Source organism: Macaca fascicularis, chromosome X (genome assembly GCF_037993035.2).
Source record: "Macaca fascicularis isolate 582-1 chromosome X, T2T-MFA8v1.1".
In the NCBI taxonomy this organism is placed as follows: Eukaryota; Metazoa; Chordata; class Mammalia; order Primates; family Cercopithecidae; genus Macaca; species Macaca fascicularis.
The window spans coordinates 119,237,687-119,381,865 of NC_088395.1; the positions used below are offsets into that span (position 1 = coordinate 119,237,687).

At 41.5% G+C, this 144,179-nt stretch overlaps 1 protein-coding gene and 1 long non-coding RNA gene across 7 annotated transcripts; both read right to left on the reverse strand.

The window, feature by feature from the left end:
- Positions 1 to 28,521: 28,521 nt before the first annotated feature.
- Positions 28,522 to 30,340, reverse strand: LOC141409449 (uncharacterized). Its single transcript, XR_012430280.1, has 2 exons — positions 30,218 to 30,340; positions 28,522 to 29,506 (listed from the first exon to the last, which is right to left on the reverse strand). It is a non-coding gene; the product is annotated as an uncharacterized lncRNA (long non-coding RNA).
- A 16,360-nt stretch (positions 30,341 to 46,700) lies between these two features.
- Positions 46,701 to 115,356, reverse strand: AMOT (angiomotin). 6 transcript variants are annotated; one of them, XM_065538399.1, is made up of 14 exons: positions 115,172 to 115,356; positions 105,864 to 105,941; positions 98,243 to 98,391; positions 95,405 to 96,338; positions 88,453 to 88,969; positions 83,993 to 84,137; positions 82,620 to 82,712; positions 77,117 to 77,262; positions 63,932 to 64,081; positions 62,673 to 62,863; positions 54,636 to 54,758; positions 52,739 to 52,971; positions 50,855 to 51,607; positions 46,701 to 50,526 (listed from the first exon to the last, which is right to left on the reverse strand). In XM_065538399.1, the coding sequence occupies exons 4-14, from the start codon at positions 96,274 to 96,276 to the stop codon at positions 50,429 to 50,431; spliced, it is 3,321 nt and encodes a 1,106-aa protein (XP_065394471.1). In that variant the 5' UTR covers positions 96,277 to 96,338; positions 98,243 to 98,391; positions 105,864 to 105,941; positions 115,172 to 115,356; the 3' UTR covers positions 46,701 to 50,428. The 6 variants fall into 6 exon arrangements, with proteins under 6 accessions (XP_065394471.1, XP_015299639.3, XP_073885252.1 ...); XM_015444153.3 differs by lacking the exon at positions 115,172 to 115,356 and adding an exon at positions 114,332 to 114,711; XM_074029151.1 differs by lacking the exons at positions 95,405 to 96,338; positions 98,243 to 98,391.
- Positions 115,357 to 144,179: the final 28,823 nt, after the last annotated feature.

Consider the following 144,179-nt stretch of genomic DNA (forward strand, 5'->3'; position numbering starts at 1 on the left):
TCTGGTGAGGGCTGCTTTTTCCTTCCAAGATGGTACCTTATTACTATGTCTTTCAAAGGAGAAGAATATTGTGTCCTTATATGGCAAAAGGTGAAAGGGAAAAAGATCTAAACACTGCATGAAGCCTTTTTTAAGGGCTTAATCTCATTCATGAGGGAAGGAGACCTCATCACCCAATCATCCCTTAAAAGTCCTACCTCTTAATACCATCACATTGGCCATTAAGGTTTAACACCTGAATTTTGGAGGGAATATACTCAAACCATGGCACTCCCCATCCAGAAAGAGCCTCCGATAGGCTCCGCATTTTTTCAATAGCTGTTTTCCAGAAAGTTCTGACCTCATCCCTCTACTCTCACAGAAACACTCAAGGACAGGGGCTTAGTTTGGTTATCCTTCAACCAAACACATCTAACCTTGTCTACCATCATTTGATTCTTCCAGGATGCTCTCTTTTCATGCCCTTGACACTGCAGAAATTCCCAGAGAAGGGGAGTTATACTCAATTCTTCAATCACTTTCTGATCCTACTCCTGAAATTTTCCTTAGACCATCCCTTGCAGTCAATCCTACTTAGGATTTTCCTTGTCCCATAGGCCAAGTGGTCTGGCCTCCCCTTCAGAATCCTGAGCCAAAACAATGCCCTGATGGGATCCCACTCAGGAGTTGTAGCAATGGCAGCAGAGGGCTGCGTCTGGGGTGAGGAACCATATGGTCACTGTCCAGTAGTTGGCTCTCCTCTTAGGACACGCATGTGGCTGGACATATAGGTTCTGGGGAGTATGCCATGGTCACAGTTCTCCAGAGGAGCTACTGAGAAGAGGTATGGCTGAGGCCTGAGCTCTAGTGACTCTTTCTTCTGGTTTCCTTCAAGTCTCTGTCAGTTCAGCTAAAAAACTCTCTCCACTCATCCAGATTATACAATAGCTCCCCAAAGTAGTACCCTAATGAAATATGTAAGTAATGCTGACTTATTTTATTCTCCTTCCACAAAATAATCTCATTCTCAGCATAAATAATATTTTCATTAACCAAAATGTGGGGCATATGTTCTATAATTAAGAACTTACAACCAGAGAATTTGGAATTGTGGCTGCTTTTGGGAAATCCAGAGCTTTTTGTTTCCAGGAAGTAAATCCAGACTAGATTTTTGGAGGAAACTAAAATCTAGTTCACCAAAATAAACATAACTCAGTCAGCTGAACTTTATTAGATGTCCAAGTGATCAATGATATACACTATCAGATCAGACCTTCCATTTTCCCTTTCCTCAAGAGGATGACCGAGGTCGTTCCATCTCCAAAATGTTATATAAGAGTCCCAGAATTTTCCTTAAATGTGAGCACATATACTAGCTAGAAGCAGGGATTCTGATGACTAAACAATATGAACACCAAGTAAAAATGTTCAAGATGATTATTTATTAGATATACAAGTTTATTCATACACAGCAAGTGACCATAAATACATACTGCAAATATTTCCAAATAATGTCTTGTACAGGCACCATGATGGGTGACAAGAGCTACGAACTGGTAATCAAGAAATCCAGGACAGGGTGCAGTGGCTCATGTCTGTAATCCCAATGCTTTGAAGGCTGAGGTGGGAGGGTCACTTGAGGCCAGGAGATTGAGACCAGCCTGAGTAACATGGCATGACCCCACCTCTACAAATTTTTTTTTTAATTAAATGAGCATGGTGACAAGTGTCTGTAGTCCCAGTTACTTGGGAGGCCGAGGCAGGAGGATCACTTGAACCCAGGAGTTCAAGGCTACAGTGAGCTATGATTGCACCACTGCACTCCAGCCTGCGTGAGAGAGCAAGATCTCATATGAAAGAAAGGAAGGAAGGAAGAAAGGAAGGAAGGAAGGGAGGGAGGAAGGAAGGGAGGGAGGAAGGAAGGAAGGAAGGAAGGAAAGAAAGAAAGAAAGAAAGAAAGAAAGAAAGAAAGAAAGAAAGAAAGAAAGAAAGAAAGAAAGAAAGAAAGAAAGAAAGAAAGAGAAATCTAGTCTTTACCATTCAGTAGCTGTCATCATAAATCAGTGTACCATGCTTGAAGAAGGTTACGTAAAAATCTTTGCCAATTCTACAAAGGATTAAAGACTGAACCTTTGCAGTTTTCAGGATATTACAGAAAAGAGAATAGCAATAATTTGGTGAAAAAAATATTTCTTAGCTCTATTAGTTCTCTTCATGTCTAGGAATATCTGGAATATACCAAAGGCATCTCAAAGGAAGAGTAACGTTTCTTTCTACAGAGTAAGAAAGATGCTGTGGTCTATAATGTTATCTTTACTAAAATACAAATGTCCACTTTACTCAATGGAACCCAGAATGAGGTTCTAGCATTTTTCTCTTTTATTCTGAACCAAACATGTGCTGGTAAATATTTAACAACTGGCTCTCCAGGGGGAAAGCAGATATTTGTCTGTAGCATTAACATATTTATATAGTGTAAAAATCTGCCACCGTGGCTGATTTTATGCCACTTATCTTAGTCTCTTTTGCTGCTGCTATAACAGAGTAACATAGACTGTGTGATTTATATAAGCTTATTGACTTACAGTTCTGGAGGCTGGGAAATCTAAGAGTGAGGAGCTGCATCTGATGAGGACCTTCTTGCTGCATCATCCCATGGTGGGAAGGCAGAAAGACACAAGAGCACACACAAGTGAGAAGAATGCTGAACTCATCCTTTTATCAGGAACCCATGCCTGTGATAATGACATTAATCCATTCATGAGGACAGAGCCCTCATGACATAATCATCTGTTAAAAGTCTCACCTCTCAACACTGTTGCATTGGGATTAAGTTTCCAACATGTGAACTTTGGAGGACACATTCAAGCCATAGCACCACCAAAGCGATGTCACTGAATGCAGAGTTAAGAAGAGATACACAGAATTAGCTCTCACAAAATGTTGTGAGCCAGCCAGATCTCTGATAAGAAATGTAATCTATGCAAAACAGAAGAGAAAATTAAAAGGATAATGAACAATATCTTCCGCTTGTGAAGGGCTGTCATAAAAGGTGATGTTTACTCATTCTCTAATTCAATGATATTACAAAACTGTTGTAGGAGATGAGTGATTAGCATAGAACTCAGAAATTAGAGACAGTCACATTGGATTCAAGTCCTGAATCTGTCATTACTAACTTAGGCAAGTCGCTTGACATTTTGGGGCTTTAGAATCCTCATCTAGAATAACTTAATACGATAGCACTTGCAGAGTTCTAAGAACACTGTCTGGCATACTCAATAAAATGTTAGCTCTTATTATCATGACGATCATCATCATCTGCAGAATTGGTATAAAAAAGCTAACTGGTCAACTTTCCTCAGAGGTTTTGAAAATTGAAATATTGCATGTAAAGTAATTTGTAATCTATAAACACTATCCAATCTGATATAGTTTTCCATTGTTACTTACTTAGCTCAGAGATATAAAACTGAAGGAATTCTTAAGGGAAATGTATATTAACTTTTTCTAGAGAGCTTTAAAAATAAGAGAGAATCTCATTGTACATGAAGAATCCTGTCAGAGTCACAATCAGAAAGGAGTTTGTTATTCTTTAGAGATCATCCAATCCAACCACTCATCATATAGATGTGAAAATAGTTGACAAAAATTTAAGTAACTTAACTAAGAAGTTAGCAACGGAGTAAGGACTAGTATCTAGGTCGTTTGACTCATAGTATTCTTTCCATCAAGCACATCACAATATTGGACTCTACAGTTGTTTGCAGGTCCTACTGTCTAGCCAGCCACAGAAGGATGGTAAATAGCAAAATGTTCTTATCCTTATCCCGACACCAGAAACTAGTGGAACTTTGGACATATATTATACGCTTAATTCAGTATCGAGGTTTGGGATTCACACCCATCATTATTTTCTCACAAGTAGTGAAAGTGAGGGATCTGTGTTAATGTAAGTCTTTATTTTAATTGTTCTGGGGCTACATTTTGCCTGTTTTCTTCAGAGGCAAAAGAAAAGGCTCCTGGTCCACTAGGGTCCAAAGTGTAAGCTTGTCCAAAAAGTCCATCACTTCCCAGGGCTTCAGTTTCGTCATATGTAAAGATAGATGGTTTAATTAGATTACTCAATTTTCAGTTTGAAAAGCATTTATTTAGTACCTATTTGGTGGCAAATGTTGTGCTAGACATTTGTGCTAGATACCAAGAGGAGACCAACAAGCTCTTATCTCTGTTGAGATTAAAAGTCCATTGAGGAAGCAGACACACTCATTATATTACAAGTGTAACTGCATTACCATTTGTGCAATAATAGCAATATCTACAAGGTGCCACAGAGGACACAACAACCACTGGTAATGTGGCAGATTTCAAAAAGCGGGTAATGTTTTAGCTAGATCTTGAAGTATGTGTAGTCGTTTCATAGGTGAAGAATTTGCAATAGAGCATTCCAGGCAGGGGAATCAACATTCACAAAAGTAGAGAAGCATCAAAGTGCATTCACAAAGGTAGAGATGCATCAAAGGTTTGGCTAACATCAAGAAATTTGAAGTGACCAGAATTGAGAGTGTCTAGTAATGGTAGCAGTTAACATTTATTGAGCATGTTGTATGAACCAGGAACTGTTCTGTAATCAGTAAAAAAAAAAAAAGAAGAGATATTTTACTTTCTTTTAAAACTGATAGTATTTTACATTTACTCTACATCTGAATTAAAACCAAACATATTTCAGATGCTCAAAAGCCATTTACAGTTTGTGACTGCTATATTGGACAATTCGGTCTAAGTGAAACTTTTCGTTGTGCTCTAGTGTTTTTGTTACTGTGGTTTTTGTTGCTCTTTTTTTGTTTTGTTTTCTGTTTCTGTAATCACAGTTCACAGGGTCATCCCTGTGACTCAGAAAACTCAGAGATTCCCTAACCAACCTATTATGCAGTCTTAAAATTTACTACCCTTTGGGTCAGGTTCATTGACATTTTTCTGGGCTGCTTTGGCATTTTTTAGCTTGTCTGGTAGGCAAGTGAATATGCCTCCATCTAAGCTTAATAGCAAAAGATATGCATGGTGATTTCTTCATCAGCCCATAGTAGTAGTTGAAACCATGGGAATGGATGAGGTCAGCCACAGAACATTTGTATACACTGCAGAATGAGAAGACAAGTGGACTGAGGATCTCAGAGAAGCATCCACACTCAATGAGAGCAAAGGAAGAGAAATGGTCAAAAAATTAAGAGCAGAGCCAGGAACAGAGTGGTATCTCAGGAGACAAGGAAGAAGAATCTTTAAAGACAGGAATAGACAACCATATTGAAACTGCCTTTGCAAAACTTATAACAGCGAGAAAATTATGGTAGTAAAGGAGATCTGATCTAACCAACCCCTCATCTTGCTTTGAGCCTTCAAGCTGCCCTTAATTATTCCTGGGCTTGGGCCAAACTAACTTCCAGATACATTTAGTTTATAATTTAAATAATAATGGCACTTCCTCAAAATGCAACTGCCTTTGTAAAGCTAAGGACAGACCACCAGGCTACGAGGATAAGAGGAGCCTGAATTCTGCCAAGGTATAGACATAAATGATTACTCGCCGTTATTCCAGAAGCCACAAGATATGCAACTTCCCCAATTACTCCTGCAGATAACATAACTATTGTAGAACCTAAAATTGACCTTTTGAGATGTCTTTTCGGGTTTGTTGCATGTCTGATAACCAATGGCTCCACCTGGACCTGCCAACTGCTCCTGTGGTTTCACCCAAAAGTGACTCAGTGGGCATGAGAACCATTTCCTATGCCCCTATGATCGCATCCCCAACCAGCTGGCAGCAAGTACCTAATTGCCTAGTCACCCCGCCTCTCTTCACCAAAAGTATCCTTGAAAAACCCTAGCCTCCAAATTTTCAGGGAGGTTGATTTGATTTAGCCAGCTCTACATGTGTGAAACTCTTTCTCTATTGCAATTTCCCTGTCTTGATAAATCGGCTCTATGTGGGCAGCAGGCAAAATGAACCCATTGGGTGGTTACAATATCAACTGCTGTAGAGGAGTCATGATGATTAAGAAGCTTGTCAGCTCTATCATTATACAATTCCATAATCACTAATGAATGTGTTTTTAAAAAGAAAAAAGTCAAATTTGTTAAAGAAAGTAAAGATGGTATATCCCCCATGAAACTGCCTGCATTAAAATTTTCATTTTAACTAAAAGCTCCCTCTTGTGTCCAGAATGGAGATTTTCTTGAGAGTTGATGAAAAGGCTTTAAAAACATCTGCTGATGTATATCTTTCGTAATATTCTTTTGTAATATTAATTTTTGCCAATAAATACGTATTAATTTTATAACCAAACAGAAACAATATAACAAAATGTTTAAAACACGATGGTGTTTTTTCTCTAGACCTGGGGCTTCTGTAGAAAGTCATCATGTGAATACAAAAAATTCCAGTAAGTGTCTGCTACCTTTCTCAAGGGAGTAGTGAAAGTTCTTTGAGAGTAAGTGTCTTCTGGGAAAGACTAACATGTTTAACAATCAACTCAGGTGATTCAGATTCATACTACAGTTTGAAAACTATCTCTTTATGCTCTCAAGCTACCATGTCTCCACTAAAAGGAGAAAAGAAAAATGTCCTCCCTTAGAAGAATCCAGGAGATCTGTAAGGCTCATAGTCCAGACACAGGGAGTGGAGTAGCAGTGGAAGGTGCCAGAAGCAGAGGCTCTAGCTTTGTTTGTTTCACCGTTGGAGGCTCTGGGGAATTAGGGAAAGAACAGCGTCCTAGGAAGCTAGAGGACTAGGGGCTAATATCAGCTTTGCCTCTAAATGGCTGCATGTGTGTAACCTTGGACAAGGCGCTTCCTTTTCTGGGTCTCAGATTTTCCTTTGATGGGACCCTTCTAATTCATAATCTAAGAGTCACACCACGAAAGAGGCAAGACTGTAAAGCAGGCAATGTTTCCCATCCTCTCATCTTACCTGTTTTCACGGCTACTATCCCCATGAAAACCCAAGGTCCTGATGCCACCTACCCTAAACTGTTGAGTACTCTCAACACCCTGTGCAAATGAAAAGCAACTTGAACCAGCCTCCTCTCCATGTTGAAGTATATCTGGCAAACAAGAAATAGTTAACAGTGACCCAGTGGTTACATTTTCAAAAGGATCTAAGGGTTGTTGCAGAGGAAGGAGTAGAGTAGTATACCTTTTTTTAGGTATGGGTTGGGTTTTTGTTTGTTCGTTTGTTTGTTTGTTTTTACTATGTATACATTGTATGCGTACAAGTATGCATGTTCATGTATGTGTGTTAAGCAACAACATACTTTGCTTGCCAATTGAAATTCCTTGCCCTCATAGCCAAATGCAGTTGAGAAAAATGAATTCCCAGTGAGTTTTTACTGGTACTATACAATGGTAGAATAATATATACAGTCCAGGAGTCCATTGCTACATGGGACTCAAACAAAGTTCTTACGAAAAGGAGTTTATTTGGCATTATGGGTTAGTTACCGTGCTAGGTCCTAGAATGAGAACCTAGGGTGAGCTGATTCCAAAACCTATCTTATCTTCATCATATCATGTATTTTTCTTGACTCTACAGTAAGGAATGGAAAGGCTGTAGCTAAAAGAAAGATCACATGTTTAATGCATTGCTAAGTGGAGAAACAGGGAAAAGCAAATTAGGTAGGTGTGGAGCCTGGGGACACTTGTTTCCGAGTTTTCTTCATATAGTTCTTCTTCTTTTTTTCTCCCTCTTCTGTTTTTTGAGTCTTTCATTTCTTCACCTTTTCTTCTCTTTTCTTCTCCTTTTCTTCCTTTCTCTTTTTGTCAAAGACTTTAAAAGAACAATTTCTCTTACCCTCATCTCCTACAAACAGAGATCAATAGAGTGGCAATAGCAATAGGGACTTAGCGCTGATTAAAGTTGACATATTGGGTGTGGTAGCCTATAGCCTGGCAAGGGTGTAACAAGATCACCTCAACTGATCAATTGAGGTTTTGCCTTGGATGTGAGCAAAGCTGTGGTGCAGCAAACAGTAGCAGCTTCGTAGGGAGAGGCAGTTAGGGGTAGGTTATTGGAACATTGACTTGAGTTTTTATTATTATTGTTATTCTACTCAATTTAGTGATGTACTTAAAAAAGGTATGTGAGAACAAAGGATTCTATGCTCTACTCATGAAAAAGATCAAGGGTTACATTTGGATTGGACTGTTACTACTCACTTGTGATTGGGAAGGAAACAGCTTCATGGGGTTTAGGACACATCTGGGCATTAACCATTACAAGTACAAAGCACACACAGAAACAAAAACAGTGCATATCAGCAACAATGCACATTGTCTCTTCTCTTTCTCTCTCTGCTCCCTTTCTCTCTTGTCCTCCTTCTTCTTTCTCCTCTCCTCCTCCTCCTCGTTTTTCTCTTTCTTTCTCTTTCTCTCTGTCTCAATCTCTCTCTCTTTCTCTTTCTTTCTGTCCCAATTTCTCTCTTTCTCTCCCTCTCTCTCTCTCTCTGAGGTGATCCAACCAGAGATCTCTTCAGAGATTTATTACAATGAAACAGAGAAAATAGAGTAGTTTTGTTCTCCCCTGTAAAGCTGTATGCACAGATCGCAGCTCAGCACTCACCAGAGAGTTCTCTCACTTCCCTTCTCCCTTAAGAGAGAAGAGGAAGTAAGCAGCTAGTCAAGCCTGCCTGCTGAAAAGAGGCCAAGCGTGGGGGGAATGACTGACTAGTTTGGGAGAATGACTGAGTAGCTACTCCTGTGCTGTCAAATGGAGTTTGCCTTGAGAGCCAAAACTACTAAAATGGGGTCTGGAAGCTATCAGAGAAGAAATCTGATGCATGTGTGTTTTTACCCACAGTCGTCCATCACCAGGGATTTTTGTGTTTGAGGCATGTTGCAGAGACTCCAGCAAGCTGCTGTATATCAACTGTGATCAGTTTTTAACATCCTGTCATAATCTAAAGGGAAATAACCCCCAAATCTACATACCAGTACTTTTTCTTTTTCTAATTTGCCTTTCAATGCCAAAAATTGAAACAAAAACCTGAAAGGCAAGACTTACATTGAGCAATCGCTAGTTTGGAAAGACCTAGCTTACTTGAGTGTGTGTCTGTGACTACAGAATAGGGTGTGCATATTTAGGTAAAGACAGTGAATTTGAGTAATGCCACTTGAATTGTGTGGGCCACCTATTATGTTCCAGGCACTATTTAAACATATATATCTTAACATGCATAAGGCTTAGTGCTTTATATATGTTAAAACTAACAAGAAGAAAAAATATTCTTCCTGAATGTTATGAACTGAGTGTTCATTCCCTCAAAATGTATATGTTGAAGCCCTAGTGCTCAGTGTGATGGCATTTGGAAGTGGGGCCTTTGGGGAGTAATTAGGTCATAAGGGTGGATCCCTAATGACAGGATTAGTGCCCTTACAAAAAGAGACATGAGAGAGATAATCTTCTCTCTGCTGTATAAAGACATAGTGAGATGTCAGTCTACAACCAGAAAGAGGGAAATTGGCCAACACCTCGGTCTTTAACTTCCCAGTCCCCACAACTATGAGAACTAAATGTTTGCTGTTTAAACCACCCAGTCTATAGTATTTGTTATTGCAGACCAAGCTGACTAAGATACTAGGTCAAAAGGGATGTGATACTACAAAAGCATTTTAGGTTAATGAGATGAAGAAAATAAATACAATTTTCTGCTTAAAGAATATTCAATCATGGAACTCAGAAATTTGTATTATGAATATTATTGCAAAGCAATTTGCAACAATCTTCAGAAAAAAAGGTACTATATTAGAAGTTGGAAGATACGCAGTCCTAAAATGTGTTAATATTCTCAATCATGTACACCACAGAATAGTTTTAGAAAGTTCCAAGAGGAAAGATTGGGGCCACTATGTTGGGGTTTCTCATTCAATCCCACAGTTCCTAAAAGATATAGTCCAGGGCTAGTGCCAACAATTCCTGGAACTTCTCCTTTGTCTGCCCCTTAAATACTGATAGTCCTCTGAGTTTCTATGTTTGGCCCATTTTCTCTCTAGGTGGTCTCAACCCTTCTGATGACTTTTACTGACATCTGTATGCTGATGCTTTTCAACTCTACATCTCCTATTCAACATCTCCCCGGGCCTCAAGATTCACATATCAAAAACAAAAAAATGTCCAGTGGACATTTCCATCTGGATTTCCCATAACCATCTGAAACTCAAGATGCTCAAAATGAAATCACTGTTCTCCCAGGATCAGTTCTCCATTATTTTTCTTGGTTGGTGAACCAAAGTTCACTTGTCATTAAAGCCAAAAACCTGAGATTCCTCCTCAACTCCTTTTTCTTTAACCACCATATCGAATCAGTTACCAAGTCCTGCCACTTTTAATTCTCCAATCACTTATCCCTTCTCTGTCACCCCTGCTTTGCCTTAAACCAGGCACTCCTAATCTCAAGTATGATCTGTTATGATAATTTCCTACCAGCTTTCTCTGCTTCTGGCCTTGCTTTTTCTAATCTCACCCCCTCCAATCCTATCCTCCACTCTGCTACCAGTCTAATACGTACATCTGTGCATCTGGTAGCCTCCTAATTAAATCATTTTAATGGCTCCCTTTCACCTACGAGAGTAAGTTCAAACTCCTTGGCATAGCATACAAAGGTCCCCTAAACTTGGTCTCTGCCTTACTTTCTAGCCCTGTTTCTTCTGCTATTTACCTTTGATGCACTTCCTTCTCCAGCAATCCTGAAATACTTGTAGCACTTCCCACATTCCATGCTGTTGCATACTCTATACCTTTGCTCCTGTTATTCTTGCTACTGGAACGACAACCATTCCTATCCTTTCTTTGCCTGGATAACTATTCTTCACCCCTCAAAACTTAGTTCCAAGCTGGGCGCAGTGGCTCATGCCTTTAATCCCAGCACTTTGGGAGGCCAAGGTGGGCAGATCACTTGAGGTCGGGAGTTTGAGACCAGCCTAGCCAACATGGAGAAACCCCGTCTCTACTAAAAATACAGAAATTGGCTGGGCGTGGTGGTGCATGCCTGTAATCCCGGCTACTACTCAGGATGCTAAGGCAGGAGAATCACTTGAACCCAGGAAGTGGAAGTTGCAGTGAGCTGGGATCGTGCCACTGCACTCCAGCCTGGGTGACAGAGAGAGACTCTGTCTCAAAAACAAACAAACAAACAACAACAAAAAAAAAAAACATAGCAGAAGTGGTCCCTCCTATGGGTAGCCTTTACTTACCTCTCCACCCCTAGAACAATATTCTTCCTCTGTGCTCCTCCAGCACCCTGTATGTGTCTCTTTCTCACGGAGCATACCATATTGTATTGCAACTGTTGGTTTGCCTTTGATTTGAGGTCTGTCTTCTGTACTTTATTGTGAGCTCCTTGAGGGGGAGTAGAGACTACATTGCAACTCCCAAGCAAGCATGAACTATATTCAGTTGATTTTTTTTTTTTTTTTTTTTTTGAGACAGAGTCTCTCTGTTGCCCGGGCTGGAGTGCAGTGGCACTATCTCAGCTCACTGCAAACTCTGCCTCCCAGGTTCAAGCAATTCTCTGCCTCAGCCTCCTGAGTAGCTAGGACTACAGGCATGCGCCATCACGCCTGGCTAATTTTTTTGAATTTTTAATAGAGATGGGGTTTCACCATGTTGCCCAGGCTGGTCTCGAAGTCCTGGCCTCAAGTGATCCACCTGCCTCCACCTTCAAGAGTGAGCCACGGCCTCCAGCCTGTTCAGTTGATTTCTAATGAAGAAACAGATGTGCTTTACTTTTTTTTTTTTTCTTCTTTTTTGAGACAGAGACTTGCTCTGTCATCCAGGCTGGAGTGCACTGGCGTGATCTCAGCTCACTGCAACTTTTGCCTCCTGGGTTCAAGCAATTCTCCTGCCTCAGCCTCCTGAGTAGCAGGGATTACGGGTGCAAATGCCACCACACTAGGGTAATTTTTGTAGTTTTAGTAGAGATGGGGTTTCTCCATGTTGGCCAGACTGGCCTTGAACTCCTGACCTTAAGTGATCTCCCTTCCTCTGCCTCCCAAAGTGCTGGGATTTCAGGCATGAGCCACTGTGCCCCACCCGGAAGTGCTTTACTTTTGACCTCTCCATTTGGATTCATCTCTCTATTCCTATTGCTACTATGCTGGTACAAACCCTAGTTATCACTCATCTAAATTCCCTCCCTGTACATAACTTGAACACAGAGAGTCTTTGATGATTCTCTAAAGAGTAGAGTCCAAACTCCTTAGGGTAGCATACACAAACTGGTCACAACCAACCTTCAGGCCCATTTCCTGCTAATACCTAACCTGCCAACATCTATACTCCAGCTATGCTTAACTACCATCCATTTGCCTTTGCACGTTCTGTGCCCCTCTTGATGAACCCTTATTTACCCTTCAGAGTCCACCTTAAATGTGCCCTTCTCCGTGACGCCCTCTGCAAATTTCTCCAGGCAGTTAGACATGTTTATCTTTGCATTCCTATTGCACCTGTCTATTCTAGCACTTTCTACACTCAATTATAATCATCCACTTAACCTATCTTAGCCTCAGTTTCCTCATCTGCAAATAGGGGATAATAACAATTTCTCCTTTATAGGGTAGTGGTGAGAAGTAAAAAAGACAATGCATGCAAAGCAGGTAGCCCTGGATAAATAGGAGCTGACATCAGTTGAGCTCTCAATATGTGCCAGGCACTTTACATGTATGAATTCATTTCTTTGTCCTCATATGGTAAGTACAACTATTGTCTCCATATTTAAGTGAGGATACGATGACTGAGGGGCTGAAATGACTTGCCTAAGGTCACACAATTGGTTAGTTGAAGATCTGGTTGAACCCATGTGGCCTGGTGCCAGACCATGCTCTTAACCACTATTCATCTGTGTACACTTTCTCATCCCTACTAAATGTGAACTCCTCTAGGACAGGAGCTACTCTTTTCTTCATCCAAAAGTTAGACTCACAGTCTCTAACTCTCTCAAGTCAGCTCCCTACAGGAGATAGGGATGCAGATTTCCAGCCCTCCACTCTGCTTAGATAATCAGCACTTTACTTTACTCTCCTCCCTCAATTGCCCCCTGCTATTCAGCTACCTTGCCCTAAAACAACGTACTTTACATTTCTAAGCCTGTCTCCAGCTACCGCTTTGCTCCTTTCCATTGCCTCAGTTACTTTAATGCTTTCCAGATCCATATGAAGAGGCCTGAGAGCACTTCAGGTGAACAGAATACGGTTGTACACTGCATAAGAGTTTCAATCAATGTTCATTAATTGTTTTGGGTATAGTTTTATAATGATTATAAGCAGAACTACAAATGTACCACACAGGCCAATATTCTGATTGGTTCTGTCCAAACTACCATCTGGGACCTACAGATACCAGGTAAACTCTGCAAGCATCTCAGTCTATCCCAAAGATATTAAATGTTGACATTGTTTTACAGTCTTAAAAAAGAGATTAACACAGAAAGTGAAGAACCAACAGTACCTCCAGAATTTCTATATAGAGAAGCTGCATCTACTCACCTCCTACCCTTTTACCGTTGGTATTTACATTCTCTCTTTATGTGAAGAGGTTTGGTGGGACAGGTAAAAATTAAAAGATTGGTCTTGAAAACATGTTTGTAGAGCAATCACACTTTTTGTAAGCTTCTTTGGCATAACTTGATTAATTTGGGCTAATACCTCTTTCTCCAAGTCAAATGGCACTACCACTGTGAATGGCTTACAGTCACACAGTGAGTCTTAGATAAAAGATAGATTAGAAGTTCTCATTTCTTGGCTCCAATTGCTGGGTTGCAGAAAACTTAGTTCCACCATCCTTTCCAGACACCTACTAATTTCAGAGAAGATGAAAACCCTTTGCTTGTGAGAAATCCCAATTAGAATGATAAAAGAGTCATGCTAGAGAAGGAAGAACTGGGGGAAGAGTGGGATGGGAGCCAGGAAGAAGGAAATCACACCCACTCTGGAGTCAAGGCAAGGTTTGTAGTTTCCACTAAGAAACCAAAAAGCTAAAAACAGGAAGAAAGAGGTGAGGTGCAATCCAAAAAGCAATCAGCTCACTGACACTTTATTTATTTTTACCTGGGGAAAAGGGGTGTGGGGGGGGCTTGGGCTCCCAGGCTGACCCAACAGCTGCAGCTGCTATAAAGGAAGTGGGTGTTTGGGGGAGGGGGGACCAGGATAGGAGAGCTTGCCTGTTTCTTGCCCCCATCAGAGGCCCTGGGATTCTGAAGGAGGGAACCTGAGACTGTGTCAACCCGAGAGACAGAGATATTTCCAAGAGCAGCAGAAAAGGAAACATCTCTCCAAGGACACAAAATCTATGGCAGTCCTGACCTGGAAATCTCGAGGAGGCCTCCTTGCCCTCACTGCCTTTTAGCCTGCCTTGCTTGCCTTGGCCTTTTTAAGTGCAGATGAAGGCAATGGAATTGCAAAGCAGATGGAGGAAGAGGAGAGGAAAGACAGAGACTGTGCCAATAAAATATTACTATAAAAATCTAACTGAAAACAAGACTTTCCTGAGATTTTGCCCTGGTCTTATAACATCTGGTTTCATTTCTCTTCCTTAAAGAAGAAAGAACATAAGAGAGAGGGAAGGGGGGGGGAGAGAGAGAGAGAGAGAGAGAAAGAGAGAGAGAGAGAAAAGGAAGGAAGGAAGGAAGGAAGGAAGGAAGGAAGGAAGGAAGGAAGGAAGGAAGGAAGGAAGGAAGGAAGGAAAGAAGGAAGGAAGGGAGTTGGTGAACTTAGTACATACGTTTTCAATGGATTCCTTTAAAACATGCTCAGGCAGCTGGGAGCTCGAGCCCTGAGGTGGAGCTCTTGTCACTGATGGAGACAGCATCATTCTGTCAGAAGGGTATACAGGACTCTGTGTGGTCCTGACCAAGTTATTCCACTCTGCCCCAGCTTCTACCTCACAGAATGGGTAGTGAGACTTTTAAAAGAAGTAACAGCAGAAAGTGTGCCGAAAAGTCTAGTAATAGTACAAACAGTTTCTGGAAGCTTCCTGTGCTTTACTTGCATGTTCTCATTTAATTCCCACAAAACCTGATGTGATAAGCTATTATTGCCCCATTTTAGAGATGAGAAAAGTGGATTAAAGAGAGGCTGGCTTGCGATGATCAATATCTAGTAATTGCACCCAGCTCTGTCTGACTCCAGGGCTTTTAACTTCTAGATCATATAAAGTAAGATTATTGGCATTTTGATTAAATTGTACACTTCATGGTTTCCATATTTTATCTGGAGGAAATGTTTGCTTGAAAAGAGTTTGAGAGATGGGGACTAAGGCACTTCTTTCTGTTAAGTGGGAGCTGAGAGAGGGGAACATTTGAAGCTGCAACCCAAATTCCAAACTTCTAACTGAAGCAAGTATCCCCATCAGGCATTCTGGGCTCAGTAATGTCAGGTGTGAAGAAAGTCAACCTCCTCATATTCCCTTGAAGAGCCTTGATGTTTCAACATATCGCTTGCTTCAAATTGAGAGTCACATTCATTCTGACTGGTTCAGTTAGCGCCCTAACCCAGCTCTGCCATCACCAAGTCTCCCTTTCATGGATACCTACTAACTAGGTTCCAATACTGCATTTAGAAGAATCCCCCCAAGAAAGAAAACTTAAATGTGCACAGTGATCATTTGGCTGTAAAACATGTTGAAATATTGGAATGTGCAACTGAAAAGGAGAGTTGAATCTGAAGGACTTAAGGAGCAGAAGGATCTGAGAAGCTTGAGCTGGTCAAGGGGTAATTCTGCTAAGAGGCCAAGGAATGGACAAGCTTTCCTTATAAATTTCCTTCTAGCGCATTTACTCAGATAAAGCTGGCTCAGAAGAGAGGCCTCACAGGCTTAGATTTCCTAGACTGGTAGCCCTAAAAGGAACTTGTGAATTCATCTAGCCCAAATGTGTTCTCTTAAAAGTAAAGAAACGTGAGTTTGATATTCTCTTTAGTGCCATAATCTTTCTTTATGCCCCTGAGTCCTATCTTTTGTCACTCAAGAGGGCCATCTACCAGCTGCTTCCAACTGCAGCCTCCTAAAATCCAGAACACATGGAGGAAGAAGCGTATCCACTAGGTATGGTTCAGTGGAAAGATCTCTAGAGCAAAGGATGGAATGCCTAGGTTGTACTTCTAGTTTTGCCTCTCTCTAGCAGTATGACCATGATCAAGTCACTTGCTTGTGAGCAAATGGGGTTAATTATACCTGCATAGTCTACCTCACAGCTGTAGCCTGAAACACACACACACACACACACACACACACACACACACACACACAGAGAGAGAGAGAGAGAGAGAGAGAGAGAGAGAAATAGAAAAAGAGAGAGTTATGAATGTAAAGTTCTATAGTCACTTACACAGGCCACACTTTGACTGTGCCTTGTAATATCGAAGAATGGAAAAGAAAAAAAAAATCCTGCAAAATTGAAAGTAACATTTTAACAAAATGACATTATTATTTTTAATTGGCATTTCACTTTGTTTCTCAATGGAGGAACTAGATTCCAACTTTGTCCATACAGAATACAAGTGGGCCCCTTTCTCTTCCTAAATTGTTTTTAAATAAAATACAGACAGGGTCTCACTATGTTGCCCAGGCTAGTCTTGAACTCCTGGGCTCAAGTGATCCTCCTGCCTCGACCTCCCTAAGTGCTGAGATTATAGGCATGAGCCACTGCACCTGGCCTCTTCCTAAATCTTAAATATATATGTGAGTGGCTGCTGAGAGAATGTAATAATCAGAGGCAGTCACTAAAGGAGAATGTGACCAGCCAGGAAATTACCCTGAAAAGTAAAAATACAACTCTCTTTTCTGGCGATGGCTTAGCAGGTAAATATGAAGAGGGAGTGAGAGAAGTGGGAGACAAAAACAGATGAAGGAACAGAAGACAAGAGACGGAGCTGAGGCAACGGGGAGGAATGCAGGGTGAAGGACAGAGTTGAAGAAATCCAGCTTGGAGTCTTGGGCTTTAACATATCCAGCAGGTGCTTGATCCTGTAGAAGACATGGAAGTGGTGTATAGATTTTTAATTCTGTTTGTTAAAAGGAGAAAATAAGCATTTGGCTCACATGAAGACAGCTTGTGATTCTTTAGTCATCAATGCTTGCCTTGGTATGGACACCAAAGGGTGTTTTTTCTGCTGTGAACTGGCTGTACTCCTACTCCGAGTCTTTCCCATTCCCTAATCTTTGAGACTCTCAAAAACAAACAACCAAAACAACAGCAACAACAATAACAACAAAAACCAGATGTGAGTTGGATGAGAAGGGACTTCTGGTCTCTACAATGGTTCACTGACTGGCCCGCAGAACGTAGTAGTTAAGAGCATGGGCACTGAACTTGGCCAGACCTGGCCTTGCATCCTGATTCTGTCACTTACCAGATATGTGACCTTGAACTAGTTGCTTCCTCTCTCCATGCCTCATTTTTCTCACCCATAATGGAAATATAATAATAACTTCAATTTATTAATGTCATTGTGAGGATTAAATGAGTTAGGGCAAAGAAAAAGCCTGGCACAGGGCTCAACACATAGTAGTGGGCACTCAAAAAAAAATGCTCAACATTGCTATAATAATTTGGTACAAGAAAGAGCTGCCCCCGAGCCATATTTTGCAGAAATTCTCCATTTCATTCAGAGTAATTGCTGGTACCAGACTAGCCTGTACCTTCTATACTTTTTCAAATGCATTATCCAAACGCCGAAAAGACTTCCCTTTTATCAATCTCTCTCCCGCCTTAGTGCCCTCTCCAGCTCTCTCACGCTCTCTCATGCTCTCTGTTTCTCGTCTAACATCTCTCCTCCCCCACCATCACCAAAGAAGTCCCCAATGTTCCAAATAGATAAAAAGATGTGGCGGGACACAGGCCCCACTCCATTTGAATCTGGGTAGACTTGTCCGAAGGGGATGACAATATTGCCTTTGTTTCTCAGATACTAGAATCTCCCACAAATCCTTAAGTGGACATTCCAGCGCCTCTTCAGCCCACTCTTAGCTACTTCCGCCTAGGCTCTCAGGAATCCAACAGTGCCACCTTTAAGGCCTCTCTCACAATTCTGACACCTGCATCCTGGCTCCTATAGAAACCCTTTCCCTCTTCTCAATGTATGTGATGTTGAGAAAACTGGAGGATGAATAGGGAAGGCATAATCATAATGTTAATCAGACTTTAGACATGCAAATGTGTGTCCTGAGCATGGATGAGCTGAACAAAGTCGATGTGAGGAACAGAAATGGACAAGTGCCATCAAAGCCCCAGATGTGTGACACTGGGAAGAGGGGACCTAGAAATGATGACAGGAACACAAGGGTTGTTTAGAAAAATGGGACATTTGAAGGACTTGGTGAGGGGTGCGTAAATGAACAGACAGCATGAGAAAGTAGGAGAAAGAAATCTAAGTGCCTGCTAGGAGCATAGATCACAGAGTTCTTCAAAGCCAGAGGGTAGAAGAGGAGGAGGCTGGGTGGGAAACTGCCAGTGACTGGGGGCTTTGTGCTCAAAGAGCTTTAGAAGAGGAGACTATGGGGGCCTTGTTTGGTTGAGCTACCAGGTAGAATCAGAGCACTTTCAATCTGGGACCAAAGGGCCCACCTAGCAATGAAGCTGAAAAGATCTCACCTCCCATTGACGAATTAGGCTACTCTGTGAACTTGGCCTTCTTCCATCTGCATAGCCATTGGACCTTGAATTTTTTCCCACTGTAATAACAATAACACATTTCAAACAGCTAGTTAAAAATCCTGACAGGGAGGTCCAAAAGAGACTGAAAGTATATGGGAAGGACCTTGGTCTTGTGTCTAACCTACATTAGTGCCTATACCTTAAGACATTGCTCTCCTCTTCACAATGTTTTTTAAACTATCCCCTCAGAAACTTTTGTGTTTTGTGAACTAAATAAGAGTATTCTGCCACCAAAAATGAAATGAAATGAAATGATGGTCTTTCCACCAAGTTTTTCAAGGAAAAGCAGTAAGTTTATGGATAGAATGTGCTCCCGTAAATTTTCCTGAAACCCTTGGTCCCTGCTTCCGTGTGCCTATACTAGAATGAAAAAGTTAGCATTTGATTTAACATAGAATTATATTTGTAAACATTTTATGATTTAAATATGACTATTTTATAGTTTTCCACGGAGAACTCTATGATTCCCTGTGCTGTGTTACTGGAACAAAGTGAGAAACTCTAGAATTGAGGATTGGAATCATTACCTTTATTCTTCATAATTACTTTCTCACTTTCATTTTTGCTCCCTTCCAACTCATTGTCCACACAGTAGCAAGAATGAACTTTCAAATATGTCAACCAAGTCATGTCATTTCCCAGATTTAGACTCATTAATGGCTCCCCATTGCCTTTAGACTGAAACCCAGACTCCTGTGCATGGCCCATAAGCTTTGCATGAGCTGACCCCTGCTCACCTCTCCAACCTCATTTTGTGCCACTGTCCTGCTTGCTCACAACATTCCAGATACACTGTCTTCTCGGTTCCTCAAATATGACAAGCTGGAGTCCATCTCAGTGCACTTGGTCATTATGCTGTTCCCTCTGCCTGCAATACCCTTTTTATCTGTGGGAGGCAGAATTTTGACTCCCATAACCTTCACTGCCTGATATCAAACCTATTGTCGTGTGCAGATATAATCACGGTTACTAGTAAACTGACTTCAAGATTGAAAGATTGTCCTGAATTAGCCAGGTAGGTCCAGTGTAATCACATGAGCCCTTAAAAAGCAGAAAAAAAAATGCAGCAGAAAAGGAAGTCAGAGATATTTGAAGCATGAGAAAGTCTCCAGACACCCTTGCTGGCTTGAAGATGGAAAGAGCCATGTGGAAAACACAAAAAGGAAATGAGCTTGGAAGTGGATTCTTCCCCAGAGACTCCAGCAAGAAATGCAGCTGGCTTACACCTTGATTTTGGTCTTGGAGATCTTAAGCAGAGAACCTACCTCAGCCATGCAGTACCTGGACAGCTGCCCCATGGAAACTGTGAGATAATAAATCAGTATTGGTTTAATTCACTAAGCTTGTGGTGATTTGTTATGGCAGCAATAGAAAACTAATACACAATCCTTCCCTTTTCATAATTATCTCCTTTCAATCTTTTGGATCTTAGCTTAAATGTCACCATATATCAGGGTCATACCTTGACCATCCTGCTCAAAATGATTCTCCTCTCTCCCATTCCCCTTATTCTCCCTCTCTGTGTCCATTCTTTGCTTCCTTGATGGTCTTTATCATAATTTTTGCTATTTTATTTATAGAATTTCTAACTATTTTTTGGATGTCTCTCCCACCAAATTGCTATGAGACAAAGGGCCACATTTGTCTTGTTTTCCATCTTAGCCTCATTGTCAGCACAGTAGATCACATATAATAGGAAATTAATAGAAATGTGCTGAAGGAATAAGTGAGTGAACGAATAGTGCTTGTCAGAGTAATATTCACAATATGAGCCGCTGGAATGTAAACTCCACGAGAGCAGGAATTTTTGTTCACTGCTGTATCTATGGAACATAGAAGAATGAAAGGCATTAAGTGGGCAGTCAATAAGTATTTGTTGAATGAATTAATATTTATTGAGCCTCTACTTTGTGCCAGGAACTATGTTCTGCACTTTACCTACCTTATTTAATTGGATCCTCACAATACCAACTCAAGCTGGGCACTGTTACTTTCTCCATTTTATAAATTACGCTCAGAATGGTTATGCATTTTGTTCAAGGCCACACAGCTAGTAAGCAGAAGAGCCAGAATTCAAAGCCAGGCCTTTCTACAAGCCTATGCTTTCCACTGTGTCATGCTGCCTCCTGAGTATTAACACAACCCACTACCTTCTGGCTTGATAAGAGCTTTACAATGTGTAAAAAATGCACATGTGGACATTCACATGAAACTCGGCATACAGTGTTAGGGAACTCATAGAAGCTACTTATAAACCTCAGGTTAACTCAATGAATGCTAATAACACATCAAATAATGCTCATGCTTTAATACAGATTAACCGGATTGTACCAGATGAACTTCATGTGTTTTTCTAGCTCTTAAATGGGCATTCTTGAAGATGGAAAAATAAAATCTTCAAGACTCGGGCATCCAATACCAATAATAAGATGACAGGTGTTGGTGAGGCCAGCATTTCAGGAATGAGGCTCTGTCTAATATTCCTGATGACTAAACACCATGTAAGTCTCCAGTCCTGGCTGCGGCAGTTCTTCTGGTGGTACCTAATCTCCCAAGTAATTGTGAAGTCATCAGAGAGTTGACAATAGCATGAAACCAAAAGTAAAATCTCCCCACAGAGCTGTGTACTTTAAGGTAGGACATGCTTCATACCCTTTGACTAAAAGCCCCCACCCAGCCCTCACTCAGAGGAGCTTGCCAATCCCTCTCTGAGCACTATGTCTTCAAAACCAAGTATTGATGTTCTGTCTCAGCTTTATGTAACACTTAGAATTCCTTCCAGATAAACGACAGGATTGTGGCCAAGAAGGAGCCAATAAAGAAGTTAGAGATAAGACCTAAAGGTTTGATTTATGAAGGCAAATATCTGAAAATGCTCATACCCCTCAGTGACTGGGCAGCAGTCGGCTGGCTTCTTTCTTCAAGACTTCCTGCCACCACCCCAGGGATTGCGGGGACTCTTCTAGTGCCCACAGCCTGAGATTGCTACTCTTCCTTTCCCTTATCTCCAGTCACCCTCCTCACAGTGAGTCATTATGACAGCCACAGACTCTCAGGACAGGCTCCCTGAGCGCAACTGAAACTACCCTGGGACAGACAGCAAGGATAGCATGAGCACACCCAGTTCACATGCAAGACTGGCTTGTTCCCCACAGATACGGGCCACCCACCCCAAAGCTTATGTGCTTTAAAGCATCTGGACACTTTCCAGCTAAATCTTCTTCCCTTTTCTAAATAGGCTCCTTGCTCCCCAAGGCCTTGCCTGGGTTTTTATCTTCCAATTTGCAAGGGGGCTAGTGTAATGGTTAAGAGTGCAGGCTCTGGAGCCACACTGTCTAGATTTGGATCCTGGTCTACCATTACTTGCTAACTGAGTGTGTGACCTGTGGCCAGTTATCCAACCTCTCTGGATCTCTTTACTCATCTGTAGAATGGGGATAATGATGATAGTCCTGCACTCTTAGTGGTATAAGAATTCAACATGTTCATAAAAGGAAAGCACTTAGAATATCACCCTGACTCATAGTTAGGACTCAGAATGTTACCTATTATTCTTTATCTATTCTGGAAGGCAAGGTATCTTTTTGTATATTAAAAGGACAAAAGGCCTTGCCTGCTGCTTTTGATGTTATTACTATGTACTACATCACAGCAATGTGTGATGGCCCTAACTTGGGGCTATATAATGCCTTGCCGTGAAAATAAAAACCGATACGACTTATTGAACACTGACTGTGCTTCAGGCACTCCCCTAAATGCTTTACATGAATTATTTTATTTAATCCTCACTAAAAACCTAGGAGGTAGGTGCTGTTATTTTCCTCATCAAAGCACAGAGAGATTAAATAACTATGTAATATAAAACTTAAATAAGCTTTGTGCAAGGGATAATTATGAGTTGGGGGCAACAATGGAATGGTCCATGGAGGATATAGAACTCTAATTTGATTTTGAAACGTAGATTAGAAGTAGGGTAAACAGAGAGGATGAGGAGGGGAGTCCGAGTGGAAGAAACCACAGAAACAGAAGGTGGAAATTAGCCTGGTGTGTGTGGAATAAAGAGAATAGACTGACTCGAATGCTCCAGAGGCTACAGAATGGAGAAAGGTAGGAAGTTGGGCTGAACAATTGAGCCTTGGTACTGGAACAGCCCCATTCAGAGACTCAGACCCAGAAACAGCAATCTTTTGCCATCCCGGCCTACTCTGTCCACTTTAGATGATTATGTTTTTAAATCATACTTCAGGGCTCCCCACAAGATAACTTCATGGTATACCATCAGTTTCCAAGGTCGTGATCTCCCCTTCCCAACTTGGCTATCCCTTTGTGTCTCCCTTTGTGCACCCCACTGAGATGCAGTAAGATGTATAGGTTGGGTCAGTGGAGTGGGCATTGTGAGGTCTAAGCTAAACTTGGTCCCTTTCCTGCCTTAGGACTTCAAAGCAAATTCGATCTACTCCAGAATCTTACCGTAGCTCCATACTTGTCCTGATCTAGATCACTTGCTTCACTACTGACTCTTGGGTTTTGTCCCAGATAAAAAAGAGTCCTTTAAGAATAATAACATTTAATTTTGCTATAAAAGCTTGTGAATTGCTCAGCCATGTCAGACTGTTAGTGAAATTCTGTGGGGTTATATAGAATCAGAAGAGAGAAGTAAGGCAAGTTAGGTTTCAAAGGAAGGAGATATAGCTAGAACAAATTTTTCCAGGCTGGGAAAGGTTAATGGCAGCATAGTGTCTTATATTGCAAGTAAAATATCAATGAAAAGAAAAGCATCTCTGCCTCCCTCCCTCCCTCCTTCCTTCTTTCCTTCCTTCCTTCCTTCCCTCCACTTCAAAAATGATGATACTGCAAACAAGAAGGGAGTGTCTACTTCACCATCACCCCTGTCCTCCCCACAACTTGACAGCTGGAGACCCATTCTCTTGGAGTGATGAATCATACCTTGACAGGAATGAGTGGCCAGGCAGGATATTAGTATTATATCTTCTCCCTCGAGCCTGAAATGCATGCCCAGATGTTGCCATGGTAACTCATTAGAACACAGCTCCAATCTACACAAGCTAGCACAGCTTTTCTAGGGACCACCTGGTTCCACATGCTTTTATGTTTTGTTTCACCTTTCCCAGACATCAATAACATGCTGGAGTCTTATCAGATCACAGGCTAGTCTGGAAAATGAATATATCATCAGTAAACACAGAAAGAAGAGTAGTCTAAAACTGGTCTGTAAGGTGGAAGACTGGGTTTTATTTGGACCTCTGCACCAGTGGACTATGTGACATGGCAAGGTGTTTCACCTCTCAAGACCTTGTATTCCTTTTCTAGTGTATGAGTGGGGTGGGCTCGTTGATTTCCTCAAGCTTCTCTCTCCCCAAAATGATTCTGTGCATGTCTTTAACATGCACAGAAATGTCAGTGGTAACTATTTCTAGAGATAGAGTCCTGAGCATTTTTTAAAGTGGCTGTTTAATGATAGGCCTATGAAGGGAATAGAAGAGAGAAAATAAATGGGTTGGGAATGGGTGGAAGACAAATGGTAACTTCATACATTCCAGTTTGGTGGTACCTGTATTCCACGAGAGCACATTCAGGGTCAAATGTAAGGTGGAAATGGAGCCACCTTCACTGTTACTTGAAGGTAAAACCTCCCTTTTACCTTCAAGATAGCTGGTATCCTTCTGCCTACTTAGTCTCCCACATTTTCAGGTGACAGTAGTTCATTCTTCCTTTATTGTCTTCTTATGGACGGCCTTCCCCATTTGAACTCCCTATCAAGTCTACCAATTGCATCCTAAATATGTGTTAAGTCTAGCTCAAGTCCCATCAGCCCCATGAAGGCTGTCTGGATCTCTCTCAGGTTACAGGGACCCCTCAGACTTCTGTGGCTCTTGGGATATGCACCTCCTAATTCTTACCATAGACTGCTCTCCCATCATAGGTACTTTTGTTTTTATTGTTTTAAATGCACTTTTTAAAAATTTTAATTATTTTCATATTGATATTAAATATGGAGAGCGATAAAGGAGAAACTTCAGCCAAATGAAATTTGAAGGAGTTGAATTGAGCAATGAACGATTTGCGAGTGGGACAGCCCCGAGAATCAGAGCAGATTCACAGAGACTCCCTGCCTCGTGGTCAGAACACATTTATAGACAAAAAAAGGTAAAGTGATGTACAGGAATCGGAAGTGAGGTATAGTGAGGCCTTATTTGAATACAGTTTGAACATTCAGCAGTCTTTGAGAGGTTGAAGTATGGCCCCTGGGATTGGCCAACACTCAGCTATTGTTACAGGTGTATAATATTAAGTTAGTTTTTCCATTTTTGTCTGACTATTAAGCTAGCTTACAGTACATCCACAAGCACTCAAATATAAAAGTACGGAGTCCTTTTCAGGCCATAGTTTGCTTTAATAAGAGATACAAAGAAGAAAACAAAGTGGACCATAATCTTCATCCTTATGACCCTGCTGAGTTTTAAAAATATATATCAAGGTAACACATGGCAGGGCCTAGGGACTGGGGAGATGTTGATAAATGGATACAAACTTCAGTTAGACAGAAGGAATTAGTTCAAGATATCTATTGTGTAAAATTATGACTATAGTTATCACAATGTATTTTATACTTGAAAATTTTTAGGAGAATAGATGTAAGTGTTCTCACCATGAAAAAAATAATTATGTGAGGTAACACGTTAATTAGCTTGATGTAACCATTCCACAATATACATATATTTTGTAACATCATGTTCTACACTGTACATATACACACTTTTTTGCAATTTAAAATTTTTAAAGGAATAAATAAGTAAATAATGTGCATGTAAGGTCAGAAAATTCAAACTACAGAAAGGTACAAAATGAAAAGTAAAATCCACTCCCCAAAATTCCTAGTCCCTTTCCCAGAGATTGCTATAAAATATTTCATGCAGTATCATCCAGAAAAAATGAAAACAACATAAACTCACATACACACACACACACACACACACACACACACACACACACAAATGTATCTGTACTAGACATAATTCCTTATTCCAAACTCTTGAGGTCAGAAAAATGTTGGAATGCAACATTTTTAGGATTTTAACATGATGATATAGTGCCTGTGACATTTAGTATGTCACCCCCTCAGCAGGGTTTGGGACAGCAAAGACGTAAATTAGACATGTTTAATATTAATTGAACATTAAAATTTATGGGACAAGGTGTTTGAATAATCACATTAGGTGTGATAAATGAAGAATACAAATACCTACATGTCAGTTCATACGAGGTTCCCCCAAATGAGTTTGTGCCAGATTTTGAAGAAAATATTCAATATTCAGATTTTTTAGAATTAAGGAACAGCAGATAACGGAGTGTCTTCATGTTCATCTTCTCTTTGTCTCTCTTTATTGCTTTCTCAAATATACACATGCACACAGACGCACAGACACAAAGAGAGCACTATACACACTGTTCTGCCCTTGTGGTGGACATTTTGGTAATTACCAGGCTTTTTTTTTTTTTCTCTGAGACAGAGTCTCACTCTGTCACCCAGGCTGGAGTGCAGTGGGGTGATCTCCGCTCACTGCAACCTCCGCCTCCCAGGTTCAAGTGATTCTCCTGCCTCAGCCTCCCGAGCAGCTGGGACTACAGGCGCCCACCACCATGCGCGGCTAATTTTTTGTATTTTTAGGAGAGACGGGGTTTCACCATGTTAACCAGGATGGTCTTGATCTCCTGACCTCGTGATCTGCCCGCCTCAGCCTCCCAAAGTGCCAGGCTTTTGTTTTTATTGTTTGCTATTTTTGTTTCTTAGTTTTTGTTGTTGTTGTTGTTATTGTTGTTGCAGTGAATATCCTTCTTCATATGTCTTGGTGAAATTGTGCAAGTATATCTACAAGTGAAATTCCAGTAGAATTTGGTGTTTGGGTCTTATCTTTTTGGATAGCCTGCATGCTCCAAAGAACTCAGTTTATACCTTTGAATTCTTTGTAACCACCTCTGAACTTTGACATATAGGAGGTGATGGTAAATGTTTACTAAATGAGTAAAAATAATGAAGACGCTGAAATAAAATAATGAAGACAAAAAAAGAAGATCATTAAAACCTTCATGAAAACTCCCATACAGATCTTTAAAATCAGACAAAAATATTTAGCAATAGTTAAAAAATATTGTACCATTTAACCCTGTAGTTCTACTTCTAACTATATTTTTCCTAATGAAATCATTTAAAATAAAAGCACCACTTGGAACATTATTTCTAATAGCAAATCTTTCAAGCATGCTTAAATGTTTAACACTGCTGTTGCTGAAGTGCAGAGTGGGAGAATGGGGAATATATATGTATACACACACATACAATTTTCAAAAACCACGTTTGCAAAACAATTTGAATGATATGGAAAAATTTTTAAATCAAGTGAAAAAAGCAAGCTAAAAATCAAATACATAATTATCAACCATGTAGAGGTATTTTAAAGGCACTGGAATAAAACTGGACCAGAACATGAACAGGAGCTTCATCTAGGTGAAGAAATAATTAGGAATGTTTTTAACTTGTTTTTTTAACACTTTTCTATACTACCCATATTACACTTCTACAGTCAATGTGTGTTGTTTTGACCATTGGGACCAAATTTTTTTTTTTAAGTTAGTTACAAAAAAGAAACCTGGCTGGGTGCAGTGGCTCACGCCTGTAATCCCAGCACTTTGGGAGGCTGAGGCAGGCAGATCACAAGGTCAGGAGATTAGGACCATCGTGGCTGACACGGTGAAACCCTGTCTTTACTAAAAATACAAAAAATTAGCTGGGCATGGTGGCGGGCGCCTGTAGTCCCAGTTACTCGGGAGGCTGAGTTAGGAGAATGGCGTGAACTCGGGAGGAGGAGCTTGCAGTGAGCCGAGATCACGCCACTGCACTCCAGCCTGGGAGACAGAGCAAGACTCTGTCTCAAAAAAAAAAAGAAAAAGAAAAAGAAAAGAAAAAGAAAGAAAGAAAAGAAAAAGAAAAAAAAAAGAAAAGACCCCCATTTCCATCTCACATAGAGATGAAGAGACATTGAGACATCTTTTGGTACCTGCTCATATCTTACCCAAACTGGTACCCTTATGGATTCTCTGACAAGGTCCCAGGATGTGTTGTTAGCCATGAGGTGAGTTCTGTCGTCTACCCATTTTACAAACTCTAGCCCAAGTCAAATAATAACTTTCCACCTTCCTCAGAAAGCCTCTTTCTCCCCCTCCCCTGCCACATGCATCCACTCTCCAGACTCATTCTAATTCATATCAGTCAGGTTGACCTTGATCATTTTAACAGCTTTTTCATTATGTTACTGTCCCCACAAGGATTGGCTAGTCTCTCTCTCAGGTGCTTGTCCACCAAAAGTCCCCTAAGACTTGGGGAATAGTCATGCTATTTATCAAAATGAGGAAATCTGAAGAGGTTAACTAGAGGGGTTGCCTGATTTGGATTGCTGTTTGGCACCAGCCTCCCTTTGCCTGATTGGTTTCAGATGGCTGTCTTTTTCTGGGTTCTTTACTCTTGCATTGCCTTTGGCACTTCCATAGTGAACACAACTCTTTATAAAGCCAGGTCCCACACCTAGCCATTCAAAATGATATACTCAAGCCAGTCTTGCCTTCCTCATAGTAATAACTATATCAGTTCTTTTGCATGATCACATGTCCTAACTGGGGAAATGAGGCTTTTGGTTACCTAGGCTAGGGTCAGCAAACTACAACCCATGGGCCAAATCTGCTCGGCAGCCTGTTTTTATGTGACCTATGAGCTAAGAATGCTTTTTACATTTTTAATGTTTAAAAAAATCATAAGAAGAAAAATATTTGATGACATGAAAATTATATAAAATTCAAATTGTACAGTCCTTAAATAAAGTTGTATTAGGACAAGCCACACCTATTGGAATACAAATTTGTCTATGAATGTTTTCACACTACAACGGTAGAGTTGAGAAGTTGTGACAAAACTGTATGGTCTGCAAAGCCTAAAATAGTTACAATCTGTCCCTTTACAGAATAAGTTTGCCAACCTCTGCTCTAGCGCATGCTCATCTATTCATTGCTAATATGCTCTGAAGTTCTGTACTTGGCAAATGCGAGGCTATTGACATCAGTGATTGACACAGCCTGGAAATAAAGCAATACGGGAGGGTGCAGAAAATTAAAGAACACATGTCTATCTAAAGGTGGCAACCAGGATTTATAATCATTCACAGTGCATGCCCAGCTTTGCCAAATCTAAATTTTTAAAAGAATACAGAAATCCAGATTGTTATGTGAATTCTCCTGATTTTTATATGTTGGCACACACTGCTAAGGTTAAATAAATCACATCTGCCAGCTACCAGTTTACTACTGTTCTAGGGCTCTGAACACGCAAGGAGCCAGTTCAGATTTTAAGTCAGGGCCACGCATTCTACCATCCTTGTAAACCAAGGGTGCAAGCAGAGAACAATTTGAGCTCATTAAAATAACTTGTTCCACGGCAGATGTCACAGTGCTTGGGGGTGAAGATCAGAAATGAAAATAAGGAGAAAACTCCAGCACTTGCCTCTGTTGCCTTATCTTATGTGACTTCTCTTGTGGCTTTCAACACTGATGACCAATCTCTTCTTGAACACTCTCTGGGTTGTCCTATTAGCCTGTCTTACTATTTATTTCTTTGGTTCACCTTCTGTTCTCTTGTGTTTTCTCTCTTCCATTAAACTGGGGTTTCTTTTTATCCTGTTGCCACTTTTTCAGGTACTGGTAGATAAAAGAGTCACAAAATTTGCTCTTGGCTTGGTTGCTCTTGCAGCTTCCTCCGAATTCTACCAAGAGAGTGATAGGTTTTAGCAAGAAGTAGAAGCACTACTTAACGCCTCTAACCTAAACAATGTACTCCAGGTTTCCTAGAGAGCCATGCATTGAGTTTTCATTTATTTTTTCTTTTTATTTTCCTTTTTTTTCTTTTTCTTTTTCTTTCTTATTTATTTTTTGGGGGTGGGGGCAAAGTCTCATTCTCTCATCCAGGCTGGAGTGTAGTGGCATGACTGTGGCTCACTGCAACCTCCGCCTCCCAGGTTCAAGTGATTCTCATGCCTCAGCCTCCCGAGTAGCTGGGATTACAGGCATGTGCCACCACACGCAACTTTTTTTTTTTTTTTTTTTTTTTTTTTGTATTTTTAATAGAGATAGGCTTTCACTATGTGGACCAGGCTGATCTCAAACTCCTGGCCTCAAGTGATCTGCTTCCCAAAGTGCTGGGATTGCAGGCATTAGCCACCACTCCCAGAGCTTTCAGCTTTTCTATTAAAGTGATACTTTGTTCACCCTTTGGCTACTGATCCTTGCACATCTTTCCATACAGGATCTTATAAGGGGAAAGGCTGGTTGGCAAAGCAGGGTTTTAGCATTCCCTGGTTTTATAGACTAATGCCATCTAAATACTAGCAAAATTTTACCCCAGTTCCTAACAGAAAGCTTCTCTCCTGGTTCTCTTTTTTATCTTAGGCTGTTCCATCCCAGGCCCCATTACTAACCTCTTTTTCTTTTGCTCACTTCTTAAGTGCTGCTGTTCTTTCCTTGTCCTTTTTCTCTTTGCACTCTGTGATGCAATTTCAACTGGGCCTGTGGCTTTAAATACAACATACAGATGGATGAATCAAAAATCTTTATCTCTAGTCTAGAGCTCCCTCCTGAGCTACAGACCCATATATCCATCTACCTACTTGGCATCTCAGCTTGAATGTGCCAAAGGGGCATCGAATGTAATGTTTCCCGCACGGATTATCTCTACTCCTGACTCTACCAGCCTTCTCCTCCTGTGTACTTGTACTCCATCGTACCACTGCCCCTACAAAGTGACTCAAGCCAGAAACACCGGGATTCCTATTACATTTCTCTCTCCACTTTCCCCCACTACAGTCAATCATTCACCATGTCCTGTGAATGCCACCTCCTAATTGTTTCTGAAATTCATTCCCATTGCTAATACTTGCCCTAGTTCAGGTACTCATTACTACTCTTTGAAAGAGAGAGAGACAGAGAGAGAGAAAACTATTGTCACAACTTGCTTTAAGTCTGACCCTTTTCAATCAATTCTCCAGGATACTGAGAGAATTATTTTCTAAAATGCAAAGCTGGCCATGTCCCTCTCCTGCTTAAAATCTTCTATAACTCTCCAGAGGGTCAAGTCCAAATCCCTGTATGTGCAGGTGAGACTCCTTATGATGCGGTTTCTGCCTACCTGCCCTGCTTCCTTCAGCTTTAGACACTTTTTCAAATACATTCTGTCCCAGTCATCCTGAGAATCTTGCAGTCCCCAACTCCAAACACACCATGCTGCTTCTGAATTTCATGCCTTTGCCTGGAATGCCGTTTTTCATAACCGCCTCCCACACAAATCCTCTAGTACGTCTTGTCAGAGCTTTGCTAGGTGACAAGCTAGCTAATACCTGATAGACATTCATACTGAGATGTGTGGTGATGGCTTCTTTTGGACATATGAAGGAATAATAATAGTAATAGCCAATATTTATATAGCGATTACCATGTGGCAGGCATTCTTTATTTACTTTCTTATATTAATCCATTTAATCCTCATGACAGCTCTGTGAGATAGATACTGTTATCATCCTCATTTTATCAATGAGGACACCGTATCATGGTCACACAGCTTGTAAGTGATAGAGCAGGTAGAATTCCAGGCATTCAGGCTCTGGAGTGTGTGTGCTTTTAATCACTGCTCTCTTGCCATCACCTTGCCTTAATTGTGTCACTAGTTTCTGGAAGGCAATATGATATAGCAGTTGAGTGTGGGCTCTTCAGACAGAACTTGTTTCAAATCAAAGCTTTACCACTTACCAGCTATGTGACCTTGAGCAACTGAATTAACCTCTCTGATTCTCAGCTTCCTCCTTCTAAAATGGGGATATTTGTTGTAAAAATTAAATGAGATAAGCAATATATTTAAGTGCTTGAAACAGTCCCCGGCACATACTAAGTATTTCACAAATGCTACCATTGTTGGTTGTTACAGCGATTAAGAGCAATGATTCTCTAATGGTGGGGATTTCAGACATCAAGGAGAAGAGACTGTAGCAAAGCGATTAAGAACAGGATTTTGAATCTTAGCTCTGTCTCTTAATAAATGAGTTAATCTCTCTGCGTCAAAATTTCTTCATCTGTAAAATGAGGATAGCAGTATTTCTTTCTTAGCATTATTTTGAGGATGAAATGAGTTAATAGATGTAAGACACATAGAACAAACCAGGTATTTAGTAAATACAGTAATCTCCCCTTATCAAGCAGTTTTGTTTTCCGTGATTTCAGTTATCCATGGTCACTTGCTGCCCAAAAATATTGAATGGAAAATTCCAGAAATAAACAATTCACAAGTTTTAAATTGCCTGCCATTCTGAGTAGCATTATTAAATACCTCACCACCCTGCTTTATCCTGCCCGGGACATGAATCATCCCTTTGTCCATGTAGATGTCAGCCACCTGTTAATCATTTAGTGGCTGTCTAGGTGATCAGATCAACTGCCGTGGTATTGCAGTGTTTAAGTCACCCTTGTTTTTCTTTATAATAATCCCAAAATGCAAGAGTGATGATGCTGGCATATCATTATAATTGTTCTATGTTATTATTAGTCATTGTTGTTAATCTCTTACTTTGCCTAATTTATAACTTTACCATAGGGATGTATGTGTCGGAAGAAAACATAGTATATCAGTACTATCTGTGGTTTCAGGCATTCACTGGGGGCCTTGGAATGTGTCCCCCTCATATAAGGAGGGACTACTGTACTACATAACTGTTGGTTTATAATAACAAATAGATTTATTTGAAGCCTTTGCCTCTTTTGCCCATATATATGGTTCACCCTAAATGCAACTTTGTTTTGGTAACATCTGTGCCAGACTGCTGCTGCTGCTTTGTTTTTTTTAATCATTAGCACCCTTAAAGGCAGAGACTTGACTTTCTCATTATAATCCCATAGCCAGCACAGTCTGTGGTACATAATTTGATGAATGAATGAATGGGTCTGTATGGAAATATGAATACATAAACAAAAGAATGAAAAATTGGGCTGAAGTTCTGTGGCTGGTATAACATCTACAGATGGGACCAATTTTTTTTTTTTTACCAAATAGTAGAATGGAAAGCTCCCTTCTGCCCACTGTGGGGGCTTATTAAATATTTAATAAATGTCCCTTAAATGGCAACATTCAAATGGCATATTCCATTTCATTTAGCTCAAAATGCTACTTCATATTTCTTCATCTGAAAGCAAGCATGACAGATCATTTATTTTGCCTTACATATCAAGCATCTCCCTGAAACAGCTGCTTTTCTTCAAAACCTGGCAGCCTGAGGGTCTGAAACTGATGTAACTAAAGAAAGGTGATGTGGACTTTTGCGCCACTCTGTCCACCTCTTCTTTATGGAGACTCTTGAAAACAGACAGGGCTTTTCAATCCTGACTGTGTATCAGAATAATGTGGGGAGTTTAGTAAATATGCAGATACTCAGATCCCATGCCAGACCAACTTAATCATATCCTCTGGGAATGGAGGCCCAGGAATTTGTATTTTTAGATACTGCCCAAATGAATTTTAAGCAGTGCTTTAAAGAAAGTCAAGGTTGGCCAGTAGATGTCACTGAATCTTTCCTAGCCTATACCACCTACCTGTCCTGCTGTCCTAAACCTTACACATTTACTTGAAAACGATGACTATAGAAAGTAGTTCTGACTGTATTCTAGAGGCATCCATAGCCTAGGTCACATGGACCATAAGAAAGAACAAGTGCTCTGTCATACATAGCATCTGGAAACTAAATGTTTTCCTAGGCAGGTTGGTGAAGCAAGGACAGCAGCCAGTTTTGCCTGTGCAGGAAGCAGCCCCCAAGCCTGTGGTCTTTCATTCTGTCTCCATGCATTGACTTGTAAGGTGTTGTAGTCTGAAGAAGCCCCCGTTCCTCTGCATCCCTGGAAATAAGTCTGCTCAATGGAACACAGAATCAAAAACAGCAATATCAATAATTGACAAATAAAGAAAAATATCTTTTAATTTTTCAATTGACTTCAATTTCTATTTATACTTCCAGTTCTAGAGAAGCAGGGGAAGAAACATACCAGAAGAAGGTGCAGAAATAATCCCATCTGCTACAGAAGGCCTCCACAGAACTTGACCACTAAAAAAAGAAACAGACTGTTCCTTGCTTCAGCGACTCAGCTTCTCATGGTTCAACCTCGCCAGCTTTACCACAGAAGGATTCGGCAATTTGCTCAGAAATACGGCTTTGGTTTAAAACACAAACGACCCCCTGCTGAAAAAAAAAAAAAAAAAAAAAAACAGTTGTGGATTCCACCAACCCAACACTGAATTTCAGCTATCCTTGTCTGGGGATATAGGCGCCAATTGTTCACACACCACACACCACTCCTCCCTGTGTTTAGGCACTGCAGATCAGGCTGGGGTTTCTGTTCCTCTTGATTTGTAGCCACTTCCTCCACGGCTCCTGTGTGCAAATCTGTATGTACCCGAAGTGTGATGGGATGTTTCTTAGCTCAGGATGCCATAGCAAATACCATAGACCGGCATACTTGCATCGACTGGATGACTTAAATAACAAAAATTTATTTTCTCACACTTCTGGAGGCTGCAAAGTCCAAGATCAAAGTCTGTCAGGCAAGGTCAGTCTTCTCACTGCGTCCTCACGTGGTCTTTCCTCAGTGCATGCTCATGGGAGGAGAAAGAAACAGAAAAGGAGTGGGAAGAGAAAGAGATAGAAAGTGCTCTCTTCCTCTTCTTAAAAGGCTGCCAACCTTTTTGGATTAGGGCCCTACCTTTATGACCTCACTTAACGTTATTACCTCTTTATAAAAGCCCTGTCTACAAATGCAGTCACATTGGGAGTTAGGGCTTCAATATATGGGTTTGGGTGGGAGTGGACACAATTCAGTCCATAGCAGGAAGTACAAAGTAGGCTCACTGTGCACCAGTTACCAACTTGTCTGAGTCTGCTGAAATAGAATACTCACACATGCAACGAGTTGTATGAAGCAGATTTGTTACTTACAGGTAGGCAGCAAGGGACAACAGATGCCTAGAATTCATGATGAACTGGTCCTCCAAGGCTCGGAAAGCTGCCTGGGGTGGATGGAGTCTTGACTGAGTATGCCCTACTTTCACTGTTAAATCAGAGACCCCAGAAAGCAACCCACCCTGGGTATTATACCTGGAGTCACAGGATTCACTGGGCTAAAGCATCCCTGTTTCTTGGGGATAGGGAGGTGCTGAAACAGCATCTGGGCTGCTCCAGATAGCTCCCCACTTATCTCAGAATGTTGCATTCCTAGCACATTCTACAGTTTTTCTGGAGAACTATGAGTGAGAAAAGGGGAAGGAATGATTAGGTCCAAGGCTATTCAGAAAACAGTCCTGCAGGAAGGCAGTGTAAAAACACTGAAAATGGACACCTAGGCCAGCCTGCAAACAATTTCTGGAGAGGTCCAACCAGGAAAGAGAAGCACATATTAGACAAGGGAAAGAGTTATCTGCCAACACGACAGTCAGTCTGCACTCTGCAACCCTCACCTCCCACTTCTACACTCAACCAGTTGCCATCCCCAATGGATAGAGGTGTACCTCTGCCAAGGGGTGTCGCTTTAGCCCACATTTCAACAGGTACCCCAGGAAGTAGATGTATGCTCACTAGGGCTCAATTATCTTCCCTTCAAAAAGAAGGAGAAGGAGAAGTGGGATGATTTGGGTATCAATTATTAGCATGATAAGTAAGAAAAATGAGCATTAGCTAGGTATCACAAGAGCAGATAAATGAAATGCTTGTATAAGGATGATCATAATTGCATTTGTAGAGTATGGTTTACTTTGACTAAGTATATTCTGGTACATTACATCACTTGGTCCTCAAAGTAAACCAGGAGTTATTATTCTCATTTATCAGATGAGGAAACAGATGCCAAGGAGCTATGACAGTGTCCAAAGTCACAAATCATGTTACTGTTGAAGTCAATACTGAAGTCTTAAAGAATGTCAGCAGTCATCAACAAAGTAACAGGGCCACACTGGCCCCTTGGGCATCAGAAGTGCTGTATGTACACAGCACCACACAATTTAGCACTGGTTTCCTCCAGTTACTTTGTTTGCATTTATTTGGTTTCTTTGAACTGGAAGTTTCTCAAAATCAGGGGCCCGGGCTTATGTATTATCGTATTGCCCATAAGGCTTACTATAGGACTGCACTAAGATGATGAGCTTTCTGAAAATACCTAATGTTTTGCTTGCTTTCTTTCTTTATTCTTTTTTAGAGACAGGGTCTGGCTATGTTGCCTAGGCTGGTCTCGAACTCCTAGACTCAAGTGATCCTTCTGCCTTGGTATCTCAAAGTGTTGGGTTTACAGGGGTGAGCCTCCATGCTTGGCCCAATACCTAATGTTGATAATAACACTCTACATTTTGCAAAGGGCCTTCACATATTTGATCTTTACGGAAACTACAAGAATAGCATGTTTAAAAAGGTCACTTCGTCTACCAATCTTCATGATGCTTATTTTAATTCTATTTTAGTGTAGTCATTTTATAAAACATTTATTGAGAACTTACCATTATTTTTATTATTAACAACTAACACTCATTGAGCACCTACTATGCAGCAGGCATTAAATCAGGTACTGTGACAAATGCTGAGGATACCTAAAGAAATCACATGTACTCTTCTAAAGGAGTGTGACTAAATAAGTACTGCAGTATGATGAATGTCTAGGAAGTGATTATTTGGCCTCTGGACTGTACTTCTCTAATAATGAGGCTCTAATCCTTCCCTAAACAGCTCATTCCATTTTTGGAGCATTTAGACAGAAAGCTCTCACTGCAGAAATTTCACTCCCCTTTCGTTCCACGTGTTGCTCATAGGCCTAGCATTGGGGATATATAGTGTAACTCTTCCTTTTCACTTGACAACCCTTCAAATATTTGAAGATGACTGTCATCATCAGCCACCGCCTCTTCAGCTTCCCTGTCTCTGCCTCTGTCTGCCTGGACTACCCCACAGCTGGACCTACTGATCTACCCCAAGGACTCTATCCCACCTCAGGAAGCAACTCAGGCAGCCTGCCTCAGGTTCCTCCATTGTAAATTCCAATTGCTGGGGCTTTGCGTTGGGACACTTTCCTTGTTCTATTCATTTCTGAATTGCAGCTTCTTCCCCATCCATGCCCTAGTTTGGAAAAGAAGGCTTCTCGTCCGAGCGTCTGGCCTTCGGAACGTGGCTGTGAAGAGAAGGAGATGAGGCTGCAGCTTGAGCACCTTGATTAGACTGGGGGAGGATCCAGGGAGGAGGGAAGAGGTTGCAGACAAGGGAAACTGGGAGCTTGTGGGTGGATTAAGGTGCCTGAGGAAGATGAGAAGGGGGTGAGGTCCAGAGCAAAGACTGAGGTGTGAAAATTAATCTTGGTCTGGAAGGATCCTTTATCCTCAGAGACCAGAGAAAAATGTGAGTTGGGTGAAGCTGTCAGTAAGTCTGCCATTGGAGAAGGTTGGATGTTGAGGTTATTCCTGAGGCAGATTTTGAGCTGGTAAACACCAGCACAGCAATAGTAGCTGTTTACAGCTGAACTGCTTTCTGATCGGCTCAACAACTGTGCTCTACCTATTGCTATATGTTTTTAATATGAGCCTCATGTTCCCAACTGCAAACTCTGCTTTCACATTGAAATGGGCATTGACTGCTACCTGTGAGTAAGGGAGGTGAATATTTGCAGGTTGTGTGAAAAGAATGCTATGTGTGGAATACTTGCTGAGGGGAACAGGACACTGGCCAAGTACAGAAGGTCCCAGCTGAAATTGGAGCCTATGAATGTGTGATGGCACCAATCTGCACATCTTTCTCCAGCAACCACAATAGCTCAATACAGGAGTGGGGAATACAGTTTGCTAGATCAATCAATCATTCATTCATTCATTCATTCATTCATTTGTTAAAAGCATTTACTGAGCACTTACTTTGCATCAGGCACTCTTCTGGGCTCTGGAGATACGGTAATGAGCAGATATAGACAAGGTCATTTGCAATGCCAAAACGGCTGTAGAAGTCAGCATATTCCTTTTCATTTCCTGGAAATCATGCAAGAGCAACAAGGGGAATACAATAAAAAATCCCTACAAGTTCCATGCATCTACTAAGACAGATATTATGTACAGATTCAAAATTATATATAGTAGCTGCCCAAAGTAACAAAAATATGAGAAAAAAGGAAGAAACAGGAGGAAAAGGAGGAAGGGATGGGAGGCAGTGAAGAGAAGCACTGAGAATATAGAAAGGACAGCATAGATCTCCGAAAGCTTTAACAAAAATATACTTCCTGAAGATGAGGGATCCACCTGAGTTGTAAAAACTATACCCTAGTTTTCAACAAGTTCAGAAACTAGGATGAGTAGAGCAGGGGCAAATTCCCTCCCAGACTAAGTTTGGCTTAGAGTGGCTGAAGAGGTGGGACTAGACAAAGAACCACACAAAGGAGCCATATTTGCAGTAAGCAGTCTGTTTCTCTGCCTGTAGGGGAAGAGGTTTTTGATTGTGTTAAATAAAATTTATAGGAGGCTATTGATTTGGACTGAGCTCCTGCACTAGGCCCCAACAGACCAAACCAAAATGAAATCATCCATGCTAAAGATACACCAACAAGCTGAAACTAAGTTGTTTATCTGATCTTCCAAGAAATCAGGAGAGAAGGAAATAAAATAGCCAAATCCCCAAATAGGCCAGTTTTAGTCGGCGTGATAAGGAAGTCCCCTCTGCTTTAACCTTTCCAAGGAAGGTATGTTTCAAATGACCGAACTGCTTTTTGTTTCTTGTTCCTACTTTCTTCGGCCTTTTTCTGTCTATAAACATTCACTGACAAAGTTGCAGACTGGAGTCCTCTGAACCTCTTTGGGTTCTGTGTACCGCTCAATTTATGAATCATACTTTGCTCAAACAAACACCATTAAATTTATTTTGTCTAAATTTTTTCTTTTTTTCAGGTTCTGAAACATGGAGGACTACCTTAGTCCATTTGTCCATCATTGGAGCCACCTGTAAGTAGTTGGGCCAGGATAATCCAAATGATGCAAAGGTGGATAATTAAAAAGGGACTGGAACAATATTGATAAAACTACACTATTTTTTAAAAGGTGGAAAAGTGCAACAAAAACAAAACACCACAAAACTTTTGCTGCTCAGTAGATTAAAACATTCCTCCATAAAATTTAAAAAATAGTTAAGTAATTAACCATCTAAATGAAGAATACAAAGCAGAGATTAATGAACTGGGGAAGACATGTAGATATAACAGAAGAAGAGCTGGCAGAACTCAGTGGAAGTGGTCAGATTCTGGGTAAGTTGTGAAGGTAGAACTGATGAGATTTGCTGATGGATGGGATGTGTAGTATGAATTACATAGGACAATTTCAATATATATACCTATATACACATACACATATATGTATATATATAAACATAACCAAAGAAATTAACATATATATGTTATATTCCTGCCTGTATATGCTGTATTTCTTTGGTTATGTGTCTTGGTTATATTTCTTTGAAGATTCTTGACTAATACAAATATCATCTCTTTCTACTCTGATTTCCCTGTATTATACTTTCTCTCATGTTGGAGATCCACAAAGGCAAGGTTGAGTTGGAGACAGATTCAGTTTGTATTTAGTGAGATATGTTTATATGGTTTTCAGTCAGTCCTGTGTATAGATAAATCATTGCTTACCTATCCTGGTAAAGGAATGGCTTCCAGAAATATCCCTATGGTTTATTCTGCTAACTTATCCAGCATGGTAATTACAAAGGTGCAAAGCCAGAGGTCTTATCACTATATGAACGTGTCTTACGGTATTTGGCACTGAAAGTGTGTGGTATTGGAAAAGAAACAAGATTTGAAATGTATGGATTCAGATGCTAGTCCATGACTAATTCCTTCAATCACCTGATGTGCAAAATGGTATGCAGAGTATTCCGATCTCATTAATGCCTAAACACAGAGGAAGTTCTCTTCTATTAGGAATATACTCAATAATACAATGTACGCAACTATGAATTGTATTTTATTTAATCTGTGATGGGAATTGCATAAAGCATAATTTATCAGAATTCTTATGTTTGTAGAGCACAAACATGAATTAGTTCTACAAGCACTGAGAACATCTGTGTGTAAAGTTGTGTGCTTTAGCTTCCCAAATATCAGTAATAATAATAAATTTTTATCAACCATGCTTGTGGAAAGACTGAATTATCTCAGTATTGCAAAACCATTACCATATAAAGAAGGAAATGAAGAATATGAAACCAAATATGCAAGCAAAAAGTACTATGGAGGTGTGTTTGCTAGTTAATTAATTAAAAATTACTGTTTAGGGTTTTATATTGTGATGTTTGTGGTATTTCTCAGCTTTAAAAAATTTGTACTTAGCTGTGATTTCTAGTTTTACATAATTAGTATCTGGTTGTGTATTCATAATTTTTAAAATTATTTTTCTTAAAGAGGACCTCCCAAATTGTGTGAGCTTCAGGACTCACAAAGTGTGGATCTGCCCCTTGGGTGTGAAAGAAAGAAGCGTATTGAAAGATATGCACCACCCCAAGCCCCACCCCAGCCTTTTTCTATTAGATTTTATAACTTTGGTTGTTTCAAAGAATACCTAAGTTATATATCTGTCACACAACCAGTTTTCGACACCTGGCAGTTCACAAAAAAGTAATTTTCTTTTCCCCTTTTCCTATCTCTAGTTATTCCCATGGATATCATGGTGGCTCAGCAACCGCCACACTTTTCTTGACCATCTACTGAGATGACGAATGCCTTGAATATTTCCCTTTTACCCTCCCTTCTTTGTGCCCCTTAGTCCTTATAAAACTGGATAAATGCAAATTACCATATGCTCATGGCTAAAAATATATACAAACTCTCCTGGCTTTCCTCTGTTATGATCTCCTCAGATTTGGGGGGTAAATTCATTCTTGTGGACCTGTCTTCTTTGGAAAATGATATACAAAGTAGGAGAATGGAGTAGGTATAGCCAAAATGGGAGACTAAAGTATCAAATACAGATACAACTAGTGAGGAAAAAAAATTGAGGCTTCATGGATAAATTTGCAGGCCTGTAGAATATTTTCAGTATATTCAGATTTTAATTTTTTTTTTTTTAATCTGTGCCACATAGCTAATTTGGGATCCGTGTGAAAGAATTTATGACCTCAAAGGCAGTATTTAGTCTCATGGAATCACGGAATGTAAGAGCCAGAAGGGACATTAGAGATCATAATCCAGTGACCTCATATTACAGAACGGTCACTGGAGGTAAATGAGCTGGCCAAGATTACAAATGTGGTTGTGGTTGCCTCAAGAACTATAAGCCATGTAAACCAACAACAAAAGTAGCCAATAACATGACCTGTTTGATCAGAGCAGTAAATCCAACTACTTAGAGTCATATCTGGGGAGCTGAATAGGCAGCCATTTCACCATAGGTACTATGGGTGAATTAAGAAAATAAGGTGACTGTCCACTGAAGTACCGGGGTGTGTGATAGCTAATACCCACATCAGACTTACCCATTTGACGACATGCAGTTGGGGTCTGTTATGTAGCAAGGGAACTGAAGAGATGAAGAGAAGTAGATAAATGCCAGGAAATCCTTGGTCAGTGTTTCTCAGAGTATGTGCTTTCAGAAGTAGTTACAAAGATCTAGCAATTCCACTACCGGGTACATATCCAAAGGAAATGAAATCAGCATGCTGAAGAGATAGCAACATTCTCGTGTTCATTGCAGCACTATTCACAATCGCAAAGATATGGAATCAATCTAAGTGTTCACCAATGGATGAATGGATAAAGAATATGTGGGGTGTGTGTGTGTGTGTGTGTGTGTGTGTGTGTGTGTGTGTGTGTGTATGCAGAATGGAATACTAGTCAGCTGTAAAAAAGAAGGAAATCCTGTCATTTGCAGCAACATAGATGAGCCTTGAGGATATCATGTCAAAGTGAAACAAGCCAGGCACAGAAAGAGAAATACCGCATGATCTCACTCATATGTGAAATCTAAAAGGTTGTCCTCATAGAAGTAGAGAATAGAATGGTGGCTAACAGAGGATGGGGAAGGTAAGGGGAAGAAGAGATAATGAAAGATTGGTCAACAGATATAAAGCTATATAGTTAGATAGAGGGAATAGGGTCTGGTGGTCTATTGCATAGTAGGAAGACTAGAGCTAACAATATATTGCATATCTCAAAATAGCTAGGAAGAGAGGTTTCTGGATCTTCTCATTACAAAGAAATTATAAGATGATGGATATACTAATATTCCTGATTTGATTATTATACAATTTGTACATGCATTGAAACATCACATTGTACTCCATAAATATGTACAATTATTTTATGTCTATCATAATTTTTTTTTTAAATTTCCTGGGAAGCTTGTTAAAATGCAAATTCCTTGGTCTTACTCTAGAAGTACAGGATAAGCATCTCTGGGAGCAAGGCCAGAGAAAAGGTGATTTCAAGACAGATGGTTTGGAGCACACTTCAAAAATAGTTGCTCTAGGTTAGTATCAGAGAAAATAATGATGTCATGTCAGTAGTATCCTTTGAGCATAAAGAAAAAAAGATATTCAATACATTGTGTGACAATGATTCTGATGGAATAATAGTTCAAGATATCTGCATCCTGGTTCCAAATTCACTAATTATAAAACTTTGGGTTAGTTGTTTTACCTCTTGTGGCACCATTTTACTCATACTGCAATTGGAAGCTTTTGATAGATTGTAAGCAGGGAAATGACATGATATTAATTATATTTGTTGCTGACTAGTGACTGGAATAAAAACAATGGGAAAAGATTGAGCATGGCAGGCTGGGTGCAGTGGCTCACACCTGTAATCCCAACACTTTGGGAGGCTGAGGTGAGTGGATCACTTGAGGTCAGGAGTTTGAGACCAGCCTGGCCAACATAGCGAAACCCCATCTCCACTAAAAATACAAAAATTAACTGGGCGTGGTGGCGGTTGCCTGTAACCTGCTACTCGGGAGGCTGAGGCAGGAGAATCACTTGAACCCAGGAGGCCAAGGTTGCAGTGAGCCAAGGTCGTGCCATTGCACTCCAGCCTGGCCAACAAGAGTGAAACTCCGTTTCAAAAAACAAAAACAACAACAACAAAAAGATTCGGCATGGCATATCAGTGAATAGGCTACTAAAATAGACTAGGTGAAGGATAATGGTGGCTTAGAATAGGCTGTAGGCAGTAGAGTTGGAACGAAGTGAATGAATTTTGAGATTTATTTCGATAGGATCAGTAATAGATTGGATGTTAGCTAACAGAGAGAGAGAGGTGTCAAGGATGACTCGTAAGTTTCTGATTTTGTGATGAATGGTTGAGGTTCTTGGAGGGTATGAATTGATTGCAGGTTCAAGTGATCGAGTTTGAGGCCAAGAATAGATGGGTAAGAGCTAAAAGTTTGGGAGGAAATGGAGGCATTGAGGGATTTGAGGTCTCGTTGGAGTGAAAAAGTAGATAGAGTCAGAGCAGGCAAACTGAGAGGGTGGGAGACTGTGGTCAGAGAGTAGGGTACTGGCGGACATATCCACAGTGGAGCAGTGCTGATTGATGATCAGCTCTGGGTTGGCCATGGGCACAGTGAGCTGAGGTGGAATGGACGTGGAGGTCAGTGAAGGTAGAGAGGCCAAGGAGCTGATGGGCCAAGATGCTGTCTGGGTTGTTTGGGGTAGAGAGACAACTGTGATCCAGGGCCCAAAACCATCAGTGCACTTGGGATAGTGACCAACTTAGTAGACGAGGGTAAACAAGGAACAACTGGATGACAGGGACATTAAGGGAGCCAGAGCTTTTTATATGAGTGAAGGAGAAATAATAGCTTGGAACCTATGCTGGGGAGCCTTTAAAAAACAATCCTGCCCTTTGATATGTGGGTTGTGAGAGAAGGAACCCCTCTGTTTTTGAGACCGTATGTTTCAATTTAAAGCAGAAGTTGTGGGATCAGATGAAGAAGCTTTGTAAGTGGCAAACATGCTGTCATTTTTTTCTATGTGTTTGATGTGTTATATATTTTGGTTCCAGATGTAACACTTGACTTTTTCATTATTAAAAATTTTATCGTAATGCATATTGAAATATTTATGGACGAAACGCTATGATGTCCGGGATATGCTCCAAAATAACATAGGGTGGGTAGGGGTGATAAATGAAGCAAGATCAGCCATGTATTGATAATTGCTGAAGCCTAGAAATGGGTAAATGGAGGTGCCTTAGCTATTCGGTTTTTGCATATGCTTGAATTTTTCCTTAATAAAAAGTTAAAGAAACCACTTCATCTTTATAGATTCAGCCCTTTGCTTTGACTGGCATCTTTTTTTTTTTTTTTTTTTTTTTTTGAGGCGAGGTTTTTGCTCTTATTCCCCAGGCTGGAGTGCAATGGTGTGCGACCTCGGCTTGTGGAAACCTCTGGCTCCCGGGTTCAGGCGATTCTCCTGCCTGCCTCAGCCTCCTGAGTAGCTGGGACTACAGGCATGCGCTACCATGCCCAGCTAATTTTGTATTTTTAGTAGAGACGGGGTTTCTCTATGTTGGTCAGGCTGGCCTCAAACTCCCTACCTCAGGTGATCTGCCCGCCTGGGCCTCCCAAAGTGCTGGGATTATAGGCGTGAGCTACTATGCCCAGCCTTGACTGGCATTTTCATATTCTTTGTTAGCCTCTCCTATCCCTTTCCACAAGGTTCACAGGGACAGGTGTTTATCCCCATTTTACTCATAAACTTCTCCGACACTGTTAAGGAACTTGCCCACAAGTAAATATCTGTTTAGTGGCAGATGTAGGACTGAAACTTTATGTTCTCTTGACTTCTAGACTAGTACATTCTACCACCTGATTGAGTGAGTTTGTGTTTCCATTAGTAGGTTGTTAAAATTCAGAGCAGTTCTCTAGGGACTTTGATCTTGGAAACGGAGTCTTCATTTGATTGCAGGTCTGACAAAGTGAGATTGTCCTTGCACATGCCATTCCTTCACATGGAATATTGATCCCCATCCCCTGGTTCACCTAGTTAACATCTACATACCCTTCAAAGCTCAGTTTAGTTCCTCTCCCTGTGCCATCCCAACAATCATTCCCTCCTTTGCATTAGTTCTGTATTCTTGTTCAAATCTTTGCTATTTCATATATCACAATGAATTATAAATGTGTGTCTGTGTGTGGTTTTCTGTAATAAACTAGAATCATGGACTATTTTTAAATTTTGTATCCTAGGGCCATCTACATAATGGCACCATCTAGTAAGTAGTTATTCAACAACCCACATGTGCCTGAATCCATTGGTAGAGGTTACTAGCAAATAAAAAAACATGGAGACGAAAATACATACCATGGGCTTGGTTAGTTTGTGCATCTAAAGAGTGGGCATTTGTAATGTGTTATAAAATTTTGGTGCTGTGGGGAACATTTTTCTTCTTGGAAACTAAGTCCTGTAACACAGGGCTCTTCACTGAAATACCAGGGCAGTTGCCAGTCAATGTAAAAAGTGATCTAAGACCAAACCATTTACATTTTTTCTCCAATAAAAACCTTCCTGCAGAACAAGATGGAGGTGGGAAGCAGGACATTTTTTTTTTTTCTGCCACTGTGTAACTCATATAGGGTGTGCAGATCACTTATCTCAATAGGAAATGCACACAGAAAGGGAGAGATGAAGTACCATGCGGATGCCAGATCAGTTATATAACTGGATAATAATATCTAGAAATGCTCCTACAATGCAATCTAACACTTTTTTTTTTTTTTTTTTTTTTTTGAGACAGTCTTACTCTGTCTTCTAGGCTGGAGTGCAGTGGCAAGATCTCGGCCCACTACAACCTCTGCTGCCTGGGTTCAAGCGATTCTCCTGCCTCCGTCTCCCAAGTAGCTGGGATTACAGGCGCCCGCCACCACACCTGGCTAATTTTTGTAGTTTTAGTAGAGATGGGGTTTCACCATCTTGGCCAGGCTAGTCTCGAACTCCTGACTTCATGATCCACCCGCCTCAGTCTCCCAAAGTGCTAGGATTACAGGTGTGAGCCACCGCGCCTGGCCAATCTAACACATTTTTGAAGGAACATTGGCTTTTTCTTCCAACAAGTGACTGCCCCTTAAGAAATGGGCACAATACATTTCTGAAAAGAATGCTTTCCAAAGCTTTGTAAGAAGGTCTGGTGAACTTAATACCTTATCTTCTTTGTCCTGAAAAGGAGGGAAGGCTTTTATCCATACGGTTTTCAAAGCACTCATCATAAATATGGAGGGAATCAAGTCCAACTTTAAGAAAAATCAAATTTACAGTTGAATGAATTCTAGACCACCTACCCTATCCCTTTTGCAACACCCATCAAGTCTATTTCACTGTGAAAACGTGTCATTTCAAAGTCCTTGGGGATCCTTGCCTCACCAGTCAGGTTTGGAACTCATTGGTAAACAGGAGGCACAGAAAGGGTAGTGTAAAGGCAGCCTTAACATTTTCAGTGAAGAGCCAACTCGTTTGTGGTTTTGATTTGTTTTTAATAACAAGCTCCCTCAACCAAAACTGATGAATTGGCATCAGAACAAGGGTACAAAAGGAATATCAAGGGGCCTTCCAAAATGCTAACCAAAGGATGAATTCTCTGCTTTGGGTGGCCATCATTTTATCCCTAGAAACCAGGAGATAAAAAGATGCAAAGCTTTTAATATATGCTGCCTGAGTATATAAAGAGACCGATTAGAGCATGTGGCCTGTGGTGTTGTCTTAATACTTTATAATCTATAATCACATTCCATACTTCAAGCAAATGCAAATTCTGCTGCACGCTGCCCTTGAAAGGCAATTTCACTGCATACTGAATTGAAAGTAATCACTGATACAGCACAAATAAAGCCTCTGTCGGGTAAACACCAAAGCATTTTCCACACGGTACTGCATTTTAAAATAGCTAACTTTATTGTCAGTGAAAAGATAGGCACAAAGTGGATTTAAACCTGCTTAACTTTATTGGAACTAGCTCAGTTGATTACAGAATGGGGTCACAATCATTAGGGGACCACATACATTTTAAACCAAAGGCGATTCTTCTCTAGCCATCTGCCAACCCCAGCTATCCATTTTACAAACACATGCCATTAATCACAAGGGAGGCCAGAAGGAGGTTTCATGGCTCCATGTAACCCATCGTTGCTACTGGAAAAAAATAAACAAACTCCCGACACTTGTCCTACTGATGATGGATGGCACTTGGAAGATACATTTCCAAGAATCGTGGCAGGCTGAAATTGGTGGCAATTAGCCCACAGCTGATATCTTCCTTAGAAAACATTTTCAGTAAGAATGCACGTTTTAAGTAACATACTCCATATGCGCATAAGCAATTGAGATAATAGGAGATTGTGTGGCTAACAGATATGAGAATATAATTGATCAAAGTTAGTGCATATGTATACACTTTAAGCTGCCGCATTATCAGGGTTTAGGCTTGTCATAAAAAGTAGTTTGCACAATCAATCAGTTTGTTCATCTTCCAATTGTTATACCCACTCAACAGTGTAACAACAAAAAGAGAACATGACGGGTCTCTGGGTATCTTTCCTATGGCAGATGATGGCAGATATTTTAGGTTCCTGCTGTCCTATTACCTTGAAGCTCAAAAGCAGCATTAAAAGGAAATCCTTCATTAAATCAACAATCAAGATACATGATTTTAAAAGAAAGCTCAAGCTACTTTTATTTCAAAAAAGACTGTTAATAGGAGTTTCATATCAAGTAAAGTTTGTTCTAATGAAGTTTTTCTATACATGGAACATTGGGGTACAACTGACTTAGAAGGTCCTCAGAGACCACCAAGCAGTACAAGCTAAGACAACCTGGTCACCCTCCTTTCCTGAGGTGCCAGTAAAATGCACAGATAGGTAGGAGTCCAGAAAGAGCCCCCAAATGTTACATCCACACAACTGTGAAAAGGTGGCTAATTGAGATTTCTCCCATAAAGTTGAATTTTTGGATCAACAACTAGTGGAGATCTTCTGAAAAGGCTCTATCTATCTTCTGCATAATATACTGACATACTCTTCTTTCCTCTCTTAGATGTACAATGTTATTTTAGCGAATTATCCGGGATTGGAAACTGAGCAGAGAGGAACTGTCTCTGGTATGAGAGGACAGATAGGTTCCGGAAAGTTCAAAATAGTACTTAACCAAGAACTTCTTCCTTTCCCCCAAACACATGAGTCTAAAGAGATGGCTACCACACAATGTGGAATGTATGACATTTGTCACCTTGCAGAATGTGATTAAAATCATGGTTCCCAGAGCCAGCAAAAAGTCTGCCAATGTGTTATAACCATGAAAGGAGTAGGTGAAAAGTGTTTTTAAATTATTTATTTGGATAGAAAGTAGCTCTCCTGAAGTTTGCTACTTGCTGCTTCTACTATTTGAGGTTATTTTTCTCCTTACGACTAAAGGGTAGTATGAAAGAGTCTTAACACAACTGCATTTTTAATTTCTATCTGAGATTCACTTTATAACTGAGGACTAATGTGTATGTAACATGATTACCTCATTATTGAAAATGTGAAAGGACTAGCTGAAAATCACATCACCCTTCCTTTATGTCTCTCTCTTTCTCTACACACACACACACACACACACACACACACACACACACAGAATAATTCCTTTGGAAGGTAATTAGGAAAGATATCATTCCTATACTCACAGAGGAACCCCAAAAGATTATCTAAGATACCCAATCTCCTAGTAAGAAGTGGGATTGGTTTCTTAGGGGGGACATTTATGTGACTCGATGTTGTAATGCAGATCAGAAAAGGGAAAACCTTTTAAAAGGCACTGAAGGAGAGGCAAGACAGAAATTCAGTAGTTTGTCAAGAGTGGACAAGCTACTCCAGCCAGGGACATTTTACAAGATACATATTCCCTGGACCATGAAGATGTCTTTTCGTAAAATGGAATTAAAAAAAGATAAGAGCTTCCCAAAATAAGCATGGTGATTGGCATAATGGTTAGCTGTGTTGTGTGACTTTTAAAAAGTCACTGAACCTCTCCAGTTCTCAGATTCCTCATCACTAAAATGAGGGGGTAGGGCTCTATTGCTAAAGTTCTCTCCCACCGCTATGGCTCATGATGTAATATAACAGGCCTACTCTTCTATTAATCTGGTTTCTAACTAAGACATCCCAAAACCTCTACCCCCCCTACCCTTACCTAACACCCCCCCACCTTCCCTCACCCTCCCTATACCCCTTAAAACTGATCTTAATGATGCTATCTGCAGATTTGTCACCTTAATGAAGGGCAGACAGGTGACACAGGGCAGGGACCTGTGGCAACTGGCATCCTTCTGTGTTCTTGGAGGCAGCCCTATGGCAAGGCTTGGAACCATTGCCTCCTTTGATCTCTACCCACATGCACATTTCCCGCTGCTTCCCAAAGGTATTCCAAGATGGAGTCACTGACAGTGAGAAGAGGTAGTTGAGGATACTGCTGCAATCCACCTCTCCCCCGACTGCAGCATAGTACTTTGGGTTTCTCATGTTATTCCCTTGGAGATGATAGTCAAAAATGCCTTTTAAGACATATGCTTAGAATTTGACACACAAAACAAGTTATTTCAAAGTAGTCACCAGAAATTCAAAGCATTCAACCTGTCAACAAAGATCCTTCCTCACTTTGCAAATGATTGGCAATTTGAGACTGGAGCCCCAGCCAGTGAATCTGTGCTGTAGAAGAAATAAACACTAAGCTGATTGGTCTTAATAAATGCAAGCAAGCTATGTTCATGGCTACACACAGACCATGAAAGTCTGCATATAGCACCTCACGCAAGTCTCCATCAAGGCCTCTGATGGTCTAACTCCCTAAGAGAGAGGAAGTTGTGCATCACTCAGTTAATGTACTCTCCCAGCATCTGAAAGCAATATATTAATTATCCAAATGCATAAATTATTCCAGAGCATATATATGAATGTATGAACCTCCAGGAGGGAACCAAAAGAATCCGTTTCCAAAGCACCACTGAAATGAAGACAAACACAATTCCCTGGGGCAGGGTAGATGGGAAATTGGAAGAAAAAATTAGCTCCAGCACCCTTCTGCACCCCAAAACTCCCTACCTTTTTTCCAGCTTACATAGCTCCTGAAACTATTCCCTTTTATAAGCCTGAGGTGAGAGCTTTCTCCGGCTGCTGCACAGGATAGTAACTATACAAGACAGCACACACTCAATTCTCTCCAGCTTCCCACTTCCAAACTACGTATTACACACTGTCTTCCACACATACTGTGCTCTTCAGTTAAAAATGATCTAGAATATGGAAATTTTAAACAAATTTAAGCACATTGAAAACACTGATGTATGCCCACCCGTTAACAGTCCCAGTATTTGTATAAATTCAAACAATAAGCTTTAGAGCACATTCTGATTAATCTGTCTTTAGAGGTACTCCCTAAGCATACCAGAATAGACTGGTGGTTCACATGGTATTACTCAAGTAGTACATTGTTCCAACAAAAAGTCCTGTTAAAAAACATCCCCTCCCCCCAACCCTTGTCCTCACCCCCAAAACAAGAACCAATAAAAGGGGGAAATGATTAAAAGCATTTTTGCTGAGAATCTGCAGCTCTTGAATTGGCCGTTTAGATGAGATATTCCACCATCTCTGCATCAGGCTCTTGTCCCAGGATCTGAATGGGAGTTTTTCTTTCCAGAGTATTGGAGTGGAACACAGGCCCATCTAAATGGAAATAAGGGTTAGAAAACACTTAGGGATGAAGAAAAAACCTGTATTTCTAGAACTAGACACCATCAGAGCCCTCATGAAGCCAATGGCAAAGTGAGACTTGTCACCTCCCTCATTTACTTCTGCTAAGATAATGGCCTCCACTCATGCCTGTTCCCATCTTGGTGGATGAGAAGTCATTTACAGACTCTCTTCTCTCTCCCTTAGAACATGAAAAATTCAGTCCAAAGGATAACTCTGCCCAGACATCAGGCAACAAGAAATAAATCTGTATTTGAGAGCAGAACTAAACCAAAAGTTACCTGCTAAAGGGAATAATTACCTGCTTTGTCTGGATTGCAGGTCAAACTTGGTATAGACAAACGATGTGGTCCAGGACCGGTAGCTGGACTTGCAGGAACCTCAGCCTGAGCCACAGCTGGAGTTGGAGTTGGAGCTGGAGTTGGAGCTGCAGCCGTAGCTGAAGTTGGTGCCTGAGTCTGAGCAGGAGCAGAAGCCTGAGCCGCTGCTGAAGCCGGAACTGGAACCAGAGCCGGAGCTGGAACCGGAGCCGGAGCAGCTGGAGCAACCTGAACAGCAGCAGCAGCAGCAGCAGCAGCAGCAGCAGCAGCAGCAGCAGCAGCAGCAGGAGGAGGAGGAGGAGGAGGAGGAGGAGGAGGAGGAGCAACGGCAGCAGCTGAGGCAACAGAGGCAGCAGCTGGAATCTGACCAGCAGCAGCTGGAGAAACAGCAGCAGCAATAGCAGCAGCGGTGGCTGGAGACGGGGCAGCAGCAACAGCAGCAGCAGCAGCTGGAGCAGCAGCAACAGCAACTGGAGTAGCAGCTACCATGGTGGTGGTGATAGTGGCAGCAGTGGCGGTGATGGCGGCAGCAGTGGCGGCGGCAGCAACTGGAGCAGCAACAGAGATGGGAGCAACAGTTGCAGTTTTGTTCGATTCCGTCCCACGTTCAGTTTGGGTACTGCAGTCTCGGCTGCCTGTCTTGGAGTGAGCCGAGGGCAGGGGAGTCGAGGGGGGCACAGGCGAGGGTGTGGAAGGGACATATTCAGCACGGTAGTCTCCACCCAAGAGAATGCCTACAAATGAAAGGGGAACAGACATTAGAAAAAAATAGGTGATTCAAATCCAGACATCTAATTACCTGTTCTCCCATTCAAATTTCAGAAGAAATTTGAATGTGTCTAAATTATTTATTTTTGCCTCCAGGGAACCCAGAAATCAGTGTGTGAGGCTCCTCCAACCATGGCTAAAAGTTTCTTACAGACTTCGAAGATCCCTCTGGTCCTCATCCATCACCTGGCACAACATATTAAGCCTGTAAGTGACCTGGGTATCTGTTTTGATTTATTTTTCCAATGGTGATTGGGTTCCACCAAGTTGTCAGAATGCTCCTACTCGGCTCCACTTATAAACCATTACCACACATTACCAGGGAGCAAGAAAGGATTTGGAGAATAAGTCTATTGACACAGATTAAGTGTGGTAATAATTGTGTGATCTAAGGTTCTCACCATGACCATAGTCTCCAAAATGCTTATTCTAACCAAAAGATATTATAAGTATCAGAGGACCAAGAAAGGAATTAAAAGCAACAAAAAGGGTTAAAATAAAAATACATATAAGCTTCCTTCCTCAGGCTCTAAAAATGTGCCCGTGGTATCCACAATATGTCTGGGGTTTTGATTAGAGGGGAGGGAATGGACAGGAATGGAATGAAAAAGTACATTCTGTTCTCATCTCAGAACACTGTGGGAACAAAACCTGCTACCCAAACGATTTAGCGTAACTAAAACTCTGGGTTCTCCTATTATACAGGAGGAAGGAACACAGAAATGCTGGAATTTTGAAATTCTGAATGACAAAAAGGCCACATGGGTTCTGGAGAAAGATAAAGGTGCCACATGGCAAAGGTCAAATGTGAGAATATTTTAGAGGAAATTAGAGTTACCTTCCTTCACACCCAAATGAAACTCAAGATTCTTGTCCTCTAGGCTTTGGCCTCAATCAGTATTCTCACCAGGAGACTTCAAAGTGTGGAGGAGCTCCAGAATGTGGAACTAGGGTCTCAGGAGGAATATGAACCCAAAACCCTGGTACACCTTCCTCTCCAGAACCTGGACCATCATCCCTTTTCCTTAAGCATGGGTGCTTGTCTCATGGCTCTCTTTGAACACATGACTATAATCTTCCTTATTTACTGTCATTACCTAGGCTCCCCTTCCAGCTCTTGTCATCTCGCTTTTCTTCCATGATGGGGGTGCCAGTCAGGGTGGATGAGTGGGAGAGCAAGCCTGATCCAGCATTGGAAATGGACATCAGAGACTTCGCTGGCCGCATGCACGACAGCTGCTCTGTCTTGCTCGGCTCCTTCCGGGAACGCTGTTGGAGTACTTTGATCATGGCATCCTTCTCAATAATCTGGGCATGTAGGGTCTTAATCCTAGGAACCAAAGACAAAGAACATATAAAGACCTTGTTGCGGCCAGGAGCGGTAGCTCATACCTGTAATCCTAGCACTTTGGGAGGCCAAGGCGGGTGGATCACAAAGTCAGGAGTTCAAGACCAGCCTGACCAACATGGTGAAACCCTGTCTGTACTAAAAATACAAAATTTAGCTGGGCATGGTGGCGGGCACCTGTAGTCCCAGCTACTCAGGAGGCTGAGGCAGGAGAATCACTTTAACTTGGGAGGCAGAGGTTGCAGTGAGCCAAGATAGTGCCACTGCACTCCAGCCTGGGTGACAGAGCAAGACTGACTCCATCTCAAAAAAAAAAAAAAAAAAAAAAAAAAAAGATAAACCTGGAAAGGTATCAAATTCATTTCACAAGTCCTCCAAAATGTAAATCAAATTATGCTGTTCTTCATTATAAACAGAAAACTAGATTTTGCTGAATGAATATAAATAAAGCACTATGCCCTTTAAAAAAAAAAAAAAAAAAAGATGTTCTTGCTACCTCTACATTTTGGTCTAATTGACTACATGACTACATAGAGTTCCCATCATCTTTTTGACTAAAGGTTGATCTAGTTAGTTCTGAGTTGGAAGACAAGGGATGGTGTGCTACAGTTTTTAAAACATGTTTTTTTTCAAGTATAATAATAAAAAATATATATAATATATATAAAAGATGACTTTTCATTCATAAAGGCAATAGTGTGAGAAAAAAACAACAACATGTTTTTCTGCACACCCAAATGGATACAGCAGAGCATCAGGAGCCGTTGCTTAAACCTTAGTAAGTCACAATAAAGTACCAGTGAAAAAAAAGGGCTGAATATGAGAGAATGAACTGATGTACTGGGTGCTGTAGTGAAGAATCTCAGTCAATGGAAACAATTTACTCAGTAAGATGAGATCTACTATGAATGAGTGACAACCTTCAGGTAATAAGTCAATGATCATATGTTTATAAAAGGAATCAGGTATCCTACCTCCCACTTTGAGTAGATGTTCTTTTGTTGTTGTTGTTGAGATGGAGTCTCGCTCTGTTGCTCAGGCTAGAGTGCAATGGCACAATCTTGACTCATCGCAACCTCTGCCTTCCAGGCTCAAGCGATTCTCCTGCCTCATCCTCCTGAGTAGCTGGGACTACAGGTGCCCACCACCGCACCTGGCTAATTTTCGTATTTTTAGTAGAGATGGGGTTTCACCATATTGGCCAGGCTGGTCTTGAACTCCTGACCTCAGGTGATCTGCCCGCCTTGGCCTTCCAAAGTGCTGGGATTGCAGGCGTGAGTCATTGTGCCCGGCCAAGCAGATATTGTTTTACTCTTTTATTAAGCAATCTGCTGTACCACAGGGTTGCAGTGCAGTGCTAGAAAGAATACCCCAGAGTGCAAATGCCAACAATTTAAGCTCAGGCAGAGGGCAGAGGAAAAGCAATTAGGAAGGCCAAAGGGACAGAAACCCTACCTGGAACTCCATGTTTAGTGGAGAGTATCAAGGTAAAAGTCATTGCATCTCACACCTTTAAGTGATAGGCTGGCAGGGGTGATGGTGGAGCGGGGAGACTGCATGATCAGATTTCCTAGTTGTGAATAAAGATCCTATCTGGTCTCTATATCAACGTCTCAGATTCCTCAGCGTCCAGAACAACATTTTACCTGCCCTCCATGTCAAGGCAACGCTTATTGGCCATCAAGATTTCTTCCTCTTCTTTCTGGATGCGAGCTTCTAGAGCTGTGTCATAGCTGGTGTTAGGAGAGTGACTGATGACTGTTGTGTCCCTGGGGAGGAAAATGGAAGTGATGAGATGGGAGCATAGCAAAATCAATGAATGTTATCTTTCTTCTAAGTCAAGAAAGGCTTTTCTGGAAAGTCCTACGCTGAAATCAAGCTCATTTGGAACAGATGGTTTCTGGGGAACTAACCCGTAAGAACCTCCAAAATAGGACAGTTCAGCGTTCAGGATAGAAGACAACGTTGTTAGTATAGAAGTGGCTGCAAAAGTCAGTGAGGGATGAGATAGGCACAGGCTTGCCTTCAGAACTGAACAGGTATCATCCCATGTTCAGTTCTGGCAGAGAGCCCCTTCAAGTTTTTAGATCATGGCCAAGCAATAGGAATATGTAGATATTGGGCCAGGCATGGTGGCTCATGCCTGTAACCCCAACACTTTGGAAGGCTGAGGCGGGTGGATCACCTGAGGTCAGGAGTTTGAGACCAGCCGGGCCAACATGGAGAAACCCTGTCTCTACTAAAAATACAAAAATTAGCCGGGCATGGTGGTGCACGCCTGTAATCCCCGCTATCTGGGAGGTTGAGGCAGGAGAATCACTTGAACCCAGGAGGCGGAGGTTGTCGTGAGCTGAGATCGAGCCACTACACTCTAGCCTAGGCAACAGAGGGAGACTCTGTCTCAAAAAAAAAAAAAAAAAAGGAATAAGTATATATTATTTCCATTTTATTCTTATGGAAGTCATAAAGGGAGAAAGGTCAGACTTTCAAGAAAGTCAGAGGGTATACTAAGTAACTTATTGCTACAGATGAACATTGGTAAATACACCTGAGTACTAGAAGCAAACAACAGACACATCGGCTAAGATCAGGTGGGGCATGTGAGCTAATAAATAGAGCCTTTGAGCCAGTCCCACTCGATTCCTAGCTAATCTACATCTGAAACATTCTAGCACCAAATCAATGGGTCTATCCCAACAAAGTGACTGTTCTCTTGCCAGAGTTCTAACTGCATAAAGGACCATGATGTTCCATCTGAAAGTGTCTCAGGCCATTAACTCAAAGACCAATTAATAAGGAAAAAAGGCGTGCATGTGTGTGTGTGTGTCGTGGGGGGCTGGGGGGGCGGTATTAGGATTAGGGAGAATACTGATGCAATTATATTGGTCTTAAAGGAAATCAGACAATAGACCGAGAAAACAATGAACTGGCACTGCTTCATTATACTTCCTAAGAGAATGGGAATCTGCAGGAGAACTCCAGGCATGTTTTCTGTTGGCAGCTAACTATGTTCTCTTAGCTTCAAGATTATGTCCAGTGCCGATGAGGATGAAGTGGCAAGAGAAAGAGGCAGAAAGTTGCTATTAAGGTTGGGGATTTGGGTGAGCCTCTATAAAATTACTGTTCCCCAAAATATACGTGTACCTTATATGCAAGGTTGAAACCATGTATGGAATGATGAAAGAATTGGAGAGCAAGAAGGGGAAAGAATACAATGGCTTTCATCATTTGCTAAACTCAAAGTATTTTACCATCTCAGCATTCTATACTTTCTCTAGTGCAATTCACTGGCTTGTAGTCCTACTGGGTACCCAAGAGGAAGCAGCATTTGCATAGTGCTTGACAGCACAGGCTCTGAATACAGACAACTCAGCAGGTCCCAGCTTCTCCAAGTATTCTCTGCCCCTAACAAGCTTTATGACCTCTGAAAGTCAAGTTACCTGCTCTAAGCAAGCCGCTTCATATGCCAAGTGGGAACAATATTTATAACTTCATCTCATAGAGGATAAAATTATGCAGTAAGACAGTGTCGGTCATGGTAAAAACACTCAACAAAGCTATTATTAAGAGAGAACCACATAACTCAGGAGGCTGAGGCAAAAGGATTGCTTAAGCCCAAGAGTTCAAGGCTGCAGTCAGTTACGACTGTGCCACTGCATTCCAGCTTGGGTGACACAGCAAGACCACTGTCTCTAAAAGGAAGAGAGAAGGAGGGAAAGAGAGAGGTGGAGGAGAGCGAGAGTGAGAGCGAGAGCGAGAGACAGAGAGAGAGAGAATGAATCACATAGATGGATAGATGGAAGGAGACTAACATACAGAGATTACAAGAGATTCTGACTTGAAAGAATTCCAGCTCTTGGTAAAATCCTAGAAGCAATTCCTGTACTGCAGAATTCCAATGTGAAGGTTGGGGCTTTAGAGCCAGGACTGTTGAAAAGTGCATGGTGTCTACGGACACTGGGGAATTGAGCATACGGTTTGTCACTGGGGGAACTAGTGCTGGCCTGCTGCCACTTTCATCGCATAAAAGACCATTTTGGGGACTCAGAGCCCTGCCAGCTAATTGATATGGACACTGTGAACTCCTCAGGAATGGAGCCTGAAAATGTGGGGCACTTAGTGAATTCCGACAGGGCTGCCAGGGCAGCCCTCAGCATCAATCTTCCTTCTAGAAGACTAGGGCTACTAGGCTAATGGCTTAGGCAAAAGCAAGCAAGCACAATATTTGAATGAGCAACTTGACCTGCTACCTTCCAACACTCCAAGACGTTCTCTAAGAACACCAGGAGAGAGATGCTGGGCTACAATCTGAAAATAAAACCTGCAAACCCCAAGCTGCATATTCTTGATTTTGACATCCTCCACCTGAAATTCTTAAGTAAATAGTTTGTCATCTTCTTTCTACTTCTTTTCTCCAACAAAGTTATCCCATCACATTGCTCAAACTGCTTTCTAGCATGTCACCAATAACCTCCTAATTAAAACACCTAGTGGCCTTTCAAACTTCAAGCCTATCTTTTCCTATCAGCATCATCCTTTTGTTTATTTAATGTGTGAACTCTACACGAGTGGAGCACTGTGTTTGAAGTTCCTGGGAGGCTGGAGAGGGGAGAGGCATGGATAAGACTAGTCCGTAACTGTAGGAAACTTACAAGGGAAGACAAAAAAGTAAATAATTAACTAGTACAGAAGTGAGTTTGGACTTTATTCCAAAAGGCAGTGAAAATTATTAGAGCTTTCCAAGGGAATAAAATGATCTAAGCCATGCCTTAGGAAGACGGCCTTATCTCTCTTAGAAATGTGACAGAGAGATAAGAGAAGTGAAACCCTGGAATCAGGCAGACCAGTCAGCAAGGTGATTGTAATAATCCCAGCAACAGATCATGAAACTATGCACCAGCGAAGTGGCAAGAGAAATGGAAACAGGCTGTAGGAAGTAGAACTGATACAATTTGGAGACAATATCAATGTGGGAGTTAGGGAGATGGAAGAATGAATGACAACTTTGTTATTTTGAACTCAAATGCCTAGAAAAAATGAAATACTGTTTGCTGTGAAAGGAAACTGAGGAATGGCTCTTTTGGAAAGCACTGCAATGGGTTTTGATTTTAGGTACACTGGAGTGAAAGTGACTTAAGAATTGCCATATGCCAATATCTAACAAGTTGGTCAAAATTCTAACTTTAATTTTAGAGATATCAGAGTTACTATTACAGTTATTATCATTGCTATTATTACTGAGAAGCTAGAGCAGAAGATATAACTAAGACAGAAGGTAGAATGAGAAGAAAGCAGAGGAAGGAAATTGAGAAATGCCTACAAAGAGGGAATAGGTAGACATGCATTATGTGTGTGAACAGCTTCTACCTTCTGCTTCCCCCTTCTTTACTTCCTTCTTTCCAGAATTTACTTTTGCTCAAAATAAACATGAAACATTACACATTCTGAGAAAGGCAGTAACCTAATTCAGTAAATGCAAGCTGATAAAAATTACATGGTTGATTGGGTGCATTATCTTGTCATCCTTTTGCTGCTCTTCAGGAATAAATTCATTGTTTATGAGCTGAAACTAAAAATCTGCATTGCCAAATCGGTTCTTCTGCAAATGAACAGGGACTCCTACTCAGTAGGAATTTCCCCTCATCTATATTAAACATCTAGAGAGGACTCCCTAGGGACAAAATAATATGGAGCCTTAATTCAGGCCATATTATTGTGATTATTTATAATATTTCCAGGTAACTAAACAATTAGCTTCAATTAGTATCTTACTGAACAGCTAATAATCCCTATTATTACCATCTTTGAGCTACACCATTTCTAAGAAGCAGCAGAGTTATAGCAGCTAAGGTGACAAAAATATAGATTTAAATCCTAGTTCTTCTGTCATTTAGTAGCTGTGTGTGATCTTGGGCAAATTATCTAACTAAAATGAAAGAAATAAATGTCCTGTTATCACTTTCAACAAAACAAATATTTTAAGTAACAAATACTCATTTTAGATATGCCAAAATATCTTAATTTACTATCTATCTATCTATCTATCTATCTATCTATCTATCTATCTATCTATCTTTATCTCTCGGCCCTCTTAACCTTTCATCAAGTAAAATTCACCTAAACATACAACTGACCAATCTCACAGAGTTGCTGTATCTGATGTTTAAGATGGATCTCAGGATAAAGGACAACGCCAGCACTTTCCATATGCATCAAAATGCCTCTTCCTGGACTCTTTAAGGCTAAAAACCAATATCTAAGTGTTGGAAGGGATATAAATAGACCACCTAATATGACTTATCACCTGAGAAAAGACACTTGCCTATTCTTATATTATATTTTATTATTCACAATGGTCAAAAACTGGAAACAATCCAAATATGCATATATCCAAATATGCATACATAAACTGTGATACATCCATACCATGGAACACTATTCAGCATCAACTTGGATGGGTCTCAAAATCATTGTGTTGAGTGCAATATGTCAAACAAGAAGAGTAAATGCAATATGATTCCTTTTATATGACATTCTAGAAAAGAAAAGTATAATTTTGTGACAAAATAACAGATTAGTCATTGCCTGGGGTCAGGCATGGGAGGAGGCGATCAAATTCAAGGGCACAAGAACACTTTACAACAGGTCCTCTATGTTAATTGTAGTGGTGGTTACACTGTTGTATACAATTACCAACATTCATCAAACCGTACACTTACAACAGGTGATTTTTTAATATGTAACCAATATCACAATTGAAAAAAAAAATTGTTTTCTCCAACTATCGTTGATACCACCAAAGCAAGATGTCCTAATTGTGAAATCTGTCATTTACCAATGAGCCATTAGGTTTGGAATATATTAAGCTTGAGATCCTGGTAGAATACACAGAAACCAAGCTGATCATTAAAATGTGGCACCAGATTTAGGGATATAATTTATACATTTAGAAATTGTTTCCTTCCTGCTTTCACATCTTCCTTTCTCCTTCCTTCCATTTCTCTTCTTTCTTTTCTTCTTTCCTTCCTTCCTTCCTTACTCAAATACACTTGAGCACTTTCCAACTGTAGCCAATATCCTAGACATTTAAAAATTATTTTGAGGCTGGGCGCGGTGGCTCACACCTGTAATCCCAGAACTTTGGGAGGCCGAGACGGGTGGATCACAAGGTCAGTAGATCGAGACCATCCTGGCTAACACAGTGAAACCCTGTCTCTACTAAAAATACAAAAAATTAGCCGGGCGTGGTGGCACATGCCTATAGTCCCAGCTACTTGGGAGGCTGAAGCAGGAGAATGGCGTGAACCCGGGAGACGGAGGTTGCAGTGAGCTGAGATAGCGCCACTGCACTCCAGCCTGGGCAACAGAGCGAGACTCCTTCTCAAAAAAAAAGAAAAAAAAATTTTTTTTGAAAGAAAAGAAAATATTAAACTTTTACCATGGAAAGGGGCAAAGGGCAGAACCTTGGTCAATAGGTACATTTAAGACTGAGAGAAAGAAGAGGAAAACAGGTAGACAAAAGGAATAAAAAGAAATGTTGGAAAGAAAGGCAGAAGAGCCCACAGGTTTTGAAATAAAGTTTTCTGAATGTTACCACCCAAATATAAAATCTCATTTGAAAGGAAAGAGGAAAAGAAAACCAATCTCCATGGTAGAACATAAGAGGCACTATCGTTGGAAGAGTAATATAATCCTAGAAATAGGAAGGTCTGAAGGAATCGCCTAATCCAATTCGCTTATTTTACAGAAATTTCAATACAGTCTGTCTGCCAGTGTCTCCTGTGGATTAGATTAGTAGCATGCCAGAAAGACACACAGTCCTGATCTGGAATGTTCGCCTGTGGGACTATCAGAAAGTGTTCTTTCTAGGTGGGAACAGGCTGTGCTTTATCCTATTGAGTGATAGGCATGCACATTTTGCCAAAAACAGTGATTAGATGAAAAGTTTCTACCTGATGATTAAAGGGAATTCAGTTTAAATTAAATCTATCTTGTGGGAGCCAATAGATTCTGAAAATCCATCTGAAAGGGGTTTCCCCGAAGACACAAAGCTTTCAAAGGAGGAAGGAAGGAAGGTAGTTTCTTTATACAAAGCCCCAGTGACAACCCCCTAAGCTCTCCTGCATTTTGACCTGGAGTCTATTCTGAAGCAGGAACCATGAACCCTAGCTTTCTAGTGTTTTCTCACACTGCACACTCTCGCGACCTGAACATTTCTAAGCTTCTCCCTAAAGGTGACAAAATTACCCTGTATCTTTCCACCTCTCAATAATAACAACGTTTTTTTAACGTCAGCGTTTCTTATATAACCTCTGAACAAGTGCTAGACACAGGTGTTTCCTTGGGAGCCAGCAGGTAAAATTACATTTAATTCTGCTTCTAACCTGCCTACAAACTTCGAGACCATCTTCTGGCATAGCTGGGCCTTCTGTGCACTCTATTGCCACACTGCCATGTATTGAGTATACCTTGCTTAGGAAACAAGGCCAGCAAGCTTAAGCCCATGAGGACTTCAAAATCAAGCCACACGCAGCTTCCATCCATTTGAGGCATAGATGGTATCTAATGAAGACAAGCAGATCACATTAGAGAGACATGTCTTCCTAAAGAATCGAAGTGGGCTTACAAAGCACCGGTTCAGCTCTTAGCACTGAACCTCCCCACCTCTGATTTGGCATGAGGCGGACTCAAAAATAAATGTATCCACCACCCCCTCCACACACATATACCAACCCAAAGTCTGGCAAGCACTTCCAGACTCTGCTGGCTTACCATGTTTAGGAGAATGTTAAAAACAACACTGTGGTTTTTAATAACTTTCTGGGTAGAGACCTATCTGGGTGCAATATGCTGTAGCCTGCCTTTCATACCCAATTCCAGACCAAGGCTCTGTTATCGCCACAACTCAAGTCATCACCTGACTTGAATTCAGTTTTTATTGTTTCTCTCTCTCTCTTTCTTCTTGTCTTTTTACCCCAACTGATGATTATGAGCAGTAGCAAGATAGACACATGGAGTAACAGCAACTATTTCCTCCAAAGGCCAATAATGAACTTTTATAATTTGAAAAGGGGAACAAATAAGAAGCAAAAAACAAAAATCCTTCGGCCACTTTCTCTCCCTTACCAGATGAAATGTGACTGCTCACACATGATGAGGTGGTGCACATAGAGAATGCGGCCTTCAAATATTGACCTTCCCAAAGGGCAGGGATGGGTTCAAGTTCAGCACAGCCTTTGACATACCTTGGACAAGCCAGAGCTATCAAATGACAGCAGCAACTCCTCAGTGACATTTAGTTTCTGAGTGGTAGTTTCTCTGGAGGGGCTTTCACTCCAGTCCTGGGGCTAAACAACCTGCATATGTGGCTGAAAGAATCTTGTGGCGCTGGGGAAGGAGGGGTGCAAATTTACAGCTGATCCCATCTGCAATTATTCTGGCTTCTGGGGAAAGCTGAACTATGATTCTAATAAGTTTATAAGACAACTTTTATGTTCAAATCGCTGACTCTCTGTCTCTACAGCCGTTCAGTCCCTGCATAATCAGATGAAAGAAAACACACTTAGGCAGAAACGGGGGGGGGGGGGATCCCAGAATATTAAAGAAAATAAAACACTGGAAAAATCTATGAATCAGTGACCTTTCTGTTCTTCCCACTCATGCCCTACCAGCTAACTACTTACCTCTGAGCAGCCACGGTTGCAGCAGCATCCAGAGCGAAATGTCTCATCACATTCTCCTCCAAATATTTCTGCTCCCACTTTGTCATATCAGCTTCCAGAGCCAGAATCCTCTCCTCTTTCTCCCGAAGGAGCTCCATCAGCGCAGTGGCATTGTATTCTGAAACACTGGTGGGCTGACAGTTGCCCTGACGCTGTTGGGCCAGATGCAGAGAATCCTCAAGTGAGTGAGAGAAGAACCATGGTGTCTGAGCCCCTATTCTTGGAAAGGATTACTGCCCAGCCTACTTCTGTTTCGACTCTGATTCAGAAAGAAGCAGGGGGAATTCAGATCTCCTCCTAAGGCCACAGGACTTCCTATCATGGGCTTGAATGTGAGATTCCCTTGGCCAGGAAAGGGGCCTGTCATATCAAATTGTCATGCTACTCAGAAAGTGAATTAATGGGCTAAAAACTGCCATCCCTGCCTGCCAGCATAACACACAACAGAAACGAGAATTTTTAAATCTGGCCAGGCACGGCGTCTCGCACCTGTAATCCCAGCACTTTGGGAGTCTGAGGCAGGCGGATCACCTGAGTTCGGGAGTTTAAGACCAGCCTGGTCAACATAGTGAATCCCTGTCTCTACTAAAAATACAAAAAAAAATTAGCCGGGGGTGATGGTGCATGCCTGTAATCCCAGCTACTCGGGAGGCTGATGCAGGAGAATCGCTTGAACCTGGAAGGTGGAGGTTGCAGTGAGCTGGGATCATGCCACCGCACTCCAGCCTGGACAATAGAGTGAGACTCAGTCTCAAGAAAAAAAAAAATCTAGGATTTAGTTCCTATCTTGCCCGTAACTTGTAGTTATCATTAGCGATTTATGCCAACTTTTCCTAGTCTTGATTTTCATTCATCTAAAACTGAAGAGTGGTACGGCCAGATGATTTCTGAAGACCATTTCTAGTTCTACAGTATCAAGGCGTGTATTTGTGTAGCAGCTCTAATTCTTACAGCATCTACTGTTCCTGGAGTTCATGTGAAAATAAAAGGTGCAAGATCATAGGCTTAAAGGATATTTCTGGGATAGGAAGCTAAGGAAACAGACTTTGTATTCACAATTGGGAGGCACTCTGGAGTAAGATTAGGTGGGAGAAAAATGTAAAGATGAGCAAGTGTGTGCTTTCAGTGTTCACGTCAAATGCCAACTGAAAAATAAGCAACCAGGAATAATGTCATTTTCTTGACTTGTTTTCCCCTTTCTTCCTTTAAGTTCTCCATACCTGCTGGATTCTCAGGGATTCCAGTTCCCTCTCCAGTCGTGTCCGGAGACGGTGCTCTAGCTGCTCACGTTTTTCACATGCTGCCTGGAGCTGTACAAGGGCCTGCTGCATCTTCTCCACCTTGTCAACGTACACTTGCTTCTTTTTCAGCTGGAAATTCACGTTGGGTAATTTGCAAGGTGAAAGGAAAAACAGCAAGCAACAGGGTCAATTATGTATCCCCCAAATCCAGCCTTGTGTTTACATCTCTTCTTGTTTTAGAGTCCAGCTGCAAAAAGGAATGGATGGCGAGAAGGTCCTTCACGGTGAGTAGCAGGCTGCCTTGTATTGCTCATACAGAGAATGTGAAGGAATCGAGAGTCCCTTTTAAACCTCTTCCTTCTTCCCCATCTCTATACCTTTCCAAAGTCTACTCCCATCAGTACCATCTATGTTAGAAGGCCAAGTTTTTCAGATTCCCGATTACGCACATCCTTATCTCTGGTCTTTTTCACTCTCATATGGAATATTCTTGGGGAAGGCATATCTTATTTTGGTTACTGCATTAGGCAAATGCTTTAAAAGGGGGGATCTCCAGGAAGAAAGGTTTGCTTTGGTATGGAAAGGAAGCCCACCCCCTTTTATGTAGCTGTCTCTTCTCCAAGTGGGAGAAAAAGAGTGATTAACTGCTGAAGGTACAAGGTCAGAATTGTCTTTTTGAAGTCTTTGGTCCTGGTAATCACCCCATATAATCCATCACTGCTCTCCTGGGAAGTTTCTGCTTCTCAAAAGTAAAGGTGTCATGTGATGGTTCAAAAGCCTTTACCCTCCACCTTGCCTAGCACTGCCTTGCTAGTTCTTTAGGTTATGTGTGATTGCTACTTCATGAGCCTGAATTGGAAACCCTGGGTTATAGTCTCATAACTTTTATTCTGGAACCATAAAAGATCCCGAAAGCCTCAAACTAATGACTCAAAAGTGAAACTAAATGAGTCAAACATTATTATTTCTCTTTGCAAGCCTATAAGCCATATCCAAAAGCAAATGAAGAAGCAAGCAGGGAATAAGAGTGTGAGTTCTTTGTAACCTTGTAGCTTAGAAGCAAAAGTTTGGCTCTATGCAGATAAAATAATGAGAAAGATCTCAGAGCTCTTTAAAGAAGATATGTATCTTCTTTAAAGATATATATAATCTATATCTTCTTTAAAGATATAGATATAGATACATCTATATCTTCTTTAAAGATATAGATATAGATACATCTATATCTTCTTTAAAGATATATATATCTTTTTAAAAGATATCTTTAAAGAAGATACATACACACACACACACACACACACACACACACACATACACCTATGGTGCATCTATCTATCTGTCTGTCTATATCTTTAAAGAAGATATGGGGAAACTACAGGCTTTCCAACTTGTTAACAAATAAGCAGATGACGCTTCTTGTAACACTTGTGGGGCCCCCTCAATGCTAATAAATCAACTCATAGCTGTTTCCAAAGCAGAAACTCTTCCAAGTGGGGCACGTCTGTCATTATCCTTCTGATGGAAGTTGATGTTATAGGGACACTTTCACTCTTCAGATAAAAATATGAAAATATTATTGATAACCTAGTCAAAAAGAAATTCAGGCATCTGATTCTGACTTTTCAACAAATTCCCAAGCTCTTGAGTTACCTAGGTAGATAACTGCAACATAAGAAGTTATCCACCCTACCAGCATTGCCTAACAGCCACTTAGCTGGGGCCCAGCTGGCAGAACCAACCTGACTCCCTCATTGCAGAAACCTTCATGGTAATGAGTCCAAATCACTACTTGGTAGAATTTCCAGTCAGACAGCACTAGCATGTACTGGTGGAAAAACCTTCTTGTCTTATAATGGCCCCCTCCTCAAATTAGAATTGCTGAACTTTCTCTAAGTCGAAGGAATCCTATCTTGTATTTTCCTACCAGACCTGTAGTATGCCTTGCCTAGGTGACTGGAAAACAAAAAACTTTTTCTACTTTTGTTGTACTTCCTTGACATTTCCTTTCATTCCAAGTCTAGTTCAATCTAGCCTTATAAACCAGTGGAGGTGAGTTCGAAGCCTAGATGTTTTTATCCATTAGAACATTTCCTAGGAAATAAAACAAACAAAACACCATCACTCTCTTTATCTCAATAAGTTTAAACCTTTCTTCCCCGGGGTTTGTGGCTGTTTATAACAACATTGACTAGGGCAACCAAAACTTTTGCCTCTGTCTTCCTATTTGCTAAGCTTGGAATAATTGGAGAGAAGGAAACATCCTCTATCCTTCACCTTTTGGGTCTTATAATCCTTATGAGCAATTTAAAGCTGAATGCATTTATTTGTGAATCGCTCTGAAAGCCCTAAGGGAGCAGGGCAATGTTAATACAGAGAAAGTTAACTATAATTACTAAGGCTTACAGCAGTTATACTTAAAGGCAATTAAACTTAGATAGCATGCAGTTCTTGCCTTGGTGGTAAACTACTGCAATGCAAGCTCAGAAAACTGAAAAATAAGCAATCCAGGGCCATGTGGATTTCTTGAGAAAGGAAACCAAAGTATCCTAGCAAAAGCACCCCCGCAATATAAGTCACTGAGCCAACTCTCTGGAAGGGAAATGCAATAAAGGCCCGGGGAGTTGTCTGAGTTGGCTGAAGATAGGCATGCAGGTCAGATAAATACCACAAAGCAAGCCAAAAAATATCCCATTTTGATTTGCCACTGGGATGATTTTCCACAAGGTAGCAGGACCATTGTGGCTGGCATAGTTCTCCCACCTCATTTAAAATGAGAAAAAGTGCAACTCACCCATTAACATCATAATCACCTAGTAAATGCCTACTCTCTAGATAAGTTAGGGTAGAAAAAGACAACTCTTGCATGTGACCAGTGCAAGATCCTAGAGATGCAATCAACAAAGCCAACCATCTTCTAAGTTACACTCTCTACATTTTCTAGATCTTATCTACATGTAAAAAGGAACAAAGACCTACATGCTTTATTGACTCCACTACTATCTTGGACGTTATGTGCTTCACTTTTACCTTAGTCATGACAAATCACCATGTATCTTTATATGAATCAAATGAGATGATGCATTAAGTGCTTAGTAGAGTATATGGTACAGAAAGTACTCCAGGTTGTTTGTTCCTTTTTAGAGAAAAATTAATACCAAGTCATACACATTCCAGTCCTCTGAACTTTGAACACTCACTCCAGATATCCTTGACATGGCTATCATTCTCTTAGTAACTCTAATGATCACCTCATTGTCTAATTAGACAACACAAATATAGCGATTTCCCCACAGGAAGACATATAACATTAGGCCTCAAACACTTTATGCTGTAGATATCTTTGGATAGCAAGTTGTTCATTGGAAATACAATTAGAAGCAACCACTGAGTAGCTGCAAAGATACCATATTTCTCTCCAAATGACATGATTTGCAAGGTACCTCTACTTTAGGAGAAAGAAATATTTTACCTAAGATCAAAAGTACTATTTAAATAAAGACCCTTAGGCAAAACTAATTCTCTTTCTCTCTTTTTCATTCTCTCTCTCTTCCCTCTTTCTCGCTGTGTTTGTATGTGTGGGGGGGTGTGTGTGTGTGTGTATGTGACACACACACAGATATACATATCAGAAATTTCTATCTGACAGCACAATGAAAGGTAAAGGAACAAGCTGACAATCAGGAGACTTGGGTTCTAGTCCTATCTGTGCTATTAATAGCAACTTGCTTCTCTATTCTCAGCTACAGAGATCTCATTTGCTTAAAAAAAATGAAGGGGGTTTCAGGAGTCAGCAAACCAAAATGGTCAGCAGCCGCCCAAATCCAGCCATGTCCATTGATTTTGTCCATAGCTGCCTTATAGCTACAATGGCAGTCGAGCAGCTGGAGTTGCAACTGAAACTGCATGGCCCACAGACCCCAAAGTATTTACAATATGGTCCTTTAGAGAAAAGTTGGCAAACCCCTGGAGAGGTCTTCAGATGGTGATGCAGAGTCCTAGTGTTTGGTGGAGGTGCTTTAGGGGCCACTATAGTGGGTGGGTTACATCAGACGGTTCCTCTTTTATGTGCTTTACGTATTAGGGTTCTATTTAAAATTTCACTTGAAAAAACAATTGCCAGAGCTTTGTATGTGTTATATTCATGTTCACTTTTGTTGTCTTGTATCTGTCTTCCCTAGAGAATGGGCCTCCCACCTTATTTTGCTCCATCATCTTTTCATACTTGATGCTTCAGTACAGTTACATAGCTTAAGGTTACTGAATAGCCCATAATATTTCACCCCTCACTGCCTCTGGAGGTGATATTCTCTCTCTTAGGAATGTCCTGCCCCACCAGGATTTAAGAAGTTAAAAAAAAAAAAAAAAGCAGGGCTAGATACGTGATCTCAGAAGATCTATAAGAGTCTTTAACTCCCAAATAGGTTATGAATCAGAATCCCCTTCTCACCTTCAACACTGACCAATATCCGAGAGGGCTCAGCCAAATGGGGTCCTAGAATTCTGTACTGACACATTCTTAGAGGTAAAAACAAAAGTTTTGCTTTAGTTTGTGTGTAAGTACATGCAAGAAACATACCACATAATGTGTGGTTTTGTCATAAGACCCTAGATGATTTATTTTTCTGTTTTCAGTGTTCAAAGAACTGAAGGTTCACTTAAAAAGTTTCCAAAGCCAAGATAGTGGTTCGAGTGTTTGTGCATAATATGAGTTGTGAGGACCACAGATTAGTGACTCTAGTTTCTAATCTAGAGACCAGTACCCATGAGCCCTAAAGATTCTAAGTAAATCTATCATTTAAGCCAAATCCCTCCTGAACATTCAGTGAATGGAAGGAATCCTTTATGTATTAAAGTTTTCTTACAAAATGCCAACTTTCAAGAAGTTGTCAAATCCTTTCCTTGCTTTCTCTAATTCTGTGTTTTCTTAATGTAGACCCCTACACCACTTTTACTCCCTGGCTTGATCTTTAGATCCACTTTCTCTCTAACCCTAACCTGACTCCCACCTCCTACTGTACTCCAAGGTCCAATCTATGGTAGTTTCCTTTTTTGGCTTTATATGAACGGTTTTCAACTGGGGACAATCGCTCCCCCACCCCCTACCATGCCCAACTCTCCAGGGGACATTTTAGCAATGTGTGGAGACATCTTTGGTTGTCACAACTGGAGGTGGGGTGCTACTGGCATTTAGTGACTAGAAGCCAGGAATGCTGCTAAACAGCCCATAATACACAGGACAGCATCCTACCACTACCACTAAAGAGTTGTCCAGCTCCAAATGTCAGTAATGCTGAGGTTCAGAAACCTTGCTCAACACTGCAGCACTACTGGAGATCTCCTTTGTGCCACACTAATATTTTAATGTTATCATGTTATCCTCAGTCACAGACCTCTAGGTGACTGTAAGATTTCTAACTCTGAAACTTAGCATGCCCCATAGTTTTCATCTTTCCTCAAAATGTCATCCTTTTGATACTTCAGTCATCATCATCACTTACCTAATTTTTCCAGTCTCAGAATCTTGGAATTATCATTCTTCCCTCTTTCCTTTGTCTACCATATCCAATCTACCACTATGTCTTAATTCTAACATCTCTCATATTATTTCATTTCTTTATATGTTCATAGCCAACACAGTTTAAGCTATAATAACACCTAACAGATCTTACTTTCATTTGCTCTCCTGATCTATACACACATGCATACGCATACACACAGACACACACATACACCCATGAGTCCATCCTATATAGAGCTGCTGTAACAGACTTCCTGAAATAGTCATTTAAGAAAAAAAGCAACCGGCTGGATGCAGTGGCTCACGCCTGTAATCCCAGCACTTTGGGAGGTTGAGGCAGGTGGAGAGGTCAGGCATTCGGGAAAAGCCTGCCCAACATGGTGAAACACTGTCTCTACTAAAAATACAAAAATTAGCTGGGTGTGGTGATGAATACCTATAATCCCAGCTACTTGGGTGGTGGAGGCAAGAGAATTGCTTGAACCCAGGAGGCGGAGGTTACAGTGAGCCGAGATTGCACCACTACACTCCAGCCTGGGTGACAGAGACTCTGTCAAAAAAAGAAAGAAAGAATGACAAGAAAGAGAGAGAGAGAAGAAAAGAGAGAGAGAGAAGAAAGAAAAAGAAAGAAAGAGCAACCTACTAACCTACTGCACACCCATTCAATTAGTGTTTATTAGGTATCTATTATATCCAAGGCACTTTTAAACCTACCTCCTCTCTTCTTTAGACCAGAGCTGCACTCTTTCATCCATACCTCAAACTACTTGATGCTTTTATGTTTACCACTCAGTCTACTGTCACACTCTCCTCTGTTCAGCCTAGATATGGCTCTTTAAAATGCCCTTATCAATCTAGGGTCCTGCTGCCTTAAAATTCTACCACGTCTACTATGCAAATACTCAAATTTCACATTGGTCTGATCACTTCTTATCCCTCCTTACTAAATCACTAAACTCTCCAAGAGCTCTTCCTTGAATAATCTTACCTGATCCTGATTGCTGCTTTTCTCGATAGCTTCTCATCATGTGTACTGCATTAGCAGTCATTTTTTAAAGATTTCATTCATGTGTGGATTTATTCATTCATTCAACAGATATTTACTGAATGCTTATTATGCATCAGGCCCTATTCTGCAAATGAGAGGAGAAGGGATGTAGCGGGAAACAAGACAAAATTTCTGCCTCAATTGGAAGGCAATATCCATAGGCAACTTAAGGGTAGAGCCCTTCTATTTTCCTTGGTATCTCTCTTAAGTTCTAGTTCTAGTTTGTTGGTCACTATATTCTTGGTGAACAGTTTATATTAAATAACTATTACATTCAAGAACAAAAATGAGCATAGTATAGCTTATCTGCAACACTGTAAATATACAAACAACACACACACACCTCATAAATGTATTCGCTTTGGCCCAGTCAAGATAAGAGTTTCCTATCATTCCTATTCAGAGGTAAGTTTTTAAAGGAAAATCATAAAAGTGGGAGGAAGAACAGTGGGAAGGCAATCTATTGAAGCATAAGGCAAATACTCTTGAGCTCAATCAATCATATGATTTTCCATTACACTTCTGTAATATTTTGAACCAGTTCCCAAATATTTGGCAGATCTCTTAACCCCCTTCTGACTCAGGAAAATCTGATCCCTGCAAATGAATACCACGTGATGGCATCTCTTCCCTCCTTCCAACAACTGTGGGTGTCTTTCAAACTTAGTTTTTAAAGGATGGCTATACACAAAATTGCTTCTAGAGCCCCATTTGTTTTAGCCATTTGCATGGAAGTGACTTAATCATTTAGCTTCCCATTTATTCACTAGTGGACAAAGAACAGGGGTAAAATGCTTTAGATTTAAGAGATCTGGGATTTTTCCTAAATGTATCATTGACTGTATCACCTAATCTGTCTGTACTTTAATGTCTTAATCTGTCAAATGAGGATAACACTTGCAAGGTTCTTTGGGGATATACTGATATATCTGTAAATATTTTTAATGTTTAAGAAATACAAACAAGAAAATACAGATCAGTAGGCAGAAAGGACAGACTATTAATACTAGCTGGATGACCACCAACATACACAAACACTCCATTGGCTAAAGGACATTAAGGCTAAAAATATAAAACTAAGTCCAGTGCCTTCATTGTCTAATTTTCCTCTTCCCTTGTATTGTCCACAACTCCAAACACTATTATACAAATGTCACAACTGAAGTGTATTTTTACTGCTATTCTCCTTCATACCACGGGTTATATGTTGCTCCATGAGCCTGATTTTAGTTTGAGCTGATTTAGTCTTACCCAGGAGCCACTGGATCCAAGTAAGGGTTCATGCTGAAGCAATTTGGTAACACTACCCTGGTATTAGCAAGCTGCCTCCATCCATTGCCAGTAGGCTGTGGTCCACTGGTAGATATTAAAAGAATTGAAGAATAAAAAAACCACCTCTAAAAACTTTCTACCTCAGGAATAGGGCTCATGTTGTAAAGGCGACTAAAGAGAAACCCACAAAGCTTCCAATTTAGGAATTTCAAAAGCCAAAATCATAGGAAAGACTGAAAGAATTGAGCTCAGAGAGATCACTCCATCTCTATTTGGGGGTAGACATAATTTCTTTCTTGTAACACATTGGGTGGAAAAACACCTACTTAAAAGTAAATGCGGCCAGGCACGGTGGCTCACTCCTGTAATTCCAGCACTTTGGGAGGCTGAGGTGGGTGGATCACTTGAAGTCAGGAGTTCGAGACCAGCCGGGCCAACATGGTGAAACTCCGTCTCTACTAAATACAAAAAATTAGCTAGACGTGGTGGCACAGGCCTATAGTCCCAGCTACTTGGGAAGCTGAGGCAGAAGAATCGCTTGAACCCAGGAGGCACAGGTTGCAGTGAACCAAGATCATGCCACTGCTGTCCAGCCTGGGCAACAAAGCGAGACTCCATCTCAAAAATAAATAAATAAATAAATAAATAGATAAATAAATAGATGGAGGAAGGAAGGAAGGAAGGAAGGAAAGAAGGAAATACACTGAGATAAATATGGAGAATGCCATCCTTAGATGAAATGATCTTCAAATAAATCAATAATGCACCAGCAGAATACCTTGGAATATTCCTGGGTGGATATGTATTTTATCTGTATCCTATCAATACTCTAAATGCACACATAATTCACATCCTTGGATCTTCCATCCAAATCTATAATCCATCAAAACACTGGATAAGATTTACCTTCCCCAATGAAATCCTATTGTTGTTGGAAAATTATTTTGGAGTATTAGACATATAAATATCTATGCCTATGACATCTTCCTCTAATATCAGGGAAGGAGGAAATTGGTTATGATGCTTTGTGGATAGGTGTGGCAGCAGAAAATTATGTTATCTTTAAAACCAAAAAGACAAATCAAATAAGTAGTAAGAGATCTAGAAAGAAGGGAAAATATTAGCCCTTAAGAACAATGGTGGAAATGGAGTAAAACAGTATGAATTTAGCTTTAGAGAACTGAGTAGAATTGCAATGGGACTCTAGAAAATGCACTGGCTACTCTAATACGAGCTATCAATGTGACATCTAAATCATCACTAGCCACTGCAGTTCAGAAAAGGTTAACATTTGGGCCCCTTCTTGTTGAATCTCCATGGCTTTCATTCTAGCCTAAAGCCAAAGAACAAGGCTCGCTGGCTCTCTCTGCCAGCCCTCTCACATTCCACACTCTCCCTTCCTGTGCACTCAGTTCAGTAAGCAGCCCACCCGCAGCATCTTCCCTCTTTGATCTTGCCAAGGCCTTTTTCCCACCATCCCTGAAACAATTACCCAAGCCGCTTCCACTCCAGATCATCATAAGACAGCAGCCAGCCAGAAGCCTGGGCTGCCTTGAGCCTTGTGAGAGGATATGCCAGGCATCCATCGAAAATCTCCAGTGAGGTCAAACTGGTAGGGGGTGGGGAGGCTGTCTTTGAATGGGAGAATACCGTGGTTGCTGTAGGACACAGAGCTCTTTTGACTTGGAGTTTAATGAGCCTCCACTTCAATAGGACCTACGTGTCCCGAAAGATAAGGGCAAGGATGGAAAGGCACCATTTACCTCGTTCAGCTGCTGCTGCAATAGGGGCACAGGGTACACCCTGGTTCAAGACCTGGATCAGAGTGACTCACCAAGAAAACAGGTCTGATTTATAATTACAGTGCTATCCCCTCCCCAGCAAGATACCTCCTTCCTGGATGCCAGCAGAGCCAGGTCCATGAAAGAATGCACTGAACTTGGGAGCAAATGGAAGCTGTGATTGCAGGAGAAAGTTCTTTGTAAGCCTGAGGCAACATTTCTATGTAGAGTTTAGAGCACAGTGATTGCAGAGAACTTCAGGTAAGAGAGTTAATGAGATTAGCAAGAAGGAATGAATTTCAGGAAAAGAATCTGAATGAGGTCTTTGTAAAGAGAAAGACATAAATAAATGCAAGGGTCCTCTGGCCATTAAAGTAGTCATAACCTTTCCCTGACCACCTTAATGCAATGAGTAGTAGTTACCTGAGTGACCTTGTACTTAGAAAGCTGAGAAAAATAGTATCCTAACAAAAGGTCTAATCTGAGAAAGTTTCCCTAATTTTGATTTGCTAAGTAGGCCAGAGAGGTTTTCCTTGGAAGAACTTCTAAGGCTCGAGAAAAAAGGAAAGTTCATGATGCCATTTGTAAGCTATCACTAAATTATCTGTTTATATGGGACACAGGCAGGTTATCTAACATATCCATCTGCCTTCAAACACAGCCTTACTTGAGCCATTTCCAACAGACAGAAGGATAACTCTTCTATTCATGAATACCTTTCTTGGTTTAGAAATGTTCGATGATTTTGTGAAGCAATCACAATGAAGGCTCCTTCTTAGATCTGTTCCAGAACTACCTGCTTACCCCAAATACCTCCCTGATGATGTTCCAAACTTTGAAATTTCAGCCCTGAAAGAGCAAAACCTAATGAAGACTGAGTCATAGCAGAAAAGCAAAACTTTAATTAGCAATTTCCTATATCTGAGGATAAGCAAAAGGGATGTTTTCCTTTGAACAACATAGAGGAGACACGACAAACAGCACCCAGGAGCAAATCCAGCTCTGAGAGACTGGTAAAACAAAAAGGGAAGTAAGAACCAGTTGATTTTCTCTGAGATGTGGTCTTCCAAGGCTTTATATGTGCTAGAAGTGAGCCGGCTTGAAAGTCGGGAAGACATCACATGGCCTCTGAGATTCCGCTGGGTAGAGGGTGGTAAGCCTGCTCTCCCAGTCCAAGGTTTCACCTTCTTTAGCAAGAGCAACTCAGAATTTCCTAACAATTAGACTCCATGTGAAAGCACAAATTGGATGAGGACTAAAAACTTAACAATAATTGATGACCTCATTTGAAATAAATGCCATCATTCAATCCCAGCTCAATACTTAGAACTTCTTTATATTGTAAAGCTACATACATATTTTGGGGAGGGCCCCTGGAAAACTACTAAAAATCTCTAGGACTAATGCCCAGAAAAGCCTCAGAAGTCTGAAGCCAGAAATATATTTCAGGCAACCTTTTCAGCAAGGGCTGCCCAGTGGGAACTAGAAATGAACATTTTCTCCCAAAACATATATTATTTTCATTATTTTCAAACAACCAGTTACCACTGTGCCCTCAGATGTTGCAAAGAAAAATGGTTGCAGACACTCTGTCCCCATTTATCTCCAACTGGCTGAGCACCCTTCCCGGAGGGGCAGCAGGACTCTCTGTACACCCCAATCTCAAAGCAGTCTGGACAAGTTTCTCATAGTCTTTTGAAAAAAGAAAGGCCCAACGAGTGAAGCAATTTTTTAAAAACTTAAAAGATGCAGAGGTTACTAAATCTGAACAAGCACCCACATTTTCTTTTTGGGAGGTGAACCAAAGGATGATTCAGACAGGGAGAAAGGCAGCAGGGTTTAGGGAATGAAGAGTCATGAGATACCAGTTTTATTTCTGGCTCTACCCAACACTGGCCATGTGACCACCAGCAAGCTACTTCTTTCTCAGCAGGTCTCTTAGCTTGCCCTTCTCTAAAAGAATTCAGTCTTACCCTATCCTGTAATTTTCTCTGGAATGTCCTCACAAAAATGTGAGGGAAGGGAATATATGGGGTGTAGCAAAAGGATGCGATAAGCTAGACATCAGGTAAATACAAGTCTTCTCATTTTCTGTTAAGCAACTTAGCATAGTTCTGACATAGACAACTGATGAAGCAAGACATTAACCTGATTTTATACTACCTGAAGTTGGTATTTTACCAAGTCAGGCTAAGGGATATCATGAATTAGATGGCACTACCCACTGGTAAAGTGTGTATTTATAGCCCAACTCCAACAAGCATTTTAATATCCAAAAAAGAAAGCAGAGGAAATTGATAAGTTGGGAAATCTCCAGGAACTAGACCTATTCTTATTGAGGGAAAGGAAGCAAGCAATGAATGAAGGCAGTATAGATACCTCATATACAATAGTCAGAATGCTTTTTTAATGCTATTAAATTTCTTTTGTTTCAAATCTATTTCTCAACTTTGTATGATGAAGGCTACTTTTTCCCTTTAAACAATTCAAATTTCAGAGCAGAATTCTGTGAGATATGAAATTTTCTTTACCAAGTTACACTTTAGCATCAATTTTTGCTGGAACACACCCATCCCCTGAAGGGCAAAACATCTAAGAGTTAGTAGTCCAGTGCAATAACAACTGACATCCAAGATAAATTAATGACAAGCCAGCAGCAAATTTCCCTCTATTTCACATGAGTACAGTTTGGTGTTGCAATCAAATAGCATCTATGTCAAGTCTAATCAGATACATATTAATCATATGCTTAAGAGTTTTGGGGCCCTTGCATTTGTCAAGGGAAGGCTTCATCTCTGCACACAAATAAATGACAAGCATTCCTCCACGTAACTATTTTCTAGAGCTAGCCACTGAGAACCACAGCACAGCTCTTGGACAGTGCATTTTTTCTGACATAAACTGTAAACTGTCCCTGGGTCCCATCCTGTCTCAGACCTCCCAAGATTGCTTCTATTCAAAAACCAATCTGCCAAGTAAGTCCAAGTAAGTAAAGATATGGCCAGCAAGAATCATTTCTGACCTGAGAGGGGACTGACTTCCCACTAAGCCCGGGTAGACAAGGGCTGTTCAGATTTCAAAATCCTTAGAGTACTTTAAGCTACCTCGAATTATTTTCTAGTTTTATAAAGTTTTAAAATACCTGTACGTGCAGAAATTTTAAAATATACATCTATACATATACATATCTATACATCTATATCTATATATATATTTATATATCTGTCATAGTCTTAAGATAGGGCTAAGTATATAGTAAAAGCTTGGAATATGGGGGCAGTGAGCTTATACAAATGAACAAATGGAAATTGTTTCTTGACCCTGGTGATTTCCTATTTTGGAGCAAAAGAAAAGAATTTACCAAGAAGAGAAAAGAAAGCAAAGCAAAGTCCACTCACATCAGCACAGTGGAAACTAGGAGCAGCAGATGGCACCTCCCTATTGGGGATTATGCAGCTGCCAATTCACCACAATGCGGACCCCAGTGTCCCTGATTTCCCAGCCCTCCTACCCCCAGGCTCATATGCTACCTGAGGAAACCATACCTCTTCTTCCAGCTTTACCACCTTGGCCTGGGCGTTACTCAGGGCCTGATCTCGGATTTCGATGTGTCGTCTTTGGTCCTCATTGGTAGAACGGGCAGTGGCCAGCTCCGCTTCCAGCTTCTCCTTCTCACGCTGGCTTTCTTTATCTGTCAGGACATTAAACGTCAACACTGCCAGCCTGGAGCTGGCTCAAAGCCTTACCTGAGCAAAACTGACACATCATACCCTTTACTAGATAGCCTACTGTCCTAGTGCACAGCTGAAGAACCAGTATACCCAAGATCTGGACTCTATCACTGGCTCTACCACTAACTTGCTGTAGAAATTCAGAAAAGTCACTTAACACCTTAATGGTTGTTGAGCAGAAGCAATGAGAAAATAGGTGCAATGTGTCCCAAAAAGTATTAGGCATTACACAAAGAATACACACACACACATACACACACACACACACACACACCCCTCAGAAGAAAAGGTAGACTCGTCCCCTCAATTTTATTTCTTCCAAATTGTCTTACACTGGCAAAAGAGCAATTGAGCTCAAAACATTTTCCCCATTGTTTCCTCATGACAGTACATTAAATAGAACTAAAAATGATATTTCATAAACTGGATAACAGTTCAAGCCCACCCTTCATGCACTAACATTACTTTGTAACTGAGATAAAGTCTACTTGACAACATGTCCTCTCCACGGAAAACGTAACCCAACATCACCCCCTAACCCAACTCACTTTATCTCAGCATCTGCTTCTCTTGGGAATCCAATGTCTTTTTCTTTTAATTTTTTTTATTATACTTTAAGTTCTAGGGTACATGTGCACAACATGCAGGTTTGTTACATATGTATACATGGGCCATGTTTGTGTGTTGCACCCATTAACTCGTCATTTACATTAGGTATATCACCTAATGCTATCCCTCCCTCCTCCCCCCACCCCACGACAGGCCCCAGTGTGTGATGTTCCCCTTCCTGTGTCCAAGGGTTCTCATTGTTCAATTCCCACCTATGACTGAGAACATGCGGTGTTTGGATTTTGTCCTTGTGATAGTTTGCTGAGAATGATGGTTTTCAGCTTCATCCATGTCCCTACAAAGGACATGAACTCATCCTTTTTTATGGCTGCATAGTATTCCATGGTGTATATGTGCCACATTTTCTTAATCCAGTCTATCATTGATGGACATTTGGGTTGGTTCCAAGTCTTTGCTATTGTGAATAGTGCTGCAATAAACACATGTGTGCATGTGTCTTTATAGCAGCATGATTTATAATCCTTTGGGTATATACACAGTCAAAGATAATACAGTAAAACTGAAAGCCATGTTATGCTTTTATCCTACTCCTTCTCTGGTAGGATAGGCTAGGTGTGGAGGGAACACTGTAAAGAACAGGGCAAAGTTAGATGGAAAACATCAGGATCAGAGGAAGAAAGGCAGCCATTTCACCTGAAAAAAAACATCCTCTATTTGCGAATCTCCTTTTCTCCCTTTAAGTCTATTAGCATTTGAAAGTTCAGTTTTTTAAAATAAAGTAATCCAATATGGCTGGGCAGGGTGGCTCATGCCTGTAATCCCAGCACCTTGGGAGGCTGCAGTGGGCGGATCATGAGGTCAAGAGATAAAGACCACCCTGGCCAACACGGTGAAACCCTGTCTCTACTAAAAATACAAAAATTAGCTGGGCATGGTGGCGCACGACTGTAATCCCAGCTACTAGGGAGGCTGAGGCAGGAGGCTGAGGCTGAACCCGGGGGCTGAACCCGGGAGGTGGAGGTTGCTGTGAGCCGAGATCACGCCACTGCACTTCAGCCTGGTGACAGAGCAAGACTCCGTCTCAAAAAAAAAAAAAAAAAAAAAGTAATCCAATATGCTTGGGTGCTTACACACACACATATATATGTATATATACATATATAAAAAAAAGTGTGTATATATACATATATAAAAAATGTGTGTGTGTATATATATACTTGCATATATACAAAAACATGTGTGTGTACATATACTTGCATGTGTGTGCCCATGTGTATACAAATATACTCTCTGACCTTAGAATGGAAGAGCTTAGTGGGCACATAATGGTCTTTCGGGCTTGGGTTTTAAAGAGAGCCCAGATGAGCAGCATCTATATGAGGGTTTAATAAATATCTGTGGATGGATATAAGAAAAATAGAGGAAGAAAGCACCAGTATGAGACAGTAGCCAAAACTATAATTTTTAGGAGAATGAAAGAACATGATCACAAGCTAGCATTTGTATAAGTTAATAGAGATTTATAAGTAATCTCTAAACAGATTTTACACTTTGTTCCATATACTATTCTTATCTCAATCTGCCCTCTTCTAGTGGCTGGCTGTACCTTGTTCCAGTACCCACAGCTAATGAGAATATGAGAATATTATACCTGAAGTGATATCACTGAATTCCAACAAAGTAATTCTCACTCTTCCCAAATGATCACTTAAAGATTTCATTGCTTATTCCTAGTTGTAGATGTCTGTTAGTGAAATGGACCCCTTGTGATTCCAGCAGGGGGAGGGAAAAATGAACCATCATGAAACACGCCAGGGCATTCTGTTCTTAACAAGGCCTGCCCTCAAGAGAAACTATTTAACCAGAACCTAATCTATGAGTTTTTGGGATTTTGTTTGCTTGTTTGTTTGTTTCCAGAGCCTAACTGACCCAGGGGAAAGGAAACATCCGACTCCAGTATGCTCTGGCCTTCTACACGAGAGAAAGAAATATCCAGCTGAAGCCCTTTCTAGTGATCCTGCACCACCTAAAGGGGTGAAAAAAAACCGAGATGCACTTGTGAAGTTCAGTCCAGAGGTACAGGCTCAGTAAAAGACTGATATCTAATCATAGGTCTAGAACATTTCCCTTTCCCCCAGATTTTACCATCACATCCCAAAAGGCCTATTTACCGCAGTGCCTTTTACCCCGTACATCAGGTCTGCCATTTCACACACGCAAAAAAAAAAAAAAAAAAAAAACCTGCAAGCCATACTAAAAGGTGAAATATACAGTTTGAAAAGACAGGGCAAGCATCAGAACCAGACCCCGAGATCAGGCAGGGATACTGGAATTAACAGACTGTGAATTTAAAACAAATATGATTCATATGCTAAGGGCTCTAATGAAAAAAGTAGACAGCATGCAAAATCAGATCAATAATATAAGCAGAAAGATAGACATGTTAAGAAAGAATCAACAATGCTAGATGGTAAAACAGAGGTAATTTTACTATCTTGTTTAACCTCACAATATTTGTAAGGATCAAATGAGATAGAATATTTATTTAAGTGAAAGAAATGTTAGAAAGCACAACCAAACGCCAAAAGAACTTACTACACAAAGCAGATGATGATCATCATCACCACGATTAATAATGAGAATCTGTAGATTCAAAACCTTTCATTGTGATACAACAGATTGTGTATACTAATTTTTAGTATGAGAAGGTTGAGAGTCACCTGACCTATAAAATTAGCAATTCCATGTTTCTGAATCAATTCATTATAACTACAGGGGACCATGACACAAGTAGTTATGTCCCATGTCTTTCCTCTCCTCTTAACTAAGACAGACCTCACACCAGAAACTCAAACAAAGTAATTTTGATTTTTTGGAGGTTAAGTGCTCTTCATCTTGAGACTCAAACCTTAAGTTATAGGAGAAACTTCAATAGGGCAGCCTCACCTTCCTTCGCATTCTGACTTTGCATTTGGAAAGAAAGGAACATTTGTTGAATACGTATTGCATACCAGGTATTGTACTAGCTTAATCCTCAGAACAACCATACAAGGAAGGTACTATTCTCTTCTCCCATTTGCATATGAGAAAACAGAGACCCAGACAGCTTGACCAACTTGCACAAGGTCCCACAGTGGGTAAACAAGTAGTGGAGCCCCTATTCACACCCAGATTGGTTCTACTGTACTAGGCTGCCTTCTTCTAGGGTTGAGTTGGTTTGGTTTCTCTAGGATTCCTGCAGTACCTTCTCCAGAGAGGCTTTTCAAGAGGGCTTTCCTTTCTCCTGCCACAGTTCCAACCATGCAGGGCCCTGTCAATGTCCCAAGCCAAAAGAAATTAGGAGGGACAAGAGTCATGCCCTCTTCCCTGGCTAGTTGGTGAACTTCACTTTTCCCTCCTAGAGCCATTTGACAGTCTTTTGCTCTGCTGGTAATACCGTCTGATTTACTAAGTTAGCACATTGTATAAACCTGTAGAAGAGCTCCTAGGACACCTGAAATACCATCTCCATACAGAGAGGAGTATGATCTAGCTGATCCAGAACAAAGAATCTATACGTTTTGTTTGTTTTGATCTGAAAGTCTGCCACCCTCTTTCTGCCAGTGAACTAGCTCTGAGAGCAACTCTGATACCACAAAAGCAATTTCACAAAAATTTATACTAGGCACTGATGACACCAGAAAAACTACATTCCTTACTCTAAGATATGTTGACAAAGGAACAGGAGGTACACGGAAAAGAAAAAGAAAAAACCTGTTCTGAAGCCAGAGCACAACAGAATAACTCAGGAAGGGAGGGCGGTATTGTAAGTGAAGATCAAACGAACTTGTAAAAGCTCGCTAGAAGCTGCATGGAATGAGTTGAAAGGGTCATTTGGAGACCCAGCAAAGATGGAAGAGACTGACAAATCCCTACTGAGCACAACTACAGCCAGAGCTACACTGAGGGAGGCTGGGGGGAGAGGAAACCAGCTACAGGCATCTGCAGAAACGAGAGCAGTTCATCTGTTTCTCCCAGAGTAATTCTCCCTGTGGACTCAATCCACTACGAAGTTTTTATTGCTGGTTTTATTAAGGCAATTGGAAATAATTAGACATTGTCTAGCTGGGTGGGGTCCATTAGAGACCGATAAAGAAGAAGATTAATTCATTGTCATGGTCCTAGGAGTATTTCCAGACAAAGGAAACACTATTATGAGGAAGACACAGCTCTGCCCTCCCCCACATCCTCCAACTGTGCAGCCAGAGTCACTAGTTCAGGCCATAGGATTAGCTCCCCTTGCAATCTGCCACTGTGTAACAATAAATACTAGATGCCTAACAAAGGGAGCCCCAGATACAGGTGAAGTATTCCAAACACTATCATCAATCCTGCACATTAATCCTATCTCTACCAGAGCCAGCACACGGGATCTTCTAAGAAAATCCCTTCAACATGAAGGGACCTCATGTTCAGTAAGGCTCTTTATTTAGGTAGCAATGACACTAGCAGGGATTTCAACAGGCTTCTCTAGTTTAATGCTGAAGGAGCAATGTGATATGACAAGATGTTGTGGCAAGCAGCCTTCTTGGCTTAGGAGGAAAAGAACAGAATCTTCCAACTTCATGCCTGAATAGGAAAAACAATCCTTAGGTGATATTGACTCTGCCCTGGCTGTTCTAAAAGGCTAAAGAGAACAGTGTAATCTTTTCACGCACCTTGCTCCCATCCACACATTAATACCTGTTTCTGCAGCTTGCAGACTTACTTTTTGCAAAGAGCTGCGAGATGGTTTTTCTGGTGTCCTCTGACCCTTCATATTCCTTCTCCGCAAGCTGCTTGTTGGCAGTCTCTAGACGCTCTGTGGAATTTGGAGACAATCAACAGGGTCTCAAATATAAACTATCATGCACATACTATTGGCCCTCTAAATACTGACCTTTGGTAAAACAAGCCTGTTTCTTCTTGTTAAACAGGAATGGGTGACTAACATGAGTTTGCAAATGTGAATCCCAAAATAATACTAGACCATGGCCGGGGAGGAGGAGGTAAGTATTTAATGCTTTCACTCCTCACTGCCAAAACCTAAGTTAACTGCAGAATTCTAAATTTCAATGAAATTATCCTTCCCCAAATATATAAAGATATCTTTCATTAACCAGAGAAAAAGAGCATCACAGTTACTATAAAGTCTTCAAACTCATGTAATGTCAAAGCTAGAAAGGGACAACTAGCAGCACGTAGTTGGGCTGCCTGACTTTAAAGATAAAATAACCAAAATTCAAAGATAGATAGTAATATCCCTGACCGGGCACGGTGACTCATGCCTGTAATCCCAGCACTTTGGGAGGCCGAGGCGGGTGGATCACCTGAGGTCAGGAGTTTAAGACCATCATGGCCAACATGGCAAAACCCCTTCTCTACAAATACAAAAATCAGCCAGGCATGGTGGCACACACTTGTAATCCCAGCCAGCTACTGGGGAGGCTGAGGCAGGATAATTACTTGAACCTGGGAGGTAGAGGTTGCAGTGAGCCAAGATTGTGCCAGTGCTCTCCAGCCTGGGTGACAGAGCAAGATTCGAACTCAAAAAAAAAAAAAAAAAAAAAAAAGAGAGAGAGAGAGAAAAAGCAATAAAGAAAGTACCATCCCCAAGTCAGTAGTTTTGAACGTGCTGAAGGCACTTTAAAGTAGAAATATTTCCCAAAGTCTTCAATATTATCAGGTGAAAGTCAAAAATAAAAGGAGTCAGTGAGTCCTGGAAATAAGAGAGGACATTATACTTCAAGCTTGCACGGTCCAAGGGCATGCCTCTGCAAAACCTGTTAAAAAGAAGAGGCAGCACCTATTGTGGGGGTGGGCCAGGTGGGTCCAGGGGTCCCAGCAGGGATCCTGCCTGATAAACACATCAGCTCATCGCTCAGAAGACCAGTGAGGTGCATCCACACTTTGATCAATCAAGCTTGGGACTGAGCACTATTGCAGTCATAAAAAATTAGCCTGGCACATGCCCAGCCATTTACTGCCCATACCGGTGGGTTGGACAGCCCCAAAGAGCCTAGTTGAATCTTGCTCAGCCCTTCCCTTCACCACCCTGCAGTTGCTTCAGAAGTACAAAGACAAGTCCTTTGGTTCCCTCACCTCTCAGATCCCTGTTGAAATCATGCATCCTCCGAATCTCGCCCTCTAGCTTGTTTCTCATGGCTTTCTCTAGGGCCTCTCTTTTGGAGGATGACTTCACGAGGTTCTCATATGCCTCTGAGACGCGCTGGATTTCTGTCTCCACCTTAACAACAACAGAAAAGAAGATGGTGGTGATGGTAGGAGGTTGATGGGGAAAATGGTCTGAAAACAAACATGCAAATCCTCGGTGACAGCTTCTTCCAGGGCTCACAGATGGCCAGGAGGCAAGCATAACACAGTCAGACGAGAAAAGTTTCAAGGAAGGATCTCCACCTTCAACCATAAGCTTAGTAATTCACTCATGGTGCCATGGTCTTTCCTCGGGTTAAAAAAATAGACACTTTCTACCTTCAGAGGAGATGGTAAGACAGAATAAATTTTATAAATGGTTATAAAGAATTTTAATTTCTGAAGAAAACTCTTAATTTTGAAAATATTAGTAATAATATATATAGTATATAGATACTTTATTCCAAAGCATTCAAAGGGCTTTCACACGTTGGTTCCAGTCTGTACTGATTATCTGACTAATAAGCAGGATACCTCTTCTCATTTTAGCAGAGAGAAAAGTTAAATTGCCTCTGAAGAGCAACTGTCAGCAGCAGAGACCAACCCTAAAAACCCCAAGCTTCATGAAGCAGTTCAGTTCAATTTAACAAACATTTACCAAGGACCAAATATTTATACCAACTCTTTAAAGTACTATTGGGGGTGTGTAAATATGAATGAGAACATTTCCACTGCCCTCAAGGAGGTTTCAATCCAATCGAATGAAAGAATACAGGGCAAGATACATCTTTAAGAAAAGTAGAAGTAGTGCCATAAAGTACAGACAAGGAAGAAGTTATTCCTGTTTGGGGGAAGTGGGGAGGAGAACAGTATCTGGGAAGAGATGGCATTTAGAGTCAGATCCTGAAAGCTGGGTCAGATTTCAATGAGCAGAGGTGAGGGGAAGGGTATTCTATTCTGAGTAAGCAAATGCATTCCCAGAATGACCAGTCGTCTAATTTGGCTGGACACTGTGGGGTACACAGAGGGAACCTGGCGAGATATGGCTGCTAAGATAGACTGGAGTCAGATCATAAAATGCTTTTAATGCCAGGCATTTGGGCTTTATCCCATAGTCAGTGGGAAACCAGTATAGATTTTTGAACAGAAATTCACAATCAGAGTTGTGTTTTATGACACCCCTGCAAATCTCATAAAATGGGGAAAATTGGCCGGGCGCGGTGGCTCAAGCCTGTAATCCCAGCACTTTGGGAGGCCGAGACGGGCGGATCACAAGGTCAGGAGATCGAGACCATCCTGGCTAACACGGTGAAACCCCGTCTCTACTAAAAAAAAAAATACAAAAAACTAGCCGGGCGAGGTGGCGGGCGCCTGTAGTCCCAGCTACTCGGGAGGCTGAGGCAGGAGAATGGTCTAAACCCGGGAGGCGGAGCTTGCAGTGAGCTGAGATCCGGCCACTGCACCCCAGCCTGGGCGACAGAGCAAGACTCTGTCTCAAAAAAATAAAAATAAAAAAATAAAAAAATAAAATGGGGAAAATAAACTCAAAGAGAAAGAGTCTTGCTCTGAATCAGCCACAATCAGGCAGAAAATGAGAAATTAGACTCCACAGTCTTTCTGTAACTAGTATAGCTCCATTGCACATATAATAACCACACAGATATTTGCATATAATTTGTATAAGACAAATAAACCTATGGCCTATTAAGCAATTTTCAGATTAAATTGGACTCTGCAACCATTCTGCATTCCTTCTGTGTTTTCCACTATCCTGTTTAACAAAGCTCAGGGTACTTTCTGGGGAGAAATATCAGGCCCCTAGTGGGACACTAGAGGAAAGGTAAGGTTGCCAAACCAGTCAGATTCAACACGCCTCCGTGTCCAAAATTCTGCCAGAGACAGGACTGCCTGCAAACAAATAAGGCTTACACCACGGAAAAGAGCAGACTCAAAAGTGTTTTTCTCTTCACAGATGGCACCAAGATAGCAGCACAGAAGGTGAAAACTGGTGAATGGCATTTAGAGACAAGATCTGCAAGGCCTGCGCCTGATGAAGCTTTTGCATGAAACTCAAGCGCTGGGGACAGAAAATAAACATTTCTATCTGAAAGAGCAGGCTTGGTGTTGGTCTGCTCTGGGCAGCGCTTATAGTTCAAGGCTGTCCAGTTGTGCACAGAATGCAACACCTGGAAGGCAGTGTCTTTCCTCAAGGTGTGCAGACTGCTATTTCAAGATCTTATACTAATCCTTCCCCTACCCACTGTATAGATACTCTATCCTTCAAAAGGGCAAGTCCCACAGCTCTCAGTAGGGCCTTCCAGGAAAAGCCATCACAGAAGGATAGATCCACTGGTTTGGGCTGGGTGATGGTGGGGGCAGAGAGGAGGGTGGCAGCGGGTTTTCCAGACTTACTCTGTCTACTTATTCCCCTCATGAGCCTCGGGCCTTTTCATTTCCTCCAGCACTACCTGGGATCTACCTTAATTTTCCCCACTTTTCTTTTCCTCTCCTGCTCCACCTTCCCCTCTACTCTACCTGACACTGGGTCAGCCTCTACTTTCCCAACACTCAAGCTGTTCCAGTTACACTTATTTGAGGCATCTTTTCCCATCTTGGGGAACAAACAACAGCAATCCTATTCTGTTCCTCTTCCCTGTCACTGGCTGAACCCACACACACACACACACACACACACACACACACACACATACAATCACCCTGGATCCTTTGGCAAAAAGGGTCTGTAGAAGAGCTGGGTTCATCCTTCAGTGATTGTATCAAAGATGGGCTGGGATCACTCTGAAGAGAGAGTTTGGAGAGGGGGTGTCAACTGCTAACCTCATCAGCCAGGTTGGGTTTCCAGTGTATGGATATAATTAATTTATTCCACCAAAGTGATGGGGGCAGGGATATAGTTAAAATGAGGGGGTGAAAATACAAAATCAGGGAATAGCCGGGAAGAAACAATTCTCAGAGCACTCCAACAACCCTCATCCAGATTTAGGAAAACTAAGGGACAGGGAAGCCATTTTCCTATATAAAAATCCTGTTTGCCAGGCGTAGTGGCTCACGCCCGTAATCCCAGCACTTTGGGAGACCGAGGCGGGCGGATCACCTGAGGTTGGGAGTTCAAGACTAGCCTGGCCAACATGGAGAAACCCCGTCTCTACTAAAAATACGAAATTAGCCAGGTGTGGTGGCACATGCCTGTAATCCCAGCTACTCAGGGGGCTGAGGCAGGAGAATTGCTTGAACCCAGGAGGCGGAAGTTGCAGTGAGCCAAGGTTGCGCCATTGTATTCTAGGCTAGATGACAAGAACGGGGCTCTGTCTCCAAAAAAAAAGAAAAAATCCTCTGCTGATAATAAGCCCCCATCTCCTTTAGGCCCCCAGATTTGATGTCTGTTTACAAATACTCAGCTTCATTCAGGCCTCTGAAATTTCTACTCCTGGTGTTTCCTAAGGACAGAGTTTCTGGACAATACAAGGCATCCCCCTGTCCCTTCCCCACCTTCACCCTCACCTCTCTGAACAATTCACATTGTAGGGAGACCAAACCACATGAGCTCCACAATGACAAAAGCTGCAAAGAAGCTGCCAAAGGCATAACGCTATTCACCAGCAGCCCCTGGAAGCCAAGAGCTAAGGTTCCTCGCTTGGGGTACTCCAGAGCTAAAGTCCCAGCTGCAGGAGCGGGGCGGGCAGAGAAGAATGTGAACTGGAGATACAATCCTTTTTCTATTTCCTCAGCCTAGGGCTGTCACCTGTCACCCAGCTGTGGTGTTAAGCCCCTCCTGCCCCCAACACACACCAGAGAAAGAGAGCAGATGTTGAATTTGAGCTGCAGAGAGGGACCAAATCAAAGGGTGGGGAGGAGGGATTGTTGAAAGAGAGTTACTATGAGAACTCCCACTAGGAAAAGTATTCTGAGCCTTTTCCAGAACAAGGCAGGACCGCTCTAACTTTAGCTGGTGAGATTTTTCTAAGAACTACATTTATTTTTACATTTAAGATTCAAATTCATATTTGGGAAAATGTGACCAAGACAATGAGCCTTAAGGTGCTGTCAGATCCTTTACCTATACAGGCATCACCAGTATTCTTATCAAAAAGTATCACTGCCTTTTGGAATTCTAAAAGAATCAATCACGTTTTCTTTAGGACTATGGCATCTGGAAAAACTGTATAATTATTTTTCTCCTTGTGTAAATGTAAGACATTACTTCTCCTAGGTAGACAGGTAGAAGGCTTTTTCCGAAGTTTGACCCATATCTAACCTCCAGATATAAAAGTCCTGAAGATCGGCCACAAGTAATGCTGGGATTCACAAGTGGACACTTTAATGTGGATATTAAACAAGTCCCACAAATAAGACTTAGAGGCCCTAATATCCCAAAACGGAAGCCTCACCTTCTGCAGTCTTGCCACCTTCTCATAGCATCCTTCCAACTCCTGCCGCAAGTTCCGATTCTCATCTGAGAGGATCTCAACCATCTGCTGGGCTCTGGAAACAATGGCAAAAGGGTCTGCTGGCACTGGCTGATAAGAAGCAGAGGATGGCTGAGCCCGAGGCATAGCTGAATAGGCCTCTCCTGGCTGCTGCTGTGGCTGCTGCTGCTGCTGTTGGTGGTGATGATGATGATGGTGCTGCTGCTGCTGTTGCTGCTGCTGCTGACTCAGGCCAGGTTGGGAGAGACGATAGTGATCCCCCTGGTGAGCCTGATTAGGAAGGAAATGCTGCTGCGGCCTAGGCAGGTGAGCTGAATGGTCTCCCTGGTTTGGGACCAAGGGGTGTCGGGCAGGAGACAATCTAGTGGATGCTGGAGATTGTAGCAAGGGCAAGGACCCCCCAGAGGTCAGAGAAGAAGTAGGGCTGTGAGGCTGAGAGCTCCTGGTTGACAATGGCAATGAGATGTCCTGCGCTTGCCTGTAAAACATGAAGGGCAGGTGCGGGTTAATTTCTCTCCCAAGGCACTGGGGGAGAAGGGCTCACAAAAGTGAGATGAGGAGGCTTCTGATGCCCCCAGGACACCTGCAAAACGAAGAGCAGGCAGGGTCTGACTATGGGGAAGTCTAACCCTGCCTGCTCTATCTCTGCAAAGACTACAGTCCTTTTCCAGCCTGACCTTCTATGACTCTGCCTGACAAAGAGAGGTGTGATCCCATGAGGGTCAGAACCAGACAACCTCCATGGTCACTTTGTGAAAATCATAGTGATACACACTTGTATACCCATTTGCTCAAGTCTAAACATTTCAAACCATTCTTCTACAAGGTAATTTTCATCTCATTATTTTAAATTAAACCTTTTCTGACATTATACATGTGGTACAGCACACATAAAGATCCTAGTTAAGAAACTATGTTCCATTTGCCAGGAAGGAAACAACGAACAGCCATAGAAACCACCCCTCATCTTGCTATCTGCACCTCCCTTTAGTAATTCATACATTCACCAAAAAAAAAAAAAAAAAAGGCAAAACAAAACAAAAAAAAACTATTCAAGGATTGGTAGATACTTATATTACAGACACTAAATAATTATTGTTGCTTCCAGTTGTTAATGATTTAATGATTCCCATTAGCAGTAACCATAAAAAGACTTGAAGAGGGTTACAAGCAATGCTAACATACTATTTTTGGTGTAATGAATCACAAAATGTAAGAACTGGAAAGGCCTTATAAGAAAATTATTTAGTTCAACCCCATCACTGGACAGATGGGGAATGAGGTCCAGAAAGGGGAAATGATCTGCCAAATATTAGAGTGGTAGTGCCAGGGTAGAATCCTTCTTTCCCAATTCCCATTTTCTGGCTTTTTCTACTACCACAATATATTGATTTCTGTGTACTGATATTCAGATTTCCAGCCTATTGGTCATAGAAAGTTCCAGAAAGAGACCTTTGGCACATTATTTAATGTGGCTCTCCCATTTTTGTACCCAATTACCAGGTACAAAATGCTAACATCTAGGTATAAACAATTCCTACCTAATGACTATTAGCCATTAAGGGAAACAATTAAGAGTATGTGGATGGATCACTTCCACTGTCACCACTACCAGGAATAATATCTGTCAGTGTGCACTGAAGACAAAAAGCTTGTTCATCCCCTAGCTCATGCCCAATTAACCTCATATGCTCCCATGTCCTGTGGACGCTTGTTCTACCGTTGGTATTTCTCAATCCAGGGAAGACAGATGGCTAAGTGCATGGGATCTGGATCCCAACAGAGGGAGTCTGGAGACCTCTTCTGCTGCTCACGAGCTGTGTAACTTTGCGCAAGTTACTTAATCTGCATGAGCCCGTTTTATTCTTGAGGTCACAAATAAATTGCAAAAATACTGAGGTCTTCTCATTTTTGGCGCAATAGGAATTACAAAGAGTCACTTCTCTACCTCCCAGTGAGATAAGCTGATCTTGTTAGCTTGTTACTTAAAGGATATCCATGTAATCTTTGCAATAAATTGCATAAAATTCATGGTGGAACTGGGACAAATAACCAGGAGCAATTAACTTTTAACTGGCATTCCAGATGCTAAAGCACATTCCTCACACACACACTCCATTTACCATTACTGTTCATTTATCCATGTTTACAAGGGATCTTCACTATAAGGGCTTTGTATAGCTATAAAATCATTCCAAACACTTTCTCATGGATACCCAATAACCTAGATCTTCCCAAGAGTCCTCAAACCTGTTCAAACCCTGGATTCTGTCGCTCAGCCCCATCTATGCCTCTGGTGTACCCACATTCTTCCAATCACATACATCTGTCATTATAAATAATTGCTGAATATTGAACAGGGCATGCGAACTCTTTGGGCAAAGAAGAATTGACATGGTACTCATGAGTACAATTGGAAAGTTGCTGCCATACATAATATTTTTCCCCAGAGCTCAAAGCACTCATTCAATCAAAAGCCTGGGAGTTATTTATACATTTATTTGGTGAAGAGTTCCTATTTTCCAGTCTATGGATCTTCAGTTTCCTCACAGGTAAAAGACTATGTGCTCTTTTCTCTCTTTGAATGAGAGCTATTATAATTTCTACATGTCTACAGAGTTAAAATATAATGTCCTGAGATTTGTTGGGGCTTGTGTGCCTCTTTTCTGCTTTGTGGGCAGAAAAGAGGGGCTTACGTTTCATGTTCTCCAATGCAGCTCTCAAATTTTAAGGGAAAAAAAAATCACTATATTAACCTTCGTTTTTGTTCCCAGAATTTGCAAGTCCAAGGCCTGGAAGGTATTCTCTTTTAAAGACTGAACGCCCAGTTCTGAATTGGGCTTTCTCTCCACAGCTCCCCTGGGCCTCATCAAGCAACCCAGACCTCTCTCTCAAACAAACTCGGCCACTGGCCTCCCTCCTGCCTGGAGACTGAAAGGCCCCTCCACTCCCTGGACGACAGCACATGGCCTTCCAGGGACCTTGGGAAGGAGGAGACCATGAGGTCTGCAGAAGGAGGTCTCTGGGGTCAGATAAGCTGAGGATGAAGATAAACAGAGACAAGGCAGCTGCCCCTCAGTTCCCCAGACTGGAAAAGGAAGCAGATCTCAGTGCATTGTGATGTTGGGAAAACCAAGGCAGGCTGTCACTGGCTGGTTTGCAAACAAGCAACGGCTTGGGCAGTGGCAAAGGGAGAGAAAGCCCTTCAGTGAAGAACTCAATCTGGGCTTCAGCATCCACTCACCAGGGAAAAGCAGGATGGAATGAACACTGGGGTGAAGCTCCCCCTGAGAAAAAAGGATTAAGGAATGACAGGGGGTAAGGCAGAGTGTGTGTGTGTGTTGGGCGGAGAGGTGGGGGAGGGATGTCAGAGGAAGCCAAAATATACCCCAAATTAAATAATAACAGTAAGATTAATGACAGTAATAATAAAGGTGGCAGCCACATGAGCAGCACACTCTCCAGGTCCTTCAGCACACAGCAGCCTGAATCACTCCCCACTGACACGTTAACCAGGAACAACAAGCCGCCTGCAGACAACAGAATCACATGATTCCATGCAAGCCCTGACCTGCCTCCCGCCACTTCCCTCCCTTCATCCTGCTCCTTCCTAAGGCTACCTGGGCAACTGGGGCTCTGCAGAAAAGGGGACATAGCATACATGCAGGACAAAGGCCAGTGACTAAAATCAGGATCCTCCCCAAAGTTGGGGGAATGGGGTGGGGTAGGGGGTACACTCCTCCCAGAGACAGTAGTAAGGACACAAAGGGAAAGTAAAAGCCACTCCACCCAGCTGACATAGCACCTTCCACCCTGCCACATCGATGACTGGGAGTCGTCACCCTCTGCAGCCACACACACATGCACACATGTGCATGCACACACACTCCACACTCCTGGCACACACATGTGCAATCCTGCACACACACTCTCACCAGAGCAGGTGCCACCCAATAGCCTGGAACTCGACTGATCCTCACCACAGAAACTGCCTTTCCCAGGCTCTGCAATGGTGAATCGGTGAATCTGTGAATCCTGGAGCAGGCTGCAAATTCCTGATGGTTTCTCTTGCACAACCAGCTCTGCTCTGAACTACAGAGTTAGGTCACCCTTAGATTCCACTAAACAAGGATTTCAAGAAACCTCGGATCTGGGCATGATTTCAACAATTGAAAGGAGGTGGCTGCTTTATAAACAGAAATGATTTAATTTTTAAAAGCAGTTGATAAATATATAAACCCAGGATGCAGAAAAGGTTCGGCACTTAGAAAGACAAAGACTCTGAAATTTTAAAATTCTTCAGATGGCTTGGCCTTGTTTCTCATCTGGAGTTCTGGGCATTCAAGGTATTTATTTTTTAAGTGGGGAGAGGAAGACATAAGAAAGATGAAGTAATAAAAGGATTGTTTATAATTTTGTTCATTTTAACAGCAAATCTCCAGCAGTTCACTGCATCTCTAAAAGCAAACAAATGTTTTCTTAACAGCAATTTGTTCAAAAAGCTTGCTTTGCATCCTGATCTGTAATTTGTGGATTAAGGGCTCAGAATGTAGTCTTCTAATTGGCTGCTGCTAGCAGCAGTTACTTGGAAAGGTACTCAAAAACTGTATAGCTAGTTGGTTAAAGGAAATGGAGGAGGGAAAATGTGTCACCACCTTAAAGCAGTACACTTCTGGAAAGCAGTTCAACTACCTCCTTTTGCCAGTAATATGTCAATAGGTGCCACTCCCTCACGCAGGGCCCTGCAACAATTTTACAGCCAGAATTTGCCTGATGCAGACCCAAATTTCATATAGAGCATCCTCCCACTAGGGCCATTTTAGGTTTGCTTATTCATCAAGCATTATCAAGCACTCTGCTGCTCTCCCATAGAGAAAAACTTGTTACAGCAAAACTGTGTATTAAAATGTTGCTCAACAAGGGTAGATCAGCATGGGCTCTGTTGCTTTTGAGGACAGAAAGAAAGAGAAATCCACAGATAACTTAGGTGGGAGGATAAAAAAATATGTATCTTCCTGTAAAATACATGCAGCTAAATTTCTCCGGTGGTTTAATCAGGATGGGAAAAAAGAAAAAAAAGAAAAAAAAAAAAAACCCTCTTTGGGCTCCCTATTATTTATTTAGGGAGATCAAAGGGCTTTTCCATCTAGCTTCAAACACTGTGGGAGTCATTTCAGATCACAAACAATACTGGTGAATGAGTTCTGAAAATAGCTTTCCTAGGAAGGCGGGCTGTGTGCTGAGTGGGGCTGTGGCTTCTGCTCCACACCCCAGCCAACACACTCCCCTCCCACAAGGCAACAGACGTCAGCCCATCAACAGACTCTTCCATACTGACGGGAAAAGTAAAACAGAAACCCCCAGCTTCATTGATATTTTGCTGGCTTGAATGGGTTTCCACTAAGTGAAGCAGTCTTGAACAGATCAACCTTTCCCCGGGTCTTCCGTTTCATTGGTCAGATGGGAATCTGGTTCCTGATCTCTTTTAAACCTGAGTGGCCCTGTCGGTTACCCCATTTCCTGTTCCAAGACACTTATCAGAACATAGGCTCCTGCGCTTTGAAAGCTGCACAGAGGAGGTTGAAGGGTTAGGAAATCAACCTGGGTTAAGAGGGAAAAAAAAATCCTAAACTGGCAATGTTAGGGGTGGAGCCCAAAGCGAACTGCCTCTGGCTAAAAAAACAGGACCTGGAGGGCAAAACAAAGAAATACCAGGAAATGCTAGGTGCCTTCTCTTACTTTCACCCTACTCCACCCCATGACTGCCTTCTCTCCTGAGTCACTCAATGAACTTCAAGCCAGAAGGTTTTTTCCAAAATAAGCAAGTAGGGTACAGGAGACAAAGAGGTAGACATCAAAGGACATCACAGACCTAGTCTGTGAGCTGCATATAGATGAAGGCCAGCCTAGGACCAAGCACTTCACACCTGATGGCCACCCATCATTACTCACGGTCATGGGGCAGGATGCCACACTTAAATGCCACCATTGGTGCCCACAGTTTAAACCTTTTCTCCTGCCCTATATGTTGAAATACTACTGATCAGAGACATGGCCCAAATACTAACAACAGGAACAATGAACAGAATCATAGAATCATAAGATCTAGTGAATATAGCAGTGGGACAAAGGACCTCTGAATAATTAAGAAGTATATATAGGAACAACTAAGTATATAAGACAGAAATGGTACTATTTTTCCTTCTGTATTTTAGCATCTGACTAAAATTTCTATATGATGTGATGGGAATTTAACTCAAAGGTTTAAAAATGTGACAGGCAACTAATAAATTTTCTACCAAAAAAAGATACAACAGTCCAGATTTCATAAACTGCAAGCATAAGGCAAGTAACATTCTGAACCTACATACATACATAGCTCCCCCACCATAACATCTGGGTATTTGTTTAGTGTCCAAAAGAATAATGGTAATTCTATGGAAAAATGCTAACTGACAAGAAATACACAGATTTGTTTGCAAAAATAAATGATGAGAACTTCATGGAGGGGAATATGTGCAAGTGATAGGATGTTCCAGACTAATTAAAGTGCAAGGTAATTTGCTTCTACTTCTCAAGGAGGGTTTATGAGAAACACAGACCCCTTCTTCAACATCCTAGGAGACAGGACAGCGAATAGCTGCTGAAATCAAGACTTTTGCTCCTGTTCATCCACTAGGCCATTGAGGCCACGCTCAACCTACAAAGCTAAGGGATTGTTAATACAGTGCTAATCATGGCTACAGAGGCTACAAATTCAGGTTGGCAGGCAATTCTCTAAGCCAGAAGCCTGTCATGCATTGCAGAGTTTGTTATACCAAACAGCTGCCCATTCCCTCCCTAAGATTCCCAACACACAGCAGAAGCTGGTTGGGGATGAGGTCAGGAAATGACAGAAAGAGAACTCTCTTACCTGGCTGCTCCATACTCAGGGGGATGCTGATACCTCATCAGTTGCCCCTCTGTTCTCCCTGGCTGGTTCAGGCGATGCTCACTATAGAAGTGCCCTGGCTCTTGGGGCTTGCACACTACAGATTGGGGTGGCATGCCCTTGAAGGGATACTCTGGTGGGGGGCCTCGGTGTTCCATGCCCTTCAGGCTATGCTGGTTAGGAAGTGGCCCTTGGGCCTTGTAGAATTCACTGGAACTTGTGGGATTCTTGTACAGGTCATTGGGTTGTGGTGGGGAGAGGGGAGCACTGGTAACAGGTGGATGGGCCTTAACTCCACTGGTGGCCAGTGACATCTGCATTAGTCGTTCACTCAAGGAACGGACATGCCCTTGCTTAAGGTCTCTGAGTCCTTCATCTTGGTGCATCTTTCCAGGATTGAGCCGCTGAACTGATGGGCGTCCCTCGGTCCTCATCTTCTGGTTGGTGACTCCAGTGACATAGAAGGCAGCTCCAACACTGGCATGCTGTTGGCCCCGAAAGTACTGGGACTGAACCTTGGCTTCTTCGTAAGTCGGGAGTTCTTCATTATTCTGCATTCTAGGAGACAGTTGCTTCTCCATGATGATGTTTTCTGACTGGATTTCCTGCCCCTGGGGTTCTTGTCGAGCAGCATGAGCCACAAGCTGTTGGTGGTGGTCTTGGGGACTCAACACATCACTCTGAGGGCCCAGGTTCCCACTGCCAGTGGGGAAAGGAGGGCCATTCCCTGTGGCTTGCTGGTGTATGGCAAGTAGGCTGCGATTCTCACTAGGATTGCCATAGCGAAGCTGCTCTTGTAGCAAACGCTGCAATACTGTGGTCCCTCCACTTGGCTGTTCTTCAGAATTTCTCATCTCTATTGCTGGTGGTGCCTTGTGAAGAGAGAGAGAAATTGGGCACCTGGGCTGCCCTTGACCTGGGAAGGGGAAACAGGAAGCTTAACACCCAGTTGATGGATAAATTAGTCCTCTAAAGGGAATGAAAATGGATATTGGAGGGTGAGGATTCTATTGCAGAAACAAAGTAGAGAATTTAACCTAAAATTAATAGATTTTTGGGGATTCCAGGCCCTAGCACTGATATGATGAGGAAAGTGGAGGCATAAGAGCTCTAGGCTTCCTCTTTCACTTTTAGCATGAGCTAAATATTCAATCTGGACTTAACTCCTAAGAATGCTTGAGAAACCTGGAACAGTCAAGTAGGGTAATTAAAGTGGGTAACTTTTCAAGGTCCATATTCACAGGCTTCATCTCTCTGTATTCTATTTAAGGTAAAAACCCAAATCTTATTACTGTGGAGGTGGGGGCAGGACAGTGGGGAAAATTACCCCATAACAGGATTTGTAAAGCAGCTCAGCATATGAAGCGAGCTACAAAATGCAAAATAAAGACTCAAATAAATAAAAGGTGAAGAGAGCTTGGCTTGCACCAGATAGTAATGATCCCTGCCTCGATGCAAATCTTTTTCTCTGATCTCATAAGGCTCTGAAACATCTTTTTAAAAAATCATTTTTGTAGTGTCCATTTTGGATGCTGCTTGGCTTAATAAGAGAAGGACTTGGAATACTTATTACTGACAAAGTTGCCTTTCAGCCCTCCCGAAATAGTCATCGAGATTTGTTGTTGTTGTTACTGGGTAGGAGAAGCTTAAAGGGGAAGCCTCTTTTATTTGAAGTGTGCCTCTGACAAAATTTAGAAATTGAAAAATATAAAGACCATCCTTCTGGAAAGGGTGTATGATTAGCATATCCCCTCCCTCACCACCAATTCTTCTAAACAGGTAATATGGGTTGACTGAAACTGATAACTTTAGTAACACAATTTAATATTCAAATTCTAATCATACTATTGGTTTACAGGGTATACAACTGATTCCTCTTTTCTTGACGTCTGTTTTCTCAACTGAAAAATGACTGGTAGATGACTTCTCTCTCTCAGCACTGTACAGTATCCACTAATTCATTAGAGATTCAAAAATTCTTTGGACAGAATCTGTCATGTTAAGTATTAGAATTAAATAATAACGTTCAATAATGAAACTCTCACTTTAAGGATCTTTAGTAATTGGTGGAGAATGAAGATAATGTCACACAAAAAGTCACAATAAAGGTCAATTTAACCCGCATCAGGTTTCTAGATGGCAACTCTGGATCCCTGGCTCCCAGGCTCTTATTTCTATGATATTAAGTGGCCTGCAATCTCTCTGGAAACATGAACCCCCTTCCTTTGGTCATGCAGAGACAGAGTGACCCAGAATGTATATATAGTATATGAAGAAAGTTCATCTTCTCTCTTCACTTCTTGTTGGTTACTGCTACCTGGCTTCCAACTGTTGTGCTGGGCAGTCTGACAACACGAAGGGACCCTCCAAAGTCCCCTTCATCATATTCTCTTGGGAAGTGCACACCAGTGGGGTAAGCAACCAGTCCCTTTTCCATTCCTCCCAATGTGCCTCCAGGACTCCTGTACTTGAACTGTCAAATTGGGATATTCTGATAGGTTGACAAGCATAATATATAAATCTTTTTTGGTGCCCAAAACTAGAGAGATGACTACCAAATTACTTTTCCTTGCTCAAAAAATGGAAACAGGAACATGTATGGTGTTAAAGCAAAAATGACTTACATACGCTCCCTGCAAGGCAGGGAAATGCAGACACTGAGCTGCCCTAGACCCTGAAAAGTATACCACCCCCTCCCACGTCACATCCACCCCACCCTGCATGCACACAGTCACACATGCATACACACATGCACACGCGCACGCGCGCGCGCACACACACACACACACACACACACACACACACAGAAATATTCCATACCTATTTCTGCTTTCTTTTAGGCTTAAAGCCTTGATCAGGATAGGGAATTCTTGCTTATGAGCAGCTCCAGAAACCGCAACGGCAGATTCCCTCTCCCCTAACACTCAGGTTCAGGGTAAGCGCCGCCAAGAGTCCAACCACTGGTCACTCTGAAATGTTCAGGAGGGGAAGGGAGGGAGAAATAAAAACGTCGTTTCTATTTTGCCACCAATGGCCAGCAGTTAACCAAACCAGTTCTTCCAAGAGAATGACTTGTCCTCCTATGGTGCTTGGCTTTTAAATGAGTAGCAGAGTCCATCTCCACTAGGGCAGAAAAGAAACCTCAGTGTCCAGCAGCTGTGTCCGGAAAGCCAGGCCGGTCTCCAGTGATGGAAATGTTCAGGTCTGAGACTAGAAAGGCTTGCTCTGTTCTGACCTCACAGCCCTAGAAAGCTACCACTTCCATTCCAAGTTGGAAGGGTGGATGATGACAAAAGCCAAAACCACTGTCGCCTTTAGGGTGCAACCTTTAAACTGCTATTAGTAGCAGGGGAGGTTAGTGAGGCTCACTGTCCCACATCCCAGAAGGGAGTGCAGTCATCATAAGGTAGGTTTTTGGTCAAAAAAAGAACACTCAGTGAGGCTCCCAATTTGAGTGCCTCAAGCTCAGATAGGTGGGGCGGGAGGGGGGCAACTTCTTTTCAACCAAGTCATTAAGTATTTATTAAGTATTTATCGACTATTCCACACATGTGTCAGCCTCATGCTAGACACAATAAGGGCTACAAAGACACATAAAATATAATCCCTGCCCTCATGGAGCTTACACTCTGATCATCTAATCAACGGTCCATCCATTCTTGGAGTAGGAAAGTAGACTGCCCTTCCCAACACAGAATGCAACCCTTCTCCAAGCAGAAGATGCCTCCACTTGCTTTCTTGGCACTTCCATTGCCCCGGTGTCTCAGCAAAAAAAAAAAAAACTCACAGACTTACATTATATAGACTAGATGCAAATGCATAATAGACCTGGATTTGAGATAGTCCTTACGTCTAATTTCTGCTTGGACTCTCTGCAAAGCCTTGTCAGCCTAATCAAAATGATTCTAAGACTCAGGAGTTTAAGTGAGATGCACATGAACCACATTCCTATCTTCTGTCCTGGCCTATCTATGATTCATTCATATCACTTAAAGGAAAGGCTTAATCCACTCCATGAGAGGAGGAAAGCAATACAAAAGAAGCACACAAACATCTCTGTATTTTGAGAGCATGTTCAAAACATTCAAGTTTTTAAAAAATCCACAAAACCACAAAGTGATTAATTTAACATTATTTCCTTGCAATGTTGCCAAAAATAAAGTGAACAGACATACAGTGAACAAACACAGAAATGTGTCTTTCCATCTTGTTTTGGCACAACATATAATCATGATCAAAAGCAAAATCATCTCAAATCTGCAAGGTAATTATTTTAGGGTGTCTCCCCTAATTTTGAAGCAGAGGAACAACTTCTAATTGGAATCAAAGCTGGACTTTTAACAGAGCTATGGTACATAACCACCGGCTTCTATTGTCCAATTCTGAAAAAAACATTCATCCTTTTTTTTTTTTTTTTCTTTTTCAACTGAAACACCAGAAAACCGCCCAAGGCTTTTAAACTTGAGTCCCTGGAGAGAAACTACCATATGATTATTTTCCAGTACGATTTAGATTCTTCAGGCTGATATTACTGATTTTCTCCTGATACTCAGCTCTTCACTGAGAAAACTTTACTCGTGCAAGGTCTTTCTTCTCTCAATTTTGTCCTCTGTATCCTTTTCTTATTTATTTATTTATTTATTTATTTAATCTATTTTTGAGATGGAGTCTTGCTATGTCACCCAGGCTGGAGTACAATGGCAGGATCTAGGCTCCTTGTAACCTCTGCCTCCCGGGTTCAAGTTATTCTCCTGCCTCAGCCTCCCATGTAGCCAGGATTACAGCTATGTGTCACCATGCCTGGCTGATTTTCATATTTTTAGTAGAGTCGGGGTTTCGCCATGATGGCCAGGCTGGTCTTGAACTCCTGACCTCAGGTGATCTGCCTGCCTCGGTCTCTCAAAGTGTTGGGATTACAGGCATGAGTCATCACACTCGGCCCCTCCATATCCTTTTCAAAACCCAAATCACTTTATGTTAACTGGACACAGATCGTTCCCCTACCCTCACCCCCCTCGTGCCATCTTTGTCTCTGTTTAAAACAGAAAAAGAAATCAGCCTAAGGAAAAAGCTTTGCAGAGTCCTCTCCAGTTTACTATTTTCTTCTTGAAGAACTTATGTTCATCTACATGTCAAGAGTCACATAATGAGGAAAACACTACTCCATGTATTTGAGAAAGGAAAGGAAAAGACTCCTTGTTTCATGCACGAGAACTAAAATAGTATGAACTCTGTAACCTTTAATCTCCCTGTAGCTTTAATCATGCCACTGCCAGGGGTCTGACATCATCTTCAATCAATAAAATAACTTTGTTTCTCCTGGGCACACAGACTGTCTCTGAGAATATTTGATAGGAAAAAAAAGAATAATTGTGGTTCTGTCTTCAAAAATGCAATTTGAATCTACATAATCAACTGTTCTATAACAACAACAGGGAAGCAAGGCCAAACTAAATTCTTACTCCATTTGCAGTCATTGGCCTCTCTCAATACACCTGTGAGGTTGAGCCAAAACATATTAATGAAGGCCTAGATGTTTCCCAAGACAAGTCCCAGAAAATCCACATTACAAGGTGGTCAGGACAGACCAAATTCCCACCCTTCAAATAAATTTTGCAATATGCCTATAAGATCTTCTTTCTATCTCCTCTTCTATACCCTCCCGCATTCTGCCCCTACCTCTCATTCTACCCAACCAGGATAAAGAATCTAAGTCTAAGAAAGCTGTTTCTCTGCTAAATCTTGGTCAACTTGTTTCATCCAATTTGACTCCCTTATCTGGGCCAGTTCAAAGTTTTCCCTGTACCTATGTGTATGTATTTGTGCAAACACACACACACACACACAACCTCTCACAAAAAGCGAGAGGCCCCAGTAAATTCTTACGTTCTCTCAGGTTGGTCCATATTGTAGCCAAAGTACCCTAGAGAATACCTGTCCCAACACTCTTGCAACCTAAGATACCAATTCACTTCATTTGGGATGTGAAAAACAATGGTCCTTTTGCAGGTTATCTCTAAACTTTCAACAGGTAACGGGTAGGCATCATAAACACCGTGGCACAGAGTCTGGGCCTAGAGTCACACTGCCCAAGTTTAAATCCTGGATGTATGGTTTACTAACAGACCTTGTACATGTCTCCTGATCTCCCAAGTCTCAATTTCATCATCTGCAAAATAGGGATAATGGTGCTCATACTTCACAGGGTTGTTATAAAGATTACGGGAATTAATCCATGTAGAGTGCTAAGCATGGAGACTGGCACATAATAAGGCCTCAATAAAAGTAAGCTATCACTGTCACTGTTATTTCAAAGTAGCCTCTTTTTTTTAGAAATGTACAGCAATTTTAGGCCGGGCGCAGTGGCTCAAGCCTGTAATCCCAGCACTTTGGGAGGCCGAGACGGGCGGATCACGAGGTCAGGAGATCAAGACCATCCTGGGTAACACAGTGAAACCCCGTCTCTACTAAAAATACAAAAACTTAGCCGGGCGAGGTGGCAGGCGCCTGTAGTCCCAGCTACTCGGCAGGCTGAGGCAGGAGAATGGCGTGAACCCGGGAGGCGGAGCTTGCAGTGAGCTGAGATCCTGCCACTGCACTCCAGCCTGGGTGACAGAGCGAGACTCCGTCTCAAAAAAAAAAAAAAAAAAAAAAAAAAAAAAAAAAAAAAAAAAAAGAAATGTACAGCAATTTTATGAAGGTTTTTTTTTTTTTTAAAGAAACTTAAAAAAAAAAAAAGGAACCTTTATTTGCAACTCAGTCTACTATACTACACAGGGGTCCTTAGATCATTGAAACTCAGAACTGGAAAGGCTCTTGGGAGACCACCCAGTGGTCCCACCCTCTTCTTGTATAGATGAAGATGCCAGGGCCTCAAAGGGTAAGAGAGAGCCAGGACCAAAATGAAAGTTTTTATAATGCCTAGGGCAAGAACCCTTCCACTACAACATATTATCTAGCATTATTTGCCTGTACAAAGAAGATGCTTAATAACTACTTATTACATAGAATTGACCCTGGTTTTAAAAGACTATAAACCTGCTTTAATGCTACCACTGATTTTCCAGTTCCATTGGAAGTAAAATGTTAATGGAAGGAAGGAAAATTCAAGGAGGTAAGGGGGAAGTGTTCAGCTAGAAGTACTACTATAGAAAGGCTTTGCAAATTCACTTTTTAGGCTAAGATGTGAGGTGGATTGAACAGCAACATGAACCTCCACGGATTGATGTCTCCAGGCCCCCTATTTCAGGTCTGTTCAATATCATACCAGCTTGGCATTGGCTCTTACTTAATTCTAGCATTAGTTCAAGAAAAGGCTTAAGAGAAGAGTCAGCCCTGACTCTTCTTTGTTCTTATCTCTACCTCTACGATATAGTTTGGAGGTATGTCCTTGCCCAAATCTCATGTTGAATTGTGAGGTTTGGTGGGAGGTGATTGGATCATGGGGGCAGATCTTCTTGGTGCTGTTCTGACAGTGAGTTCTCATGAGATTTGGTTGTTTAAAACTGTGTGGCATCTTCCCCCGTTGTCTCTCGCTTTTGCCATGTGATGTGCCTGCTCCCCCATCGCCTTCTGGCATGATTGCAAGCTTCCTGAGGCCCCCATCCCAAAGCGAAGTAGATGTTCGCACCATGCTTCCCATAAAGCCTGCCGAACTGTGAGACAATTAAAACTCTTTTCTTTATAAATTACCCTGTCTCAGGTATTTATAGCAATGCAAGGACGACTTAATACACTCTATTGCAAATACCGCAATTATTTTTGCACCACCCTATTAGATTAGGTTGAAAAATTATTTTAAGAACCACAGCAAGGCCTTGGCATTTCCAAATCTTACTGAGGATCAGTGTGAGAGATCCGTTTCTGGGACGGTAACTCAAGGTCTTGGTCGTTTTTGGTCCCAGTTTGACTTTGCCTTGTTCTGAAGCAATTACCTTGAACATGTTTATAGGCAACAAAAGTGATCAACCCTGAAGTGGATGTGAGCAGTGACATACTGTGTAGCAAGGAGAATCCTGTTGCCATCTCCCTCTATCCCCCAGCAAACACATCCATTCCCAAAGAGGAGTAGACTATGTCTTCACATCCCCTTCTTTATTATCTCAGGAAAAGTATAAAGGGTCCCTGTAATTAGATGGAGCCTAAAATGAGAAAAGTTTAAGAATATACCTAGAAGCTGCCTGCTTCACCAATCTCTAACCTCCAATGCCAGACTGCCCATTTTTCATGTCTACTTATATTTTATTTTACAAGTAACATAAGCACAGCATGCACATATTTTTAATAAAGAAAAAATCACTTATAATCCCAGCACCTCAACTTAAGCATTGTTAACATTATATTTCCTTTAGCGTTCCTATGTGTATTTGTGTTTTTACAAAGCAATGAATTATTAATAAGATGTAATTTTGGATCCTGCATTTTACCTCATCATAAATACTTTTTCCATGTTGTGGCATAACTTCATAACATCGTAATGGCTGCATAATAGTGCATTAAACAAGTGTATCAGCATTCACTTACCCATTCTTCAATTATTAAGACATGTAAATTGCTTCCAATTTTATGCTAGTCTAAATAATGTTACAAAAACACTTTGTGATTGAACCTTTTTCAATACTGTAGGTTGTTTCTTCATGATAGAATCCTAGAAGTGAAACTGATGGGTCAAGAAGCATAAATGTTTTTAGACAACCCACTAAAAAATAAAATTAGCAAAACACCAGAGTCCCATGAAATCCCTCCCTCATTTAATGAAAAATTATCCCGCTCTCATTTTTCCACCAGGGCAGAGCAGGGCTCCTGGGAGGGAAAGAAGCCAAGAGAAGCAGTGTAGTATCCCAGTGGCTTGCGAAATGGCAGAGTGGAACGTGGGCTCCCCTGTGAATCCAGCTTGCATGCACTTGCCCCAAATTGCCACCCAGCCAAGAAGCTAATTAGTAAAAGCATCAGGTGGGTGAGAACAGGTTCATGGCCTGTAATAGCTTATATCATCTTTCATTTTTGCCCTTGGAAAGATCTGACAGTCAGCTTGAAGACATTCAGTTCTTGTGACCCAACCTGCTTACATTCTGAGAATTGAATTTGTCAGTTTTTAAATCCCAATCTTCAATATATCTTAAGGGACATTTTGCTTTATAGAACTAAGCAGGCATGATCAATGAGCCTGTGAGTGTAGCTCTATTTTCAGCCTCAGTTAAGGTGGCACATTTAAGGTCAGCCCTGTTTAGTATTATATGACTAAGTGACACCTGTCTTAAATGGTCAATGTATTATAGACAGAGGTTTATTTTGCAGACCTGACCATAAAAGTCATCCAGTCCTAAAGCAGGGGAGGCAATAGGTCAGAGATGCCCCTGGCTTAGCAAGAGTGGATACTTCTTAGCCAGAACTCTCAAAATAAGGCAGTTCTGCTTTCTACCTTCTCTTTGAAGATTTTTCCCTAATCCCTCTCCATCTATTCCTGACCTCAACTCTGCTCAATATGGAAAATTAATTCTCTATGATGACACTTATCACAGCAAATTTTCCATAAACTTTTATTGAGCACTTAACTGTAGCCAGACATTGTGCTAGGTAAGCCCTAGGGTGGCAATAAATAAATAATAAATAAATAAATAAATAAATAAATAAATAAATAAAACAGAGCCCAGTCCTTGAGGAGCTCCCAGTCAGGCAGAGGAGGCCCAACTCAACAGGAGAACAAAGGTATGAGCTGATAGCTCCAGCAACACATAGCGCTCTGCAAAAAACCCTGGGCTACCTGAAAAAGCTTCCAAGAGGAGGAAAACACCAAAAACCTATGAGCTGAGTAGAAGACATGGAATGTGATAACCAACTTGACATCAAAGATAGGTTGAGATATATCTTTGGGAGTCACTAGCATATGGATGACAGCTAAGGTCGTAAGAGAGGACTAGACCATATTGACTAGGAACAGAACAGAACCCAGGATGAAACTAAACATGGACTTCTGGAAAAAAAAAAAAAAAAAAGGTCATTTAAGGGTTAGGTACTTTGCAAATGTGGGAGGGAAAGAAATTCCTTTATTTGTCCCCATGGCCTTTCCTCCCATATATCTCCAATCTAGACCTTGGAATACTCAGCTCCAGGGACAGAAATCCCCAGCTGTAGTGCGGAGAGAAAAAAAAGTTAACTCTCACCTTTTAAGCTTCTGAGTGCCCCGGTAGCAATCACCATTACAGGTTGAGCCAGAAATGGAAATGGAAGTTGCTAGACTGTAAGATCTTAGAGGGCATGGGCTGGGTGTGTGATTTTTCACTGTATCCATCCCAATACCTAAAACATTAACTGGTACATAAAATGTGCTTAATAGTTGCATTCTGAGTAAATAACTTTCCCAAAACTTTGCTAGAGGCCACAGCAGGAGAAGAAAACAAAGAAAGACATGGAATAACAACAATAATAATGTTATTGTTACCTTTAGTTTCTCAGCCTTCCTTCTAAGGAAACAAAAGCTCTTTCACTTCTGCTATTTTATTTGTCCTTCTCGGCAGCTCTATGGGGAAATAAAGGCAGATGTGATTAATTCCATTTTAGAACTGGAGAGGGAAGCTCAAGTCCAGAACAGATAGCTAATCATAACTAATTGGAACAGAATTTCACTGCTGCCCATTGGTAGGGCCAACATTGGAACCCAGGTCTTGTGACTTCCTTGGTTCTAAGACATAACCCTCCACAGAACTGCCTCTCCAGTTTTTAAGAGGACAGTTCACAAGAGAAATTCATTAGGAAAGCAAACTCCTGAAGCACTCCAACAGTATCTTGAGCAAGTGAGTGAGCTGCATCTAAAAGAAAGTAATCTGTTCCCCCACATCAACACTGGGATGACTAAACCCAATTCCCAATGGGGCTCTACTAACATAATTGAGAGCTCCCTGTTTTGCTGTGCCCCTTTTCAAGGGAGCCCCATCTGCCTTCAGTCTGGTTTTTGTGTCTGAGTGGGGCTCAGGTGCTGACTGCAGGTGTGGCATCCAGCAGGTGCATGGACAGGAGCCAGCATTTCATATCTTCATACCGAAGGGTCTGAGTCACTCTCTGAAGGCAGAAGGCAGCCCCTCCTCCTCCTGCTGTTGCCTTGCAAGCACAGGGAACCTGCCTTGCCTGTGGTGCCATTGCAGAACTGAATCTAAACCCTGCCTTCCCAAGAAGGACTAGAGTGAGATTAAACCACAAATCATATAACCCAGCTAACTTTCTCACTTGCACAAACTACTGCAGGCATACACCTACGCCGTAGGCACAGCGTCAGAGAACGTAGGTACAGAATGACCGTCACCTAAAGTGATGGGGGAAAGGAGGGCCACAACAGGCCCATATTTTGGATTTAGCTACACAGCATGGACTCTACTGCAAACGACCCTAAAATCTCAGAAGCAAATACTCACCCCCTTAAAAAAAAAAAAAAAAAAAAGAACCTGCTAGAAATCTTGCACTCCTGTTCTCACCATAACCTCTCTCCTTCAGGCTTCCAGGGGAGAACCGCGTAGCCTGGTCACAGAAAGCACCAGGTCAGAAAATTCATCATATTTCCCTAACAAAAGCCCAACTGGCAGCCTGAGGCAGATAGAATGTTCCTGGGAGTAAAGAGGGTCATCAAAATTTTCTTAGCTTCAAAAATTGTTTGCTTTTAAAAAAAAATCTGCCTCCCCCACTCTCTCTCTCTCAGGCACACACACATAGACCAAAGAGAAACTAATTGTACAAGAAAAAAAAAATGGAATCTTACCTTAATAAAATGGTTTATTGTCATTTGTTCTATTTCTCTAATTCATACGGGAAATTCAAATAAGCTTTGGTTTACAGTCCATGATCCAGAAAGCAAAACTGGCTACCACACTAAAATGTGATCATTGTATGTAAACATAGTAAAACGAAAATCTGAACTGAAAATCTAAATGTAATAAAGAGGAAATTAGGTTTCTTCAAAACAGGCAATCTAAATAATTTTCCCCATCTGTGATTTTTATCTTAGTTTGCTATCACATGGAACAAATGTCACTAATTCAATGCAAATACATGCCCCTTGAAAACAACCAAAATGAATAAGGGATGTACTAATTAGCTTCTAATGGGGAAGGTTTTAATTGAGCTATTCTTTAACAATCTTCATCAAAGTTTCCAGGGCAACTTCATAAAAGGATGTCAAACCTGGCCCATATTTTTATTCCCTTAAAAATAATTTTCAAAACACAGAAACACAGAAAGCTGATTTCTCTTCCATGCTGTTAACACTCAGGCCACTACATTTTCTGATGTCAGCAATCCCCTTCCCACAAATATTCCAAGTATGCACCACCGTCATTCTCCTTTCAATTATGTGGTTTCTCTGCTCCTTTACTGATTGAGTCCAGGCCTCTCGGATAATGAGAAGCATGTGCAGGGAAAATATGCTCTTAAAAAACACATACATCAGTTTTATCTGCATTATAAAGGGGAGAGCAGATCATTTGTCCACATCAAAAAGACTGAAATGTGAAGTTTGCTATGGGGTATACATAAGGGGAAAAAAAGATCTGTATCAATGCCTAAGGTTGGTAGAGGGCCGGCACAGTTATTGTGATCTGATGTGACACCAATAAGAATAAGGGAGACTCTCCACCAAATCCACCCTTTCTAGCTTGGCCACATTTATATTTCATGTTATCTTAATGTTTCTTTTGGGGGTATTTAAGTTCTGACATACACATGGAAATGAGCCACGAATTGTACAGCAAGCATAAATATTCCATCATTAATAAAAACCAGCTGTGTATAAAATGCTACAATGGCTGGGTTTCAGTTACTGGCTATCATCAGTATGTGTCACAAGCAAATATTACTGAAAACTTTCTCCCTTAAAACGCGCATGCGCACACACACAGAAGTGTGCTTTATTCTTTTTCACCTTTTGGAGGAGCTTTGAAGAAGTCACTGATCTCTATAGTCCTTTTCAACTAACGTTTCTTTTTGAAGCTATTTTTCACCACCCTGTAAGATACTAGAGTTCTCTTATTTGTACCTCAACTTACCACACAGTACAAAACTGTTGAATTTTTTTTTGTTCAAAAAGCCGAGAGGGCCAATAATACAAATGTTGGGTTAATGGTAATTACAGTTAGTAAGGCAATGGGGCACCAAAGGGCACTGTATGTTATGAGAGAGCAAAGCTCATTAAAAAGGAACACCTGCTCAAGACCCTATAATAAGCCTGCTTTGCCATCATGCAAACACCTTTCATCCAATGACCTCAAAGCATGTGCCCAATATGAAGCATGCCGAAACACCTCTGTGAGGTATTAATATCCTTGCTTCCCAGAAGGGTAACTGAAGCTTAGAGCAGCTAATTCATTTACCCTTGGTCACATGGTAAGCCAGAGAAGGGCCGGGCAGAGAAAACCAGATCCCGGCTTCAAGTCACACAGGCTAATGATATTTCATAGAGTTAGGGCAAGAGTGAAAGTGCCTTTACAAACGTCAAGGCAAGCCCAAAGACTTAAAAGAGTAGATTTTCAACAGCTGCCTTAGGAAACATTGGCAAATACATCCATTTGCATTTTCTCCAGGATCATATATTACCAAAAAAAAAAAAAAAAAGTTCCTGTTCCTCATTTGGTACTTTCTAAATACTAAAAACCCGTACCGCACTTTCTACTCCAGTTAGAGAAATTTAATGTAATTTATGATGAGCCACTGGTTTCCAGGAATGAATCCATCTTTTTTTTTTTTTTTTTTTTTTTTTTGCTCTTGTTGCCCAGGGTAGAGTGCAATGGCGTGATCTTGGCTTACTGCAACCTCCGCCTCCCGGGTTCAAGCAATTTGTCCCTCAGTTTCCCAAGTAGCTGGGATTACAGGCATGCGCCACCACACCCAGGTAATTCTGTATTTTTAGCAGAGTCGGGGGTTTCACCATGTTGGACAGGCTGGTCTCAAACTCCTGACCTTAGGTGATCTGCCCGCCACTCCCTCCCAAAGTGCTGGGATTACAGGCGTGAGCCACCATGTCCGGTGAATCCATCAAATCTTAGAGATCACATGTATACCATACCTTTGTTATCAAAGGAAAATCAAAGAACTATGAAACTGAACTTTCACTACATGGTGAAGACCTCAGATGAAGAACCCATTACGCGTGGGCCATTCTGCTGCTGCACGTATTGTCTTTTATTTCACTGTCTAAAATCCTTAGTTTCTTTGCTATCTTTTAGTCTAATTTAAACGTATTATTTTCCATGCTATAAAACAAGTATATCTGTGCTGTCCTGCTTCTCCTTTCTCATTCTGAAGATTTCATAGTCCACCCAAATTTGTACTCACTTGATGGCATATCACTATACAGTGATTTAAAAATCATTGCCAATGATTTAGACAAGGTAAACAGTGGACCCTAGTTTTTGTTGCCGTTGTTGCTGTTGTTAACAAGAATGGGGGAGAGATAACAGGAGGTCAAAGGAATTAAATTAACAGCCTTGCTAGATACATGAACAATTCCCGAATCACAGAGTGTTTAGGGATTACTTATTATATCCATCAGCTTCTCCTGGCATTTGAGAAACAAAATATATGGGAGTCTTCATGTGTCCTCCATCAGATTCTGACTTCTTTCCTCCACATGGGTTTACAAAGCTAAGTCTTAGGTGGGCTCTTATTGAAAAGCAACATTGTATATATCTGTGGCTCCAATTTTCTAAAATTCATGTTAGTACAGGAACCAGGACTTGAAAGGAACTAGAAAAAATGAAAGCAGGTGATCTGTTAGGATGATGGAATTCTTGAAGTTTTGGATAGAGTCTTAGCTTCTTTTTTTTTTTTTTTTTTTTTGAGACGGAGTCTCGCTCTGTCGCCCAGGCTGGAGTGCAGTGGCCGGATCTCAGCTCACTGCAAGCTCCGCCTCCCGGGTTCACGCCATTCTCCTGCCTCAGCCTCCCGAGTAGCTGGGACTACAGGCGCCCGCCACCTCGCCCGGCTAGTTTTTTGTATTTTTTAGTAGAGACGGGGTTTCACCGTGTTAGCCAGGATAGTCTCGATCTCCTGACCTCGTGATCCACCCGTCTCGGCCTCCCAAAGTGCTGGGATTACAGGCTTGAGCCACCGCGCCCGGCGAGTCTTAGCTTCTTAATGTTGGGTTGTTAAAATATAAAACATGATGCATCTATATTCATATATCCTTACAGGATCTTTTTTTTTTTTTAACATGATGACTAGATGATTGAATTTCTAACAACGGTTGCACTTCATTCTAGTAGCAATCATTCACATTCATACTCGATATTGAGGCTTAGAAAGAAAACCATAAACTTATGAGAACTGGCTCTCAAAATCACCCTGTCCAAATCCACAATTTACAGTGGAAAAAAAAAAAAACTTAACAGAGGTAGTAAACCGAGTTACGGTTGGGCCTAGAGCCCAGGTCCTTCTCACCAGTAGGCTCACTAGGAAATCTTATTGCAGATTCTTAGGTTAAAAGTGGCATCAGGAGCCATTATTTACTAGAAATAACTTTCTAGATCCCTGGGTTAGTAAAACACAGTAACTGGAAATAAAATATTTTACCTATATGGGGTGGATAGTCTCATCCTTAGAATTGTTCAAAATCTATAAAGTCTGATTTATTTTCAAAAAGTAATACTAGCTTTCTTCTGCAAGCAGTTGTAGGCCGGAGCTAACGTGGCCAGCATTATTACAAGCCAGGATGATTTAGACAATTAACTAACTCCATTCCATATAACAAAAAGATTTCAAAGGCCAAATAATGGCCTCACTTAATTTAAGTGATAATCATTACAAATTCTTATGTATTCCTTTATGCAATAAATATACTTCCGAGAAGGCCCAGTTAGAGTGAATTTTTATATATCAAGTCATAGTTTAAAGGCACTAACTAGGAAAGCTAGTACTTACAAAGAAACCTGTTGTGGATTCTTTTATAAAGCAAATGACTTCTTTTTCTTTTTCTTTTTTTTTTTTTTTTTTTGTTCAGATTGTGTGTGTTGTGTGTGGAAGGGGCGACTTCCCTCCTTTCTCTGGGTTAAAAGGGGTCAGAAGCCCACCATGGAGGAGAGTAATGTAGTATGGCTAGCCTGTTTAATACCCCCTTAGTTCCTGGGACAAAATTCTAACCTTTGACTTGGGGGTGGAACCCTAGATTTTGGACCAAAGTCCACAAAAGGCGGCAAGGAGGGAAAAGTAAGTAAGACTAAAGACAACACATCATAGTAAAACACCAACAAAAATTCCTGGGGACAGGAAATCAATGGATCACAATTCTAAACAAATTGGTTTAGTCCCCAGCTAATTAACTTGTCAAGCAGATCACTAAACCTACTGAATCCATGGGAGAAAGAGATGATGTAATAGGAGATTTGGAAACATTTACCCATTTACCATCCTAAAAGGCTCCACTACGACCACACACACCTCTCCCTACCCCTTTCAGTGTGTTTAAGCTGGGCTTAATGGGTGCAAAGGACAATTTCTACCAGACAGTCCCCAAGAATAGACTGTTCTCATGCATTCCAAATGCTCAGTCTCCATGGAGGAGGCTACCTGGTCGCAAGCATTTCCCAAGAGGGAATATATCCTCTATTTCTCCTCATTGGTAACAACTCCCCCACTCCACCCCCATGCCCCAAACAAAACAAAACAACTTCTAACCATCCTGAGAACTTCAGGCGACTTTTCTGGGGTAAAGGAAAAGAAGCGTTAAGAGGGGAACAGGAAAGTGTGAGAAACCCCTCTTGTCTCCAAATGGAAAAAAAGGCCTTAAAAAGCTGGATCAAAAGAAGAAAGGGGGATGGGGAAGAAGGGCCGCTTAATTACAAAGACACCCTTTTAAAGAAGGCGCAGGCCCTGGGAGAGGGCTCTTGGGAGAGGCACAGAAGCAGATGTACCCACTTAGAATTCTGGCACTCAATGGGACCTCAAGGTCATAGTATCCATCCCCCTGCCTTCTGATTAGGCTATTCTTAAAGCATTCTAGAGTCTGATGCGGTCTTTACAAAACCTCAGAAAGAAAAAGCAACTCTACAAATGTCCTAGTTGGGAATTAGTCTAATAAATCCAAATTCATAAACCAGAAATGAGATTTTAATTTCCAAATCCAAAACTGCATCGACTATGAATTATTAAAATTCCCTTTCTAAAATCTTTTAAATAGGTAAACAGATCTGCAAATTTCATGTAAAAGTGACTCCACATCCAATCGTGGTCAGAGGCTTACTTCACATCTAGACCATGAAGGTAGAAAAAGCACTTTCAATTTTACAAAGTCACAAACTTTTCCAAGGAAAGAAGTAATTTAAAATGAAGTATGATGTAGTGCCAGAAAGTGTCTGTCAATGACGCCGGATAAACCCATACAGAATAGTTGGAACCTGAGTTATCATCTGTAAATAGAGGCAACTACTCTACAACCACCTGGCTGTTAAAATGTCCCAGGCTAGTTATAAAATGTAGTTTGGTCAGGCCAGCTTTTCCCTCCCAGCTGATCTGAAACAGGATAGCCTTTAAAATTGTCACCCTGTAACGTTCCTTCTTTACCTTCCTACTTTCCTTTCCCTCATTAAAATCAACCAAAGTTAGTTTTAAATGTATGTAAATAATGTGTTCCCAAATAAGCAATAGGTTAAGGACATCTCAGTAATAAGTCTTTGAACACCATCACTTACAACCTTGACGCACTTGTCCAATTGAAGATAGGTGGGAGATGGATGAAAATGTATACCACATTCAAAATGGCATTTCAAACTATTCTTAGCTACTAAATGAGGGTGCTGAAAGGTCTAACTGAGAAGGCTTCACAAAGGCTGGCCTGAGAAAGAACTTTTCACAAAGCGTAGCTCAAGGAGACTTAAATACCCTTAGCCCTTCATCATTGAAGATTATGGTGACTAATTATCTTCCTCTCTCAATGGGAGAAGAGGGTTATATTCATAAAAGTTTTAAACTGCCTCCCAACTTCCACTCTTCATGGCGGGGAGGGAGGATAACTGAACTAAACATCCCAGGTTGTTGAAAAATTCGTTCTAAAACATACACTAGAGATTGAAAATGCTGTTTCTCACCAACTTTCTCTTTCCTTGCTCATTTAATTCTATTTAGTCCCTTTATGCAAATTATTATATTATTATTAGTGGCAATTTACCAGGAACTGCTCACAGTCTATTGAAGACTGTTATTTTCCCTCCCACTTTTCTTTCTCTTCATTTTCACATACCCATGAAGCCCATCTTACTGTCGAAGCACCAACGTGCAGTGGCCCAGGCTTGGACCCTCAAGACACCTGCCTGATCCCCCAAAACTATTTACTAACATCTTTGGATCTTCTAAGCAGATAGGGGCAACTCTCTCCTCACCATTACTATCACCACCACAGGCACCACAAACACCACCACACATCTCAAAGAGTAGCCTTGTGTTTTAGATTACACAGACTTTAAAACTTCAAGAATTCACGGTCCTACCCCTCCTGCTCCCGCCTCAGGGAGTGTGAGTCCCCACCCCAAGCCTAAGCACTTAGGAGAAACCTATCTAGTTATCTGAGATAAGCACTGACATGCATGCTGGGCTAAATGTAGATTTCAGCTTCCCTCGGGTCTTTAGCTCCTCCATGTGATTAATTACCTAGAGACCCACAAGAACCCCAGGAGGTAAGGAAGTAAAAGTACCAACTAGTAGTGGTACCCACTAGCATCTCCTCACCTAAGTAGGACGGGAAAGCAGCGCACACTCTAACCGATTTAACTTGCTGCACATCCAAAAAAACTAATGGCGAGCTGCAAAGAAAGTAGAACACACGGACGTTCCCACACGCGCCTAGATCGATTCACTCACGCCGAGGGCACGACCAAGTTCATGCCACCATGGATTCCTGCCCCAGTTCCCCGCGAAAAGTAACCACGCGTCTCCTACCCCTGAAGGCAACGAAGACAAGGTGACGACTCTCTGCTCGCTCAAGTGGCTTCGGTCCCGGGCCAGCGGCCAGGGATGGGCAGGGGGGAAGCCCCAACTCCCGGCTGCTCCCCTCCTCGCTGCTCCGTCCGGGCTCTCCTTGGTGGCAGTGGACAGGCAGGATACCGGGCCAGAGGGTGGAGCAGCGGATGGTCGGAGGCGAGACTGACTGGAGGTGGTGGTAGTTGGGGGGGAGGCGGAGAGAACTAAGAGAAGAGGAGGCGAAAGAGAGAGGAGACGGAGGAGTAATTCAGAGGGTCTACCAGTTTAGGCAGCCAGAAAGCTCCTCGGAAGGAAGGGGCGTGACTGCCAAGGCAGCTCCTGGGCAAAGGATGGGAGGTAGGGGAGGGGGACGCACGGGTGGCTTTTCTTCTTGCGGTGAGCGGCTAGGACCGCCCCGGAGCAGGGCGGGGGGGGTGGACTAGGGAGGAAGGCGGAGTAGAGGGCGGGGAAAGAAGGGCGGGAGCCTGCCTGGACCCTGGAAGTGAGGAGTGGGGGGAGCGCGGAAGAGAGGCGGGGCCGGGGGGCGGGGAAGTTTCAAACAATTGAACCGCGGGGTCCGGGAGCTCCGGCGAAAGCAGGGGACCCTCGCTCTCGCCTTCCCACTAGAGGGGCACGACTCGGTTGCCGTAGCCGTGAGAGTCTGCGCCGTGACTGGCTGGGAAGAAGGAAAGGGTTTTGCAAAAGACTACAATAATAATCTGCGGCAACTGCGCGGCATAGTCGCGTGGGAGAGGCAGTGCAGCTCCCCGCCCCACTGCTGGAGGAAGAAAAACAAATAATAGAAATGCTGAAAAGCACCTTCCACCAAAGACTGCTTAAAATAATGCAGGAAAGTGCAGTGCTCCTTCGTTTTCCTTCCCCTCTTGCTTCCTATTACCAGCAGGCTCCCACCGAGGTCACAGCTCTGCGAGACACCCTCCTTTCTTCCTCCGCTCCCCCACCCCGGGCGCTTGCCCGGCTCCCGTTGGCGGGCCGCAGAAGCTGAGGGGCGAGGGAGGAGGGGTCGTGGGCGGGGCTCTGCAGAGGCTCCGCCCCTGGGCGGGCTGGAAGCGCCGGCCTGGGCGGAGTGGGCCCCTGAAGCGTAAGTCCCGCCCACCATTCTTTTGCAGCTACCCGTTGGCCCGGCCTGGCCTAGTATACGCTTGCGATTGGGCCCTGGAGTCGCCAGTCTGATCCCTTTGTCCCACCCGTCCTCAAAATTAATAAAACTAAACAAGAGGCTATTGTGTAGTTCTGTGTTCTACCCCAGCTACTGCTGGGAAGAGAAAGATGAGACGCTTTATTTCTCAGTCTCATAAAAGAATGCAACAGTGTGTCGGTCGACTCTGGTACGCCTTTATGTTTATGGTAGTGTCCAGCTCTCTGCGAATAGGTAACTTTTCTTCCCCCTTAATTCATTAAATCAGGAGGGGGGAAAGTACATGAAGTGTCGTTGTGGTGTTCTGCTGGCTGCGAAAAAAACTGACATTGGTTAAAAACAAGAGAGGGCTGAGAACAGCATCCTGGGACACGGAAAATCTACCATTTTACATCTGGGAAAACGAAGGCACAAAGAAACAGTGTCCGCGTAGCAAAATAACACGGAATTTGGAACCAAAGGAAGAATTCATTTGGGGCCCTGGCACTTGCTAGCTAATTGTGTGACTTCTGTTAAGTGGCTTAACTTCTCAGCCTTAATTTTTCTACCTGTAAATAAATGCTATGAGACATGCCCTATTAACTTAAAGACACTGGTGTGAAAATGTGTGTGAAAACTATAAAGCACTCCACATATGTATGTGTTCCTACTTGTGTATGACACATAATGGAGAGTCTTAGATGTGTTAGGGGACCAATATTCTGCTCATCTGTTTTAAGCATTTACATCCAAGGTCGTGTAGGTTTTGTGGCTTTATTTTAAAAAGTCAACTCTTTTCCTACAATTTTGGGGTGGATATGAAGTTGACTCCCTGCAGTTAGAATAATAAATTACCCCTTTTCTAAGCAGGGTGGGTGAGATTTCTTTTTTAACGTTCAACAGTTTCATGACAACTTAAAGCTATTGTGGTTCTGGTACTGAAAGAGGAAATCATGCTGTGTATCTCCGAAGTGAACTTGAGAAAACAAATATGAAGGAACATTTACCATGGAAACCACCATTCTCTACAGATCCATATTTCCTAGAAAACATTTCAAGTAGGAAACAAGCCTAAATGTAAAGGCCTTGACAGCGCAAGGCTATTATAATGACTCATGCCAATGAAAGAGTGACATCCAATTCAAGCCTGCCTAATGGGAGCCATCTGGGGGGCCGTGGATCAAGGCATGCAAGAGGAAGTGTGCTTAAAGGAAACACTATCACACAGTAAATAGGGGCTCAGAATCCAACTCTGACTTCAGGAAAAGTAGTGGACGATTGCATGTCATGGAGTGTGCAGGAGCTGTGGAAAGATTCAGAAGCAGGAGTGTGCACAAAATGATTATCGTTATGGTTCTGTTTATGTATGAAGTGAGGTTATTTGGGTAATTTTTCATGGAGAAAGGGAGTTTTTGAATGTTCAAGATATGGAGACACCTGGTTTGTGAAGCAAGGAAAGATTATTTCAGCCTTGTTATTTGGAGTAGACAGGAGAGCTAGATGGGGGGCCAGGTATATGCTGCAGGACTACTACCCTACCTATCACAGTGGCAACAGGATATTTGTTAAAATCAATGCTGTACAAGTGAAAAAAGTTAAACATGCACATGGAAAAATTCAGATAAAACAGTACTGGTCTGGGCACGGTGGCTCATGCCTGTAATCCCAGCACTTTGGGAGGCTGAGGCGAGTGGATCACTTGAGGTCAGGCGTTGGAGACCAGCCTGAACAATATGGTGAAACCCCGTCTCTACTAAAAATACAAAAATTAGCCGCAGGTGGTGGCACGCGCCTGTAGTCCCAGCTACTTGGGAGGCTGAGACAGGATAATTACTTCAACCTGGGAGGCGGAAGTTGCCGTGAGCTGAGATCGCGCCACTGCACTGCAGCCTGGGTCAGAGAGCGAGACTCGTCTCAAAAAAACAAAACAAAACAAAACAAAAACACCAAACAAAAAAGTACTGAAAGACTACAATGAAAAAGTTCTTCTCCACCACTCTGCTCCCATAGTCCCATTCTCTTTATGACTGTATGTCATCTTACAAATAGATTATTTGCATATTCAAGCGTGAGTGCATATTCCCTTTTTGTTCCTTACAAGTGGAATCATTAATCATGGCACACCTTGCATTTCTATACTCAATAATGTATTTGAAATATTCTTCCATCTCAGGATAACTATGTTTACCTTATTTATTTTATTATAACTTAGTATTCTATTGCATAGCTGTGCCAAAATTCCTTTACTCATGACTCATCCCCTTATTAAATGGGGATTTGGGAGCCAGACACGGTGGTGGCACATGCCTATAGTTCAAACTACTAGGGAGGTTGAGGGAGGGGAATCCTTTGAGGCCAGGAGTTCAAGGTCAGCCTGGGCAACATAGCAAGACTCTATCTCTAAAAAAGAAATGGAGGCAAATTTGGGCTATTTCCCATATTTTGCTACTATGGAAGATGCTATTTAAAAAAAAATCCTGGTAACAAAGGCCTGGTGGCTACATTTGTAGTATGCCTGCCCCTAGTCTTGAAGTTACCTTCAAAACACTTTTCTAACATGCTTTCCTTTCCCCACAGTGACTGGTGCTGTAGAGCAATGGACTGGAGCAATGGAAACCTCTAAAACACTTAATTCCTTTAACATCCACTCATCAAACCCTGCTTGGTTATTACTCTTCTCCAAATTTTGATGGAGTAGAGTTAGCAGAACTCTGAACTTAATGGTGAGTCACGCTGTGTGCAAGTCACTTCTTAACCTGTGGCAAACAGTTTTTTGGCACTTCTGTTTAACCCAGGTCTTCCAAGCCTTCTATCCTGCCACGCAAGACTTCTTTGTTTTCACCCTGAAAACCTTTCAGTTTGTTTAAACCGAGTTGAGTTTGGATTTAAAGCTATGCATTGCCTGCGCTACTTAAAAGAGAGGGGGAGGGGGAGGCCAACATCAACAAACATTGATTGAGCTGTTATTATAGACAAGACTGAAAAAACAGGCATGAGACTTAGCTCCTGCCTTCAAGGATATAAAAAGACAACTAACAAGCATGTGCTAAGTGCCAAATGAATGGTATTGACAGTAAAAGCTGTGGAAGTTAAGAGCAGAGAGTGAAAACTAGTTCCAGAGAGTTCGTTTTTACAACAAACTGTGCCACACACATTTGACTAATCCCCACAGCATCCCTGTGTCTTCATATCCTGACTATAAAGTATAGAAAGCCCTCTGGGGAAGACCAGGAAAATTAACCACTAGCTGTAAAACACCTGTGTAAAGACACTGAGTTGCCTAGATACTATACATTAAAAACCTCCATATAACGATATGGAAAAAAGGAGGATCATTTTAAGCTCAGAAGTCAAGATTCCTCATCCCAAACTACCTGTCTTGTTTGACTTTTATTTTTTATTTATTTTTTATTTTTGGGGGACAGAGTCTTGCTCTGTTGCCCAGGCTGAAGTGCAGTGGCGTGATCTCCTCTCACTGCAAGCTCCGCCTCCCGGGTTCACACTATTCTCCTGCCTCAGCCTCCTGAGTAGCTGGGACTACAGGCGCCCACCACCACGCCCGGCTAATTTTTTGTATTTTGTTTAGTAGAGAAGGAGTTTCACCGTGTTAGCCAGGATGGTCTCAATCTCCTGACCTCATGATCTGCCCACCTCGGCCTCCCAAAGTGCTGGGATTACAGGCGTGAGCCACCGCACCCGGCCGACCTTTATTTTTTTTCTTAAAATATGCCTTTATTGCACAATAAAAATCAACATCTGTGCTGTACAAAATAAAGTCCATTGAAAAAAATCAAATGTCTACCTTGAAAACATTACACAAAATGAAATAAGCCAGATACAAAAGGACAAATATTGTATGATTCCACTTACACGAGGGATCTGGAATGGGTAAATTCATAGAGATAGAAAGTAGAGTAGTGGTGATCAGGGACTGGAGAAAGAGGGAGTGGGAAGTTAGTGTTTAATAGTACAATTTCTGTTTGGGATGATGAAAAGGTTTGGAACTAGATAATTGTGATAGTTGTGTAATATTTTGAATGTACTTAAAGCCACTGAATTGTACACTTAAAAATTGTTAAAATGGTAAATTTTGTTATGTATCTCTTACCATACACACACACGCACACATACACATGCACACACACACACAGGTAATAACCCTTAGGCTTAGTGTCAGGAGACAACGCCAATGATAGGGGTTGCAAGAAGGCAGAACCCATGTGAAAGGGGCAGCCTGATTGCCACTACAGGGAAGGGCAGTCCAATGTGACCAACTTCTGAGTTTTCAAGAGAAACCAGAAGTCAAATGTTTTTAATATACAATCTCCAGTTTTTCATGTTGCTAACTAATAAATGTCTTAATTAAAAAGTCTTCCCTTTGTGTGCAATATTTTTGTCCAATGTACAGGAAAAATGGGAAGGAATGTATACCTTATGGTCTATTTCCCAATCCCTGGCTAGATTCTTCTTGAAGGAAAGATGATGAAACCATAGTGCTTTGCACTGAATGGCATTCTCTCCCACTTACCAAGTGAACTAGGAGTATGGAATGTGCACATCTTCCTCTAGTTGCCTAGTGAACAACTAAATGATTTAAATGCATTTATGAACAAAAGCAGAGGCAAGCACGTATACTAGAAAAAATAAATCTTAACGATTTATGTCTCTACGCATAACTGTCCCTCTTAATCCCTCCAAAGACAAACGTTGAGAAGCAGCCTTCTCCAGAACACCTCCAAAAGTCAGCCTCCTATTTATTCATAAGGACACTAGCCCTGTACATGCAAAAACCAGCTTATCAGAAAATAGCAGGTTTATCTGAACAGGAAAGGAACAAAGGGACACATATGCAATACAAGACTTCAGTTAAATGATCTTCCTTCTGGATTCCCTCCCTCCCCCCTTCCACCCTTCGCAACCACACACACACACACACACACGCACGCGCACACACACACACACACACACACGCATGCACACACAGTCCAGACACAGGAAGTTTGAAGCCCGATCCATGTGTGGAAAACAGCAATGTGGGAATTCAGGAAACAACACTAGAACTGTGCTCCAAGGCCAAGACCTGCTCCAGCGTTTGGGGGCCAAGTTACTCCTGGGGTATTTGTGGGCCCCAGCATTTTGGAAGTAAATCGGCTGTAGAAAAATAAAGCTGCCTACAAGTCTATTCCCCAAACACCTCCTAAGGTCTTGTTTGAGTAACCTGGGCTCGCCTCTTTATGATTTATGCAGGGATTCACTTCAGCTTAACTAAGTACCATATCTCCTTCAGCAGCTTGAGATTCTGGAAAGGCCCAGACTGTCCATACTTCTCAGTAGGGTTTATTTGCAAATTCCTGGGTTAGCCGGAGCAAGAGGGAAGTAGGGAGGCTGAGGAACGTACATCAGTCTGTACCCTGGAAGGTGGTGGGCTGAGAGGGAAAATATAATGTAGTCAATGGTAAAAAAAAAAATCTCTGAAAGCAAGTCAGAGGAAAATCAAATTCCTGAACCAGTAAAGCACGTTAAATGTACAGAGTTAGCAGGATTTAGAGGAAGTTCATCCTCTGACATTACCCTTTGCAAATAAACTCTTGATTGATTCAGAGCTCTCTCTGTTTCTGTAGTTGCCAGAGTGTCTGAGAGTTGTTATCCCAGTTGGGGGAGAAGAAGGCTGTGACTGCAGTAGAGATTTATCTTCTCTGGCTTGCTGCCCCACTTTAGGAACTCCAGGGAGAAGGCAGGTCAATGCCATTCCAGTGTGATTTAAGGCAGACCCACCTTGTAGGCCCCACTCAACCTTCTCTTCAGGTCTGCCACTGTCCTGTGAAATTCACACAGGAAAGACCCTTGTTAAAGTGCAAATATTAACCTGGGAAGGATTAAATAGTAAGCCATCCTTGGTGTGCTCTGCGGAAGGGGTATAGACTTTTGGGGTTACCCAAGCCAAGATTCAAGTCACAGCTCCACTGCTTACCAATGAGGCAGATTCCTTAACCACCCTGGACTGCAATTCCCTCATCTGTAAAATAAGGATAATAATGTTTCCACCATAAGGATTTCTTTGACGATTAAATGAAATAACACATTTAGAGGTCCTATCATGATGCCTGGCATATAGTAGTCCCTTAACACAGTTTATTTCTTCATGCCTCTCCATTCATTCTTCTTAGGGCATTCCAGGGTGTAGGACGATGGGTTTGCTTGGTAGCTTACAGAAATTAAAAGCACTTAGCTATAAGGCCCTCACAATCACTCTTCTCTACTAAATCTGCTCCACAGGGCAGTGTGAGGCTAAGCTATGGGCTTCGGCACCAAAAGGACTTAGTTTCATAGTCTTCGTTCTACTGCTCACTAGCGATGTGACTTCAGGCAAATTTTGAGTGTCAGTTTCCTCATTTGTAAAATGACAGCATCTATCTCAGAGGATGGTTGTAAAGGTAAAATGACAGTTGCATACAAATATTAGCTGATATTATTACTTATAATATTTTGTACAATGGACTGACTAGAGTTTACTTTTTCTACCAGCAGTTTCTAATTTAAACCAGTGAATTTTTTTTTTGAACAGAGTTTCGCTCTTGTTGCCCAAGCTGGAATGCAATCATGCAATCTTGGCTCACTGCAACCTCCGCTTCCCGGGTTTAAGTGATTCTGCTACCTCAGCCTCCCGAGTACCTGGGGTTACAGGCGCGTGCCACCACGCCTGGCTAATTTTTTGTAGTTTTAGTAGAAACGGGGTTTCACCATGTTAGCCGGGCTGGTCTCGAACTCCTGACCTCAGGTGATCTGCCCCCTCGGCCTCCCAAAGTGCTGGGATTGCAGGCGTGGGCCACTGCACCAGGCCAGTGAATGGTTTTTAGTAAGAGTGTTGAAAACCCTTAAGCAAACGACAGTTATATGTCCCTGGCTTCCTGATCTTGGCTAGGGAACTTGGGATGGTATGGGGCAGTCGTAGGCATCTCAGTTCTAGGTGTTGGACCTCCTGCCTCCAAGATTCTCACAGGGGTTTGGCAGGATGTGAGTGGAAAGACAGACTCCTAGGAGGTGCTGCTGCGGGAGATTGCAAGATACTAGAACATGTGCTCTGTGAGCACGGGCCAGGGACACTCAGGCCTACCGCTGTTTTAATTCCACACTTTTCCCCTGCCTTAGAACCCTTGTGCACACCACTCCTTCTGCATACCCCATCTTCAGCCCCACTGTCTTCCCACTCCTCACCTCACTAATTCAATTCATTTCTCAGGCTTCAACTTAAATGTCATCTTTTCAGGGAAATATTCCCTGAGTGGTAACTTACTCTCCCTTCTCTTGTTTATCTTTAAACATTTATGTGAATTGTGCATTCTACATGATAAACTATATTGGAAGTGGTTTAAATATAAAATAATATTTAAAATATTGAATATGTAAATTATTTAACTTTGTTTCCCAGTCTAGAAAATATCAGGTCCAGGAGGAGGCTTCATGCGTACCCTGCAGCTCTGTACACCCCCTGGCACCTCTTTCCTACCCCCTAAGGAATTCGTAATTTTTAAAACTATTCCTACACTAGGTGAGGGCATTGAACTGGATCATCTCCAGGGTTCCTTGCAACTGTTAACTGCTAACCGTTGTCAGAATGCTGACAAGTTTTCTGAATGCTGGAGTGGGAAGCTGTAGCTGAAGTGGCATCCTCCTGCCCGCCCCGTGCCCCCCCCCCCGCAGTTATTTGATCTTGGTGTAAAATGGGGAGTTTTGAAATATATCTAGGAAATGTGGGTGTGAATGCTTTAAGCAAAAGGTGGAGTGTTTATTTGCTACTAGCAAATGAGAAAGACGAGTGCAGGCATGAGTGCTAGGGAGTAAAGTGTGACTGGCTGACTCAATGCCTGTGATGGCAAGAAGATGGTTCCAGATGACTTAACAGATGTTGTCACTTCCTGTTCCCCCATCAGAGCTGTGAAGTAGTACTAGATTTACCAAAAGTGAGCCAAGTATAGTGGAAGAAACAAAGATTTTGGATCAAATAGAACTGGACTAAATTCCCCAGATACAGCTGGTTGTGGGACCCTGTATAAATCACTTCTCAAGTCTCAATTTTCTAATTGATTGGTTGAACAAATGTGTATTGTGCATCCACTATGTGTTAAACACTTTCTAAGCACTTGGGGACACATTGGTGAATAAAATAGGCAAAATTCCTGCCTTTGTGGAGTGGGACTTATATTTTGGAGGGATATGGGAATAGTGGGGAGATATTTAAGATCTGTGATAATTCATGATATCCTTACAGTCCTGGAATTGGGTAGGTACTCAATAAATACTGGCTGTTACTATTACTATATTTTAATAAAGCAATTACCATCTGTTAAAACTCAGGTGAAACTGGATAATTTCTATGCAAGGGACAATAATAGGTGGCTTGAAAAAAGTACTTGAGATTCTTGCAATATAGTAATAGCAGGTGGCTTGCACGGGTTTTTCCATTCTAAGTACCAGTACTTTTTTCTACTACGGTTTCCTCAGTAGTAATCCCTCCTGAGGTAAAATGTAGCCCAGGGTGGCCCTGAACAGTAGTAGGCTTAATGTTTATTTGGATAAACTTTCCTGCTTCATTATCTCCAGGAGATCAAAGAGCATGCATCTGGGTTAATGACATTCCCCTACAACCACTCCCATCATACTCTTATGTGGATGACATTAACCAGTTGAACTTTCAACATAAATTCTATGTCCCACTCCTCTAGTTCCATAGCCCCCTTTCTAGAAGCATAGTGTGTCAGAATGGGGGAAGGAGAAGATGCTGCTCATATTTTTTCATGGTTCATAGCATCTAGTTTGATTTTTTTCAATTGCAGTTTTTACCTTATTGCAGAACAACAGAACTATGACTATGTTTCACACTTTATGTGGTTAATTTCACCAAGTGCCATGTTTCATATACTATCACATTTCCAGCATTTTAATTACTATTTCCCTTCTCCCCCAGGGATGGAGCAGGCATTAACTCAAGGTGTTCAAGGAGAGATAGTATGCCTTGGGCTAACTGTGCATGTCCCCCTAGCTTCCTTCCTTTCCCTAGGTTTCAGTTCTCATCCTAGTTCCTATCTCTATCAGATTACTTATCACATTGTTTTGTAACAATTTATTCTCTGTATTGCCAACTAAGCCGTAGGTGCCTCCTATCTCACAGACACTATCTCAATTCACTGCTGTATCCCCAACACCTAGCACAAACTATCTGGCATGTAGTGGGTACCCCATAGTTGTTTGTTGGATGAAGGAAACATGTATTTTATGATGCAGGTTTTTGTGTAAATGAATTGTTTATCATCCTTTTAGATACCCCATCCTACTTTCTGTTTAAGTCCAAAATCAAAGCTATTTTTTTTTTGTATTTTTTTTTTTTTTAGTAGAGATGGGGTTTCACCATGTTGGTCAGGCTGGTCTCGAACTCCTGACCTCATGATCCGCCTCCCAAAGTGCTGGGATTACAGGCATGAGCCACCACGCCCGGCCAAAGCTATTTTTTTCTAACATTTGTAGTCAAGTCAGCAGGCAAAGTCATTGCTCTTCTAGAGTATTCCTCTGCCTTAGATGAAAACCCCTACAAGCCATCCTAATTGCATCTCAGTAGCTTTCCCAGGTAGCCCTCAATTTTTTATTTTTTTTGTAGACTCAACTCTGTTTCCTTGGAACACAAACTCTGGAATCAGAACTGTTTTAATTTAAAAGCCTTTTAAACTTCCAGGCCTCTGAAAGCCTTGTTTTTCCTGACTCCACCATCCTTATCTTTCCATTGTTCATCTGCATTCCACCCACTCTAACTCCCAAGAGGGTCACCTATCCTAAAAATTTTGTTCTTTGCCAGTCACTTCCCACCTTGGTGTAAAAGTAGCATTGGATTTGGAGGATATTTGACTGTAGTGTTGCAATTTACAAGCTGTGCACACTTGGGCAAGCATCTTAACCCTTCTGAGTCTCAACGTCCTTGTCTGTTAAAAATGAGAGAATAACTGCTGTCATGTCTTGGTACCTCACTGGCTTGCGAGCTTTAGATCAAACAATGATTGTGAAAACAACTTGGAAACTGAAATAGATGGTTATTTTCAGGACACCTGTGGTTAACATGGTTACCACCCATACTAACTCTTCCTCCCCCATTAGGCACCAAGCATTGATTCCTTCTTAAACACTCTAGCCCTGGGCTATCGGTGGGTGGGGAAAGCATTGTTCTTCCTATCTTCTTGACATGTTGATCTTGGCTTAAGACTAGTTGCCCTTAGGTCTTTTCAATCAGTATCTAGGGGTAGCCACTCCCTTGGCTTCTCAAAAGCTTCTTGTCAGGTGCTCTTTAGATACTAGGTAGCTTCTACCTTCAGGCCAGCTTTGTCCTCTCTAGTGAAAAGTGGTTATTGTGGGGGAAGGGGAAAAGGGAACATTTCCAACCTTTTCCTCCCTTGCACCAGAACTCCCAGGGTCCCCAGACTCCAATTTTTCAGGCATAGTTTCTTTACATCCATCAGAGTCTACCCTACAAGATATTTTAGACTGATCCCAGGCAGGTAAGTTACATTTTGCAGATATTTCACTCATTCCCAAAGTGGTGTCAGCTGGTTGGTAATTACAAAACCCAGGACTTCCCCTGCCTTTGTGGTCAAAAAACACCCTCAGCATTTGCCTCTCTCCTTGACCCCAGCTTCCAGACTGCTTTCGAGTCTGCACTGAAATCTCCTGAGGGAGTTCCCCAGCTTTAATTTGGCCAGATGCTCAGTGTCCTGCTCAAATTGCACTCAGCATTTATTTTTTTTTCACTTTGAATAGCTTTTGCACAGACTGTTAGATTCACTCAAACCTGCCCCTCTCTCCAGCTAGTTCTTCCTGCTCCAAGGAGTTGTCTTATTGCAGGCTGAGGAACCCTGATTAGTTTATTGCCAGGTTTAGTCTTTTCCTCATTCAGAATCCTCTTTATATTTATCATAGAGGGCTTCCACCACTGGCTTTGCATAGTTGATCTTTTCGCAGTAGGTGCTCAGTGAGTATTCCTCAAGTTGAAATGGAATTGGAATTTACACAAAAAACCACCATCTTCTAGAGCAAGACCAGGGAAACTACTGTCCACCAGTGGCTGGTTTTTGTGAAACCTCAGCTCTCTCTCTCTCTCTCTCTCTGTGTATGTATATGTATAAAAATGTATATATACATATACATTTTTAAGGAGTCGTTAAAAGAAACAAAGATTATACAACAGAGACGATAGGTATGTAGCTCACAAAGCCTAAAATATTTACTGTTTGGTTCATTACAGAAAAAGTGTGCTGACTTCTAGAGTTTTCCTTAGTATCCAAAAACAGAGTTTGAAGCAGTTTTAACCCTATCACCTTCTCTTCCAAGGTTACAGGAAATTTCTGACTTTATTCGCCCCATTTTGCCATCTCTATCTATCCCTTGCATTCAGTTCCCAGTCTAGTTATGGAGAGTTTAAAAGTTTTCTGTTCTAACTCCTGAACTCACATTTCATTTCTTTCCCAGCGAGTAACTTCCTTCGGTAAAACCAGCTCCCTGCTCCCTCCCCTCCTGCCCCTAATTAATATCCCTTTGGCTTTTGTGGACACTTCGGAAAGTGAGAGCTCCTTGCTCATTTTCACAGTCTCAGAAAAATGCTCAGGGTAATTTGAAGACAGAGCAGATGTTAAATATGGGGAGATTTTTGTGGACAACTAAACCATGGAGACACTTAAAATCCCCCTGCAAATGGAGACTAACTCTGTTTCGCCCACAAGGTGATTTATTTCCATAGGTCTTTGGAAGAAGGCAGGATCAGTTTACTAGAGCTCAGCTTACTCAGCAGAAGGGCTAATCTTCTCTGTTAAAATGTATTTTCTGCTGAATTTAATCTTACTCTCATTGGTTTTCCTTGTGCGCTGCCTTCCTAGTTACCAGGGTAGGCCACACATAAAGAATGTTGCCAGAGTCAAACAAAGAACATTAGCTATTAGTCCAAACACAGATACTTACTGAATAACTGTTAGATACCTAGCATGTGATTGGTGCCATGTAGGGTGCAAAGAAGTCTAAAATTGGACTCTAAACCTCCAAAAACTCCAGTGTAGCTGGAGAGACAAAATGTTTAAATAACTAAAGGGGTTCTATGATACAATCATGATGAGTGAATGGCTTTAATTTTTAATATATGTAAATATTTACGTATATTAAAAAATATAAAACTCTTACTTTATTCTGAATAAACGGTCACTGTAACCATGCCTTCTGTAATAGAGAAGAGAGAGATTATGAGCTTTGAGTATCAAAGAAAGTACATAGTAGGTGTTCAATGCAGATTCTTTGAATGAGTTTATGAAGAGAGGTTGGGAAAAGCTTTCCAACCTCATAGAATAATAGCATTACCAAAGGTTTATAATCAGAAAAAGTTTGGATTGTTTGCAATACAAGTGAGCAGCCTGGCCTGGTTGGAGCAGATAATTTGTTAGAGGTTAGGAAAAGTTAAATTTAGCTCTGTAAAGTAGGACCAAATTTTTGAGGAACTTGAATGCCAACTACAGCAATTGGAACTTGTTCTTTTAGAGGTTTTGGAGACTGATGGGAGTGGTATTTTACACGGAGCACCCTGGTGGTGTTTCAGAATGGTTTAGAGGGTGTGTATAAACAAGAGGCTAGGAAGACTTTATAGACCATTAAGAACCAAGAAGATTAACGACAGGAGTATACAATATCTTATTTATTCTGTTCAGTTCTCCTTGGTGCATACATGCTGTTTAGCTAGGGAGAAAGACTGACAAATACAAAGTTTGACTTCCTTGAGTCTTTTACCATCCTCTGAAAAATACCTTAGCCGCTGCATACCTCAGATTTTGCAGCCAAATCGACACACCCATGCTGGGTTAAGAGCAGCTAGACTGGGCTGGCAGTGCATATTCAGCAGGTGGCAGGACCATGAAAGTGTTTTAAAGATACCTGGAAGTTTCTCTCCCTTAAAAATGCCTCCGGTAGCTGCTCTTGAAGATTCAGAAGCCAAAGATGTATTATGGCCTAAAGAATGACAAGTGAACATGGTGGCTAATAATTCCAAAGTCAATACCACCTGCTAGATCTCTTATAAGATCCATGTATCAAGCTGCCTGCTGGAACCCTCTGAATGTTTGATAGGCACCTCAAATTAGAATATATAAAACCCGCCAGGTGCTAGTTTCAACACTTCAACATTTCTGAACATCTGATAGTCCCAGCTACTTAGGAGGCTGGGGTGGGAGTATTGCTTGAGTCCAGGAGTTCAGGGCCATAGTATGCTATGCTGATTGGGTGTCCACACCAAGTTTGGCATCAATATGGTGACTTCCCAGGAGTTGGGGACTACCAGGTTGCCTAAGGAGGGGTGGATCAGCCCAGGTTGGAAATGAAGCAGATCAAAAACTACTGTGCTGGTCACTAGTGGGATCACGCCTGTGAGTAGTGGGCAATATAGAGACCTGGGCAACGTAGAGAGACCCTGTATTAAAAAAAAAAAAAGAATATATAAAAACCAAACATATAATCTGCCTCCATCTCTACTCATCAATCTCTTCTGCCTCTACCTGTATGCCTCATCTCCATGAATGGTACCACTAATTGCCTAATTACCCAGAGAGATCACAAAACACAGATTTACAAAAATCCTCTTCCTCACCATGCATAATCAATCACTAAAATATCTCAGAGCTTTGAGATATTTTACCGATTTGAAATATTTTACTGATTGATTAAATATGAGTGGTGAGGAAGAGATATTGATTGAATATTTTAGTGATTGATTAAATTCTGCCACTCCTCCATGTATAGGGCTTAAGTAGTGCCCCATATTCCTCTCAAGATAAAACCCAGACTCCTTAGTTTGGCTCACAAGTATTCTAGCGTATCTCACTCTTCTTTCCAACTCATGCCTTGTGTTTCATTCACACAGAACGGCTTTTCCTTCCTTAAGTGCCTGCTCATGCCCCAGTGCCTTAGCACATACTGTGTGCACACTCTCTCTCTGGAAATTCTTACCTCTTCTTTGCTTCTTTATTTACTACTTGTCATTCAAGATAGCTTAACCATCACTTCCTTGAGAAACCCTTCCTGAACCCTCCTAGTGTGGGTCAAATGTTCCTCTGTGGCCCCCATGGTACTTTAGTCATACTTCCAATAGAAAAGGAATCATATTCCATTATATTATAATGGTCTGTTTGTCTCTTCCAAAGGAAAATTAGTTATTTGAAGGAAAGGGCCCATGTCTTTTTTTTTTCTATCAACAATATCTACATCCTTTAAAGTATTTGTAATTGGAATAGATAGATGAATGAATTTAAACATGTTCAAAGTGACATGTAAAGGGCCGATACCTGACCCTTTCTGGAGAACAGCAGGTTTGATAGGTACAGAGCAAAGAAAGCATGAAGGTGGCAGAGGACTTAAAATATGAGGAAGATGTTGTTATGTGGAACATTAGGGGATGCCATGAACAGAGAAAAAGTCACACTGAAGGTCCCACAGAAACTGCCCATCATTGGAGAGGGCAAGCCCTGGCAAGATAGGAATCTCTGTTCCAACAGAGAAACAGTCCAGCCTAACCAGGAGAAATAGCTGACTTCCTGGGAGGGTAGAGCACAACAGGATGCTGGAGGTGAACAGAAGGCTACTGCTCACCCAGGGGAAAATAGACATTGCATATAGAAGGTAAAAGATTTTCAGACTTTCGGTCACAAGAAAGCATCTGAATGAAAGCATCGTTAACTACCTTCCCCTTTCCCCTAACCTGAGTGACTTGGAATGAGAGTCCTTTAGACTTGGGCAAGATAAGGTATGAGATAGTCTGGTTCTGAGGCACTGCCTGCATGATACGATTTGATGGAAAATGGGTTCTAAGTTGCTAGAGGGCATGGACGTGCTGTACCCTTTTCTGCATCATCCCATAAGGCTCAAGGCAGAATCCTGCACATAGAAGGCATTCCTTCCATCTGTGACATGTCAAATGAGGCAGTGTGGTATAGAAGAAAGAGTACCGACTGGAAATCAGAGAGGCATGAAGAACTTGTTCTAACTTTGACGCATTCCTGCTTTCTGCCCGTGGGCAAGTCACTTCAGTGGTCTGGTCCTCAGTTTCCTTCTCTTTAAAATGAACATGTGAATATCCACTTCACAAGGTTGATGTGCAGAATACAGTAAGCTAGATTCGAGAGTTTTTTTCATCTCTAAGATATCCCACTTTAAAGATAAATGACTTTTCTGAAGGATCGTATCTCAAGACGTCACCATGTTATAAGTTACCGTAGCCAGCCAAAAGAAGAATATGAGAAGGACCCAACGTAAGAAGCACCTTACTAGGGTAAACAGAGGGGAGAAGGTAGAGCATGATAGAAAATGGGATCTCTAATCATGAATATGGGAATCACATCAAGGTCAATACAGCCTATTTCATCAATTTGCCAAGGACTTCCCATAATAGCAGCACAATATCGCCAAGTGATGAGGCGTAGGCTCCATTACTGAAGTAGACTTTTAATTGGTCTTAAATGTGTACCCTACAGACACTCACACCATAAACCATGAGGTGAAGGCCTCATCTTGTGATATAAAATGAACTGTGTATTTTATTAAATTTTGGGAATGAAACAGTGCCACAGTGTGGTCCATGTACAGAGTTTGATAAAGTGTGTGAGGAGCTCCTCATTTTAGAGCAGGGGAGATGTCATTGGTAATACGGCTTTACCAGGAAAGCTATGGGCAGGAAATAAAATGAAAACTATCCTGCAACATTCTCCCTTTCCTCTTCCCCATTCCCCTTTCCTTGGAACCTTAAAAAGAAGAAGGAGCTGTCTGAATGACTGCATTCCTGGATAAATATTAAGCAGAGTAGTCAGAAATGCCAGGAGACATCTTGTCTTTAAAGCACTTACATACTCTGCATACATGAGCAAATAAGACAAAAACTAGATATGGTTGCAGGTCACAGGACAGAGAAAGGCATCTGTGGGGCCCTAGAAATTACCTACTCCATCATAGAAAACTGAAGTCAGCTTTAAAGCAAGAAAATGGCCCGTCTTATCTTTGTATTTTCCCAGGGCTTAGCATAGTGCCTGACACGTGCTAGTTATTCAGTAAATGTCTTTTGGATTCCCAAGTAAGGGCTGGTATTAGTTTTCTAGTGCTGCCATATGAAAGTGAGAAAAACTGGATGGTTTAAAGCAACAGAAATTTATTTTGTCACAGTTCTAGAGGCCCTAAGCCCCCAAATCAAGGAGCTGGCAGGGCCAGGCTCCCTTTGAAGCTCCTAGGGGAGGATCCTTCCTTGGCTCTTCTAGCTACGAGGAACCCCAGGTATTCCTTGGCTTGTAGCAGGATCACTCCAATATCTGCCTCCATCTTTACATGGCTGTCTTCTTTCTGTGTGTCTCTGTGTCTCTGCATGGCATTCTCCTCTTTGTGTGTCTCTCTGTTTCTTCTCCTCTTCTTAAAAGGACATTAGTCATATTTGGATTAGGGCTTACCCCAGTGACCTCATCTTAACTTGATTACATCGGCAAAGACCCTATTTTCAAAATAGGTCATGTTCACAGGTACTGGGATTAGGATTTCAACACATCTTTTTAGTGACACAATTTGACTCACAGGGCCCAGATGAACCCAGGCTCCTAACAGCATTTTTTGGTTATTAAGTTTAGGGAACATAATCTTTTTCCAGACCTAGCTTTGGGCTTGATCTCTATTATGGTCAAGCTCTCACTTTTTCTGTCTAACTTTCTTTGTACAATCTTTTTTTGAATGGTCATGTTTTCAATATCTTAATTTACTTGGACAAATGGCATAACCTCCCCATTGTTTAAGATTTGTTTACTTTCTTTGTTCAAGTGTTCTTTGTTCAAATTCTTTCGGTGTAACTATGTTTATTTTCTCTAGTTTGCAAATATTGATGGTGGTGGAAAAGACGGCTCTTGAGGAAGCAAGAAGGACTGAGACGCTATGAAGTGCAGAGATAATGTTCCAGCCCTGACCCTTGATTTGCTAGGCCTGGCTAGTTAGGTTGTGTTTCCTGAGATCAGCCATATCTCATCCCATATCTGGGCCTTGGGGTTGCCACCATCAGCCCTCCCTCCCTCTAGTTCAATACCTAGCTGTGGATCTATCTGAATCTGGTTCCTGATTAGTAAATTATAAAGTAGGATAAGAGTAGGGTTTCTCAACCCGGCATCCACAGACTAGCTGAAGTCTACTAAATTGTGAGTGAATATGTGTATTTGTATTAATTTACTGAGGCTACTATAACAAATTATCACAGAAATTTATTTTCTCACCGTTCTGGATACCAGAAGTCAGAAATCAAAGGGTCAGGAGGGTCAAGCTTCCTCCAGAGGCTCTAGGAGAGAGTCTGTTTCTTGCCTCTTCCAGCTCCTGGTAACTGCCAGAATGTCTTGACTTGTGGCTATATGACTCCAGTCTCTACCTCCATTTTCACATTGCTTCCTTCTCTTCTGTCCTGCCTCTGTGTTTCCTAGAAGGACACTTGCCATTTGATTTAGGGCCCTACTGGATAATCCAAGATGATCGCCTCATCTCAAGATCCTTAATTTAATTACATCTGCAAAGTCTCTTTTTCTAAATAAGGTCACATTCACATGTTCTGGAGATTAGGATGTGAACATATCTTTCTGGGAACAACCATTCCCACTACCGTGTGTGTGTGTGTGTTGGGGGCAGGCAGGGAAGTCTGTTTATAGATTTTTACCAGATTCTCTGGGGGCTGTGATAAAAATAAAAATTAAGAACCCATAATCGTTAAGCTCTTTTTAAGTCCAACATTCTATGACTTTGTAGTTGGTGTGGTACATATGACTTGGTCTTAGTAAAATACTTTGCATGTAAGAGGTACTCAGTAAATTTGGGTATGTTTGATTTGGCGTTGGAATAATAATAATATTAATATGTAACATTATTGAGCACTTACCATGTGGTAAGCACTTTCCAAATGTCTGGTGTGTATTAATTTATTTGATCTTCACAACAACCTCATGAAGTGGCATTATCAGCCCCATTTTTTTATGAAAAAGCTGACACACAGAGACATTAAGTAACTTGCTTAAGGTCACACAGATAGTTGGTGGCAGGGGTAGGATTCTAATTCAGCCAGCCTGGCCTCAGAGCCTATGCTCCTAACTGCTATACTTTGTGAAAGTACTCAGTTTCAATTTTAAGTTATGGAACCTCCATTGTCATAAAAGACAAAGAACTGCTGTGGAAATGTTCCAGATAAAATGGGGTTAAAGAGACATGACAATTAAATGAAATACCTTATCCTAGACTGAATCTTGTATAGGAGGGGAGCAATATCCTTTAGAGGACATTATTGGGCCAACTGACAAAACTGGAAAAGAGTTAGTAGACTAGATAAAATATTGGACTGATGTTGATATTGCTGAAATTATTAACTGCACTGTGGTATATAAGACAATATGCTCATAGCTAGGAAATATTCATCAAAGCAGTTAGAGGCAACAGGCCATGATGTATGCGATTTACTCCCAAATGATTTGGAAATTTAGATAGATAAAAATGATAAAGCAAATGAGGTAAAATGTTTATAATAGTGTTATTATCATGGGTAAAATATAGGTGAGTATTCTTTGTGCCATTTTATTCTTGTAATTTTTCTAAGTTTGAAATTATTTCCAAACAAGACGCTCATTTTTAAAAATGTATGGAACAGTTTTGGGAAGCTAGATGGCTCCCTTTTGTTAAAATATTTGCATTTGATGCTGAACGTACAAATAACATATTTTAGCCTTATTTTTATTTTTATTTTTATTTTTTGAGACAGAGTCTCACTGTGTTACCCAGGCTGGAGTGCAGTGGCGTGATCTCGACTCACTGCAACCTCTGCCTCCAGGGATCAAGGAATTCTCCTGCCTCAGCCTCCCAAGTAGCTAGGATTACAGGCACCCGCCACCATGCCCAGCTAATTTTTTTTTGTATTTTTAGTAGAGATGGCGTTTCACCATGTTGGCCAGGCTGGTTTTGAACTCCTGACCTCAAGTGATCTGCCTGCCTTGGCCTCACAAAGTGCTAGGATTACAGGCGTGAGCCACCGTGCCCAGCCTGATTATTTTAGCCTTCTTATTCAAATCTGCTAATGTTTATTGAGTACCTACTATGTGCTAGGGACAGTCACATATATTGTATTATTTAATACTCTCCCAAACACTATGCTATTTATTACCCATTCCATTTTTCTGATGACAAAACTGTGTTTCAGAGAGGCTCGGTGACTTGCAGAAAGTCACAGGACTATTTAGTGACAGAGCTGGGATTTGAACCCAGCTCCTCTGACTCCAGGCCTCCTGCTTTTTATGTGACCCATAGCTACTTCCAGTTACAAATAGCCCATTTAAACATTTCTGAACATAAAAATCTTTATTGTTAGCCTAACTTTCTGGTCCGAAGGTCAGTGGGAGGGTTTTTGCTGTTTTCTTGGCTCCACTAGTGATGATAGTCTTGGGCCATGAGGAGCCAAAAAGGGAGGATCAGACTAAAAGAATAATGTTTCTATCTTTATTTGATAAATGGAATTAGCATTCCCACGTGAACAGGAAATGTTGACTTGTTAATATCCTCCCTTGGGTTTATTACATGCAGTCTATTTACATACTTTGAATATACTCAGTCAGGAGGTATTCAAGAAAAGCAGCCCCATCTCAAAGTGATATCCTCTTTTCTATTCCTCTGTCTACTGACAAAAAGTAGAGAATATTGGCCGGGTGCGGTGGCTCACGCCTGTAATCCCAGCACTTTGGGAGGCCAAGGCGGGCAGATCACGAGGTCAGGAGATTGAGACCATCCTGGCTAACACTGTGAAACCCCGTCTCTACTAAAAATACAAAAACATTAGCCGGGCTTGGTGGCGGGCGCCTGTAGTCCCAGCTACTTGGGAGGCTGAGGCAAGAAAATGGCCTGAACCCAGGGAGTGGAGCTTGCAGTGAGCCGAGATCACACCACTGCACTCCAGCCTGGGTGACAGAGTGAGACTCTGTCTCAAAAAAAAAAAAAAAAAAAAAGGAGAGAATATTAAGCATACTGACTAATTTTATTATATTACAACATGGCACAAACATATAATGTTAGTTACATGTGGATTGAAATATTCTTTATGATTGGATGGACATAAACCAGTGTATATATTTATTGAATATCTATAATTTTCATAGTGCTGCAGCACTGCACAGTAGGTATAGTGGGGGTCATATGGTAGATGTAGACTATGTCTTCAAAACCATATAAACTAGTTAGAAAATGAGACTTAAGAGCAGAAAGTATTACTACAAGGTGATACTCAGGAAAGGACTATATAGGCAAAAAGTGCTATCAGTGTCCAGAGGGGAGATAATCACTGTGGTTTGGATTCCTTAGGGACTGCTTTTGTTTGTTTGTTTGTTTGCTTTTGTTTTGAGACGGAGTCTTCCTCTGTTGCCCAGGCTGGAGTGCAGTGGTGCAATTTCGGCTTACCACAACCTCCACCTCCCAGGTTCAAGCAATTCTCCTGCCTCAGCCTCCTGAGTAGCTGGGATTACAGGCGTATGCCACCACGCCCAGCTAATTTTTTTTTTTTTTTTTTTTTTTTGTATTTTTAGTAGAGACTGGATTTCACCATATTGGTCAGGCTGGTCTCGAACTCCTGACCTTGTGATCCGCCCACCTCGGCCTCCCAAAGTGGGGAACGCTTTTTTGTTTTTTAAATAAACTGAACCTTAAAGGGCAAGTAAGATTTGGATAAGCAGAGGAAAGGCATTCCAGTGGATGGTCATTGAGGTGGGAAGGCATAGGTTTCATGAGCTAGTATTGAATCAGAATGTAAAGAGCCTTGAAATTGGTAAATGGGGGGTTATTAAAGTTTTCTGAACCGGTAAGTTACATGATGAAGCAGTGTTTGTAAATGTCCTGACAATAGTGTGTAGAGAGGATAATCATGGGTTCTCAAACCTGACTGCACATTAAAATCAACTGGGGAGATTTACAAAATACTGATGTCTGGCTCCTAACCTCAGAGATTCTAATGTAATAGTATAGGATATAGCCTTGGCCTTAATATTTTAAAAAGATCCCCAGATATTCTTAATATTCAGCAAAGTTTGAGAACCACTGCAATCAAGAAAAGAGAGATACTAGCATAGAAACTAGCCAAAAAGCTGTAATAACATAGGCATAGTAAGAACACGAGTCCTGGGACTGCTGAGGTTAGTGGCAAGGGGAATAGAGAGAAAGGTTTGGATACAGGTGATATTTCAAAGGAAGAACATACTGAGCTTCAGGTTAGACTGAATCACATAGAAAATGAGAGGAAAGATTTAAATATGCTAGCAAGGGCCGGGCACGGTGGCTCACGCCTGTAATCCCAGCACTTTGGGAGGCTGAGGAAGGCAGATCACGAGGTCTGGAGATTGAGACCATCCTGACTAACATGGTGAAACCCCATCTGTACTAAAAACACAAAAAATTAGCCAGGCGTGGTGGCAGGCACCTGTAGACCCAGCTACTTGGGAGGCTGAGGCAGGAGAATGGCGTGAACCTGGGAGACAGAGCTTGCGGTGAGCCAAGATTGCGCCACTACACTCCAGCCTGGGTGACAGAGCGAGACTCCGTCTCAAAATAATAATAATAATAATAATAATAATAATAAATAAATATGCTAGCAAGATTTCGGGACTCAATGTCTCAAGCACCCCATTAATATTTGCTGAAACAAACTGAACTTAATGTGATAATATGGAGACTCATGCTCCATTAGTAGAAATCAGAATGTCAGGGGAGAAAAATGAGTTTGGACGTTGGAGGGGGATTTTATTCCTAGGCCAAGTATGAGATGACAGAAAATTACGCAAGTCATCGGGCAGTTTTGCGAGGTAGTACTGGAATTCTAAGAAAATCAGGGCTGGAGATTGCCGTTTACAAACCATCTTCATAGTTGATTGTTGAAATCCTGAGAGTGGATAATATCATCTAGGGAAAGGAATACAGTAAGAAAAGAAGAAGATTGATGACGAAACATTGGGGAAGGCAGAGTCATGTTTTTATTGTTGTTGTCTTTTTAATCAGTGAGAAGGTCCTGTGCATGTTAGCAAGCAAAGAGAGAGTCAAAACATCCAGCAGAAGCAGGAAGAGAAGAGTTACCCAGCATTGCACAGCTATCCTGAGAAGTAGAGGACAAGGCCCCTCTCTTCAGGTAGGTTATGATCCAGCTGTGTAGACAAGCCATGGTACTAGCTATATTAGTCAGTAGAGTTGTCCTTGCTGAATGTGACAATAAGCGTTAGAAGTGTTCATAGGAAAGTCAGGAAGGTTGAACTTGGAGAATGACTAGGTGTACATCATGTTTTGGGATTGGAGAGAAAGATGCTTGCATGAATTCAGAGGTAGAGAGAAGCAGAGTTTGAGAGGACAGGTGTCATCTGTTTTAAAAAGCAGGCCCCAAGGCCCATGTTTTCTTTGTTACCTTCCCTGAATACTTCAGGCCATTTCCCACTCCTGCTCTCACTAGGACCCACACTTAATATATCCTTTTCTTTTAATCCAGCCATGCCCTGAGTCACCAGACAGACAGAGCAATTCTCTTAATTTGCCATAGCCTAAGATTTCCCTGGGGGAACATTTAAGAAAATATTGCCGCTGTTTGAGTAGTTCATTCCTTGAAATGTGCGTGAATCGGTTGGTTAAAATAAGAAAAAATCTAGGTGAGTTTAGTCCATCTCAGAAAGATCTGAAAGTCTTTCCTCAGGGTTCATTCCAGTATTTAGTGAATGAATGTGTTTATCATGTTCAGTACTGTGTACCCAGACAAGATGTGGGACAATGGCCCAGACAATCGCTCAATATCACAGTATTATCATGGGGTAGGCCTCACTGTGCCTCTCAGAATAATCTCAAGTTGCCAACCTACTGTGCAGCATAACCTGAGACACTCTACAAGTTACTAAATCAGCTCATTATTTGTTTAGTGCCCTACCATTTGTTTGACATTATGTAGACACAAGGCTCTATTGAATAAGGAGAGCATACTAGCTGGTAGGTCATAACTGGGACCTTGGAATTACAATCCAAACAACCTGTCACACATTTCAGTCACACATAGCAGCAATATAATTCTGTTGCTTTGGAAACAGTTAAAAGCTAGTTTTACAATAAGAAGACAAGCTCTTGAAAACAGGGAGGGGTGGGGTTGGGTGTGATTGACAGACTGTCATTAGTATTTGACAGATATCCACGATTGTTTTTTGTAACAGGAAAATGGGTGGTTCTTAAAAGCAGTTTTAGATTCTTCTATTTTTTTTTTTTTTTTTTAAAGAAAGCCTCTTTCTTCAACTTTTCTGTGTAGTGTCAGCAAATGAACTGTTTCCTCTCAAATCATGCATATTGCCTTGCAGCCTTCAACTGCATAGTAATATATCACAAACATTTGGATGTGGGAAGGGGAATGACCAGAAATAACCATATAGGTCATATGGGTTTCAGATGCATCTGTTTACATACAGAGGGTTCCTAAAGGAGACTGTTTCATTTCAGGGAATATTTTACCCTGATGACAAACTGTAAGTTGGTGAGTCATTTTCATGGCCTGACATTTTGCTGTGAAAGTGCTTGAGAGAGGGTGCACTGCTTTTACAGGCTGCTTGTGTCCTAAAGCAAGTTGCAGACATCATGTATGACACAACACAGGTTGTATTGGATGTTGGACCTTTATGAGACTGGGTTTAAAATGGAAACTTGCATTTTAAAACTTTATTTCAATTACCTTGTTATAGAGTTTAAGACTAGTTGTAATAATGGGTAATTTGAGAACTACAGAATAGGATTGGTATAAATTAGTCATAATGCCTACAGTGTTACAGCTAAATATTGCCATGATCACTTTCCCCTAATTAAAACTCTTCATTTTTGTAAATCTCTAGATTCCTATTGACACACTTATTGTATTTTCAAAAAGAATTCAGGACGTCCTCATGTCGAGTTCCAAAAGTTTGTTTTTTTTTTTTTTTTGAACTCAGAAACAAATTTCCTGTACAAACAATGTTATAAATTATGGTTATATTCCCAAACCAGTCCACCTAAGGCTACTTAACCTATAATGTGCTTGAAGTAAAGCTTTATGTACATCATATATAATAACATTTCTATGAAAAACAGTTCTGCAATGAGAGCACATGGACATAGGGAGGGGAATATCACACGCCAGGGCCTGTGGGGGTTGGGGGAGGCTAAGGGAGGGAGTGCATTAGGACAAATACCTAATGCGTGTGGGGCTTAAAACCTAGATCATGGGTTGATAGGTGCAGCAAACCACCATGGCACATATATACCTATGTAACAAACCTGCACGTTCTGCACATGTATCCCAGAACTTAAAGTAAAAAACCAAACCAAACCAAACCAAAACAAACAAACAAAAAAACAAAAAACCAAAAGAAAAGAAAAACAGTTCTGATCCAACATAGGAAGACCAGAATAAATTCCCCTTTCCTGGGGTGACTCCCCTCCAGTGCTGTTCCCTACCCTTACTCAATCCTTTATCAGGCAGGCAGTGTGAAAGAGAACAAACCCTGACTCCAAGATAGTGGTGATCTCTTTGGGAGCAGGAAAGGAGAAGGAAGGCAGACACTTTTAGGCATTTGAGGCTGCTCCCACCCCTTTTCTTTTCTATCACCAGGTGTTGGTCTGCCTGCTACCCTGAGAACACACAGTTTCTTTAAGGATTTTTTTTCGGGGGGGGATTTTTATTGATACTAGCAGTGAAAACAGGGATAAAAGTTCTCAGATATGTGCTTCCACTTCTATACATTCATTTACTTCCTCAACAACAATGTATTAATCAATTCCTATGTAGGAGGCACCACGCTCTAAACCCTGGGGATACAAACATGAATGAGCCCTTGAGGTCCTCTCAGTCTACTGAGAGATGCAGACACATAAACAAACCATTGCACTACTGCATACTACCTGCAGTGATAGAGTGCTCTACCAGGTAGAGTGGTGATACAAAAGAGGCAGTGTTCTCCTTGGTCAAAGAAAGCTCCACAGGGCAGACACTAAGCCCAGTCTTGAAAGATGAGGTGTTCAGCAGGCATACAAAGGATTCTGAGAAGGCATTTTAGGCAGAGACAAGAAGTCATGCAATACCACATTTTGAAAAGAGCAGTGTGGTATGGCTTGATCAGAGGCACAAAATGGGGCAGTGTTAGGAGACGGAGCTAGGTGGGGGCTTTAGTTAAAGAGCCTTGCATGTCAGGCTGAAAACTTTGCATTTTATCCTATAGTGATTAATGGGGAGTACTATGGTCAGATTTACCACTGCAGTGGCAATATGGAAAATAGGTTAAGTGGGAGACAAAGGGTAAACAGAGACTTTTAAGCAGGACAAGAGGAAGGGAGAGACATGTTTTCATTTATTTATTTTAATTTTAATTTTTAAAATTATTAATTGGGATAAAATACATATAATGCAAAATTCACCATCTCAACCATTTTTAAATGTACAATTTAGAGGTGTTAAGTACATTCACAGTTTTGTGCAACCAATCTCCAGAACTCTTTTCATCTTGCAAGCCTAGAAGTCTTTACCCATTAAACACTAACTCAATACTTCCTCCTCCCCGTGTCTCCTGATAACCACCATGGTATGTTCTGTCTCTGTGAATGCTCCAGGTATGTCACATAAGTGGAATCACATAGTGCTTTTTTTCTTTGTGATTGGCTTATTTAGTTATTATAATTTTTTAAATGAGGGTAATTTAAGTTTGTGGCTTTAAAAATTCCAAATAACACCGAAGTGTATAAAACGAAAAGTAAAAGTCTGGGATGGATGTCGGCTTTGTTAAAGAAATCTTTGACATCTATTTAGAAACTAACATTTACTGAGTATATGCCAAATGACACTGTGTTGAGTGTTTTACATGTGTAATTTACCTTTTAAAACATAGGCCATGTCATTTACTCATCATACTTTATCACTTAACCATCAACAGTCCCCAAGGAGAGGAATCTGACAAAAATTAAGCAAGAGGTCAGAGTTAATGCCATAAAGACTGGAATGCAGAGAAGAGTTTCTGTGCCAGTGGGAGAACAGGAGTGTGCTCTGGAAACAGGAAGCCCAGCCTCTATCAGTGAACTCAGCACAGCAAGGCCTGGGGAGGGTGTGTAACCTAAGTGGGCCCAGAGTTCACAGGACCTTCCTCAGACACATTGGTTCCTGGGCTTAAAAGACGTTTTTCAGACATGCTGTGTGGTGAGGAAAGCACTCTTATCAAGCTTTCTCTGGGTTAATGCAAGAATTTTGGGGTTGGCTGCCAGAAATATCTAGTTCTTGATCTTCCAGTATGGATACCAATTGGTTTGTGTCATACCTATTCTTATGCTAGCCTAGACCAGCATCCTCTAAACAGTATTTCATGGAAATATACTGGTTTTCTATAGTATGCTAGCACATAGTCATCAAAAACAAACAAGGAAACAAATTCCTGGTCAAATACATTTGAAAACAGTTCATAGTAGATGCTTCTAAAGATTTATAGTACATAAGCTTATTAAAATCTCTGAGAATTTAATACATAATAAACCTGTTGAACACTTATTTTTTTTTTTTTAATTTTTGAGACAGGCCCTCGCTTTGTTGCCCAGGCTGGAGTGCAGTGGCACAATATTGGCTCACTGCAGCCTTGACCTCCTGGGCTCAAGCTATCGCCCACCTCAGCCTCTTAAGTAGTTGAGACTATAGGCATGCATCACCATGCCCAGCTAAGTTTTATATTATTTTGCAGAAATGGAGTCTCACTATATTGCCCAAGCTGGTCTTGACAATAGACCTGGGTTCAAGCAATCCTCCTGCCTCGGCCTCTCAAAGGCTAGGGATTATAGGCATGAGCCACTGCACCTGGCCCTATTGAACATTTAAACCACTGTTTCCCAGATATTCTGACCACCACATATATTTTCTTTTCCCTCTAGCAATATCTATCTGTCTATCTATCTATCTATCTATCTATCTATCTATCTATCTATCTATCAATATATATGTGGTGGGACTCTAGTGTTACATGAAACACAGAAGCACAGTGTGTAGGTAGCGTCTTGGCTTGGTTATATCAACCACATGCCACAGGCCTCCCATGCAATGTTGGTAACATCCCATGAAACCTAGAAAGACTAGGTACTATATGGTATATTTTTGGTGCTTAGAGTATGGTATGGTATTTTGGAGTTGACGTCTGAATTCCCTACAAGATTAGAAACCTGACATTAGAAGGTTAAATTGGCATTTCTGGAGTTCTTTATAAAATTGATGCTGCTACTTGATCTGTCCAGAATGTTTTGTTCTATTCACTCAAGCAAGAACATTGAAGTACATAACATTATTGCTAAAGTAGACTGATAACCCCACACTCTTCTAGTACATAATGAAATACAACTTTCATGAATTTCTGAAAGACTTCAAGGCTGTTATGGGGAGTACAGTGTCTGAATTGGTGCACGTTGTATTCAGTCTGGAAGATAGTTTTCTTCTAATCTTCCTTCCAAGTTTATTTCAATTTGAATGTCCTTCAGAGACCGAGCTGAGAGGAAATGTAGTCTAAGAAGTCATGGTTAAGAAGTATCAGTTATCTATCCTGGACAGTGATGACATTAAAGCCTCAATAATACTTATGAAACTGCAGTGGGAAGTAGGAAGTGGTAGACTGTTGTACCTAGTCTTTCTAGGTTTCATAGGCTGTTACCAACATTTCATAGGAGCCCTGTGGCATAATGGTAAGAACACAAGCTTTGGAGTCAAATAGACCTAGGCTAAATTTCAACTCTGCAAATAAAAATTTATGTTATCTTAGCAAATTATTTAAAATATTGTAACAATATTGATCTAAATAGGATTATTGTCACATAATATATCTAAAATACCTGGCATGATGCCATGTACACAGTAATGATAATGAGAGAACCATTGGCTCTCATAATTATGAGAGCATTTAATATGTGCTGATTGTGTGACCGGGCGCAGTGGCTCATGACTGTAATCCCAACACTTTGGGAGGCTGAGGCAGGCAGATCACGAGGTCAGGAGATCAAGACCACCCTGGCTAATACGGTGAAACCCCATCTCTACTAAAAATACAAAAAACTAGCTGGGCGTGGTGGCGGGCACCTGTAGTCCCAGCTACTGGGGAGGCTGAGGCAGGAGAATGGCGTGAACCCAGGAGGTGGAGTTTGCAGTGAGCCGAGATCATGCCACTGCACTTCAGCCTGGGTGACAGAGCAAGACTCCGTCTCAAAAAAAAAAAAGTGTTGATTTTGTTAAGCACTTAGTGTGTATTATATAATTTAATATATCCAAAACTGTTTAGAACATGGGCCTTCATAATTCTGGTTTTGATCATGGATGACTCATGACTTTGGGGCTATGATGCCATCCATTACCTTGAAACTAGATTCTCTTAAAAATAGGTTGCACAAATATGCATCCCTAGGTAAATGTTCTGCTTTCTATCTAAATTCAACTCTTGGATCTAGAAAGTCTCTCTTTGACATCTTACCGATTACAAACTTATCTTCTGTACATCAGTCCCAGATTTTTGAGCAATGACTCAATTTCTATACCTGCTATAGCAAAATATGCAGGTAGCCTTACCACCCTCACTGGATGTCTCTTACACT

Coding starts and splice junctions, on each gene's coding strand:
- AMOT (XM_065538399.1), bottom strand. CDS start 96,276: ATGAGAAATTCTGAAGAACAGCCAAGTGGAGGGACCACAGTATTGCAG. Junction 77,263..82,619: donor CTCGCAGCTCTTTGCAAAAA/GTAAGTCTGCAA, acceptor ATGTCCTGACAG/ATAAAGAAAGCCAGCGTGAG. Junction 54,759..62,672: donor GCAACCGTGGCTGCTCAGAG/GTAAGTAGTTAG, acceptor TTTCCTCCCCAG/GGACACAACAGTCATCAGTC.